General features: G+C 45.2%; 2 protein-coding genes and 5 non-coding genes across 10 annotated transcripts; 4 read left to right on the plus strand and 3 right to left on the minus strand.

The window, feature by feature from the left end:
- The first annotated feature begins 4,267 nt into the window (after positions 1 to 4,267).
- LOC140723613 (NACHT, LRR and PYD domains-containing protein 12-like) lies at positions 4,268 to 37,869 on the plus strand. Of its 4 annotated transcripts, none has more exons than XM_073038190.1 (10): positions 4,268 to 4,321; positions 23,174 to 23,261; positions 24,856 to 25,022; positions 27,731 to 27,902; positions 28,001 to 28,066; positions 32,225 to 33,980; positions 34,926 to 35,012; positions 35,176 to 35,346; positions 35,501 to 35,668; positions 35,833 to 37,869. In XM_073038190.1, exons 2-10 carry the CDS (start codon positions 23,252 to 23,254, stop codon positions 35,918 to 35,920), a joined length of 2,685 nt encoding a protein of 894 aa, XP_072894291.1. In that variant the 5' UTR covers positions 4,268 to 4,321; positions 23,174 to 23,251; the 3' UTR covers positions 35,921 to 37,869. The 4 variants fall into 4 exon arrangements, with proteins under 4 accessions (XP_072894291.1, XP_072894290.1, XP_072894289.1 ...); XM_073038189.1 differs by lacking the exon at positions 4,268 to 4,321 and adding an exon at positions 16,718 to 16,888; XM_073038188.1 differs by lacking the exon at positions 4,268 to 4,321 and adding an exon at positions 17,986 to 18,097.
- A 24,604-nt stretch (positions 37,870 to 62,473) lies between these two features.
- On the minus strand, positions 62,474 to 62,555 carry trnas-gcu (transfer RNA serine (anticodon GCU)). The gene has a single exon. It is a non-coding gene; the product is annotated as a tRNA-Ser (tRNA).
- A 710-nt stretch (positions 62,556 to 63,265) lies between these two features.
- trnar-ucg (transfer RNA arginine (anticodon UCG)) lies at positions 63,266 to 63,357 on the plus strand. Its single transcript is given in 2 exon segments — positions 63,266 to 63,302; positions 63,322 to 63,357. It is a non-coding gene; the product is annotated as a tRNA-Arg (tRNA).
- A 16,367-nt stretch (positions 63,358 to 79,724) lies between these two features.
- Positions 79,725 to 79,796, plus strand: trnae-cuc (transfer RNA glutamic acid (anticodon CUC)). Its single transcript has one exon. It is a non-coding gene; the product is annotated as a tRNA-Glu (tRNA).
- Positions 79,797 to 83,499: 3,703 nt separating this feature from the next.
- trnas-uga (transfer RNA serine (anticodon UGA)) lies at positions 83,500 to 83,581 on the minus strand. The gene has a single exon. It is a non-coding gene; the product is annotated as a tRNA-Ser (tRNA).
- Positions 83,582 to 88,950: 5,369 nt separating this feature from the next.
- On the minus strand, positions 88,951 to 89,035 carry trnap-cgg (transfer RNA proline (anticodon CGG)). The gene is given in 2 exon segments: positions 88,951 to 88,986; positions 89,000 to 89,035. It is a non-coding gene; the product is annotated as a tRNA-Pro (tRNA).
- Positions 89,036 to 137,072: 48,037 nt separating this feature from the next.
- Positions 137,073 to 143,783, plus strand: LOC140723589 (uncharacterized). The gene is made up of 2 exons (XM_073038155.1): positions 137,073 to 137,132; positions 141,128 to 143,783. Exon 2 carries the CDS (start codon positions 141,871 to 141,873, stop codon positions 143,296 to 143,298), a length of 1,428 nt encoding a protein of 475 aa, XP_072894256.1. The 5' UTR covers positions 137,073 to 137,132; positions 141,128 to 141,870; the 3' UTR covers positions 143,299 to 143,783.
- The last annotated feature ends 396 nt before the right edge of the window (positions 143,784 to 144,179 follow it).

A 144,179-nucleotide genomic window follows, 5' to 3' on the forward strand; every position in this document is an offset into this window, starting at 1 on the left:
ATTGAGTTCTCGATTATGGACATTATATTGTAGTTATATAAATTGTTGGTAAGACTACACCGAAAATTAAATATCTGTTTTCTTTTCATACTATCGTAGGAAAGCCATTATCAGGGCGTAGAAGAGTTTGTTTAAGATGCTGCCTGGATTACAGGGCCGAGTTATAGGGAGTGGTTGGCCGAGCTGGATCTTTATTCCACAGGAGAATGGCGGTAACATTATCGGAGTTTATAACAGGAGGGTGTACAGATAATGTGGGTGGTCGTGGTATTCTCCCCAGGGTTCAATACACAGGATTGTTTAATGTCAATCCAGTGAACTGTTGTAAAGGGGAACATAAATCATTGTTGCTGTGGATCTCATGCAGGAACAAAAATCGCAGAGATAAATATCAGAATTATATAAAAACATGTCATAGCTTAAAACATTGGTAGTATGTCCATAAAGTGACGTTAGGCACAGGAGTATCTGTACATATGGTGAGTGCCAGGAAATGTTAAACTCGTGGTAATGAGGGTGTGGTGGGGTGAGTTTGTTGGTTGAGGTGTACCCGGCCTTGAGCCCTTCTCTCTCTATGTCATCTCATTGATAAGTGATGGACCCCACAACTGTCGTGTCTTTGGCGATCTTGACAATGTGATTCCCCGGGTGTTTGGCCGTGCGGTCATGTGTGAACAGAGTGTACAGCAATGGGCTCAGCACACAGCCCGTGTTGAGGATGACTGGGAGTGAGGAGCAGTTCTACATCCTGACTTTCTGAAACCGGATGGTTCAGTAGTCCAACACCCAGTTGCACAGGGCTGTATTTAGATGGTAGAGTTGGAATTTGTTACAGAGCGGTTCTGTCAGTAAGAATATTGGTGAGTAACCAGTGCGGCAGGATTGGAGTTATTGATTTGTGTCACTACCAGCCGTTTCACGCTCTTTGTGATGATTGGTGGCAGTTTCACCCTGCGGTAGTCGTTTCATTCTGAATCTGTAGAGTTCTTTGGTGCAGGGATGATGCTGGCCGATGTGAAGCCTGCATTAGTGAAGTGTTGACGATGGCCGTGATGTCATCAGTGAGCTGGTGCCCACACTGCCGGAGCACTCGGCCTGGGATGTTTCTGCCCTGGCAGCCTCACAGGGGTTGGATCTCGGCAGAGTCTGTTCATTGTTGTTACAGAGAGTGGCTGCTCACCTGTGAAATTATGACACCTTTTTTCCCTTATTTGGAGGGGGGAGAGGTGGGAGAGAGAGGGGGAGAAAGAGAGTGGGAGGGAGAGAGGGGAAGGGAGAGCGAGAGAGGGAGGGAGAGAGAGAGAGTGTCAGTGAGACAGAGGTGAGAGAGAGGGAGAGAGACAGGGTGCGAGAGAGAGACAGGGAGAGAGAGAAAGAGAGAGAGGCGGAGAGAGGGGAAGAGAGTGTGAGAGCGAGGGTGAGAGAGAGAGGGTGAGAGAGAGACACACACACTGTGGTATTTCGAATTATCAGGTGAACGAGTAGTCTTTGGGGTTCTGCAAGTCTGTGTCTTTATTGATGCTTTGCTGCGCGCTTGATTGTTCAATGGCGGTTGCCGATGCTTTTTTTTGCTCGGGGGGGGGGGAGTGGTTGTTGCTTTGCTGCTGCTTATGCATGGGAGGGGAAGCTTGAGGGGTGGGATTTGGGATTCTAACATTTAACTGTCATTCATTCTTCAGGGCACTCCTCTGTTTTCATGGATGTTTGCGAAGAAAGATAATTTCAGGATGTATATTTTATACACTTCTTTGATATTAAGTGTACCTATTGCAATCTATTCAAACGTAGGAGCGGTTAGCTTTCGTGGCTGGTTTGTGTTGGGTGCCTCGAAGCACGGGGGGCCGGGGAGGTGGTATCACTGGTACAGTCAAAGCTTTTTTTTCTAACGTAGTCTGTATTGCCTTTGATGTCCAGTCAATATATATCAAGGATTGTTTCTCGGGGTTGGGGAGTCCAAACCCAAAGGGCACAGATACAGTGGAGCAGAGAGACCAGAGAGACCTGAGGGGTAATCTCAAGACACAGAACGAGTGAGTGTCTGGAACGAACTGTTCAGTGTTTGCATTCTTGTTTATCTACCCTGGGTTCAGTATTCTCTCCGTGTTTGGAAATCCCCACTCACTGTCGTCTGTCTGTGAGCAGCTGGAAATTAAAGAAACATTCAAGTTGATTTGATTTGAAATCAAATCAGAAAATGTTTGAAACCATTCCGACATAGGGGGTTGGAGCATTAACTTTGTTCCTCTCCACTGATATTCTTTATCTGTAGAGTGTTCCTTGGGCTTGCAGGATTTTCGAACATTAAGTTGGAATGATTTAGTCTCCTGGTAAATAGACGTGTCGGACATTCAATTTAAATTCGTCATTTCACAGCACCGAAACAGGGCTTTCGGCCCATCTAGACTGTGCCTTCCTCTGCCTGATCCCATCCACATGCACCCAGACCATATCGCTGAACACCGCCCTCATCCATGCACCCATACAAACTTCTCCTATTTGCATTTGAAACCTGCATCCGCATTCATGTCACCCTCTGAGTGAGATTGTTCCTACTCCGATTCCCGTTTAATATTTCACTTTTTGCCCCAAACCCATGACCACACTGAACATGAGGGGCAAAACCCTACCTGCATTCACCCTATTTCTACCATCATAGTTGTCTTTACCTCTAGCCGGGGTTCCCAACCTGGGGCCCACAAACCCTCCAGTTAATGGTAGGGATCCATGACAAACAAAAAATTTGGGAACCCCTGCTAGTATCTCCCCTCATTCTCCTGTGTTTCAGGGAATCAATTTCTAACCTGTTCAACCGACCCCTGTAACTCTACTCCTTAAATACCAGCAACATCCGTGTCCGGCAGGGCTCCTGCAGCCTCTACCCTATTCATGGGGATTTATCCATCCTAATTTACCTCAAGACAGCAAGCACCTGTTGTGTAATCCGTACACAATCCATGATCTGGCCGGCTTTCGTCATTTCCACTGTCTCTTCCTGTCTCCCAACGAAACACAGGCACACAGAATTTGTTGAAAATCTCTCCCATCTCTTTCGGCTCCATGCATAGATTGGCACACTGAAAATCGGGAGATATCTTGTGACCGTTAACAGGGCAGTAAGGAAAGCACAGTTTCTCTCAATAAATTATCCTGCACCAATTCGTGGAAATGTGCTCATTACAGTTGTTGTTTACAAATTTCACAAGGGTGATTATGGAATGAAAAGTTTTATGTATGACGGGCATTTTGTTTCTCTGGGCCTGTTCTCAATGGAGGGGTGGTGACTCTGGGAACAGAAATGTCAATGAAATCCTGAGTGCTGGATATTGTGATAGGACAAGATGTTTTAAACAGGAGGGGAGTCTAGGATCTGAGGTCACACTCTCAATGTATTCAGTTGTATATAGGGACTTTATCTTCCATACTTCTGTCCAGTAACAGGATCTGAATATCACCTGTATGAATACCTAGTGTTGATCGTAGTTATAGGTTAATTGCAGGCACAAGAATATAATGGCATTTTAACTACTTAATTGAATAAATAAGGACCCTTAATGGTTATCACCACAATGCATTGTGTGAGGCCTTTTGTAAATATCCTATATTTCACATTTGAAACAGACATTTCGAATCCAACAATGTGTTTTGAGTTTGTAACAGCTTCGGCACTGCTGTAAGTTCTGTAGAGATGAAACTACTAACAGATTTAATGGAGGCACCTCGAGACAGGGTTAAAACAGCCATTAGAATTGTAGTTTCCCAATTACAAAATGGCTGAGAGCTCAGCATTCATCTTTGTCACAATGAAACTCAAAGTATGTGAGGTTGTTCCTTATTTCCTATTTGCAGTTAGTTCTGCTGAGCCACTTCCTCCATCACCAGGATAACAGCCCAGCAGAGCTCCAGAGTGTTGAACATATTTATCGCTCTCTGGTCACCGCCCCTCAGTGGCCTCAGGAGCCGGTGTGGAGACCCGGATGCCTGGAGCATTCACTGTATGGAGTATATGATGTTTATGTTGTAATAAAGAGATAACTAATGAATGTAGGGATTGCATTGATACAAATCTGTTTAGGATGTCACAAACAGGGTTCAACAGGGGTCACTCCCTCCACAATCCCCTTGTTCATTCATCCCTCCTCACTAATTTTCCTCCAGATACTTATCCCTGCATACGGCCTAAGTGCTACACCTACCTGTACACCCCCTCCCTCACCTCCATTCAGACACAAAACAGTCCTTCCAGGTGAGGCAACACTTCACTGCGAATCTACTGAGGTCATCTGTTGTGTCCGGTGCTCCCGATGCGGCCTCCTTTACATTGGTGAGACCCGCCATCAATTGGGAGACCGTTATGTTGAGCATCTCTGTATCATCTGCCACAAGGGGGACTTCGCAGTGGCCAAACATTTCAATTCTGATTCCCATTCCGACGTCTCGATCAATGGCCTCCTCTTGTGCCAAGATGAGACCACCCAGAGGGTGGAGGAGCAACACCTTATATTCCAACCGGGTACCCTCCAACTTGATTGAATGGATATTGAATTCTCCTTCCACTAAACAAATCCCCCCCCCCACCCACTTCTCTATTCCCCACTCTGAACTTTCATTTCTGCTCACCAGTCTATTACTTCCCCCCGGGTCTCCTCTTTCCCTTTGTCCTATTGACAATGCTCCAATTCTTTCATCTCCTGCCCTTGACCCGCTCATGACTTGACTTCACCTGTCACCTATCAGCTTCCAGTTCGCCATTTTCCCTTCCCCGACCTTTCTATTCAGATCACTTCTCTACCCCCATCCCTCAGTAATGAAAAAGGCTCGTGGTCCAAAATGTGGACTATTTACTCTTCTCCATAGATACTGCCTGTTGTGCTGAGTTCCTCCAGCATTCTCTGTGTGTTGCTTTGGACTTCCAGCCTTTGCAAGCTTTCTACTGTTTAAGTATGATAAATACCGTAACAATTATTTGGGTTTTGTTAAGATTGTACCTGGAATATGGTGTAAAATCCCACTCGCTATACTAACAAGGGTTACACAGACCAAAGAACAAACTGCCCGAGGAACTCAGTGGGTCGGGCAGCATCTGTGGAGGGAAATGGACCGTCAACATTTCGGGCCGAGACCCTCCCTCTGGACTGAGAGTGGACGGGAAATAGTCAGAGAAAAGAGGTGAGGGGTGGGGATGGCGCACGAGCTGGGGAGTGAGAGGTGGATGCAGGTGAGGGGGAGATGGGAAGGTGGAAATAGTGACAGGGATGTGAGGTGAACGGTTGGGGCAACACCGGGCTACAGAAGATATTTAATTCCATGGAGGATTATCGAAGAGGTTAGAGAGTATTTGTTATAGAGATTGACCAGACTGATTCCTGGAGGACGATGAACTCTCAGTGATCTTCTTCACATAAAACAGAGGCCGGCAGATGTGTGGAGACCGAAGGGATCGAGGAAATGAGGATCGGGGAGAAACATGTGGCTGAGATGGGAAAGCAGCCGCCATCTTGTTTTTGGTTTGAGGGGCTGAATGGCCACCTCTTGCTGTTTCTCACTGATGTTTCAGTGTTCCTGTCCAGTGAGGCCGGGGAAATGTGAATAGAAATTAGTGTTTATAAACATAGAAGTCGTTTCAATGAATCCTGCACATTTCCTCTTCGGGTGGGAATGGTGTGTCGGACCGGGATGGAAATCGAACCCGTAACTCTGAGAACCGGGAGGTGGAGAGATGGGGACGGGGAAGATACAGAGGGACAAATTAACAATGTAGCCGGTGTAAATATGAAATAATGTGTAAAATGCGGCAGGTAGGTCGGGCAGTGTGAGATGGGCGAGGAGCGGAGTCAGCGGTTCAGACGGGAGACCCTCCACCCATCGCCTGATCCACTTCTCGTTCCCATTTCAAACGCAGATCAGCAGCATCTGCGCTTTTCGCTTCCGAGGCCCCGCCCCCGCCCCAGTCTGCGGATGTGTGTGTGTGTGTGTGTGTGTGTGTGGGGGGGGGGGGGGTTCTTTCCGTTCCCTGGTGAAGCGGATCGTCGGCAGGGAGCCGGTGGACCGATCACTGTCTGCGGGACAAATTGATCAAGTTCCCATCGGTGAGTATTGAGGCCGGTCCCGAGCGGGAAACGAGACCGGCTATTTCCCATCGGTGTGTACTGAAGCCGATTCCGGGGGAGGGGAACCTGATGTTGGGCAGAGAGTTCCGTCAACTTCCCCGAACTGGCGGCCTCGTCCCGCTTCCTGGACATAACCTGTCGTGGTCGTTCCGGGTTATGGGACCTTCACACCGAACCGCCTGAGGTGAGCCGCCGCTCAGTCCCTGGTGTTCTGGTCCCAGGAGCGGGATGAGGTGGTGATGCCGAGACTGAACCCATCCATTAAGATGTACCTGGTGAACTTTACCTCCATCACCCGGCCCGGTATCGGATCCAAACTTCACCTGGATCGACGCCTGGGGTCGATAATTGTTTTACATATTTCCAGCACACTGGAAGCGGCCGTTCAGCCCGTTGTGTTCTTGCAAACTCGAGGGTTAAATAGAGTAATCGCACCCTCGGGAGACTACTCCACGTGTATGAGTAGTTTCATGTTTCCCCGTTCAGACAGGACAGTGAGATCCAGATCTCACGTCCTTTCGGGGGCTGGGAAGTTAAATTCCATCTTCGTTCCATTGCTACGACTTGCCGAAATGCTGACAGTGTTTCCCGATGTCTGGCCCTATTAATGCGAGAGTTAAGTCTGGTTCATGTTTGCTCAGCCTGTATCCCAATGCCGCAATGATATATTTCAGCAATCTCTCTTCTAAACTTTGTCTTCCTTGTGAAGTTTTGTATTGCACCTTTCTATTTATTTATTTGTTTGTTTGTTTGCTTATTTATTTATTTAGTTAGCTAGTTAGTTATTGTTCGCTAGGAATACCAAAGGTTTAGTTGGACACGTGGCAGGGTAAAAGCAACCATTTCAATTTTTGATTCACCGTTACAAAATGGCTGCAGTGTTAATCTTTGTCATAATGGAACTCATAGCATCTGATGTTCAGTTTGTTATTTCCTTTCTCGGTTATTTTCGGTGAACCACTTCCTCTGTTGCAGCAAGTGTTGCAGTTTTTATCGCTCTGTGATCACCGCCTCTCAGTGTAGAGACAGTGGCCTCGGGAGCAAATGTAACAGAGTGATAGTGGGAGGAAAGGATGCCGTGAGCATTGACTGTGTGGGATGTGTTACACTAGGCTCAGAATGAACTCAGAACTAACAAATTGTTTGGGGTGGGATGGCATTTACAGTCTAGGGTGGCAATCAGTTACTATCTGTGCGTTAAAATGAAGAGGGAGAAAATACTACAGTTGCAGGAAATTTAAAGTAAGGAGGTGAAAATACTGGAGACGCTCAGCAGATCGGCAGCATCTTGGACATTCTCAGTTCTGGAACTGGGTCTTCCACCATTTGTCCTTTCAGAGATGTAGTCTGATGTACTGAGCTCCCAGCATTTTCTACTTTATAATTTTACATTTTGTTCCGGCTACACTGCAGGAAACATGGCAGCCAGCTGTGCTGGGCAAGATCCCACACAGCAGGAAGATTGTGATCAAATGTGCTCGGTTTAGCTGCTGGGGTCAGGCTGAAGTGTATCCGCATCCTCTATACAGACCGGGGAACCAGCCTGAGCTCCGGCCCCGGCAGAGGGTCATTAGCTTCCAATTCCACTTTAGTTTGTGAATCAGAAATGGCAGGAACTCCACGGCAAATTGCCGGCACCAAGGCGTCTTTGTATGGGTGATAATATTGGGCTGGTGTCTCTGATGATATGGAATTGGCAGTATACGGGCTACAGTCCAGGTTGGTAATTCTGCAGCTGGGATCGGAATTTTCTCAGTCTGCAGTGAAGCTGAAATCCCGGGCGGTCGGGCATTGGTTATGGGGAAATCACCGTCTACACTGTCCAATAGGATATCATATCTGTCAAGTATTTTCGAGATTAGTTAAGAATGAACTAGGGCGTATTGCATCTTTTTTTGAGAAAGATAGACCGGCATGGATTAGAATAGAACTAGATAAAATAGGAGAAAATACACCAGAAGATTTTATATATAAATGGGAATCTAAATGGATACGGGAAAAGAAAGAATCTCCTATATTAAAACATTTGATTGACTTATGGAATAAGATAAATGTTGATGATGAGACAAAGAAATCTTTATTAGCAAAGAGATCTTTAATTCAAAATAGACTTATTCCTTTTACAATGGATAATCAACTTTTATATAATTGGTTTCAAAAAGGGATTAGATATATAGAAGATTGTTTTGAAGGAGGTATATTAATGTCATTTGATCAATTAAAGAATAAATATAAAGTATAAAACAACACTCTTTTTTGTTACTTCCAATTAAGGGTTTATTTAAGAGAAAAATTAGGTCAAACAATGTTATTGCCGAAAGCTAATGAAATAGAAACTTTAATTCAAAAAGGAAAAACTAAAAAAAATATTTCTTGAATGTATAGCTTGATTCAAAAACAGGCATTTAAACAAGGAGTCCATAAGTCAAGACAAAAATGGGAAAGTGACTTGAATATTAAAATTGAAGAAACAAATTGGTCAAGACTATGTCTTGATAGTGTGACAAATACAATAAATGTCCGGTTAAGATTAGTGCAATATAACTTTTTACATCAATTATATATTACACCACAAAAAATAAATAAATTAAACCCAAATTTATCTGATCAGTGTTTCCGATGTAACCAAGAAATCGGTACTTTTTTACATTCTACTTGGTTTTGTTTTAAAATTCAACCTTTTTGGACAAATTTAAGAGTTTTATTGGAACAAATTATTGGAACACAGCTTCCACATAATCCAATATTATTTTTAATAGGCGATATTGAAGGGATAAAATCGAAACCCAAATTGAATAAATATCAGAAAGAATTCATAAAAATTGCACTGGCTGTAGCCAAAAAGGCTATTGCAGTTACTTGGAAATCGGATTCATACTTAAGTATAGATCGTTGGAAGAATGAAATTTCCAGCTGTATTCCACTTGAAAAAATTACTTATAATTTAAGAGATAAATATGAAACATTTTTGAAAATTTGGCGCCCTTATTTACAAAAGACAGGAATAAATATATAGGTGCTCCGAAGATAAAATAATTGGATATTTGGGGAAATAAATAAATATATATACTAAAGTTATTACTCACTCCGTAGAGCATGTGGGGATCTTCAGATATCCAGGCACTCTTTCTTACATTTTTTTTCTTTTTTTTTCTTTAGGGATGTTAGGGGAGGGGCTAAGGGGAGGGGGGAAGGGTATATATTTTTTTCTTTCTGTAATCATTTGAAAACTCAATAAAAAAAGCTTTTTTTAAAAAAAAAAAGAATGAACTAGGGCGTTAGGTGAAGTTGGGCAGTGATGTTGTTCATCTGAACTTTGGTAAAGTCTGTAACAAGTTCCCGCATGGCAGCTGATCGGGGAGGTTCGGTCACGTGGGATTCACAGGGAGCTGGCGAGGTGGATTCACACCGGACTCAAGAACAAGAAGGACAGGGGGATGAATGCAGATGGTTCTAGCGAATGGAGGCCTGTGCCAAGTGGGATGTGAGTGTCAGTGTTGAGACCTCTGTAATTTATTATTCATGCCATTGATTTGTATGTGAATGTACATGGCTACACAAAGTATTATGTACCGTTGTGTTCAAGCTACTGTAGTAAATATATTATCAAGCTGGAGAGGGTGCAGAAGAGATTGCTGAAGATGTTGCCTGGACTAGAGGGCCGAGTCATAGGAAGCTTGTGGCCGAGCTGGGTCTTCATTGCAGAGGAGAATGAGGGTGACATTATAGGAGTTCATGAAATCAAGAGGGAACATAGATAATGTGGTTGGTCGTGGTATTTTACCCAGGTTTCAAGATTCAAAATTGTTTAATGTCATTCCAGTAACAAGTGTAAAGGATAACAAAATACTTGTTACTCAGGACAGAAGAAAAAACCAAAATGATGGAGACCACAATAATAAACAAAACACAATACATGAAGTATGATAGTTTAAAAAGATTGATTGTACGTCCATAAAGTGACATTAATCACAGGAGTGTCTGGACAAGAGAGACTGACATTGATTCTTCTTCTGCATGTGACTTGCATGTTACACGCTTGGGCGATCATGGCTCTCCACATCCACTGACCCCTCACAGCGTCAATGATATCTCGCACACTTAGATCTGTTAGTTCTTTCACAGTCTCCATATATGTTCTTCTTTGCCTTCCTCTTCCGCGTTTCCCAGGCATGCGGCCTTGCATTGTAAGACATCCTATTTCTCCCTTTCTGATGACATGCCCCGGGAATTGAAGTTCCCTCTCATTTAATGTTCTCATTAAATATCTTTTGGTGTGGGTACGTTGGAGTACTGTCTCGTTAGCTACCCTGTCTCTATGTGATATTTTCAGCATTCTTCTAAAAAACACATTTCTGTTGCTTCTATGTTTCTTTGGAGTTCTGATGTTATAGTCCACATTTCGGAAGCACACAGCAAGATTGACCAGATGTAGCATTTTAGTAGCCTGAGCCTTGTTGTCATAGAAATGTGTCTGTTGGTAAAAATGGGTTTCATTTTTTGGAAGTTGGTTTTGGCAATGGCAACTCTTTTTATTTCTACTTTACTTCTAGCATCTTGTGATAGAAAGCTACCGAGGTAATTAACGCTGGTCTTTTGTTCAATCTCTTTTGTTACTGACGGGCAACTTGCAGTTGGGAGTATACTGCTCTTTTGATATTACCACATACTTATTTTTTTACAGTTAATGGTTAGACCAAAATCTGCACTTGTTTGTACTACTTTGTCCAGGAGAATTTGTAGGTCTTCTGCAGCACTTGCTATTAGAGTGGTATCGTCTGCATATCTTATATTGTTGATGGAAACATCTCCAATTTTTATCCCATCTAGGTCTTCTGTTTCTCTGAGAATCATTTCAGTATAGATATTAAATAATTTCTGTGAGGCAACGCTTCTCTGTCTAACTTCCCTTTGAATTTTAGTCCAAATGCTTATATTATCATCATCTTTTACCGCCACTGATTGATTACAATATGAATTTTGAAGCGGTTATTTGTCCCTTCCGTCAATGTTTAGTTAAATGAGAATTTGAAATAATTTTTCATGTTGCACTTTGTCGAATGCTTTAGGGAAATCAATAAAACATAAAAAGACATTATTTTGATATTCAATTGCCCTTTCTGAAAGAATTCGTAGTATGAAAATTGCTTTCCTAGTTCCTCTATTAAATTGTTTTTAATTTGACTCAGAACAATTCTCAACAAAATCTTTGTTTTGTGACTCATAAGACTGATTGTTCTATAATTTTCGCAGTCAATAGTTCCAGGAATTTTAGGCAGAGTTATAAATACTGATTTCAAGAGATCGTCAGGCAATACACCAGACTCATAAGTGCCATTAAACTCTTCAAAAAGAATATCTACTCCCAGATCTTCTAGGGCTTGTATCATTTCCACTGAAATTCCATCAGGTCCGGTGGCTTAACCTTGTTTCATGCTTTTCATTGCTTTAGTTATTTCTTCTTCGGTAATAAGAGGGCCAGAATTAGGGTGTTTTATATATGGGGGTTCCCTCTATTATCTCAAAGAGCTGCTCTACATACTGAATCCACCTCTCACATACTTTATCCGTTAGGATGGATCAGTCTGCTGATTCTAGGCATCCTGCAGAGGAGGTATTCGTAATGCCAGTAATTTCCTTAAATTTTCTGGTGCATTTCTTTGCTGTTGTTAATATGGCCTTCCACTTCATTGCATTTTTTGATTCAGCCATTCTCCCTTTGCAATATTGCATAATTCTCTGGTCTGTGAGATTTATTGTATGTCCATAAAGTGACGTTAGGCACAGGATTGTCTGGACATATGAGACTGACATTGATTCTATGTCCGTAAAGTGACATTAGGCACAGGAAAGCCTGGACCTATGGAGAATATTGATTGTCTGTCCATAAAGTGACTTTAGGCACAGGAGTGCCTAGAACTGTCAGGAAATGTTAAACCAGTAATGGGTGGGGTGCGGAGGGTGGGTTAGTGAGTAGAGCTGTTAATCAGGCTTACTGTTTGGTGAAAATAACTGTTTTGAGCCCGATTGTCCTGCCGTGGGTGTTACAGATCCACAATTCCTTTAAAGTAACACCAGAGTTGTAAAGAGAGTTTAGGACATATTGACCATTATAACGCAGGCTGTTATGAAGAGGGGCCTGGATATTAATGCTAAAGTTGTAAAAGACGCCGGGAATCCAAAACAAAAAAACAGAATTGAGTGCAGTTCTGGCCAGCTACTTGGGGGAAAGATGTCGATAAGCGTGAAAGAGTGCAGGGAAAATTACACGGACATTGCTAGTATTTCAGGAAATAATTATAGCGATAGGTTGAACAGGTTAGAACTCGATTACCTGGAATACAGGGGAATGATGGGGTATCCTAGCAGGATTCCAACTTTTCTATGCCATTTGCCCCTACAATTAGAGGAAGGGTCCAGGACCCTAGGTGGGGAAGCCCTGCTAGAGATATAGAAATCTATGATGGTATAAATAGGGTGAATGCAGTTAGTCATTTCCCCCTCAGGTTGGGTAAAATCATGGATTTAGGGCAAAAAAGTGACACATTTAAGGGTAATCTGAGGGAGAACTACTTCACTCAGAGGGTGGAGCAAATACGGAACAAGTTCCCAGCAGATGTAAGAGATGAAGGTCCGATTGTGGTATTTCAGAGATGTGTGGGGAGGTACATGGATGAGGGAGGTATAGAGGGTTATGGTCTGGGTGCAGGGGGATGGAACCACACCGAACATGGCACGGACTGGATGGGCTAACAGTCCTGTGTCTGTGCTGTAAGGGCTCTGTGAATCTCAATTGAAACTTCTACACATAATCGACATTTATTGCAGACTGGTCATAGAAAACATAGAAAATAGGTGCAGGAGTATGTCATTCGGCCCTTCGAGCCTGCACCACCATTCAGTATGATCATGGCTGATCATCCAACTCAGAACCCTGTATTTGCTTTCTCTCCATCCCTTTAGCCACTAGGGCCATATCTAATTTACATTATACCTAACTTATAGGTCGTATCCAACACTGCGATTCATTTTGGACCAGTGGCTGCACTGCTGAGAGCTCTGTAGAGCTGGAACCACATTGAGATTTACTGAATGCACCTCCAAGGGGTAAAAACAACCACTGGAATTTTAGTACCACCATTACAAAATGGCTGAATGTTCAGTTCATCTTTGTCACAATGAAACCGAGAACGTGTCACACTGAGTTTGTTATTTCCCCGCTCGGTTATCTTTGCGAGCCACTTCCTCCGTCACCAGGGCAACAGCTCACCAGAGCTGCAGAGAGTGTTGAACATGTTTATCGCTCTCTGGTTGCTGACTCTCAGCAGAGAGAGAGTGGCCTCAGATACGAGGATGCTTTGAGCATTTCCTGTCCGGGATGGAATGAAGAAGATTGTAGGGATTGTATTTATGCGATTCTGTTCTGGGGGTCAAACATCTTGCAGTTAGTCATCGTTTCTGCATCAAAAGAAACAAAATGAAATCTCCTGCACTGAGTTTCCAGTGCTATATTTTTAATTTTATATTTAAAACATTTTGTTCCTGTTACCCGACGGGGAAAGTGGCTGTTAATTGACCTGGGCTATACCGCACTCAATAAAATAATGAACTATGTTCAATGTAACTGTGGGAACAAGCTAAAATGTATCAGCACCCTCTTTGTGATCCAAGGCCCATGTTTTACAGCTGATCCCCGTCCAGACAAAGGATCCTCAGGCTCCAGTTCTGTCACGGGTTGGTGTGGGAGTGTAAGTTTTTGAACTGGGATTGGCTGAGACACTGCCGCATATTACCGGCAGCAAAGAGCCCAGGGAGAGCTGGTGCTTGAGATACAATCTTGGGATGGAGGCTCCAGGAATATGGAACTGTCAGTGTCTGGGCTTCGTTCTACGTTGGTGCTTTTACAGAAGCGGCTGGATGTTCCTCCTTCCGCAATGAAGCAGACGTCTCCGGGGGCTGGATATTGCTAATGTGAATCTCTCAGTGTGAGATGTGGAAACGATGTGCGAGGCTCTCGGTGTGGGCTGTGACCCTCTGAGGTTGGATCCTGGGTTACCACACATGTCTTGACCCAGATAAAATGAATCAGGGAATCAAGTTGTCCGGGTTTATGAGATGTTGAGCGAGTATTTCTGTTCTGTGCTCAGATGTTTGGTTCTGAAGTCTCTTTGGAGGCAAAGCAGAGAATGAGTTCCCATTCCATCCATCACAGTGAGAGGCTGTGATTAAATACGCTGTTTTGTGTTTGCGCCAGTACAAATAGACCGGGGTTTCAGAATTCAATTCACATTTGGATATTCCCCCTCACTGTCACCTGTCTATCTGCCAGTGGGAGTCAAAGAGAAACTCAAGATGCTGAAGATAGAACAGAACATGGAACATCACAGGGACAGGCCCTTCAGCCACAATGGTGTGCCAAACCAGCAGAAAAGTAAATCAACCCCCGCCCTCAAACTCTAGGGTTGGTGGGGGGGGGGTTGAAGTTAGAACGGGGGTGATTATTTACCAACTCAGTAACAACAAGTCTGGATGCAGTGGGAGTGGAGAGGGTGTCTGGATTAGACGGAGAGTGTGGGATCTGAGAGTGCTGCCTCAGAATAAAGAAACATCACTTTAAAACTGAGATGAGAGACATTACTTCAGCTAAAGGTTGTTTGATCTGTGGAATTTGTCACCACAAACAGTGGTGGAGGCGATCGCTGGGTATATTCATGTTCTGGATTGCTAAATAGGTTGAGAATTATAGCAGGAAGCAAGAAGATAAAAACAGAGAACCACAACTCCTCTTGACAATTCATACAAAAAAAGACTGGTAATGTTCTATTTATAGAAGAGAAAAAAAACACAAAATTAACCTAAAACAAAAAAAAAGGACTGGGCAGTCCATTTGAGGACAAGATTACAAAAAAAGAAGAAAACGTCCTTCTGGTCAAATCTGAACCTTCACGGAGGGAGAAAGAAAAGAAAAGAAATTGGATCGTATGAAAATATTGAATAAAAGGTGGCCAGGTTTGTTCAAATTTGAAAGATGTATCGAACGTCCGACTTCTAATTTTCTCCAAGTTTAAACAAAACATAATGGAGAAGAGGCAGAAAAAAGCAGTAGGTGGATTAGGATCCTTCAAATGCAACAAAATAGCTCTCCTACCCAATAAATTTGAAAAGGCCATCACATTTACCATCTATAGAAATCTTTGAACCAGGGAAGAAAAAATCCGTCTCTGCTTCCATTTCCTTTCCATTTATTACCACAGTGTTAACAGGACTGGCTGGTTTTCTTAATATTGAGCAAGAAGCCAGCTTTCCACTTTCTTCTTTCACTTTCATTAGAAGCTTCTTCAGATCATCCTCACTTTCAGCCATTAGAATAGTATCACATGTATATCTGAATTTATTAATATTCTGTCTGGTAATTTTCACTGCAACATTTTGAGTCCTCTCGACCAGCATTCCTCATATGTTCAGCATATAGATTAAATCAGCTGGGTGAGGGAGCGTCACGTGATGACGTAGGGTCGAGACGTTGGGAATCCAGCTCCTCCATAAAAATTAATGAAATAGGGTTTAAAAGAAGAAGAGTTAATAAATACCTATATAAGCAACTCAAGATTATTTTTGGATATGGCTCCTAAACCGAAACAGAAGAAAGTTACTACTTCGAAGACTGCGCAAATCGGCGGGGAAAAAGGCCTAACCGTCTCGGCGAAGCCTCGGACTCAAGTTGGATCTTCTCCCGGTGAAGTGCATGGCAGTTCTGATGATGCGGGACAGGAAGTTGCAGCAATGTTGGCGGTCTCTGAGAAGAAAGGGCAAGAACAACGCATGCGCGAAGAAACAAGCATGCATGAACAGATATTAACAAAACTACAAATCCCAACTATGGCTGGAAGTGAAAAATTGGAAGTCAATCGGAAGTGGAATCAGACTCTTTGGGAAATACAGAGGATGAAGAAGAGGAAAAGAAGGAGGAGATTAAAGGAGACATAAGAGATATCCTGATATATATGATGAATGAATTAAAAGCTATAAGAACAGATATAAGAAGGATGCAGACTACACTCGATAATGTGGTGGAAAAACAAAAGAGGATGGATAATAAAGTTAAAGAGATGGAAGTAAAAATGGAAGAAAACACTGAAAGAATAGATAAGATAGAAGGCAATAAACTTGCCTGGACAATAGAAAGAAAACGGATGTTGGAAAGAATAGATGCGCTTGAAAACTCTAGTAGACGAAATAATATTAAAATTGTTGGTCTTATGGAAGGTACAGAGGGAGAAAATCCAATAAAATTCTCTCAAGAATGGATTCCGAAAATTTTGGAAATGAAAGAAGGAAGCCAAGTAATTGAAATTGAAAGAGCACACAGAGCTTTAAGACCAAGACCTCAACAAGATCAAAATCCAAGATCAATTTTGATAAAATGCTTAAGGTACCAAGATAAAGAAATGATCTTGAAGGCAGCTACTCAAGGTGCTAAAAAGAGAAATGGGCCATTGATAATAGAAGGGAAAAGAGTTTTTTTTTATCCAGACATAAGTTACGATCTTCTGAAGAGGCGGAAGGAATCTAATCAAGTGAAAAAATCTTTATGGGAAAAGGGCTATAAATTTTTATTGAGCTACCCAGCAAAATTGATAATTTTCCTGGATAACGAAGAAAGAAGATTTTTCGTTGACTACCGGAAAGCGGAGAAATTTGTGCAAGAATTACCTGATGTCCACGAAGAGGACTAAAGAATTATAGAAATGAAGTGGACTAATGATGAAGACTGAAATAAGGTTGGACTTGACGGACATTTATAAGGATGTTACGTACCCGTGACACGTGACAGTGGTACCCTTGTCACGTGACTGGGGTTGAAGTTAAACTGGACTTGAGGTAATGGTCTTGTGATGGTTTAGTGACGTCATTTTCCCGCCAGTAGAGGTCATGTGACAGTTTTTTTTACAGGGTATAAAAGAAAGACCCACCCTGTCAGGTGGGGCAGTTCGTGGCGGGATTTGCCAAGCTGACTTCATGTCCATGCGTGATTTAATGTGATGACGCAGTTTAGTTGAAAAATGAAGTTTTATATAATGCCTAAAGTTTAAAAGGTCATTGCCAGCGGTTTCTTTGCTGTGGAGAGTGAAGATAAAAGTTTGGAAGATAAAACTCGAGGAGAAACGATTTTCGACGGTGGAAAGTTCGACCTTATTTGATCCTCATTCGGAAGGATTTCGTTGACTGCTCTCGTGTTAATCTCCGCTGGGAATAGCGGGAGATTGAGGACAGAGTGTGGAAGAAGAGGTCAGTGCCTTTAAGCCGTTATATTTAATAAAATTCGACGTGGGAAGAGTTCGACGCTGGGGGTCGAAGGACAACGACGTGGAAGAGAATTTAAATCGCTTTAAAAAGTCTCTCCTTTTAAAAGGACTGGTGAGCTTTCGAACTTTCGGCATACCGCTTTAAAGAACTGTTTTTTTCTATACCGCCTTAAAGACTGTTTGGACTGCAACGCTATTAGGAACTGTTTACGCTGTCGCACAGCAGCTGTTTTCCGGTTACGTTTGAGTTTGTTTACTTTTGAGGGGGTTTGTTTTCAGTGTTTAATAAACGTGTTATTTGTTGTAAAAACCCTTTGCCTAACTCATATATATTTATTGTTGCCTGAATACGTAACAGGAAAACAAAAATAGTTGAGTATTAATTGGGAGTAGAGACATTAATTATTTTCTTTTTTTTCTTCACTAATATATTTTCTTTTTTTTTTTTGCGGGGAAGCTGGAGGAGCTCCTGATCGATGGCTGCGAGTTTCACGTGTACAATCATGGCAATTGCCATAACCCGTTAAATGGGGGGGGGGGTAATGTTGTGTTATTTTTATTCGCAACATTAATGGGGTTTTTTTTCCCCTTATATATTAGTTACCTTTTTTCTATTTTTCTTTTTTGCCTGGATGGTTGGGGAGAGACTCATAGCAACATGGAGAATTTCAAAGAGTTCCCAAGGTATTATGAATGATTAATTTACTTAATTTTTTAAGTTTTAATGTTAATGGACTTAATGGACCTGTGAAAAGAAAATGAGTTTTAACATATATTAAGAAAATGAAAGGAGATACAGCTTTTTTACAAGAAACACATTTAACAGAAACAGAACATAAGAAATTAAAGAGAGATTGGGTTGGAAATGTCATTGCAGCTTCATTTAATTCAAAATCGAGAGGAGTTGCAATTTTGGTTAATAAAACTTTACCAATTAAAATACAAAATGTAGTAATTGATTCTGTGGGGAGATATGTGATTATACATTGCAAATTTTTTCAGAATTACGGACTTTTATGAACATTTATGCACCAAATGAAAGTGATGCAAAATTCATACAAGAAGTTTTTTTGAACTTGGCTGATGCACATGATAAAATATTAATAGGTGGAGACTTTAATTTTTGTTTAGATCCAGTTTTGGATAGGTCAACTAAAGTTGCTACAAAATCAAAAGTAATAAAACTAACTTTATCATTAATGAAAGATTTAAACCTGATTGATATATGGAGAAAAATTAATCCAAGAGAAAGAGATTATTCATTTTATTCAAATAGACATAAAACTTAATCAAGGATTGATTTTTTTTTATTATCAAAAAATATTCAGGATAGAGTGAAAAGTGTGGAATATAAAGCAAGAATACTGTCAGATCATTCCCCCTTAATAATGACAATGATAATGATGGACAAGGAGGAATCGATCTATAGATGGAGATTTAATTCAATTTTATTAAAATGTAAAGATTTTTGTGATTTTATGAAAAAACAGATTCAATTTTTTTTGGATACAAATTTACATTCAATTGAGGATAAAATTATTATGGGAAGCGATGAAAGCATATTTAAGGGGTCAGATTATAAGTTATGCATCTAAAATTAAGAAGGAATACATGGCAGAAATAGATCAATTCGAAAAAGATATCATAAAGTTAGAAAAAGAATCTCAAGAAAGATATATGACAGAAGAAAAACGAAGACAACTTGTTAATAAAAAACTACAATATAATACACTCCAGACATATTGTACAGAAAAAGTAATTATGAGAACTAAACAGAAATATTATGAATTAGGTGAAAGATCACATAAGATTCTTGCTTGGTAGTTGAAAACAGAACAGGCTTCTAAAACAATAAATGCAATTAGAACAAGTGTAAATAAGGTTACTTATAAACCTTTAGAAATTAATGAAACTTTTAAAAAATTTTATACTGAACTACATCAATCAGAATCACAAAATAAGATTGCTGAGATAGATAAATTTTTATCACAAATAACCCTTCCAAAATTAAATTTGGAAGAACAGAAAGGATTAGATATGCCCTTTACATTAAAAGAGGTTGAAGAAGCTTTAGGATCACTTCAGAGTAATAAATCCCCAGGAGAAGATGGTTTTCCTCCTGAATTTAAAAAAGAAATAAAGATTTATTAATTCCTCCTTTTATGGAATTAATATATCAAGTGGAAAGAATGCATAAGCTCCCACAATATTTTTAAAAAGCGATCATAAGTGTATTGCCAAAAAAAGAGAGATCCTTTAGAACCAACATCATATAGGCCTATTTCTTTGTTGAATACAGATTATAAAATAATAGCAAACATTTTATCTATAGAATATCTAAATATTTACTAAAATTAATACATATGGATCAAACAGGTTTTATTAAAAACAGACAATCAATGGATAATATTCATATAATTCATTTGGCACAAAAAAGAGAGGAAATGAGTGGCAGTTGCTTTGGATGCAGAAAAAGCACTTGATAGATTGGAATGGGATTTTTTATTTAAGGTATTGGAAAAATATGAGTTAGGAAAATCTTTTGTACAATGGATTAAAACCTTAAATACTAATCCTCAAGCTAAAGTAGTTACAAATGGTCAGATTTCAACACCATTTTGCTTAACGAGGTCAACTAGACAAGGCCTGCTTTATTTGTATTGGCAACAGAACCATTAGCTGAATTAATCAGAACAGATTCAGACATTGGGGGCTTTAGAGTTAATCAAGAAGAATATAAGTTTAATTTATTTGCTGATGATGTTTTGATTTATTTAACAAACCCATTGCAATCTTTGCAAAGATTATCTTTCAGATTGGAAGAATATGGGAAGGTATCAGGGTATAAAGTAAATTGGGATAAAAGTGAAATTTTACCCCTTACCGAAGGAAATTATAATCAATGTCGATTAGTAACTCAATTTCGATGGTCAATAAATGGGATAAAATATTTAGGTATTAGAGTTGATAATGATGTAAAAAATTTATATAAACAAAATTATTTGCCATTATTAAAAAAAATAAAAGAGGATCTTGATAAATGGATGATGTTACTAATAACATTAATAGGATGAGTTAATGCTATAAAAATGAATATATTTCCTAGATTGCAATATTTATTCTAAACTTTACCAATACAATTACTTCAGAAGTTTTTTCAAGAACTGAATAAATATGTAAGGAAATTTCTTTGGAAAGGAAAGATGTCAAGAATATCATTGGAAAAATGGACATGTAAATTTGATTTAGGAGGGTTACAACTTCCAAATTTTAAGAATTATTATAAAGCAAATCAACTTAATTTATTGCGTCCTTTTTTGATGAAGAAAAACCGGCATGGATTAGAATAGAATTAGATAAGATAGGAGAAAACATACCAAAAGATTTTATATATAAATGGGAATCCAAATGGAAACAGGAAAAAAAAGAATCTCCTATATTAAGACACTTGATTGATTTATGGAATAAGGTAAATATGGATGATGAGATAAAGAAATCTTTATCTTTATAAAGCAAAAAGAACTTTAATTCAAAATAGGCTTATTCCTTTTCCAATGGATAATAAACATTTATATAATTGGTACCAAAAGGGGATTAAATATATAGGTGATCATTTTGAAGGAGGTATATTGATGTTATTTGATCAATTAAAAAATAAATATAAAATATCAAACAACACTCTTTTCTGTTATTTTCAATTAAAGGCTTATTTACGAGAAAAGCTGGGTCAAACAATGTTGATGCCAAAATCTAGTGAAATAGAAATATTAATTCAAAAAGGAAAAATTAAAAAATTTACATCTTGTATGTACAATTTGATTCAAAAACAGACAATTAAATCAGGAATTCATAAATCAAGACAAAAATGGGAATCTGATTTGAATGTTAAAATTGATGGAAAAAGTTGGTCAAGATTATGTTCTGATAGTATGATAAATACAATAAATGTTCGACTTAGATTAATACAATATAATTTTTTACATCAATTATATATAACACCACAGAGAATAAATAGATTAAATTCAAATATGTCTGACCAATGTTTTCGATGTAATCAGGAAATTGGTACTTTTTTTACATTTTACTTGGTCATGTTTTAAAATTCAACCATTTTGGATAAATCTGAGACTTTTATTGGAACAAATTACTGGAGTACAACTCCCACATAGTCCAATATTATTTTTATTAGGAGATATTGAAGGGACAATACCGAAACTTAAATTGAATAAGTATCAGAAAAAAATTATAAAAATTGCATTGGCAGTAGCCAAAACAGTTATCGCAGTTACTTGGAAATCTGATTTATATTTAACTGTGGATCATTGGCATAATGAAATATATAGTTGTATTCCACTTGAAAAAATTACATATAATCTAAGAAATGAATATGATATATTTTTGAAAATTTGGCTCCCATACCTACGAAAGATAGGATTAAATACATAGGTCCTTTGAAGATAAAATTATAAAGTAATTGGGGAAAGTTAACATAAATATTAAAATTATTTTGAACTCCATGGAGCATGTGGGGATCCTCCGATATCCAGGCAATCTTTCTCTTCTTTCTTTTTTTTCTTTCTTTAGATAAGGGTTAAGGGGGGGGGGAGGGTTAATATTATTTTTCTTTTTCTTACTATTTTATCATCACATTTATTCTTTGTAATTTTCTAAAAAAATTAATGAATAAATGAATTGAAAAAAATAAACAAACAGGGTGACAGTATGCAGCCTGGTCATACTCCTTTCCAAATCTTGAGCCAGTTTGTTGTTCTGTGTTGTTCTAACTGTTGCTTCTTGATCTTTGTACAAGTTTCTCATAAGGCAGAACAGATGTCCAGGTATTCCCATTTCTTTAAGGATTTGCCATAGTTTATTATGGACCACACTGCTGAAGGCTTTAGAGTAGTCAATAAAACATAGATAAATACTTTTCTGAAATTCTTGCGATTTCTCCATTATCCAGCGTAGGTTAGCAATTTGGTCTCTGGTGCTTCTGCCTCTTCTAAAAGCAGCTTCTATCTGGCAGTTCGTGTTCCATATATTGCTCGGGTCTTGCTTGCACGATCTTTAGCATTACCTTTTTAGCACGTGAAAACTTTTGGTAATTTGAACAATACTTTACATTTCCGTTCTTGGGTATTGGGACAAAAACGGATCTTAATCCAGCCTGAAAGTCATTGTTGTTTATATTTTCCCAGATCTGCTGGAAAATTGCATGCAACACTTTTACAGCATCACCTTTTAGAATTTTCAACAATTTTACTGAAATCCTGTCACATCCTGCAGCCTTATTATTGGCAATGTTTTCTATCGCCCATTCAACTTCACTTTCCAGAATGTCTGGTTCTAGATCGATGAGGGAGTCATTGCAGGTGTCTTCGCTGTTGGATCTTTCTGCAATTCTTCTGTGTGTTCCTGCCATTTCCCTTTGATGTCCTTTGCTTCTGTAAGGTCCTTCCCTTCTTTGTCTTTTCCTATGCTCATTTTACATGAAATGTTCCTTTAATTTCTCTAATCTTCTGCAACAGATCTCTTTTTTTCCAATTCTTTTGGCTTCTTCAGCTTCACTGCATCGCTCCTTTAATTAAGTTTCCTTGTATTTCCTTGCTATCTTCTTGAAATTTGTGTTCAGTTGGAGGTCTTTGTACCAATCTCCATTTACTCCCTGGAATGTCAGAGAGTGAGCAGTGACCTTACAAAAGTGTTTTAAATTTGAAGGACAGAGTAACTGAATCATACTTTTTTATTTGTGTAATTCAGGTCATTGCCAGCAGGTGGGGCATTCTTCCACCCGGACGTCAGACAAGCAGACGGTAATCAACCAACGACAGAGTCAGAATGGACACAGGTATGCTCACTGGCCTCTTTCTCATTAAAACTCTGTCATCATGGTACACGTGAAGTCAAATCATCAATAATTCAGAGGGATAAACTTGGGCGATAAAGGGGCACAGAGAAAGTACCATCAAACGGGGTCATTGTTCCAACTGGTAAAGCATCCATGAGCACTGGAACAATTCACCAGCTCCAGCGCAGGGACCTAACAAGGGGAATGGTCGAATCACTCCCCTCAGCACACAAATCTTCACCTGAGTGAAAGGAGAAGGAGCCCCTGAATAAGGTAGGAGTGGGTAACACTCAGACAGGAATACAACAGCGGGCAATGTAACAGTCGAGGGAACAGACAGAATTTCCGTCAGCATTTGGTACGACCTGATGTGGGAAATGCCTCCGACAGCTGGTGAGAGAAACAGAAGTTGTTTTCTGTTTGGAAGGGCAATGGTGAATTCTCCCCAGATTAACAGGTTCTTGCACAATGGAGGTAAGGGGAGTTTCCGGTGTCTGTTTTCTGTGGCCGAGTTAAAGAACGTTATATTGAGGGAGGACGGGCTGGGTGCAGGAGACAGTGAACAAGAGAAATTGTACACAGGGAATCTGCGGGGTGGGGGGGTGCTACTGAAGCAATGAAATGTCCTTGGCGAATAGGATTAAAGTAAAACAAAATAATAAGTGGAGAGGACACCGTACAAAATGCTGGAGGAACTCAGCAGGTCAGGAAGCACCTATAGAGAAAAAATAACCTTCAACGTTTCGGACTGAGAATCTGTAAATTGATTTCAAAGTCGTCCTGGGTACATAAAATGGAGTCAGCACTAGAGGAGCGTTGTTCAGGCTGAAGGTCTGTGACCAGTCATGTCCGCAAGGATCACTGTTTCGCCATGCGTCGTGTGTGTGAATCAAATAGGTTAATCATATGATATACTGGGTGGACTTATTCGTTGATTTACAGAGTTGGAGGAGTTGAATAAATTTGGGACTGTTGTCAAAGCGTTCAGCATCCAGTTAGAAATAGGAACAGAGAGTCACCAAGTACAGATAATTCAGGCAAATGTGAGAAGTTGCATTTTGAGAGGTCAAATTCGTGAGCAATGTGCACAGTGAATGTTGGGACTGATAATACGATTGATGTACTGTGGGGTCTTGTGATGGGTATGCACAGCTCCCTGAAGGTGGCAACACAAATGGTAGTGTGCTAACAATGAGTTGAGGTATTTGTTAAAGTTAGACTGTAACTGGATACACGTTGGTTAAGAGACAATTTCAGTATTGTGCACAAATCGAGAATGATGTGGAGGGTCTATAGAGGGTGCAGACGAGTTTCACCACAAAAACCTGAGGTAACAGGTTTGTTTAGATGGTAAAGTTTAAAGGGGATTTAGGATGCATGTTTTCCACAGAGAGTGATCGGTGTCTGGAATGAGCTGCCGAGGGAGGGACTGGAAACAGATACTCAGCATCATCTGAGAGGCGTTTGAACTCATGAGCAGGCCGGGAACGGAGGGATATTGATCATGTTCCTGAAGATGGGATTGGTTTAAATTGGCATTGTGTCTGCAAACGCATGGTACATCTATTATTTTATGTTCTATGACCGACTACAGATCTGAACTCCGCCATCTCCGCCTTCCTGTCAAATTGTGAGGATCACCAACTGTTCCAGTTGACGAGATTCTACATGGAGCGACTGGAGCAGGCGATTGAGGAGGGTGTGGAGGGAGTCGGCTTCATGTTAATGGCCGAGGATCACTTCACCGGGCCAGAGTATCACGTAAGTGGAATGGACATACACTGAGTGTAGATTCTACCGAATCAATCACAGACCAACAGAACCGGTGTAACGACACCTCTGGGCAGTGAAAATCCTGTAATGCTTGTGGTCAACATCAAGAAAAGTGTTTTCATCTGCGAAAACCTGGAACTTTTATTAACCAATACAAGCCTCTCTCCAGTTTTCTGATCACATTCATTTATAGACAGATTAGGATACAGGCAATGATTGAGAGGTGAATTTAGTGATGTGACACTTGACGGACATTGCAAGTGGACAGAGAACCACTCTACGCCACTCAGTCTGACATCACATCATGTTCCCAGTGTTCGACCTTAGTGGTCATTCACCAATCTGTGTTCTTCTCATGACCCACGGGTTTCCCACAAATCAAATATATAGTGACTTATTTCTCAGCTCATTCTCAGTCTACCTTCAACCCTATTTTCAACTCAGGCAACACTGACTCGTCTCTCATTTGAACTGCTGACTCTTATTTTGATCAATATCCCAACATGCCTCATGTTTCTGTTACCTTCTGTTCCTTGTGACTTCCAATTTGAGTTTGTAATTACCACAGCATATACTGTTAACATGGGAAGTGCAACATTAGTGCCACTGAAAATATTCCAAACATCTACAGCTAACATAGAATTACAAAGAAACAGCTTTCCAATGGTCCTCGTGCTACTGGAGTGCATTCACCTATTGCCACCCAGAATGAATATTAGTGAAGAGCCAGACACCATACCAAACACTATATTCCACGTGAGGCAGCTGACAATTTCAGTCCAAACTTCTTACTCAACATTCCCACCAGTCGGCTTTGGTCTGTCACACATGCACAATAGTCCTGAGTTTGCTGACTGCTCCTCACTGCCAGTTCCCAGCTGTTGGCTTTGGTCTGTCACACACGCACAATAGTCCTGAGTTTGCTGGCTGCTCCTCACTGCCAGTTTCCAGCTGTTGGCTGGCACTGGACCCCTCGTGGAGCCTGGCAGTGAAGTGTGAAGCTGCTGCGGTTCACCAGGGATTACCCTGGCAAAAATCAACAGTGACCCGGCCATAGTTTCACCTAGTCATAGTCAACAAACCCTACAGTACAGCAACAGGCTCTTCTGCCCATCTCGTCCACACCGACTTATTATCTGCTTAGTCCCATTGATCTGAACCCGGACTGGAGACGTCCATAACTCCCCCATTGAATGAACTTATCCAAACTGATCTTATATAATCAACTCGAATGTACATCGACTAATTAAGATGGCAGCACGTTCCGCGCTCTTTAGCAACCTCTGAGTGAACAAGTTGCCCCTCCTATTGCCTTTCACCTGTGATCATTACCCCATGATCTCTAATTCCAGCCCCACCCAACCTCAGTAATAAATGCATTTTCGCAATAACTCTCTGTATACCTTTTATAAACGTGTATATCTCTTTCACATTTCTCATGGTCCTCCTACACTTTATGGAATAATGTCCTAACCTATTCACACTTTCTCTATATCTTAGATCCTCAACTCCTGGTAACAATCTGTATTTTATTCTGCATTCGTTCAATCTTATTGATATCATTCCGGGAGGTAGATGTACACATTGCTTCAAATTAGCCTCTGCAACATCAACTTCGACATAATATTCCAACTTCTGTATTCAATATTTTGATTTATGAAGCCCCATGTCCAAAAAGCTTTACAACGCCATCTACCTTCGATAACACTTTCAAGAAATTTTGGATCTGTATCACTTTGCAGGATCTCATCACACTTCCTACTCTTGTCATTGGTACCAACGTGGACCAAGACCTGCTCATCCTGCCCTTAAGAAACTTTCAGAGTCGATACGAGATATTACTGACCTTGGCAAGACACCATCCAAAAATCCTGTTCTCGTAAATAGAATCTCCAGTCTGTTCTCCTGACCATTGAATTCCCCCTGTCAGTGCAGATCAGCAATTCTCATCCCTTCTGAGTCACAAAGCCAAACTCAGAGCCAGAGGCATAATCACCTTGGCTTTCCTCTGCGAGACCATACCCCGAAACAGAAATCCGTATACCAGTTACAAGGAGTTTCCTGTAATGGCTGCCTGTTCCCTTCCCCCTCTTGACAGTCACCCAGTGTCCTGTGTTCTGCGCCTTGGGTATAGCTCCCTCCCTGTAAAGTCTGTCAGTCAACCTCTCAGTCTCCCGAGTGATCCCGGGTTTATCCAGCTCCAGCTCCAATTCCTCAGCACAGTCTGTAAGAAGCTGCAGCTGGATGAAATTCCCGAAGGTGCAGTTGTCAGGGACACTGGAGGTCTCCCTGACTTGCCGCACCCTGTAGGAAGAGCATCCCACTATGCTGCCTGGCATTCCCACTGTTCTAACAGTGAAACAGAGAAGGGAAATATTACCCAAGATCTACCTAAATCCTCCACCTCTCCTCACTGAACCCTCGCTGACACAAAGCCTCAATAACCTACCTATCTCTGGCTCACTCACACTATGTCTGCTCTGTTTAAACCTTGCCAAGTGGATAAGTACCCCGCAATCTGTGGCGTTCAGAAAGTCATCACTGGCCACGCTAACTTCTTTTAAATTCTTTTTCCTGCTACGAACAATTGCTGTCAGTGATCTGTGATGAGCAGAATGTGCCAGGTCAGTCCATGTTCAGGGTAGATTTGAACCCATCCCTCCGCTCCTCAATATATTCCCCATTGTTCATTACAGAGCGTGACTGACCTCGCGGAGAAGGGAAAACGAGCGGGCGCTTCCAAACTCCTCCTGGATCTGGTGATGGAGAAGGGCTCCGGGGCCCGGAGGGTGATGTGGGAATCCTTTGTGAAACTACATCACCATTTACCGAAGCTGAGCAGAATATTGAAGGAAATACGGGAACGAGGTACGGTGAACAGTACACTGTGTGTTACAGATGTAAATGCTGATGAATTTACAGTATTACACAGAACAGACTTCATGCAGGTTAATCTGTTTGAACAGGTGACGGCCAGTTCGCCTACATGGACACTGAGCGGGGTTTATCTGAAGTGCCCGCGCATCTGAAAGGTAAGTGATGGACTGGAAAGCTCAAAGCCTTTATTTCACTATGAGAGTCTGAATACGTCTCTTTAGAGGCCTGTTTCGAGACTGTCAGAGTCTGGGAGACAGGGTTTTGTTGTTATTTCACTCTGAGAGTCTGAATACGTCTCTTTAGAGGCCTGTTTAGAGACAGTCAGAGTCTGGGAGACAGGTTTTTGTTGTTATTTCACTCTGAGAGTCTGAATACGTCTCTTTAGAGGCCTGTTTAGAGACTGTCAGAGTCTGGGAGACAGGTTTTTGTTGTTATTTCACTCTGAGAGTCTGAATATGTCTCTTTAGAGGCCTGTTTAGAGACAGTCAGAGTCTGGGAGACAGGTTTTTGTTGTTATTTCACACTGAGAGTCTGAATACGTCTCTTTAGAGGGCTGTTTAGAGACTGTCAGAGTCTGGGAGACAGGTTTTGTTGCTGTGGCTGAAGGACAGGAAGCAATTTGCATTTGTCACAACACCCGGCACCTTCCCGATCTCGGGATCTGTACCCGGAGGCCTCTATGAGTTTGATAAACAGACATTCCCGTCGGCCTCTGTCCTGTTGCAATCACTGTACCTACCTCTCCACCTATCTTTGTATCATCCGCAAACTTTGCCACAAATACATTTATTCCATCATCTAAATCATTGACAAACAATCTGAAAAGCCGCGGTCCCAATACTGATCCCTGCGGAGCACACCAGTCACTGGCAGCCAATCAGAAAAAGGCCCTTTTTATTCCCACTCGCTGCCTGCTGCCTGTCAGCAATTCCGCTCGACGTGCCAGTATCTTTCCTGTGATATCATAGATTTTTATTTGGTTAAGCAGCTTCGTGTGCGGCACCTTATCAAATGCTTTCTGAAAATCCAAGTAAATGGCATCCACTGACTCTCCTTTGTCCAGCTTGCTTCTTACTTCCACCGTGAAATCTAAAAGAACCATTGCTAACTTTTTTTGTCATTAGTCTCAAGTACCTCGAAACCTCAACCTTAATTAAAGACTCCAACTCTTTTCAATCGCCGAGTTTTAGCTATCTGGACTATAATTTTCCTTCTTTTGCCTTTCCCCCTTTTAAAGACTAGAGCGACAATAGCAATCTTCCAGTCCTCCGGGACCATGCCTGAATCAAGTGATTCTTCAAAGATCATGACCAATCCAACCGTCATCTCTTCAGCAACCTCTCTCGAATCTCTGGGATGCAGTCCATCTGGCCCAGGTGACTTTGCACCTTAAGGGCTTTCAGTATACCAAGAACTTTTCTCTTTTGAAATAGCAATGGCACTCACTCCTACTGCCTGTCACTCGCAGACCACTGCACGCTGAGCATCTTCCATAGTGAAGATATATGCAAAGTACACATTAAGTTATTCTGACATTTGTTTGTCCACTATTACTATCACACCAACATCATTTTCCAGTGTTCCAGTATCAACTCTCACCTCCCTTTTACTCTTCATATAACTGAAAAAAGTGTTTATTATCCTGTTTTATATTATTGGCTTTTCTGCCCTCACATTTCATCTTTTCCCTTCTTATCGCTTTTTTAGTTGCCTTTTGTTGGATTTTAAAAGTTTTCTATTCATCCAACTTTTCCTCACTTTTGTTATCTTGCATGGCCTTTCCTCGGCTTTTATGCAATCCTTAACTTCCTTTGTCAACCATGTTTGCCGACACGTGACACTTGAGAACTTCTTCCTCCGTGGGCCATACCTATCCTGCAACTTGTGACCTATTCCCCGAAGCTTCAACCATCTCTGCTCTGCCGTCATCTCCACTGGTATCCTTCTCCAATCTACCTGGGAAAGCTTCCCTCTCGTGCCTCTGTAATTCGCTTTATTCCATTGCGATCATCTCTGCTAGTATCCTTCTCCAATCTACCTGGGAAAGCTTCCCTCTCGTGCCTCTGTAATTCACTTTATTCCAAAGCGATACTGATACCATAAGTTATGCTTCTCCAATCTACCTGGGAAAGCTTCCCTCTCGTGCCTCTGTAATTCACTTTATTCCATTGTGATACTGATACCATAAGTTATGCTTCTCCAATCTACCTGGGAAAGCTTCCCTCTTGTGCCTCTGTAATTCAGTTTATTCCATAGCGATACTGATACCATAAGTTATGCTTCTCCCTCTCAAACTGCAGTATGAATTCACTCATATTATGATCACTACCAGTTGAGGGCTCTTTTACATTAAGCTCCCTTATAAGATCCGAGCTATTACATAACACCCAATCAAAGACAGAATTTTCCTGAGTAGTTTCAAAAAAACTAGTTTGTTTGATTTTCGAATTCCCCGTGCAAATTGAAATATGTCATCACCTTGATGACACGCCTTTCCCAGCTCCCTTTGCAATCTCAACCCCACACCTTCGCTGCTATTTGCAGGCCAATATAAGATTCCCATAAAGCTTTTTTTAACCCCTGGAGTTTCTTATCTCCACCCACAAAGATTCAACATTCTCTAACCCTATGTAACCTCTTTAACAAGATGTGATTCCATCTTGAACCAACACGGCCACACCACCACCGCCTATGCCTTCCTGCCTGTCCTTTCGATAATACGTAAATCCTTTAACGTTAAGCTCCCAGCTATGGTCTTCTTTCAACCACGACATGGTGATGCCCACAACATCATACCGACCAATCTCTAATTGCGCCAAAAGTTCGTCCACCTTATTCTGAATGTTGCGTGCATTTAAATACAATGCATTTAGTCCTGCATCTCCGCCCTTTTGAATGTTGTCTATGCAGTACAACTTAACAGTTTGCTCTGTCTGTATTTGAACCCAGTCATTGGCTTGTCCTTCCTTACATTCATGTTAAACCCATCATCTACTTGTAAACCTGCTGGTTCATCCACAGCTTTATCGTCCTAGTTCCAGTCCCCCGGCCAAAACACTCCCAATAGCTCCAGTAAATCTGCCCGTAAGAATATTGGTCCTCATCGTCCTAGTTCCAGTCCCCTGGCCAAAACACTCCCAACAGCCCCAGTAAATCTGCCCGCAAGAATATTGGTCCTCATCGTCCTAGTTCCAGTCCCCCGGCCAAAACACTCCCAACAGCTCCAGTAAATCTGTCCGCAAGAATATTGGTCCTCATCGGATTCACGTGTAACCCGTGCCTTTTGTACAGGTCCTACCTACCCCTTGAAGTGGTCCCAATTATCCAGAAATATGAATCCCTGCCCCCTGCTCCAAATGCTCTGCCACACATTTCTCTGCCACCTCATTCTATTCCTATTGCCACTGTCGGGTGGCACAGGCAGCAATCCTGAGATCACTACTTTTGAGGTCCTGCTCCTCAGCTTTTTTCCTAACCCCCTGTGTTCGGTTTTCCAGACCTCCTCCCTTTGCTTTTCCTATGTCGTTGTTAACAATGTTTGTCACGACTTCTGGCTGCTCAACCTCCCTTCTCAGGATATTGTGGACGCGTCCAGAAACATTTCGGACAATGGCACCTGAGAGGCAAAGTACCATCGGTGTGCACAGAATCGCCTACCTGTCCTCCTGACTTTAGAGTTCCCTATTCCCGCTGCCATCCTCTTCAGTTTCCTGCTCTTCCGCACATCATCGGGGAATTGCCTGGGTTCATGTACCGGCTCCTCGGAGAATTAGAGACTGTAGACCAGCGCGGGGTGTGTTACATCGTGACTGGCTCAGCCTGGAAAAGGAAACTGAAATTATGTTCCTTTTCTGTGGCTCAGTACTGACAGCTTAATCCTAAAGGAGTGTCAAGAACATGGGGTCCATTGTGAGAGAAGTAAAAGTCAGTAGAGCAAGTAAATGCCCCCCTACCCCACAGTTACCCTCTGCAGGGTTGCACAGTTGAGCAGAAGCTGAGCAGTGAAAGCAGTGAAACCACCCGCTCCACACAACACTCTCCTCTCCAGAATCACGTGTGCACTTGGTGCTCGCTGGAACACCGGGGCATCTGCAAACTACCAACAGAGGGGAGAGTGGGGCCTTTAACAGCGAATCTGAATCAGATCAGAAATGTTTCTGGGCCGTCGTTCATTTTCAGACACTCTAATCTCTGATCTCCCGATTTCACCCAAACGGTGTCTTTAACGAGTATTTTTTTTATTAAAGAAAATATGTCGTGAGCTCCATGTTCATCAGATCAGGCATTGACACCCTATTTCTGTCCGTCATAAGATGTTCGAAGGAAACACATGGAGACTCTGCGGACAAAAACTGAAACACTGAGAGTGAACACGATCCTGATGAGGGAGAAGGTGAAGGTTTTCCAGCTGGTTGATCGATACGTTGAGCTCACGGTCATTTCTACTGTTCGAGATCGGAGACTGGTGGAACATGAGCTGCTGGCAAGAGGCAGAGAGCACGAGGAGTGGAGAGAGAAACATCTCCGTGGAAAGCTGCAAAAAATCCGGATAGATCAGTTATTCAAGAGGAGTTTTCTTAAACAATTTAAAAGACCTAACATGGAAAAAAAATCTGAGATGTCCGCAGCGGTGGCCGGCGTCCCGGGCATCGGGAAAACAACAATGGTACAAAAGATTGTTTATGACTGGGCCTCAGGGAAAATATACCAACAATTCCAATTTGTCTTCAGTTTCAAATTCCGGGAGTTAAACTCCATTAACTGCAGAGTAAACATAAAGGAACTGATTCTGGATCAGTATCCTTACTTTGGGAATATTCTGAGAGAGGTCTGGAAGAATCCAGAGGGATTGCTGTTTATATTTGATGGTTTGGATGAATTCAATGAAAAAATCAATTTTGCTGACAGCCGGAGAGGCACAGAACCTCAGTCCACATGCACAGACCCTGAATTCAAGTGCAAGGTGTCTGACATTGTGTACAGTTTAATCCAGCACAAGCTGCTCCCAGGGTGTTCAGTGCTGGTGACGACCCGTCCCACTGCGTTACATTTATTGGAAAAGGCGGAGATCAGTACCTGGGCTGAAATCCTGGGATTTTCTGGTGAGGAACGGAAGGAATATTTCATCAGGCATTTTGAAGATAAAATGGTGGCGGCAGCTGTTTTCAAACACGTGAAGGAGAACGAGATCCTGTACACGATGAGCTACAACCCCTCCTACTGCTGGATCCTCGCTCTGACACTGGGCCCCTTCTTCACACAAAGAGTCGTGGACCCACAGCGAGTACCCAAGACCATCACCCAACTGTACTCCTACTATATTTACAACATCCTGAAAAACCACGGCCGTGAGATTGAGAACCCCCGTGATGTGTTACTCAGGGTTGGTCAGATGGCCTTCAGAGGAGTGTCCGGGAGGAAAATTGTGTTTACAGATGTAGATTTGATCAAGTACAATCTGCAGCCTTCCCAGTTCCTGTCCGGGTTCCTGATGGAGCTTTTGGAGAGAGAGGATTCTGCCCAGAGTGTGGTGTACACATTCCCACACCTCACCATTCAAGAGTTTGTAGCTGCAGTCGCACAATTCCTGAATCCACATCCCGGGGATATCCGGAAATTCCTCACTGAAGCCCACAACACGACAGATGGGCGATTTGAGGTATTCCTCCGTTTTGTTGCTGGTCTCTCCTCCCCAATGACAGCTCGGGGCCTGGAGGAGTTTCTGGGTCCATTTCCTCATCAAACAACCTGCCGGGTGATTGACTGGGTGAAGGAGGAGGTTAAACGTCAGATTGGAAACACATGGAGTAAAGCTGGTAAAAGGAGCTTCCTGAACACATTGCACTACCTGTTTGAGTCACAGAATCGTGGACTGGCTCAGGACGCACTGGGATCTGTGAAAACACTTCCATTCAGTGGAATGACACTGACCCCGATTGACTGCGCGGTCCTGTGTCATGTCATCAGACTCTGTGATACAATAAAACACCTCGACCTGGAGAACTGCCACATTCAGTGTGAAGGAATCCAGCGGCTGGGACCCGGGCTGCACAAGTGCCAGGAGTTGAGGTAACTTGATTTATTTTTCACTCTGAATTGTGAAACTGTTCCATTGTGTTGCTTCAATGTAAAGGAACTGGGATAAAACTGTAATAAATCAGATTGTGAAGAATTGTGACAAATGCTTAGTGAGAAGTGGCCATTGGTTTAATGGTTTTAACTCACAGGAATGGCTGCCTGTGTTTCCCGCTGCCTGTGGCACGTCCATTGACAATGTTCCTTCTCACTGTTACTGACACCCAGACCGACACTGACTGCAGCAGGTGGGTCAGAGATTCACACCCCCTTCCCGGTGAGGGACAAGAGACCGTCAGCAGACCGTCTCAGTGAGAAGGAAAGAAATACCATTGTGAGATTGTCCTCCCCTGCCCTTCCCCGTGTCTATCACCATCCTGTGTGACTGTGCTCACTACCAGATACCCAGTCCCCAATGCGTGCATCTCCTCTCCCGATTGTGGGCCTCAGTTCAGACTCAACCCTCCCGTGCAATCTATTTCTGCATCGTCTCATCTTGTGGGATTATCTTTTCCCATCAGCATCCTCCTGTGGGACCTCTCATCCTCATCCCCCTTCGTCCTGCTGATTCTGTCTTCCTAGCTCTTTTCCTTAGATGGAGTCTCTTCTATTATCTCTCATCGACATATCCTCATTCACAAATCTTCCTCACTGTGGCACGTCCTCCCACACTTCAACCCTAACACATCAGGAACAGTTTTCTAACCATGGGAAATTGGACAGAATATGTTGAGTTTACAGGGTCACACCGACTGACTAAATTACTGACATTCGGTGAATACCGTGGAGCTGGTCAGTGAGGGACATTGACAGTGATGGGAACTCCGATCAGTGATTTACTGAAGGGTTTAATGTTTCCTGAAATATCCGAGTGAGAGAAATTCCCCCAGACCCACGGTTTGAATTACTTTGTTCATCAACTTGTTTATTTTTGTTTAGCCTTGGTTGGAATGAACTGGGAGATTCAGAAGTGAAACTGGTGTCTGCGGCTCTGAGGAACCCCGAGTGTAAAATACAGAAACTGGGGTAAGTACCAAACTGAGGGAGATTGTTTTTACAGTCACTGGGTGTCTGACACAGAACATTAATGTGATCAGTAATTGTGTTACTGATAAACACTGGGGATTTTTACCGTCTCCTGTCTCTCTGTGTCCTTCACCCTCACTCTCTCTCTCTCTCTCATCTCCAGGTTGTGGGGTGTCGGTCTCACAGATTCTGGTGCCGAGGATCTCGCCTCCGCCCTCAGTACAAACCCATCATTGATGGAGTTGGACCTGAGTGCTAATAAACTGGGAGATTCAGGAGTGAAACTTGTATCTGCGGCTCTGAGGGACCCAGAGTGTAAAATACAGAAACTGTGGTAAGTACCAGACTGTGGGAGATTGTGTTTACAGTCACTGGGTGTCTACACTGAACATTAATGTGATCAATAATTGTGTTACTGATAAACACTGGGGATTTGTACCGTCTCCTGTCTCTCTGTGTCCTTCACCCTCACTCTCTCTCATCTCCAGGCTGAGGGATGTCGGTCTCACAGATTCTGGTGCCAAGGATCTCATCTCTGCTCTCAGGACAAACCCATCACTGAGGGAGTTGAGCCTGGGATGGAACTCGCTCACAGACCGATGGGTCCCCGCCCTCCGCCGCCTCATTCTGGCCCTCCCGAGTCTGCAGCGGATAGAGTGAGTGTTTGTGTTAACGTTCAATCTGATAAAATGTCAGCGGATCCGTGGGTTTCCTGGTGATATTTGTCTGTGAGTGCTATTGAAACAATAACCCCGGTCCCCTGTTACTGACACTGTTGTGAAAACTGTTAATTTCATCTTTATTCCTCCATCTGTTTCAGGCTGCTGGGGAATCAGTTTAGAGAGACAGGGAGGAATGAACTGAGATCTCTGCAGGAACCCAGACCTGGATTGACCGTGCATCTGTGAACATCAGAATGTGTTAACATCACAGGGTCAGACACAGGGTGAAGCTCCTTCCACACCATCCCATCACACACTCCCGGGGTCAGACACTGTGTGAAGCACCCTCCACACTGTCCCATCACATACTCCTGGGGACAGACACGGGAGAGGATGGGAGTGGGCAGAAACGAGCAGGGGTATACAAATGGGAATCATAACCATAGCAGTTAACAATCAAATTTGACTTCTAGGCTCGAGAAATAGCCCAGGATGAAATCAAAGTTGAGGATAATTCTGGAGAACGGGATTCCACCCCTTCCCGTCATCTCCCATGGTCTGCAGTCCTCGCAGGACGCCGTCCGTTCCCTTCTACTCACACGGACCGTGATCCCAAACAAATGCCATTCTTTCCCATTCATTCCCACTATCGGCACTGCCAATGAGACCACCCCTTCCCATTCACTCCACTCATCCGCATTCCTAATGGGACGCATCCCTACTCATTCGCTTGCATCATCCATACTTCCATTGGGCCCCGCCCCATCTCATTCAGTCCCACTGTTTGACTGCCAGTGAGCCTCGCGCCTTCCAATTTACTCCCTCCGTCTGCACCACTCCAATTCAGTCCTGTCGTCCGATCTCCCAGTGGGATCTGGCCCTTCCCAATCACTCCCACTATCTGCCTCCCAGTGGGACTCCATTCAGTTTATTTCCAACGGGAATGGGATTATGGAAATTGGCGAGGACGCCTGAATTCAGTATTTGACCGAACTGGGAGCGGAGTTTACAAAATTTGACGTTTATTAGTTACACGAAAAGTCGAGGGTGGTGTGGATGTTGACGGCTTTGTTACACTGACGATGCTCATCTCCTGGCGGAGACGGCGGATAGGATCGGACGGAAGGACCTTCGGCACGTCTTCCTGAAGATGGCGGGGGTTGGGGGTGCATGTGAGAGAGGTTTATGGTTTCCGTGTCCACACGCCGGGTGATTCATCGCGCCCGGTTCCCGGTGTCCACATAGCACACAGGAAGTTATACTTGGCACGGTTCCCGCTCTTCATATCGTGGCTGGGAATTTTGCCAGGCACGGTTCCCGATCTCTGTCTCCACACCGAGAGTTTTACCGCGCACGGTGTCGGGTCTCTGTATCGACACCGGGAATATTACCGCACACGTTTCCTGGTGTCTGTATCCTCCTCTCACCACGACACTCGGAGTGATGACGCACAGGATCCGGAAATGAGGATGTCGGATCGGTCTCAATTGTTTGTGATAAATTTATTATTTGTAATAAACAGTCTGCGCAATCGAGTGGAGGGTGGTCGAGAGTGTCTGTCCTGCGAGGGGCTCCTGATTGAAAATGGTGAATAGGGAGGGAGCGACAGAAGGATTTAGAATGGTCACTAGGGTGGGAGGGAAAGGTTGACTGAAAATGGTCTCCGGGGATAAAGTGATGGGCTGAGTGACAATGGGCGCCAGGGAGGGGGCGATGGGCGGAATTACGATGGCCGCGGTCACCTTGTTTCTCATGGCCGGCAGGGAGGGAGTGATACACTGACAAGAGAGTGGGAGTGACAGGCGGAGTTAAAATGACCGACAGGGTGGGGATTGTGCACTGACTGAAAATTATCGCCGGGGGTGATACCGGGAGGAGGCACCGGGAGTTATGTGCTGATTAAAAATAGGTTTCTGGATTAACGCCAGAATATAAAACTATCACCGGGGGAGATTGACGCGCACATTGAAAATGGTCACCAGGGAGGAGGGGAGGGCTGCACTGAGAGAAAATGGACGCCAGAAGGTGACAGGTCAGAGAGAGTGGCGGCCCGACCTGTAATAGTCCCTGACTCCTAGTCCTAGATTCCTTTGCTACAATGGCCGACAGGGAGAGAGTGATGGACAGAATTCAAATGGCCAACATTGCTTAATTTACAACTGTAATGATGAAATCAATAAACCGCTGTAACTTCCTGTCCTGGCGCCGGACTCAAGTTTTATTTGAGGTTTCTGCTGCCCCCCGCACCCTGTGCACTGCAACAGTGGGTCGGAGCTCCTCACACTGACACAGTAGCGTCTCAGCTCCAGGCTGAGGGAGGTCGGACTGGCAGAGTCTGGGTGCCCAGGATCTCATCTCCACCCAGCCCCCTTCCTGGATAACTGTCCCCCTCTCACCCCCCGCAGACAGTTACATCGACTAAAATATCAGACGTAAGTCCACTGAGGTTCCTAGTATGTGAGGGATGGTGGATGGAAAACCGGCGTTAGCACGGGGTGCAGACCCCCACAGCATCCAATCACACAATCCCGGGGTAAGACACAGAGTGAATCTCCCTCCGCACCGTCCCATCAGACACTCCCGGGGTCAGACACAGGGTGAAGCTCCCTCCACACCGTCCCATCACACACTCCCGGGGTCAGGCACAGAGTGAATCACCCTCCGCATCGTCCGTTCACACACTCCCGGGGTCAGACACAGAGTGGAGCTCCCTCCACACCGTCCCATCACTCTCTCCCGGGGTCAGACACAGAGTGAATCTCCCTCCACACCGTCCCATCACACACTCCCGGGGTCAAACACAGAGTGGAGCTCCCTCCACACCGTCCCATCACACTCTCCCGGGGTCAGACACAGAGTGGAGCTCCCTCCACACCGTCCCATCACACTCTCCCGGGGTCAGACACAGAGTGGAGCTCCCTCCACACCGTCCCATCACACTCTCCCGGGGTCAGACACAGAGTGGAGCTCCCTCCACACCGTCCCATCACACTCTCCCGGGGTCAGACACAGAGTGGAGCTCCCTCCACACCGTCCCATCACACACTCCCGGGGTCAGGCACAGAGTGAAACTCCCTCCACACCGTCCCATCACACACTCCCGGGGTCAAACACAGAGTGGAGCTCCCTCCACACCGTCCCATCACACTCTCCCGGGGTCAGACACAGAGTGGAGCTCCCTCCACACCGTCCCATCACACTCTCCCGGGATCAGACACAGAGTGGAGCTCTCTCCACAACGTCCTCTCACACACTCCGGGTGTCAGACACAGAGTGAATCTCCCTCCACACCGTCCCATCACACTCTCCCGGGGTCAGACACAGAGTGGAGCTCCCTCCACACCATCCCATCACACTCTCCCGGGGTCAGACACAGAGTGGAGCTCCCTCCACACCGTCCCATCACACTCTCCCGGGGTCAGACACAGAGTGGAGCTCACTCCACACCGTCCCATCACACACTCCCGGGGTCAGGCACAGAGTGAATCTCCCTCCGCATCGTCAGTTCACACACTCCCGGGGTCAGACACAGAGTGGAGCTCCCTCCACACCGTCCCATCACACACTCCCGGGGTCAGGCACAGAGTGAATCTCCCTCCGCATCGTCAGTTCACACACTCCCGGGGTCAGACACAGAGCGGAGCTCCCTCCACACCGTCCCATCACACACTCCCGGGGTCAGGCACAGAGTGAATATCCCTCCGCATCGTCCGTTCACACACTCCCGGGGTCAGACACAGAGTGAAACTCCCTCCACACCGTCCCATCACACACTCCCGGGGTCAAACACAGAGTGGAGCTCCCTCCACACCGTCCCATCACACTCTCCCGGGGTCAGACACAGAGTGGAGCTCCCTCCACACCGTCCCATCACACTCTCCCGGGGTCAGACACAGAGTGGAGCTCCCTCCACACCGTCCCATCACACTCTCCCGGGATCAGACACAGAGTGGAGCTCTCTCCACAACGTCCTCTCACACACTCCGGGTGTCAGACACAGAGTGAATCTCCCTCCACACTGTCCTCTCACACACTCCCGGGGTCAGACACAGAGTGAATCTCCCTCCACACCGTCCCATCACACTCTCCCGGGATCAGACACAGAGTGGAGCTCTCTCCACAACGTCCTCTCACACACTCCGGGTGTCAGACACAGAGTGAATCTCCCTCCACACTGTCCTCTCACGCACTCCCGGGGTCAGACACAGAGTGAATCTCCCTCCGCACTGTCCTCTCACACTCTCCCGGGATCAGACACAGAGTGGAGCTCCCTCCACAACGTCCTCTCACACACTCCGGGGGTCAGACACAGAGTGAATCTCCCTCCACACTGTCCTCTCACGCACTCCCGGGGTCAGACACAGAGTGAATCTCCCTCCACACTGTCCTCTCACGCACTCCCGGGGTCAGACACGGGGAAAAAAAACGTCTCTATAGTGTATCAACTGAGTGGAGACTCACTCTGTGTTCACCTTGGAACCGGCAACCACACACACACACACACACACACACACACACACACACACACACACACACACACACACACACACACACACACACACACACAATGAATATATGTCGAAGTGGTCACAGAGACGGGGAGAGATGCAGTTTGCACAGACCAGGAGAGGGTGGGAGCGGGCACAAACAGGCAGCGGAGTACAGACGGGAATCATAACCATAGCAGTTAACAATGACATTTGAATTGTAGGTTCGAGAAGTAGCCCAGGATGAAATCGAATTTGGGGATAATTTTTCAAAGCGGGACTCCACCCCTTCCCGTCCTCTCCCACGGTCCGCATTTCTCACAGGACGCCGTCCCTTCCCGTCCACTCACACGGACCGCGATCCCAATTAAATGCCAATCTTTCCCATTCATTCCCACCATCCGCACTCCCAATGACACAACCCCTTCCCATTCACTCCACCCATCCGCATTCCTAACGAGACGCACCCCTACCCATTCGCTTGTATTGTCCAAACTTCCATTGGGCCCAACCCCTTCCTCTTCACTGCCACTGGGCCCCGTCCCTTCCCATTTACCGGCACCGTCTGCATCGCTTCCCATTCACTCCTGTCGTCCGGAGTATCCCAGTGGGATCTGGCCCTTCCCATTCACTCCCACCATCGGCCTCCCAATAGGACTCCATTCAGTTTATTTCCAACGGGAATGTGATCCTGTTAGTTAGCGGGACGCCTGAATTCTGTACTTGACAGAACTCGGAGCGGGGTTTATGGAATTTGACGAGAACGCCGATGGTTTATCAGTTACAAGGACAGTCGAGGGTGGTGTGGATGTTGACGGCTTTGTAACACTGACGATGCTCATCTCCTGGCGGAGACGGTGGATACGATCGGACGGAAGGACCTACGGCACGCCTTCCTGAAGATGGCGGGGGTGGGGTGCGTGTGAGAGAGGTTTACCGTTTCCGTATCGCCACGCCGGGAGATTCATTGCGCCCGGTTCCCTGTGTCCACATAACAGACCGGAAGTTATACAGGACACGGTTTCCGGTCTCCATGTCCCAAACAGGGATTTTTGCCAGGTACGGTTCGCGATCTCTGTCTCCACACAGAGAGTTTTACCGATCACGGTGTCGGGTCTCTGTATCGACACCGGGAATATTACCGCACACGTTTCCTGGTGTCTGTATCCTCCTCTCTCCACGACACTTAGAGTGATGACGCACAGGATCCGGAGATGAGGATGTCGGATCGGTCTCTATTGTTTGCGATATATTTATTATTTGTGATAAACAGTCTGCGCAATCGAGTGGAGGGTGGTCGAGAGTGTCTGTCCTGCGATGGGCTCCTGATTGAAAATGGTGAATAGGGAGGGAACGACAGAAGGATTTAGAATGGTCACTAGGGAGGGAGTGAAAGGTTGACTGAAAATGGTCTCCGGGGAGAAAGTGATGGGCTGAGTGACAATGGGCGCCAGGGAGGTGGCGACGGGCGGAATTAAGATGGCCGTGGTCACCTTGTTTCTCATGGCCGGCAGCGAGGGAGTGATACACTGACAAGAGAGTGGGAGTGACAGGCAGAGTTAAAATGACCGACGGCATGGGGATTGTGCACTGACTGAAAATTATCACGGGGTGGGGCGGAATTATGTGCTGATTAAAAATAGGATTCTGGATTAAAACCAGAATATATAATTAATACCAGGGATAGATTGACAAGCCAATATAACATTGTCAATAGGGAGGGGGTGACGCACGCTTTGAAAATGGTTTCCAGGGAGGAAGGGAGGGATACACTGAGAGAAAATGGACGCCAGGAGGTGACAATTCAGAGGGAGAGGCGGCCCGACCTGAAATAGTCCCTGATTCCTTTGTTACAATGGCCGACAGGCACAGAGTGATGGACAGACAACAGGGAGGGAGAGACGCACCGGGTAAAATGGCCGAAATGGAGTCAGTGGCATGTTGAGAAGAGAGAGGGGGTAATGGGTCGATATAAAATGATCTATTGCTCTGACAGAAAATGGCCACTGCTTCGCTCAAACTTCCTGACGGGGCAGTTTCGGGTTGTGACATCTTTTTTAAAGTGAGCGCCGGGAAGGGAGGGGAAGAGACGCCGATTGAAAACGGCCGTCAGCATCGTTAATTGTGCTGATAAAAAGGGAGAGATTTATTGACTGAAGGAGACCCCGTTCGGCCGGGTTGAAACGGGACCAAGGAGGGAGAGATGTGGTGACTGAAGGAGACCCCGTTCGGGCGGGTTGAAACGGGACCAAGGAGGGAGAGATGTGGTGACTGAAGGAGACCCCGTTCGGGCGGGTTGAAACGGGACCAAGGAGGGAGAGATGTGGTGACTGAAGGAGACCCCGTTCGGGCGGGTTGAAACGGGACCAAGGAGGGAGAGATGTGGTGACTGAAGGAGACCCCGTTCGGCCGGGTTGAAACGGGACCAAGGAGGGAGAGATGTGGTGACTGAAGGAGACCCCGTTCGGCCGGGTTGAAACGGGACCAAGGAGGGAGAGATGTGGTGACTGAAGGAGACCCCGTTCGGCCGGGTTGAAACGGGACCAAGGAGGGAGAGATGTGGTGACTGAAGGAGACCCCGTTCGGCCGGGTTGAAACGGGACCAAGGAGGGAGAGATGTGGTGACTGAAGGAGACCCCGTTCGGGCGGGTTGAAACGGGACCAAGGAGGGAGAGATGTGGTGACTGAAGGAGATCCCGTTCGGCCGGGTTGAAACGGGACCAAGGAGGGAGAGATGTGGTGACTGAAGGAGACCCCGTTCGGCCGGGTTGAAACGGGACCAAGGAGGGAGAGATGTGGTGACTGAAGGAGACCCCGTTCGGCCGGGTTGAAACGGGACCAAGGAGGGAGAGATGTGGTGACTGAAGGAGACCCCGTTCGGCCGGGTTGAAACGGGACCAAGGAGGGAGAGATGTGGTGACTGAAGGAGACCCCGTTCGGCCGGGTTGAAACGGGACCAAGGAGGGAGAGATGTGGTGACGGAAGGAGACCCCGCTCGGCCGGGTTGAAACGGGACCAAGGAGGGAGAGATGTGGTGACGGAAGGAGACCCCGTTCGGGCGGGTTGAAACGGGACCAAGGAGGGAGAGATGTGGTGACTGAAGGAGACCCCGTTCGGGCGGGTTGAAACGGGACCAAGGAGGGAGAGATGTGGTGACTGAAGGAGACCCCGTTCGGGCGGGTTGAAACGGGACCAAGGAGGGAGAGATGTGGTGACGGAAGGAGACCCCGCTCGGCCGGGTTGAAACGGGACCAAGGAGGGAGAGATGTGGTGACGGAAGGAGACCCCGTTCGGGCGGGTTGAAACGGGACCAAGGAGGAAGCGACGCCTTGGATAAAATGAACAGCAGAGAAGGAATGAAGGACACGCTGAATTCAATTAATCCCACCCTGCATAAACTCATTTCTGGGAGGTAAAACCATCAATTTGCGGGAGACTCCCGGGACTCCCGGGAGATGTGGGATGTCTGCAATAGAGCAGCTCCTTAGCAGCCAGCCAGCTAGTTTAAATAACGTTAGATCTGCTAATGAACGAATGACACCCGTTAAACTCACCTCAACAGTGATTTAACCCATCATGGGCAATAGAAAAGTCACTGTTGCAAACAGTGCAGCGAGCAACACTGTCAGTATTTTTTACCCCTATTAGGCAGGGGTACACTTTAGGGTAGTCTGGGGTGAAGTACGTTTTGTATTTTCATTTTTTGGAATACTCTGCAATGGTGCTCTCTCTCTCTCTCTCTCTCTCTCTCTCTCTCTCTCTCTCTCTCTCTCTCTCTCTCTCTCTCTCTCTCTCTCGCTCTCTCGCTCTCTCCCTCTCTCCCTCTCCCTCTCTGCCTCTCTCTCTCTGATGCCACAGTCCCTTTCTCTCAATCCCAAACCCCAGACCCCCCCCCCCCCCCCCACGGGACGAAGTGCCAGAGGAGTGAGAATGTCATGGTCCTGGCTTGCTTTTCCCACATTTTCCCTTTCCTGCCTAATTGGTCCTTAATCCCCACACTTGATTCCCAATCTTTTCCAATTGTTCTCAATCACCAGCACCGGGTTTCCATTACTCACCAGAGGATAAGACTCCGACAGCTCCAGTCATCCCTTGCCAGATTGTTGGTCGACTCTCAGAGAGAGAGGAACCTTGCTCCCAGTCTTCAACCCCGTATCTCTCCGTAAACCAAGTCTCCCAGGTCCTGCCTCAGGCTGGTCCCGATTCTACACTAGCTACGGAGATTCTTCCTCCTGATCCTGCCTCCGCGTCGGAGTCCTGCACTTGGGTTCGTTTCCCTGCCACGTCCGTGTCACAGAGAAAGATTGATATAGAGAAGAATTTAGAGTCAGTGAGAAAAAAAGAGAAACAGGCAGACAAATACGGGAGAGAGACGGAAAAAAACCCCAGAAATCAAACCCGAGGGAGAGAGTGAGAGAGTAAGTCCGAGAGAGCAATGAGTAAACCCGAGAGAGTGAGTGATAGAGAGATAAAGACACAGAGAAATCAAGTGAGTGAGTGAGAGCGAGAGAGCGAAACTGACGACTGCAGCAACATCAGTGAGGACCAAGAAGGCTTGGACCAGGAAAGCGCAGGACGCCTACAGGACTGCTTTGAATCGGTGGACTGGACTGTATTCAGTGATTCATCTTCGAATCTGGATGAGTATAGTGTAGTTGTTATGGACTTCATTAAGATCTGTGTGGATGAGTATGTGCCTACAAAAATTACTGTACAATCGCAAACCAAAGGCCGTGGATGAAACAGAGGGTACGCCGTCTGCTGAAGTCTAGATCAGTGGCATCTAAATTTGGCGATCAACGGCTGTACCAGAAAACCAGGTATGATTTGCAGACGGTTATTTCAAGGGCGAAGTGACAATATCCAACGTGGTTGGGGGCGACATCGGATGTACAACAACTCTGGCAGGGTTTGCAAGACATTACTTCCTACAAAGCGAAACCCAATGGCACGAATGGCAACGATGCTTCACTACCAGATATACCCAACGCCTTCTCTGCGCGCTTTGAACGGGAGAATATAACTACAGCTGTGAAGATCCCCGCTGCACGCGGTGACGCTGTGATCTTCGTCTCAGAGGCCGATGTTCGGTTGTCTTTAAAGACAGTGAAACCTCGCAAGGCGATAGGTTCGATGGAATTCCTTGTAAGGTTGTGAAAATCTGTGTCAACCAACTGGTGGGACTTTTCAAGGACATTTTCAACCTCTCACTGCTACGGGCGGAATTTCCCACTGCTTCAAATAAAGCCACAAATATACCAGTGCCTAAGAAGATTAATGTGAGCTGCCTTAATGACTATCGCCCTGTAGCACTCACATCGAGAGTGATGGAATGCTTTGAGAGGTTGGTCATGCCCAGGGAAAACTCCTGCCTCAGGAAGCATCTGGACCCACTGCAATTTGCCTATCGCCACAACAGGTCAATTGCGGAAGCAATCTTAATGGCTCTTCATACGGCTTTAGACCACCTGGACAATACAAATACCTATGCAGGATGCAGTTTGGTGACAGTAGCTCACAATTCACACCATCATTCCGCAATCCTGATTAAGAAGCTACAGAACCTGGTCCTCTGTACCTCCGTCTGCAATTGGGTCCTCGACTTCCTAATTGGAAGACGAAAATCCGTACGGATTGGTGAAAATATCTCCTCCACGCTGACGATCAACTTTGGTGCACCTCAGGGCTGTGTGCTTAGCCCACTGCTCTACTCTCTGTACACCCATGACTGTGTGGTTAGACATGGCTCATATACCATCTATAAATTTACTGATGATACAACCATTGTTGGTCGAATATGAGACGGAGACGAGAGGGCGCACAGGAACGAGATACACCAACTAGTGGAGTGGTGTCTCAGCAACAACCTGGCACTCAACGTCAGTGAGACGAAAGAGCTGATTGTGGACTTCAGGAACGGCAAGACAAAGGATCAGATACCGATCCACACAGAGGGATCAGAAGTGGAGAGAGGAGCAGTTTCAAGTTCCTGGGTGTCTGTTTATCTGATGACCTAACCTGGTCCCAACACATCGATGCAGCTATAAAGACGGCCAGTCAGCGACTACACTTCATTGTTTAGTTTGAAGAGATTTGGTATGTGAACAAAATAAACTCCAAAACTTCTATAGATGGGAGAGCATTCTGACAGGCTGGGTCACTGTCTGGTATGTAGGGTTGTTGGGGGGGGGGGTAGGTGCGGTGCTACTGCACAGGGCCGAAAGAAGCTGCAGAGGGTGGTAAATTTAGGCAGCTCCATCTTGGATACTAGCCTGTAAAGTTCCCAGGACGTCATCTTGGAGCGGTGTCAGCGTCCATTATTCAGGACCCCGATCACCCAGGGCATACCCCTTTCTCATTGCTACCATCAGGGGGAGGTACAGGAGCCTGAAGGCACACACTCAGCGATTCAGGAACAGGTTCTTCCCCTTTGCCATCCGATTCCTAAATGGACATTGAACCCGCGCTTACTATCTCACATTTTTATCATATATTATTTCTGTTTTGCACGATTTTTAAAATTCACTATACATCCGATGTATTTACTTTACTTATTTATCTACTTTTTCTATGTTAAGTATTGCATTGACCTGCTGCTGCTCAGTTAACAAATATCACGGCACATGACGGTGATATTAAACGTGATTTTGATCATGAGAATATCTGTTTGCATTCGGTACTGCAACGCTCCGGAGAGAGCGAAGGGCCTGTCAAGGCACAGACGAACTCACGGTTCTTCACTGGAACCAAGAAAGAGGTCGGTTCGTACCACTGGACACGGACTACTGAGGTCAAAAGAGTGGAGCTGTCCCAATGCCAAAGGTTTTGTAATTCAGAAACTCTCCCCCACATGTTTCATGAACAATTCTACTGTATTATGATGATGTGAAAATTGGCCATGAAACACGTGAAAAGGAACAGAAAGACCGAGGGCTGAGAATAATAATCTCCTCTCTCTCTTTCTATCTGTCTGTCTCTCTCTGTGACTGTCTCTCTCTCACTCTCTCCTCTCTCCCCTCCCTCTCTCTGTCAGTCTCTCTCTGACAGTCTCTCTCTCACTCTCCCCTCTCTCCTTCTCTCCCTCTGTCAGTCTCTCTCTGTCTCTCTCTGACTGTCTCTTTCTGTCTCTCGCCCCTCTCTCCCTCCCTCTGTCAGTCTCTCTCTGAGTGACTGTCTCTCTTTCAGTCTCTCCCCTCCCCCCTCTCTCTCTCTCTCTCTCTCTCTCTCTCTCTCTCTCTCTCTCTCTCTCTCTCTCTCTCTCACTCTCACTCTCCCCTCTCCTCTCCCTCCCTCCTTCAGTCTCTCTCTGTCTCTCTCACTCTCCCCTCTCTCCTTCTCTCCCTTCTTCAGTCTCTCTCTGTCTCTCTCTCAGTCCCCTCTCTCCTCTCCCTCTCTCTGTCAGTCTCTCTCTCCTCTCCCGTCTCTCTCGCTTCTCTCACTCTCTCGCTGTCACTGTCTCTCTCCTTAAGCCAAATACTCATGCCACCCTGCTTTTCAATCACAATATTCAAAAGTAAGCTTTTGAAACATATACCGCTTTTCTTTAAAAGAGCTTAATGATAGAATCTGCACGTTTTATTCTAACATCGAATTTTACTCAGTTTTTTGGCGAAATCTACTGAATATTTTATCAATAAATTATGAACATATAGAACTTCATACGTCGATATTATTTGACAACACCTCCCCACACCTGCTGCTCAGCTGCTACGCAAAAAGCGTTAACTGCATGTGTCATTTCATTAAATGCCGATATCGTAATTTCCACGGAGGGTTTCAGCGTCACAAGGGAGTTTCCCTCTCCTATTAATAAGCACCTGAATCACTGAGCTCTCACTGAACAGCCGCTCCGGCACTCACAGTGATTCGCCGATCCACACAGCGGGACAGAGAGAGCACGCTGCAGAAGGAAGGTTTGCTGGTTCCGTAATGGATCAGAGTCCGGGAACAGCAGCGTGGAGTGTGACAGAAATTCCGAAGAATGCCTTCTGGGCTGCTCAGTTTGTCTTTGCTAATTATGAATGGATAACCTTAGATTTTCGAATTACGTATGCGTTAATAACAATTCAAATGATTTTTTTTCCCGTCCTCGCTATCATTGCTCTTCCCGGTAAGTATCTCTCGAAAGCTCAACTATGCAACACTTTTAAACTGTTTTCTAATGTTTATCGCCCATTTGAAATCATTGCTGCTGTCGCACACTGCGGATAAGACATTTTGAAAGCTTCAAATTCTGCAGCGATGCTGTTCCCTGTGACTCCTGGCACTGCGCAGGTCGGTGATGTAACCGGTATACTCTGTCCAGCCGTTGCACACATCATGACATGACCGGGACTTTGATATTTTGCCTCTGGAAACGTTGCTTCTTTTCTGTCGCTTCATCTCCCCTCGAGAACATCAGCTGCCGAATCAAGTTGCTTCCAGACCTTGTGTTTACAATGCAAATTAATTTTCCAAATCCAAATATTTGGAAATGTAATCCAAATCCGCAATATTCTCGCAGCCAACTGCCCTGTCGACTAAGCGGCAGCCACAAATCTACACACTAACCACAAATCGGACAAATTCTTAACAGAAAACGCTTCCTGATGTGTGTCACTTGAATATTATTTTTTTCCTCCTCGCAGTGAACCTGGTGACGATTTTAATACTGTCCAGAGGAAAGTGCGGTCTCTCCAGAGTTGTCACTCATTACCTGGTTGCCATGGCAGCGGCGGATCTTATGGTCGTTGTCCTGGACCTGATATTCAGCAAGATTCCGAATACTTACGCGCCAATGAAACTTTTCCTCTGGGCTGCGGGTACACCAGTGTGTAAAATCCATGCCGTCCTGCTTTACGCCACCACCGATTGTTCGGTCTGGTTCACCGTCACTTTCACCTTTGACCGGTTTGTGGCCATTTGTTGCCAGAAGCTGAAAACAAAATATTGCACTGGGAAAACTGCGGCTGTGATTCTGGGGACAGTGACTGTGATCAGCTGTTTAAGAAACACTTACTTGTATTTTCGACTCTCAGGACGTTATACCACGATAATTGCACCATTTATCTGTGATGAAACCGCATATTATGTGCCTTTATCTGTCGCAATACCAATGGCCTTATTTCATTACCTGCTCACCCCTATAATCCCATTCCTATTGGTTCTCCTGACGAATGCATTGACCGTCCGGAATGTTTTAGTCACCAGCAGAGGGCGCAGGAGACTCCGGTGTGCTGACAAGGGACAGGGTGCCAGGGACCCGGAGATGGAGAGCCGCAGGAAATCCCTCGTTTTACTGCTGATCATCTCTGGTAATTTCGTCCTGCTGTGGGGACCGTTCACTGTTTATTCTTTGTGGAACCGACTGTCTGCTTCCTCTGCGGCGAATCTTCCTCCTGATTCTCTGCGAGAACTGGGCTCGATGCTGCAGCTTCTGAGCTGCTGCACAAACACGGCTCTTTACGCCGTCACCCAGACCAAGTTCAGGGAGCAACTGAAGGACGCGATGAAACATCCCCTGGCTCTCATTGCTGGAAGGATGTCATGAAGTAATGATGTTTCCCTGCCTGGCTCAACTAATTCACCACTCATTGCAGGCAAACTCTGCACCAAAGGGGACCCGTGTAAATACGTGTTCGTCTCATTCCGCACTCGCTTTACTATCGCGCATGATTCCTCACTCCCGCTCAACTGACGACCCTTTGAATCGTGTTTTTTTCTGCATTCACCAGTGTATATTCCGCTCTCTTCCCGAGTGGAACGACCTACGTTTGTCAGTGTAGATCAGCGCCGCCCTGGTGACCCACAGTTCTGTCCTGCAAGTCCCACCGTCCACCTGGCTCGGATGCACTGCCCCGCTCCAGCGTGAGATTCTGTGTTCCCGAAACCTCTTCTGTTCAGCGGTCCAGTTCCCCCAGTTCGCAGTTCGAGACTGGAGATCGTGTCCCGGGTATCGCTGACCGAGACCAAGGATTCCGGAAACATCTTGCAATCTCAGTGTTAACGGAAGCTTGAAAAGTCGATGCTAGTTTTGTGGAAATGCGAATGTCAGTCCGCAATGTGGGGTGCAATTGCTGTAGTTTTTTACAAAGCCTCAGTTTGGTCGAGGGGGAAGGCGGGGACAGACACGTCGCCGGATTCCAATGTGAAAGAAACGCGGGGAAAATACAGCGCACATACTTTGGTGTTTTACATATCAGGATCAAGAGACTGAAACTCGAACTGCGTGTTCCTTCAGACTTAGCGCAGACCTAATGCCATTGGCGTGTGTTCCAAACTCACCTGACCTCCCCAAATCCGTCAAAGTCATTCGGAGTCATTGGAGCAGCCGGTAAAATGGGCTGAGAAGTGGTCGATGTAATTTCATTCAGGGAACTGCGAGCTGTTGCGTTAGGAGGATTCACACGTTGAATGTTGGGGCAGCGATGAGTGCGGTGGAACAGGGGGATCTGGGAATAGAGATCCATAATCTCTCGAAAGTGGCATCAAAGTAAAGAGGGTATTTTGTACATTGACCTTCATATGTTAAGGTATTGGGTATCGGTGATGAGATGTTATGTTGAAGTTTTACGACGTCGCTGAGGCCGAATTAGGAGCATTGTATGCAGATCTGGTCACCTTTCAGAAGGAACGATATCCATAAGATTGAATGAGTTCAGAGAGATTTTAGGAGACTGTTGCGGGGTGTTGAGGACAGAGCTATAAGTATAACTTGAACAGGTTATCGCTTTATTCCCTGAATCAGAGGAGAAACGCGAGTGATCTGACCTACACTTCAACATGGAGTAAACAGAGCGATCACGACTGCTGGTGGCGCATCACTGACGCTCTGGTATTGTCTCTGTGTATTCAGACCGGTCACTGACCACACGGACAAGGCTTCTCGCTCAATATCGGCAATCGTGTTAGAAATGTTTGTATCAGGTCCATGAATATCTGCACAGATCATCTCATTGCTCATTCAGAAATTCCCTCACGAAACTAACGCTGCCGTTACATTCCCTGTCCCAACTCGGGCACGGCAGTGACATTCATATTTAAACTCGTCAATAATAATACCCCATAATCATCGACCACGGACTGTGACTGAATATCCGAGCACAATATTACATTTAGTTCTAAATACCCAACCCTTATTCTGCATATTAAATTGTGAATTTTCCATCAAGAGCCGAAGTGTACAATCACGGGATGACTCAATCACAGTTGTGCGTTTGCGAAAAATTATTATTTTAATAAGACAAGTTATTAAACGATCTCCAATTAAAACACGAATCCCTATGTTATTCCAATCTCAGGATACGTTAGAAATCACCGTATCGAAGTGAGTCTATCATCAAAATCCATATATGTTAGCATATCCTATCTAAAGATGTTTTTCTTTTCTGGCTGTTACAGGAGGGTGTGGAAGAAAATTAAACTATTTTCCCCCAACTGCTACACATAAGCAGATAGCCGCTGCCAAACAATTGAGAAGGTGCGTTTTAAAGATTTGTGATTGTGAGTCTGTACGCAGCAGATCTGCAGACGGAGAAGGACGTGAATTAGTTCCGAATGGGATCGGCACAAACTCTCCACTCGGCATACTGACCGCGTGTCTGTGACGTCCTGGAGAGACATCGCCAGGACTGAAGAGGTCAGCAGACCCGAACACAAACTGAATGGTATGCTAACATGTTAGAGCCATCAAAGCCGTAATTTGGACCTTCAAAAAGACACTTCAGTTCAATAAACAGAACTCTGTGATTTTATTGACACCTCAGCGCTGCTGTGGGGAATAATGGGGACACGATTTTTTTCTTTCATCCCGCCCCTCCCCCACCTAATTAGCTTTATCTATCGCCTTCTATCTTTTATCACCTCCAGCTTCATATTCTAGCTCGATCCCCCATTATTTCCAGTGTGATTAGACCATTATATACAGGAGCAGGAGTAGTCCACTCGGCCGATCGCGTCTTCTCTCCCAGTCTATCATAGCTCATTTATAACTACTCTTAACCCCATTTTCCCGCCTTCTCCCCGTGACGTGGCATCCAGACTAACCAGGAACCAACCAATCCACGCTTTAGTATACTCAGTGTTTTGGCGTCTCCAGCCGTCGATGACAATGAATTACACAGGTTCAACAGCACCTGGCTGAGCGAATTCCTTCTCATCTCTGCTCTAAATGGTCGTCCTTCTGTAGTGACGCTGTGCCCTCTGGTCCTGTTTCCACAGTTACTCCATCGAGTCCTTTGGGTATTCGATAGATTTCCATAAATCCACCCTCCTTGTTCTGAACTCAGGCGAGTACAGGTTCAGAAACTTCAAACTCTCCTCATACGCTCAGCCGTGAATTCCCGGAATCATTCTAGTGAGCCCCCTCTGGACCGTTCCCAATACCAGCACTACCATTCTTAATGAGGTGTCCCAGACCGATCACAATACTCCGTGCCGAGTGATGAACGCGGAGAAATGCCCGCTGAAACGGTTATCTACATTCGTTAATCATAGAGCGACAAGTTGGTTTCTGCAGTAGAATTAAGTCAAACGCCATGTTTCTTCCATAAGCTATCCACTTGCCGATATGTGGAATCACGGTTAACAACTGAGATCTCTGACATGCGCATGCGTTTAGTGGTGATATATTTCACTCGCCTCTGAGAAGTAATTCGCTCAGAGATGAAATGTGCCCGTCATCAGATATGTAATATGTAAGGATCAGTTCAGCTGTCCACCCGGATGGACGCTCTGTAGAACATGGGGACTGTCGGGGACGGGGCACTCGTGTCCCGATCGTTCTTTCTTTATTTTTATTTTCATTCTCTCCGTTCGGTCTCATTCTTCTATCTGATTATGTTCACGGTGTTTTACTCCGGGCTGGTCCAGTCAGAGTGGATAAGCTCCCTTTTCTCCATCCTCCTCGCTGTTTCTCATTTTCCTATTTAGTGATGATCACGGTGTTTTACTCCGGGCTGGTCCAGTCAGAGTGGATCAGCTCCCTTTTCTCCATCCTCCTCGCTGTTTCTCATTTTCCTATTTAGTGATGTTCACGGTTTTTTACTCCGGGCTGGTCCAGTCAGAGTGGATCAGCTCCCTTTTCTCCATCCTCCTCGCTGTTTCTCATTTTCCTATTTAGTGATGTTCCCGATGTTTTACTCCGGGCTGGTCCAGTCAGAGTGGATCAGCTCCCTTTTCTCCATCTTCCTCGCTGTTTCTCATTCTCCTATTTAGTGATGTTCACGGTGTTTTACTCCGGGCTGGTCCAGTCAGAGTGGATCAGCACCCTTTTCTCCAACCTCCTCGCTGTTTCTCATTCTCCTATTTAGTGATGTTCACGGTGTTTTACTCCGGGCTGGTCCAGTCAGAGTAGATCAGCTCCCTTTTCTCCATCCTCCTCGCTGTTTATCATTTTCCTATTTAGTGATGATCACGGTGTTTTACTCCGGGCTGGTCCAGTCAGAGTGGATCAGCTCCCTTTTCTCCATCCTCCTCGCTGTTTCTCATTTTCCTATTTAGTGATGATCACGGAGTTTTACTCCGGGCTGGTCCATTCAGAGTGGATCAGCTCCCTTTTCCCCATCCTCCTCGCTGTTTCTCATTCTCCTTTTTAGTGATGATCACGGTGTTTTACTCCGGGCTGGTCCAGTCAGAGTGGATCAGCTCCCTTTTCCCCATCCTCCTCGCTGTTTCTCATTCTCCTTTTTAGTGATGATCACGGTGTTGTACTCCGGGCTGGTCCAGTCAGAGTGGATCAGCTCCCTTTTCTCCATCCTCCTTGCTGTTTATCATTTTCCTATTTAGTGATGTTCACGGTGTTTTACTCCGGGCTGGCCCAGTCAGAGTGGATCAGCTCCCTTTTCTCCATCCTCCTTGCTGTTTCTCATTTTCCTATTTAGTGATGTTCCCGGTGTTTTACTCCGGGCTGGTCCAGTCAGAGTGGATCAGCTCCCTTTTCTCCATCCTCCTCGCTGTTTCTCATTTTCCTATTTAGTGATGATCACGGTGTTTTACTCCGCGCTGGTCCAGTCAGAGTGGATCAGCTCCCTTTGCTCCATCCTCCTCGCTGTTTCTCATTTTCCTGTTTAGTGATGTTCACGGTATTTTACTCCGGGATGGTCCAGTCAGAGTGGATCAGCTCCCTTTTCTCCATTCTCCTCGCTGTTTCTCATTTTCCTATTTAGTGATGTTCACGGTGTTTTACTCCGGGCTGGTGCAGTCAGAGTGGATCAGCTCCCTTTTCTCCATCCTCCTCGCTGTTTCTCATTTTCCTGTTTAGTGATGTTCACGGTATTTTACTCCGGCTGGTCCAGTCAGAGTGGATCAGCTCCCTTTTCTCCATCCTCCTCGCTGTTTCTCATTCTCCTATTTAGTGATGTTCACGGTGTTTTACTCTGGGCTGGTCCAGTCAGAGTGGATCAGCTCCCTTTTCTCCATCCTCCTGGCTGTTTCTCATTTTCCTATTTAGTGATGTTCACGGTGTTTTACTCCGTGCTGGTCCGGTCAGAGTGGATCAGCTCCCTTTTCTCCATCCTCCTCGCTGTTTCTTATTTTCCTGTTTAGTGATGTTCACGGTATTTTACTCCGGGCTGGTCCAGTCAGAGTGGATCAGTTCCCTTTTCTCCATCCTCCTCGCTGTTTCTCATTTCCTATTTAGTGATGTTCACGGTGTTTTACTCCGTGCTGGTCCAGTCAGAGTGGATCAGCTCCCTTTTCTCCATCCTCCTCGCTGTTTCTCATTTTCCTATTTAGTGATGTTCACGGTGTTTTACTCCGGGCTGTTCCAGTCAGAGTGGATCAGCTCCCTTTTCCCCCATCCTCCTCGCTGTTTCTCATTTTCCTGTTTAGTGACGTTCACGGTGTTTTACTTCCGATTTCGCTCCCGATCCTCCGGAAAATTCCCTGCTTATGTCTTCACCCTCGCCGGTATACAAATTTAGATTGGTGTGTTGCAGCATGAGGAATCATTATCGGACCTTCACACAGTGTTTTCTTTTCTTTTTCAACACTCTTTCCATCTCCGGACTGCTACCTCTTTGTTCTTTCATATCTCCGTCATTATGTCTGTTCACATCCCAAGTCTCCGTGACAATTTGCTTCCTCACTTTGCCCTCTGTTGTCTGTTTCTCTCTGACCGCACGTCCGGTCCGCTACTGAACAAAGTACATCTCATTGTAGCATTTCAGAGGATATATTTACACTGATCATAATTGTACGTTGCACTTTAAATAACTTTCAAAGACACCGGGAAAAAAAGACGTCTTTTGATCTTTTTCCGTCTCTCTCTCTGCAACTAACTGGACTTTAACTTGAAATGTAATCGTTTTTTGAAAAAAAGAAGGAAATATGATGCTGGAAATCCGAATTAAAACTGAAATTGCAGAAAACGCTCAGCTGATAATGTAGGTCTTTTTAAATATAATAATTGATATTTGAGGTGTCTCTAGTTACTGTTCACCACAAGGAAAAACACCACCGTACCTCGTGTCTGTGGATTCGAACACGGTATCTTCTCACATTCATCATCTGATGGGTCTTCCACCCGATCCGAGTTTCACCACAAGGAGAAACACCACAGTACCTCGTGTCTGTGGATTTGAACACGGTATCTTCTTCCATTCATCATCTGATGGGTCTTCCACCCGATCCGAGTTTCACCACAAGGAGAAACACCACAGTACCTCGTGTCTGTGGATTCGAACACGGTATCTTCTCACATTCATCATCCGATGGGACTTCCAGCCGATCGGAGTTTCACCACAAGGAGAAACACCACCGTACCTCGTGTTTATGGATTCGAACACGGTATCTTCTTCCATTCATCATCTGATGGGTCTTCCACCCGATCGGAGTTTCACCACAAGGAGAAACACCACTGTACCTCGTGTCTGTGGATTCGAACACGGTATTTTCTCACATTCATCATCCGATGGGTCTTCCACCCGATCGGAGTTTCACCACAAGGAGAAACACCACTGTACCTCGTGTTTATGGATTCGAACACGGTATCTTCTTCCATTCATCATCTGATGGGTCTTCCACCCGATCGGAGTTTCACCACAAGGAGAAACACCACAGTACCTCGTGTTTATGGATTCGAACACGGTATCTTCTTCCATTCATCATCTGATGGGTCTTCCACCCGATCGGAGTTTCACCACAAGGAGAAACACCACTGTACCTCGTGTCTGTGGATTCGAACACGGTATTTTCTCACATTCATCATCCGATGGGTCTTCCACCCGATCGGAGTTTCACCACAAGGAGAAACACCACCGTACCTCGTGTTTATGGATTCGAACACGGTATCTTCTTCCATTCATCATCTGATGGGTCTTCCACCCGATCGGAGTTTCACCACAAGGAGAAACACCACTGTACCTCGTGTCTGTGGATTCGAACACGGTATTTTCTTACATTCATCATCTGGTGGGTATTCCACCCGATCGGAGTTTTACAACACCATTGAAGTAGGAGTTGAGATGACTGGTAACTTTCGAGCGCGAAGCGATTCATACCACCACTTTGTCCATTCTCTGCATCAGTCTCTGTCCTCCTGCACCCGCCCTCCTTAAAACAACACTTGCTGCTCCTCCACCTGTCTACGCATAGTCCGCAGTCTTCGCTACAGGGCCATCAATTTCATCATCGTTAAAAAAGCGGTCCTAACACACCCTTGTGGAACACTCCTAGTCACCGGTAGGCAACCCGCAAACCATCCCTTTGCTTTGTTCCCACACTTTCACTGTTGTCAGCCGGCCAATGCTCGACGTATGCGGCTGCCTTTCATGTAATACACTGGGCAGATTCATGTGCAGAATCTTGTCAAAGACCTTCTGAAAATCGAAGTGCGCAAAATCCACCGATTTTCATTTGTCCATCCTGCTTGTTATTTCCTCAAATAATTCCAACGGGTTTGCCAGGTTCCCTTGAGAAAACCTATTTTGTCACGTGTCTTCGATTATCCCGAAACCGCTTCCTTAACAATCCACTCCAACATCTTCCCAACCACTGCGGTCTAATTATAGAGCAAACTGCCCTATAATTTCCTTTCTGAAGCTTCCCTCCCTGCCTGAAGACTGAAGTGTCATTTGGTATTCTCAGTCCTCTGCAACCATGCCAGAGTATCTTAATATTTGAAAGATGATGACTAAAGCACCCACAATGCCGTTAGTCGCCACTTTTAAAACACTGGGGTGTCTTCCCGTCATTTCAAGGTGACCGATCTACCTTCAGACTGATTATTTTCTCAAGCAGCTTTTCCTTAGTCAAAGCAACCGCCCTCACTTCTGCCCCGACACCCTCGAACTCTCAGCACACTGTCAGTGTCTTCGACAGTAAAGACCGGTGCAAAATACTTGTTCAGTTCGTCCGCCATTCCCTTGAATCCAGTTATTATCTCCACAGCGCTATTTCCCAGCAATGTTTACACTCCCATGTGTTTTTACTATATATATATATATATATATATATATATATATGAAACCGAAAAAAAGCTGTATGATTGTTGATAATATTGGCGAGATACCCTTCATATTTAATCACTCCATTCCTCTCCTCTTATGACCATCTCCAACGGAATCCCACCATGTGCATCTTCAATTCACGGTTCCCACTCCCCAGCCACTTTCTGTTCTCCGCGGGACTCCTTTGTCCATTCGACCCTCCCCATCGATCGCCCTCCTGGCGCTTATGCTTGCAAGCGGAGCAAGTGCTACACCTGCCCCTACACCTCCTCCCTCAGGGCCTTAAACAGTCCTTCCAGGTGAGGTGGGATGTACCTCACAGAAACTTCGCGCGTTGTAACTGTTCATCCATGCTCTTGTGCTAATTATAACAATCAATTCGGCTTCAGTTTCGCCCTTTGCATTTTAATTTCGATACATAAAACATCGCCCATGTACCGACCGAAGCGCCTCTTCAATGATCCCAGTGAATCTGCCTCAGCCACGTTCCCTGGCCTCATTCCTGATGCTCAGCGCCTTCTAAATCTTTGCCCGCTCAGCCTGAACCTGCGCCACTCATTTTGGACACACCTACGCAACATTCCAATAGCTTTCATCCCCATTCGTCTACTTTCAAAGGCATAAACACTCAGCCTGGCCAAATTCATAATTCTGACCCTCGAGACCAAGTAACATCCTCATAAAACCTTTCTACACTACGTCCAGTCTAATCAGTTCATTCAAAACAACAGAGTGAGCAAAACTCTCTGGTTTCAGGTACTGAGGAAGATTGTGAGAAAAAGAGAGGCCTGATGATGATGGGCCATTGTACGGGTGGAAATGGTCGTGGGTGAGAGCACATCACACACTGGGTTCAACATTACAGTATGGGGTTTGATCCTGCGTATGTATGCCCGCGCTCCCTCAATATCTATTATATTCCTGTACGCACATCCCAGAGTCCAACATGGACACTCTGCTGATGTGGGGGAGTTTGTCCTGTGCACGGTCATTTTCCACAGGGGAATGTTGCCATTATATTCCTAGGAACTCAGCTGGTATCTGCAGCTGTCGTGGGCCTTCTTTACACGTGGAGATAGTTCCTCAAAATTCAGCTCAATACTTATTCAAAGGGTGGCTGCGTAATTCCATAAGGAGAGATGGGAAGAGATAATATGACGGCCACTTGAAAGGGGCGTGGTTAAAGGAGCTGGTGCAGATCACACACACAGGCTGGTTCTGCTTTGTTTGAATGGGCTGTACTTGCGTGATTACATTAATTCAAATTGATTATAAATTCCTTCCCCAGGACGCAGCCCATTGCTACAGTTCCTTAAGATCTTTCTTCATGCATTTTGAATTTCTTGCTGCCTGTTGTACATTGTACTTTTCACAGGTCATTTCCCAATCAGAATCAGATATATTGTCACTGACATGTCTGTGGTGAAAGTATTTGTTTTGCGGCAGCAGTACTTACCGATGTAGTGTTTGTTACAGGTAGTTGTCAGACTGAGAAAGATGGCGTCAGCATGGGAAAGACAGAGACAACATCTGGTGACAAGTTACAAGAACACTGAACACCATGGAGACACGAGACACTCCAGATACGGAAACCTGGATCAAAAATAACATATTGATGCAATATGTCAGCGTGTCAGGCAACTACTGTGTGCGGGGGAATGGACGGTGAATATTTTGTGTCCAGCCTCTTCCCCAAGCCTTTGAACAACCAATATAAATGAGACTGAGGTGAAAGAGGGACGAAGGGCTGGGGAAGGCGTGAATTCCCTCTTGGATATTGCTGCTGCCCAGCCCCGTTCACTTTATCGTCCTGAAGGTAAATCCTCCAACCCTTCCCTCCAAGTCCCTGTGTTACGAGTTTACCACCCGGGATCCCTCTTTCACTTTAGACAGGAACATAATAAAACAGGTGCAGCTGTCGGCGATTCAGCCCCTCAAGCCAGTCCTAACAGTCGATACTATCCATGGATCTTTACCATCTCTCAACTTCTCTCCTGTTCCAGGCCCCCATTGTTCTAAATCACCAGTCTTTGAAAATGTATCCCCTTCCTTATTATGTACAGCCAGTGATCCAATCTCAGCAAACCTCTAAGGTAGAGAATTCTAGATATTCACTCTTTTCCATGAGAGGAAATTGCGATATACCTCAGTTGTCAATCGGCCCCATTATGTCTGCTTGTTGAAAGCTCTATTGCAAGTGGATACATATCCCTTGGGTGGGTTAAGTGGAGATTACACGGAATCCTCGTGTTCACAGATATTTAACCCGGATGTTCCAGTTTCCTCCAACATCCCAAATATGTGTGAGATATCGGTTTGTTTTATGTGTCGCTTTAAATGCAGGTGAGCGGCAGACTGTGCATGAGAACAAGTGGGAATGTAAGGGGAATATGAAGGGCTGGGGCATATTTAGTTTTAAAATAGACCTGGATGGCTGGCAAAGAGTTAATAGGTTGAAGAGCCTATTTTCGTGCTGTGTGTTTCTCTGCCTCCCTCTCAACATCTACCCGGCTGTGTCCTCTCAGGTTCTGTCTGGTTCAAATAGGTCACCCCTCACTCTGTAATCTTTAGCCTTTCGTGATAAGAGCACACCTTTGATTGAGGAATTCGCTGAGGTGATAGGTTCTGGACAGTCAACGTGAACGTATTCTCTCTTAAATAGGGAATTCAGAACCGTACATAGTAGTCGAGGTGTGGCTGTGTTAATACTCTACACCGTTGTATTTCTAAACTCCAGCCTTGTTGTAATAAATATCACAGTGTTATTTGTTGCGTTAACAGTTTGATGCACCATCATACTAACTTTTCTATATCTCATACGCAAGGACATCTCAATCCCTTTGAATTTCACTTCTGTGTAATATTCTCCACTTGATGCTTCTTCCCTCACATTTTCAATCACTAACCTGCATGTGCAGACTTGTCCCGATCAGCACGATTTCCTCAAGGAGCAATCTAGCCTGACAAATTGTTTGGAATTCATTGAGGAAATAACAGGCAGAATAAACAAAGGAAAGACACTAAATTTTGCTTACTGGAAATTCAGTACACGTTGACAAAGCGCAGCGCACACGTCTGATAAACAAAAGATAAACGCCCCTCATAATACAGCAGAGATACCGCCATAGATAGACGAATGGCTGACCGGGTGGAGGCAAACAGTGAGAATAAAGAGGACTTGGCTATCGGTTACTAGTCGGTATTAGGGCTGCACCTTTTCACAGTATATGTCAGTAATCGGGATGACGTAATTGGTGGTTTTGCGGCAAACTCTGAGGAAAATCCAAATATCGGTTGAAAGGTCGGTGGTCTTGGGAAAGCGGAAAGTGTGCGGAAGACCTTGGGCAGATGACGAGACGGGCAATGAAGTGGCAGATGGGCTATACCGCAGGGAATTGTATGGAAATGCACTGAGCGCGAAGTAATCAAGGCGAAGACTACTTTCTAATCGGGACAAATCAGCAAAGAAGAGATGTGACATGAGTTCGGAGACCCAGTGCGGATTCTCTAAAGTTTCATTGCCAGTTTGAGACAGCAGTGAGGAAGGTAAATGCAATGTCGGCATTTATTTCCAGAGAAATAGAAAATAAAAAACAAATGTGTAATGCTGAACCTTTGTTAGGTTTCGGTGAGACCGCAGTTGGAATATGGTGAACAGTTTGGGTCCCTTATCTAAACCGGATGTGCCGGCAAAGGTCGGAGTCCAGAGGGCGGTCACGTGATTGATGCCAGGAAGGGAAGAGTTATATATGAAGATTATTTTAGGACGCTGGGCCTTGGTCGCTGGAATGTGGAAGAATGTGACCGGGATCTCATTGAAATCAATCGAATATTATCAGGCTGAATTAGAATGGACATGGAGAGGATTTTCATGTAGTGCTAGACGCGATGGCCAGCAGGCACAAACTCAAATAAGGGCATCCAATTAGAAAAGGGACAAGCAAATTCTGTAGCCAGAAAGTTATGGATTTGTGGAACTTATTGCCACGGAAAGCCGTGAAGGGCAAGTAATTGGGTATATTTAAAGTGGAGGTTGAAGAAGTGGATAGGTAGTAAGGGAGTCAGCTGTGTCGAGGAGAAGGCAGGGGAATGGAGTTGAGAGGAGTGATATGTATGACCAGAAGACCATAAGACATAGGAGCAGAATTAGGCCATCTGGTCCATCGAGTCTGCTCCGCCATTCAATCGTGGCTGATCCTTTTTTTTTCTCTATTCTCATGAACTCCAGTTCCCAGCCCTCTCCCCGTAACCTTTGGTGTTATGTCCAATTAAAAACTTATCAATCTCTGCCTTAAATACACCCAACGACCTGGCCTCCACAACTGGATGTGGCAATGAATTTCACAAATTCACTACCCTTTGTCTAACGAGATTTCTCTCCAACTCTGTTTTGAAAGGGCACCCCTCTATCCTGACGCTGTGCCCTCCTGTCCTAGATTCTCCCACCATGGGAATCCCCATTTCCACATCTACTCTGTCTAGTCCTTCCAATATTCGAATAGTTTCAATGAGATTCCCCTCTCATCCTTCTAAATTCCGGCGAGTACAGTCCCAGAGACATCAATCATCCTTGTGAAAGTCCTCTAGACTCTCTCCAATGCTAGCGCATATTTTTTAAACTGAGGGACCCAAAACTGTTCACAATACCCAAGGCGAGGCCTCAGCCGTGATGGAATGGTGGAGATCGGTGAGCCGAATAGCCCAATTTTGCTCCTATATCTTGTGGTATCGTGGCCAAATTTGGTGAGAAATTAATGATGAATATTGCTTTTCATGATTCGCGTAACAAACCGTCTGGTGTCCCTGTGACAAAATCTGGATCTTTTAAAGTGACAGTGTTAAAGGTGGTCCCCCCCCCCCCCCCCCCCCCCCGATAAATATCGGGACGACGAGGATGGGATTCGAACCCACGCGTGCAGAGCACAATGGATTAGCAGTCCATCGCCTTAACCTCTCGGCCACCTCGTCTGCTTAAGGTCCACACATTTATGTTCAGATTCTCTGCCGAATTGCTTTGCTCGCCGTACTTTCCAGAATTCATGGAAGTGGATAAGGACAGTTTAGAGAAATATCTGCCAACCACAGGAAACATGGAAATACATTTTCAATAGCTTTGTTATCATATTGTTCGATTTAATGTAAACAGATATTACAGGAATTTGCCATCTGGTTCAAGAATGACGATATTCCGTGTATTGGGCAAATGCAATAACCCGATAACAACCGCATTAGAACGCGCTGAAGGCAACGTCCGCATCTGCGCAGCCGCAGATCCGAACACCCTAACGCTGAACCGACACAAACACATGACCGCCTGGTTCTGGAATACCAAACCAACGGCTGAAATAACTATAAAGAAATCGGGTTCCCTGTCAATAATGTATTGAATGTGGTGGACCATTGTCACTGATTCCAATCTCAGAATATAACGCCGCTGCAAAAGACAGTGGTGTGTGCCTTTGACAATTCCTTTCTGTGTGACAGAAATGGAATATTGAACAGCCCAAAGCAGGAATGCATGGAGAGATATTGACACAACAGTGGTCGAATGCTCACCTGGGATGAAATCACTGCAGGCGAGTACTTTTAGCTCGGTCAAGAAATCATTTTACAGGTGGAAACTCTTTGCAGCAGTCAGCATGTTCCCCATTTCCCCCTTGGCCTTGCTCACAGAATACGGCCGTGTGGCCTAATGGATAAGGCGTCTGATTTCGGTGCTTGACTGGTGGAAGTCATCAGAAGATTGCAGGTTCGAGTCCTGCCCCGGCCGTTTTGTCAAACTGGCGGATTCGGTTCCATTCCGTCTCTCACTCCCATCGCACTTGAGATGGTTGTCTCGATTCCGTGTGGGAATTAATCGGAGTACTCCACCCCCGGGGAAAACGTAATGCCTCGTCTTCGTTGTACGCAACATATAATATTACGTGTCTAGTCTGTGTAGTATTTCTGCAGACACTTTCATAAACAATTTGCTGGAGCTTCTCAGACCTTCAGGAGGAGCTGCTGCTGGGAAGGTGAAGTTTATTTCACATTCAGCTCCGTCTCCGAGCAGATCCTATCGGCAAGAATTCACCACCCAGCACTAAGGGTGATTTCTTCCGGTTACAACCCTCCTCCTCTCGGACACAGCACGCTGGTTATCTGCCTGCTGTGGGAAGTCTTCATCACTAATTCCCGAGCAGACATCAACCGCCTCAACATCAGGAATCCTCACCGCTTCTCGAACCTTACCCCCACTGAATTTACTGCCCTCTAATCTCTCAGCACCGGTCCCAAAGTTACCATCCAACCTGCTGCTGTTGTAGAGTGACGGACTGACCTCCACCTGGCTGAGACTAGGCGGTAACTTTCACACACATCATGATGCCTACACCTCGAAGAATCCCGACTCCGGATCATCAGAGAACTGCATCCGGCATTATCACTGACATCATCAACTCCAGAGAACCTCCATTCACTGTGGATAACTCGTGTTTCCATTGCCCTGAACTGTCCGCTTCTACCTCCTACTCATTCATAAGCCTAAATGTCCGGTTAGCCCCATTGTCTCTGCCAGAACCTGCCCCACTATCCTGTGTTCTTACAGCTCCAGTCCAAACTATGCTCCATAATTCAGCCCCTTCCCACCTACATTCGCGATGCTTCCTGTGCTCTCGATCAACTCACAAACTTTCGATTCCCTGGCTCCGACCTTCGCATTTTCTCCATGGATTTCCAGTCCCTCATCAAGAGGGCCTTAAAACTCTCCACATTTCTAAAGGAAACAACCAACCATTTTCCCTCTATCATCACCACCCTCCGTCTGGCAGAACCGGTCCTCACCTGAACAGTTTCTCCTTCGGCTCCTCCCGCTTACTCAAAATTCAATGGGTAGCCATGGACACCCGCATGTGTCCCATATATGTCTCCCTTTTCGTTGCCTAAGTAAATCAATCTACCAAACCAATGTACCGCACCTTCCCCGGTAACTTACCCCAGCGCTCCCAGCGCTATTGCTGCCGCTTCCTGCATTCACACTGAGCTCGACAACGTCAACCACTTCGTCTCCAGCTTCTACCCCGCCCGTGAACGTCCCACTCAATGCAAGCAAAGCAAAGGGAGAAGAAACCAGAGGTCCACGAGCCAGTCCTCATCGGAGAATCAGTGCGGGTGAGCAACTTTAAATCCCCGGGTGTTCCTATTTCACAGGGTTCGCCCTGGACCCATCACAAGTGCAAATGCGAAGTAAGATCGGCGGCGCCTCTGGTTTCGTAGGAGTTTGTGGAGATCGGCAGGACATCTGGAACCTTGACACATTTCTGTAAATGTGATATCGAGTGTATCGACTGGCTGCCTCATGGCTCGGTATGGGAACATCAATGTCAATGAACGTAAGCTCCTACAGAATGTGGTGGGTTCGGCCCAGTACATGTCCGGTAAAGCTCTCCCACTATTGAACACATCTATCTTTAGGGACTTTGCCATTGCTTACATGGTGGGTGGTGGGCGCTGATGATTTTTGCTGAAACGTTGGGGGGGGGGGGGGCGGCTATTGATGCCTTTGTTGTTGCTTGTGCTGCTTTATTATTCCCCTCAACCCCAATTTTCCCGCCTTCTGCCTGTGAGCTTTGATCAGAAACTTTTGCTATATAAAAAACCCAATTGTTCCGCCTTTACAGCCTTCCATAGCAATGAGTTCCCGAGATGGCAGAATTTTATCCTCATCTTTCTTCTAAAGGGGCTCCCTTGTATTCTGAGGAAGTGCCGTCTGGTCCTAGACTCCCTCCACTATGTGAATTATTCACAGCACATCCATACTCTCGCAGTCTTTCAATATTCTTTGTGGTGGCGTGTTGGGGAGGAAGCATTAAGAAGAAGGACGCCTCACGTCTTAATAAGCTGATAAGGAAGGCGGGCTCTGTCGTGGGCAAAGTACTGGAGAGTTTAACATCGGTAGCTGAGCGAAGGGCGCTGAGTAGGCTACGGTCAATTATGGAAAACCCTGAACATCCTCTACATAGCACCATCCAGAGACAGAGAAGCAGTTTCAGCGACAGGTTACTATCGATGCAATGCTCCTCAGACAGGATGAAGAGGTCAATACTCCCCAATGCCATTAGGCTTTACAATTCAACTGCCAGGACTTGAACTTTTTTAAAGCTATTATTAATGCTTTTTGAGTTAGTGATTTAGATGCATATCATATTATTACTGAGTTAAGTATTGTATGTAATGAGTTTTTGCTACAACAAGTGTATGGGACATTGGAAAAAATGTTGAATTTCCCCATGGGGATGAATAAAGTATCTATCTATCTATCTATCTATCTATCTATCTATTCTATAGTTGTCAATAATATGCACCCACATTTAATCAAACGCTTCTCACACGTAATCCCTTTAATTTCGGGATCATACCGTCCCCATTGCATCTTCAATGGGGACAGGAGAGGTTCCGGAGGATTGGAGGGTTGCCAGATGTTCTTCCCTTATTCAAGAATGGGAGTAGAAATAGCCCAGGAAATTGTAGACCAGTGAGGCTCACTTCAGTAGTTGGTAAGCTGATGGAAAAGATCCTGAGAGGCAGTATTTATTGACATTTGGAAAGGCATAATATGATTAGGAATAGTCAGCATGGCTTTGTGAAAGGCAGGTCGTGCCTTACAAGCCTGAATGATTTTTTTGAGGATGTGACTGAACACATCGATGAAGGTAGAGCAGTAGATGTAGTGTATATGGATTTCAGCAAGGCATTTGATAAGGTACACCGTGCACGGCTTATTGAGAAAGTAAGGAGACATGGGATCCAAAGGGGCATTGCTTTGTGGATCCAGAGCAGGCGTGCCCACAGAAGACAAAGAGTGGTTGTAGAAGGGTCATATTTTTCATGGAGGCCGGTGACCAGTGGAGTGCCTCAGGGATCTGTTCTGGGACCCCAAGTCTTTGCGATTTTTATAAATGACCTGGATGAGGAAGTGGAGGGGTGGGTTAGTAAATTTGATGATGACACAAAGGTTGGGTGTGATGTGGATAGTGTGGGGGGCTGTCGGAGGTTACAATGGGACATTGATAGGATGCAAAACTGGGCTGAGAAGTGGCAAATGGAGTTCAACCCAGATAAGCGTGAGGGGATATTGCCGGAAGGGCGCTCTGTGACGTTCAGCCGGTAAGGAGCTCCATTCCGGATCTGCTGACCGTGCTACTCCCATAGCGTTCGTCTCTCCCGAGGCTGCCCATAGGGATCTGTACACGAGCACCAGGACGCGTCCACGCACCGGTGGTCCTGCCAGCTACGTGTGCAGGAGCCAGACGTCCTCCCTGCCCTTTCTAGTTCAGCCTGCGTCCAAAAGTAATTCAGTTTGCCTGTATCGCCAGCGAGTAGACACTGCATGAGGCTTTCTGTCGGAGAGGCTGTGCGCTGGCAGGGAGAGAATTACACGTTCAGCTCTCCTTTTCTCCTCGCCGAAAGTGAGAGCCACAAACACTACCCACAATATTATCACACTAGACGCATCACAACAAACATATTGACGCCTATATGTGACTGTCGTGAATGTCACCCCTCGGCGTCCTATGCTGCAAGGAGAAATCTCTCAGCTTACACAAACTAATAATCGAGTGTTCAAAGAAATATTCTCACGAAACGTTCCCGGTATGTTTCCAGTCTCATGGCATCCTTCCTGTGCCTTTTCTACGTGTGTAACCGGTTTCAGCGAATGTGCATCCTTCGGCTTGGTTCATCTAATTCTGCAAAATTCCCAGAGTCCTGCCATTTATTATGCAAGAATTGCCCTGCCTTAACTTTACAAAGTGCTATATTTTGTCAAATTAAATTCCACCTGCCAATCCTTGAACAGTTTCTAAGTTGGTCTATCCGCTTCATTGTCCAAGACACCACCGATACTGATGTCATTTACAAATTTAGGAACCACCTGATTACCTCAAATTAGCCTCTGCCTGTTTAAATGATGTCAGATCCCAACACCCGCTTCCCCTCCTGTAACTCTTCCACCAACGCTGTTATTCTCAATGGCCTGCATTTTATACATCGTTGTTCCATTTGCTGTACAGATCAAAGACACATCGTATTTAACCATGATGTGCGAGGTGATGCATTTTGTAGGCAAAAGTAAGAGAGGGATGTCTACATTATTGATACGGCTTTAGGAATTTTGAGATTTGTTTATAAATCCAAAGATCCACGATGGCACTGGCGATTCACGCGACGTAATGCCAACAGCTCGCAAAATGTCTCGATGTATTTCTGCTGAAACACTGTGGCTGCAATTTGAAACCCCTAATTTCCCTTTAAGAAACGTACTGTTGATCTGTCTAAACTAATCGGCAGTTTAACGAGCTGCTGAAGGACCAGATGGACTTGACTCTCGGGAATGCAGGTGCGGCACCTTTCAGCGATCAGCGAAGGTCAGCCATTACCATTGCCGGAAAAGAGGTCGGTTCGGAAGACTTCAAGCCAGACTAAATTGCCGGGCTATGAAGCATCCTTTACCGGGCATCTTCTTAGCCAAAGGCCAATGACCTGAAAACAAGATGCATTACGTCAGCGCAACATTGCAGTTTCGGAAGGAAATGAGGGATTGCTGTCTTCTCTGTTTCATGAAGACATGGCTCAGTTCGGTGGAACAACCGGAAGGATTCTCAGTCCACCGTTCGGAGAAGATAAGAAGGTATTGTGGTGCTGGGGGTGGGGGGCGGTGGAACGGCGGTGTTGTTTCATGACTAACTCTTCATGCTCTCCGTACATAGCGGTCTTGCCGCACCCTTGTTCCCCCAATCACAACATCCAATGATTGAGTTCTGTCGGTGCTGCTTACCGAGAGGTTCTCCTCATTGATCCGGACGGCACTTCACATACCGCCAGAGGAGATGTTAAGCAAGCATACCATGTACTGAGTGCCGCGACCAGCAAACAAGGAACTGCCTACCCTGAGGACTTTCAAATCATTGCGCGGGTTTCTATCAGGCTTATTTAAAGAAATCTAGGCTTATTTGTCATCAGCACGTCATCCACAGTACCAGGGGCTCCCGCACTCTCGACCACTGTTGGAGCACGATCAGGAAAGCCTACCATTCCACCCCCATACCATATTTCGGGCATTCTGAACGTCTGATTTTCTTTCTCCTACCTCCATCCCGGCGGAGGGTGAGGAACAAGACACCAGATGTATCGGCAACAATGTCGCGGGAATCGGAGAGCCGACTTCTGAATTGCTTCGAGGCGATAGACAGAGACAAAAATGACCCAGGACTCAGAAGAGAATCTGAATGTCACAATCTTTATAAAGACACTGGAGAACCAATGTTACCCACTGATTCATTCAGAGTCCAGACTGTTCCTTAACCTGAAGCACTGGGTGAACAAGAGATCTGCAAAGTGCTGTGCAGTAGATTCGTGGCAATATTTATCACATTTATTCATTATGTAGTGTTCTCGCACAGGTGTAAAATAACTCGGAACTAAACACCAAGTATAAACCAGTCAATGAGGCGGTCCCAGTAAGATTAACCGTTTACTGTACACTCTTCCATATTAACGTATGGTGAAAACTGTTGATAAAACAATACAAAATATATACAGTATTTGTTTCCTTCTTGTCATCACATTTACATCATTAATACTTGCAAAAGTGAAACTACAACAACTATATTACATTAAAGAGCAACATACAGTCAGAATCTACCTACGCCATCGACTGACTTTAAATACATCAACACAAGCTATCCGCAACTCTTTAAATAACAAAAAACATAAACTTTATCGACCGTTATTACTTTTAACAGAATCAGCATTAACATTTTTAATTCAACATATCGATTATCTTATTAACTTACGGCTTTGCTTCTCTGATGTTTCTAGTGCGTAGAAAAAAAAACTTTTCTCGCGCTGATCCTGCACACATAAGCCCCCTCCTTCCCGTTTCTCCAAACCGATATTTTCCCACAAGACGCGGCGAAACCGGGTGTGACGTCATCGCATACCGCGATATATCACAGACAACGAATTTACTTTAAACAACCTTAACTTTAACTAGAAAACGATTACAAACGAATTATTAAAGCGAAAATATGATAAACTAAACAAATGCCTTAAAGGCAAGACACTCCCCGCCTGGCCTTCATAAGGTCACTATGAACATAATACAAAACTTCAGTCTCTAAATCAGTCCTTAGGTAGACGTAGAATGACTTCTGCAACTGGCCTTTGGTAAGTTATCACATCACCTTGGTCAGAAGTTTTCCACTCAACCTTCCTGACATGTCCATCCCTACTAGGGAATGTGGCAGTGATTCTGGCCATTGGCCAGCAGTTGCGGGCGATTTGCTTTTCCCTGAGCAGGACTAAATCTCCAACTTGAAGATTCCTGCAGGGTTCTGTCCACTTTTGTCTGTGTTGCAACAAAGGTGGATATTCATGTCTCCAACTAGACCAGAAACGATTTGCAAGAACCTGAACCTGTCTCCATTGCTTTGTGTACAAATCCTTATCAGAGAAGTCCCCAGGTTGAGGGGGAGCTCCTGCCTTCTGCGTAAGGAGCATTGATGGCGAGAGTATGAAGGGGTTTTCCGGGTCAGAAGACACAGGTAGGAGTGGTCGTGCATTTATAATGGCTGTGACCTCTGCCATTGGTGTGCACAGTACCTCGTGGGTCAGTCGGGTGCGTTGCTGCAGAAACTTTGAATCAAGAATTCTGCTGGCGATACCAATCATCCGCTCCCATGCGCCTCCCATGTGAGAGGCGTGTGGTGTGTTAAACTCCCAGTTGCATCACTGCTGACTGAGGTACTTTAGCACCGTTTTGTCCATCCCCAGCTCCTTAGACGCTCCAACAAAGTTCGTGCCGCAATCAGACCTTAACTGTTTTGCAGGGCCTCATAGCGCAAAGAAGCGCCTGAGAGCATTAATGCAGCTGGATGTATCCAAAGATTCGACGACCTCAATGTGTACCGCTCTTGAACTCATGCAGCTGAACATGATGGCTCACCGCTTGCTCTCTGCTTGTCCTCCTCTGGTGCGTCTAGTAGTGATAGACTAGGGACAAAATACATCGAGTCCCACATATGTAAAAGGAGGGCAGGCTTCAAGGCGTTCTGGTGGGAGGTCCGCTATACGTTGAGCTTCCAACTTGCCTCGCAGTTTCCTGCAGGTTACACATTTGTGGAGATTACAACAGGACAGTGACAGGACGCAAAGCAGAGCTGAGAAGTTACAGATGGAGTTCAACCCAGAACGTTACAGAGTGACTCACTTTGGAGGGATGAATTTGAAGGCAGAGGTGATACTTCTCCAGTCAACCGAGGGCCGGACGTTAGTACGAGTTCCACAATGGAAACAGAGTGGTGAGACTCTCTCCAATAAGCCGAGGCCCGTTCATCGGTACGAGAACAACAATCGGCACGAAGCGGTGCACTGCAGGAGCAGAAGGAAGTGTGATTGACAGGTGAGCTTGAACACATCCGCTGTTCTGCACATACTCATAGTGATTGTCGAAAGACAGTATACCTGACAGTAAATCAGGAGGAAAAAAATACAACTTCGTGGCAAATAATAGCACAGCCTGGGAACCTGCGGATAGTTCCGAGGTTTTACTTGCTACTTTGTTTCAGACAGAGAATGGATGGAGAAATAGCGGTGGAATTGTCGCAGGTTTGCGAATATATTCAAAGTTACATGGACTGTATCACACGTCACGGGTGCGGGGTGGTCAAGTCATTCACTGGCACGGTTCCTGCCAAACGGCCCATGTGTGCGCTGGAAAACATTGTTCTTCAAACTATCCACAGCCCTCGCTAATCTCCCGAAGACAGGCTCCCTTTTTGATCACAGATCTCTGGAATATCGCTGTGGATCTTTTAAATAGTTTCGAAGAAGATAAGTGCAGTGCATGTCATTGTAACACGTCAGCTGTCACTGTGATTTCCGACACTCACCCCCGGAATGACTGGAACGAACGAAAGAAAATAATGAACGAATGTTCCCCTTTAATAATGAAGTATTCACGATTTCACCCGCCAGAACAAACTCCTTCCCTCAATTTCAGAAGCGAATGTGCTCCGTCAAATGTTACAAAATAAATCGATTTCAAGATGAATGCCTACTTTAAGAATAACGCTGGTATAAAAATATCCAATTTAAATAGCTGAAGCAAGGTATCATGGAAAAAAACATGGAAAATTCACATCATTTTTTGAAAAGTGAAAATATTGCAGTATCCCTTGGTGAGTCAGATTCATGACACAGGTACAGAGTGATTAAAATTGTTTACGTAATTGTTAGTGCAGTTCGTTATCACTAATGTCCCTGGCGTAATAGCCACGCAAATTGCCTCAGTGGAATTGCTTTAAACTGAATAAAAGTCTAGGAAACCGATTACCAGTCCATCTGAGCAGCTGAAACGCTCTGTACAACTGAACGCTGCTTCTGACAGAATATGGGATATCCGGCAATTTACTACATCGCAGCCATTTTCTATCCCACAATTGTAGCGGTTGGTGTCCCCGGTAAGATGCCGGAGCTGGTCACTTTATTTATGGTGCGGTCGTTTCTCTGCTGCGGTATCCGCACTGTTACTAAGCACAGATGTTACCGTCGGCTGAAAAATGTTTCCGGAATGGAGGATTCAGGCATCTAATAGTTTTATTTTCATTGTCCATACGTTGACCGCAGTGTTTTCTTCAACTTTTGTCAATTAAGTTGGTGCCGATATTGTCACTGTTTCATAATTTCACCTCGCTAGGCTTTCTGAAGTGATGCTGGTCTCTACTTTTCTAGGTCCGGGTCTCTATCAGTGCAGTCAGTTCTATCTTATACAGACGTAGCAGCTGATTTAAATGACGGACCAGTGTATTTTCCACACGTAGGTCTGTTCTGTAAGTCAGTAAATGAGAACTCTTGCTTTATAACTCCTTGATTCCATGTTGTAACCGCTACAAATAATCCCGTCTGTTCTTTCACCTCTATTAATGGAAATGGTGTTGTTTACAGGAGCGATCGACTGCTCACCGGTACGTGAGTCCTGGAACTCGGGTGCCTCGCTCTAAACTGTGGGAAGGTCGCCAATCCACTGACACTCACTTCCGTCATTGTCCTCCAGCCTGAGTGCAGCGACCGAGACCGCACACACTGGATTTCCGCTTTCGACTTCCAAACAGACCATACACTGCATAGCATCGGTAGAATGGAGGCTTTCAGGGAGCTGACCATATTTCTATTTTGTTTCCAAATTTCTTGCAGTTAATTTAACGGCGATTGTGATCCTATCTCGGGGAAAATGCGGACTCTCCAAATGCATCACCCGTTACCTGGTTGGAATGGCAACAGCGGATCTGATGGAGGTTATCGTTTCTGCTTTAGTGGAACAGACCAACAATATCTATATTTATTGGAGATCCCTGCTCATCACTCCTGTATGCGCTCTGACACTTGTATTTGCGGCTGTGACGCGGGACTGTTCTGTTTGGTTCACGGTCAGTTTTACCTTCGATCGCTTTATCGCAATATGTTGCCGAAAGCTGCGGGAGCGATACTGCACCGAGAGAACAGCAACGGGGGTTATGATGACGGTGGTTATAGTGAGCTGCGGGAAATGTGTTCCGTTTTACTTTGCCCTTCAACCTTACGTCATCATTGACAACACGCCGTGGCGGTGCACCGGCACATATGAATACGTTACTTCACCCGTGTGGAGAGGATATACATTACTGCAGAGCATTTTAACACCATTGATACCAATCGGATTAATCCTGGTGTTTAACGGGTTAACCGTAAGACATATCGTTGTGGCAAATAGAGTCCGCAGAAGGCTTCGGCATAGCAGCGACAATCAGAAAGATGCCGAGGTGGGAAAACGCAGAAAATCGATGATTTTGCTGTTTTCTATATCAGCTAATTTCATATTATTTTGGATTCCCCATGTAGCCCGTTCTCTAAAATGGCAAGCGCAAAACTACTTTTACGAGGACAGATATTTGAGTTCCCCGGTATACATCCTACAGCAATTTGGGTTCATGATGCAAGTACTCAGCATGTGCACCAATACTTGTATCTATACACTGACACAGAGGAAATTCAGAGAAGAGCTGAGGAGTGGAATGAAGTATGTGTTTACATTAAATGGCCATCTGTGTAGATAAAGCCCGCGTCTAATGACAATTCAGCGGAGTTTTCAAATAAAGCCGTTTTACAATTAACAGGTTTGGCAAAAAAAGTCGTGAAATCAAACTTTCATATGCCTGGTCATCCGGGAATTGCAGAATCGCCGGAAGATTGCTGACTTCATACAGTTCAGGCAGGTAGCAATACAAACGCTCAGTGCTGCTGGCGTGATTGTTACATTGGTTGAAGTTTGTTCCAAACTATCACAGACACTCGACTGTCACAAGGGCAGGAATGGCTGCAGGAATTTCCGTGTTTTAGATGTTTCAAATTGGACAGGGTCGGGTAACAGAGTGTAAAGGGAGTGAGATGGGATACCAGGGATAGTATTGCAGATGCAGAAAGGGAGGACAACGTGGAGCTTTCGTTTGGGAATAGACTGGGAGACGAACACAGAAACATTATAACCCCATTTGGAGTATTCTATACAGCCGTCCCTGCAACGGGAACAGTGAGGAACCGATCGGGAAGCAGGACTTGGACATTTGCCATTTTATTGGCATGGGTAACTGAAACTTCCACAATATTCTTTGGCATCTGCCCAGGGTAAAAGGTTTAATTATGGCATAATTTCTCAGTTGTGTCCAGGAAGGATTCATGTCGCTATGTCGACAGGCGCACTATCGAACAGTGCGTACTGGATCTAATATTAGAAAAGGAAACGGGTCAGGTGACAGATCTCTCGGTGGGTCAGCATTTCAGAACAATAGGACAGAACTCCCCTCTTTTTACCTTGTCCAGGGATAGGACAGAGAGTACGGAATGTGTTCAATTGAGGGTCTGGGAATTATGGTGCTGCCTGGCAGGAGTTTAGGAAGGTACTTTGGGAAATGATGCACTCGGGGTATTGCGCAACAGATATGTGGGGATTGTTTAGGGAACACTTACACGGGGTTCAGTATAGGCTTGTCTCAGTGATGCAGGAAAAGGATGACAGTGTAAAGTAACTTTGGGAGACAAGAAATTTGGAACAACACGTCAAGAGGAAGAAAGAACGATACTTACAGAGCAGGAAGAAAGGATCAGGTAACCCTATAGCAAGTCACAATGCAGACAAGAAGGAATTTAAGAATGGACTTTAAAAAAGTGATGGGGGATCTGAGAAATCTTTAACGAGTTGCATTGTGAAGAACAGGAGGAGACTGGGGAGGGTGTGTGCAGGTCAGAGGTAAAAGAGGAAAACTAGTGTCTGGAGTCCAAGGAGGCGGTGAAGCTCCTCACTGAATACATTGATCAATCTGAACGCAGCGTCAAAAGGCAGATATGCTCGAACATGCCGACGCTGAAAAGAGGATGCGCTGGAAACTTGGAAAGCATTATGACAGATGATCCCACGGTGCCAGAAGGGATATAGTTTTTGTAATAGATGATTCCCCGATACCGGAAGAGATATAGTCTTTGTAATAGATGATTCCCCGATACCGGAAGAGACATAGTCCAGGTAATTTTGGAAGGCGATCAGATATTGCTGAGCTTTTGGACAGGATATTTATGTCGTCGCTGGCCACAGAAGTAGAACTAGACGATTGGAGGGTGGAAAATGTTATTCATTTGTTGACAAAAGATAATAGGGATAGTTTTTCGAATTATAGTCCAGGGAGTCTTACAACAGTAGTGGGTAAACTACTGGAGAGGATTATTGAAGAAGGAAATTATGAGTATTTGGAGAAACGTACTCTGCTACGGAGAGACAATATGACATGTTGTCCTTTATGGGTCAGATTGAATTATTTGAAAAAGTGAAACTAAAACAAACAGAAGAATCAGGACAGTCGATGTGGGTGCATTAATCTTGGTAAGGCGTTTCGTCAGTTCCCCATGGTAGACTCATTCAGAAAGTCAGGAGACATGGGATCGATGGAAACCTGGCTGCGTTGATTCGCAATTGGCTTCCTGACAGAAGGCAGATGATGTGGTAGACAGAGTGAATTATGGCTGGAAAACAAAGGGCAGCCGTGTTCCGCATGGAGAGTCGAAACTTCGGTACACTTTACAACTCTATTGCGAGTCCGCAGTTACAGTGCTCCAAGAAATAGGGCTGAGAAAATAATCAATTTAATCAAATCACACCACAGCACCTGGATAATTAATGAAATTAGGGCTGATGTCGTAAGCAAATCGCTGAGCGACTGACTGCACCAGCGCGATTTCAAAACTGACCTGTCATTTACTTATTACAGGGAAGATGCTACAATGACTTCAAAACGATCTTTTCGAATGGAACCCTACAACTTAAAACCAGCATTTCACAGTGTTCAGCAGCAGCTCCTGCTGCTTATTAAAAGAACCAGCCTTCCAAAATGCGAATTCCAATTTCCCAAATAAAGTGCACACCAATTTATCCTATTGCCAATTTACCTGTGAATCGTAGTTCTATCGTGACGGGTGTAGATACGCTCACATTTCGATCCATTTAACCCTGAATCCACATGGCCGGTGTGGAATCCGTGTCTCTCTCCGAAATCAATAATAAATGAAACATTCAAAAGTGAACAAACTGAATACGCAGCGAAGGCAAAGCAAATACTTGTCTTCCTTCAAAACCATCGCAGGCAATTGGAGAATATACATTCTCTATACACGCCATAATGTTGTATACCTCTATCAAATCTCCCCTCAGTCTTCTACCTCCTCAGGAATAAAGTGCTAACTTATGTAAATTTTCCTTTTAATTCAAAACATTCAGTCCCGGCAATAGCCGTGCAATATTTTTTTCTGCATTCTTTCAATCTTATTTGCATGATTCCTGCAGGTAGTTGAGTCCAACCGCACACAATATTCCAAATTCGACCCCAATAAAGCCTGAAACCACAGCAACGTAACGTCCCAACTCCTGTACTCAGTACTTTGGTCTAGGAAGGCCAACGTGCGAAAAGCTGTTTCTACGACCCTGTCTAACTGTGCCACAACTTCCATTGAATTATGGACCTGCATTCCCAGATTCGTTTATTCGATCGTACTCCTCAATGCCCTATTTCTCATTGTGTCAGACCAACCCTGGCTGGTCCTTCCAAAGTGCAAAATCCAACGCTTGTTTGCTTTAACTCCGATCCGCTATTTTTCAGCCATTTTTCCAGCTGGGCCAGATCCCGCTTCATGCTCCGGTACTCTTCCTCGCTGTGGACTACACCCATTATGTTGTTGTCATCGGCAAATCTACTGATCCAGTTACCGACATTATTATCCAGATCATTGATAAAGATGACAAACAACAACAGGCACAGCAACGATCCCTGGGACACTCCACTCATCACAGGTCCCCAGTCAGAGAGACACCCATCTATTACCACTCTCTAGCTTCCCCAACATAGCCAATGGCTAATCCAATTTACTACCTCATCGTGAAAGACAAACGACATAAACTTTTCGAGCATCCTCCCCTACGGAACCTTGAGAAATTCCTGGCTGAAGTCCCTGTTAGACGGCATCCACTGCCTTGCCTTCCACACCATTCCTGGTATCTACCCCGTAAAGCTCTGTGAGATTGGTCAGACATGACCTGCTACGCACTGGCCCATAATGACTATCGTTAATGTTCCTGTTTATCCAGATACTTTTTGTTATACCCCATGACCAGGGTAGTCTCAACGTCTCATTTCGTAGTTCTTGACGAGTCCTTTCCAAGCAAAACTATCGATATCATGCTGCGGTCGGCACTCACATTTTTGGCCTCTTGTTTTTAAGTTCTCCTGCACTATTACCAGACGTATTGAGAGTAATCTGGAAAAGGAAGCTTTAAATAATTAATCGATTGGACTTAAATAGTGAGATACTGTAGCTAGATAGAGCATAGAGCATAGAATATTACAGCACAGTACAGCCCATCGTCTCACGAGGTTCTGATAGCTTTTCAACTAATTTAAGTTCAAACTAACACATCTCCCTTCATTTGAATCAGAATCAGAACCAGATTTAATATCATCGGGGTATGTGGTGAAATTTGTTAACTTTACTGTAGCAGCGCAATGAAACAGAGTATAAATAAACTTAGAGATAAAAAAAGACATGAGCTGCAGGTGGTGGAGGGGAAGTGTCTGTTCCTGAATCGTTGAGCCTGAGCTTTCCGGCTTTGTATCTCCATCCCGATGGTAACACTGTGTAGAGGGCGTGTCCTGTGGTGGGCAACTTTAATTATGGATGCCACTCTTACAAGAATCACCCCCAGTAATAATGATCAATGAGGAACAGAGAATCTGCATTTGCCAACAAGTAATTTTTATTATTTCAACTAACCAAGCACGTAGGTTCAAACGCCATCTTCACTCCAGGACACTCAATGAACAGTCAATGAAGAGAAAAGATATTACCGGGGAAAGGAGTCGACTCTGGCCAGAGAGACGAGAGATAGAGACTGGGGAGAAAGAGAGCGGGGACAGAGGCAGGAGAGGTAGCGAGAGATAGAGGAGGGTAGAGAAAGACCATGTGGAGGGAGGCCGGGGAAGTCGAGGAATCTGGTGTGTAGAGAGATCGGGGGTTGGTGAAAGATTTTCGATGGGGAGAGAGATCGGAGTCGGGTGTTTGGTGTCGGTAGAAAGCGGGAGGGGAATAGACAGGAGAGAGATAAAGTGCGAGGTGATGCATTTTGTAGGCTCCAGTAAGAGCGGGATGTCTACATTATTGATAAGGCTTTAGGAAAGTTGAGATTTGTTTATAAACCCAAAGATCCACAATGGCACTGGCGATACACGCGACGTATTGCCGACAGCTCGCAAAATGTCTAGATGTATTACAGCTGACCCATTGTCGCTGCCATCTGAAACCCCTAGTTTCCCTTTAAGAAATGTACTGTTGATCTGTCTAAATTAATCGGCAGTTTAACGAGCTGCTGAAGGACTAAGTGGACTTAACTCTCGGTAATACAGGTGCGGCACCTTTCAGCGATCAGCGAAGGTCAGCCATTACCACTGCCGGAAAAGAGGTCGGTTCGGAAGACTTCAAGCCAGACTAAATCGAAGGACGATGAAGCATCCTCTACCCGGCATCTTCTTAGCCAAAGGCCAATGACTTGAAAACAAGATACATTATGTAAGTGAAACATTGCAGTTTCGGAGGGAAATGAGGGGCTGCTGTCTTCTCTGTTTCATGGAAACATGGCTCAGTTCGGTGGAACAGCCGGAAGGATTCTCGATCCACAGTTCGGAGAAGATAAGAAGATATTGTGGTGCTGGGGGTGGGGGGGGGGGGCGGTGGAACGGCGGTGTTGTTTCATGACTAACTCTTCATGCTCTCCGTATATAGCGGTCTTGCCGTACCCTTGTTCTCCCAATCACAACATCCAATTATTGAGTTCTGTCGGTGCTGCTTACCGAGAGGTTCCCCTCATTGATCCGGACGGCACTTCACATACCGCCAGAGCAGATGTTTAGCAAGCATACCATGTACTGAGTGCCGCGACCAGCAAACAAGGAACTGCCTACCCTGAGGACTTTCAAATCATTGCGGGGTTTCTGTGAAGCTTATTTAAAGAATTCTAGGCTTATTTATCATCAGCAAGTCATCCTCTGTACCAGCGGCTCCCGCACACTCGACCACGGTTACAACACGATCAAAAAGCCGAGCATTCCATCCCCAGACCGTATTTCGGGCATTCTGGAGTCTGATTTTCTTTCTCCTACCTCTACCCAGGCGGAGGGTGAGGAACAAAACACCAGATGTATCGGCGACAATGTCGCGGGAATCGGGGGCCGACTATTATATTGTTTCGAGGCGAGGACAGAAACAAAAATGACCCAGGGCTCATAAGAGAATCTAAATGTCACAATCTTTATAAAGACACCGGAGAAAGAGTGTTTCCCGCTGATTCATTCAGAGTCCAGAGTGTTCCTTAACCAGAAGCACTGGGTGAACACGCGGTCTGCAAATTGCTGAGCAATAGATTCGTGACAATATTTATCACATTTATTCATTATTATTCATGTATAGGTTTTGTTTCATATTTTGCTGGTTTGGTAGTTGTCTATTGCTGTAGTCAGAACATTATCAGTTTCCCTGGTGGTCTAGTGGTTAGGATTCGGCGCTCTCACCGCCGCGGCCCGGGTTCGATTCCCGGTCAGCGAATTAAGATATTTCCTGCTGTAATTTAATGTGCTTATTTTAAATTATTTTGTGTATTAACTTGCTTCCACAACAACCCGATTCCTGTCTATGCTTAACCTGCATCCGCCTGATTCAGCACCATAAAACCACAAAATATATGAGCAGAAGATGACATTGAGAAACATATCGCAGGTGCTGTCTCAATAACCATATAACCATATAACAATCACAGCATGGAAAACAGGCCATTCCGGCCCTCCTAGTCCGTGCCGAACTCTTAATCTCACCTAGTCCCACCTACCCGCACTCAGCCCATAACCCTCCACTCCTTTCCTGTCCATATACCTATCCAATTTTACCTTAAATGACACAACTGAACTGGCCTCTACTACTTCTACAGGAAGCTCATTCCACACAGCTATCACTCTCTGAGTAAAGAAATACCCCCTCGTGTTTCCCTTAAACTTTTGCCCCCTAACTCTCAAATCATGTCCTCTCGTTTGAATCTCCCCTACTTTCAATGGAAACAGCCTATTCACGTCAACTCTATCTATCCCTCTCAACATTTTAAATACCTCGATCAAATCCCCCCTCAACCTTCTACGCTCCAATGAATAGAGACCTAACTTGTTCAACCTTTCTCTGTAACTTAAGTGCTGAAACCGAGGTAACATCCTAGTAAATCGTCTCTGCACTCTCTCTAATTTATTGATATCTTTCCTATAATTCGGTGACCAGAACTGTACACAATATTCCAAATTTGGCCTTACCAATGCCTTGTACAATTTTAACATTATATCCCAACTTCTGTACTCAATGCTCTGATTTATAAAGGCCAGCGTTCCAAAAGCCTTCTTCACCACCCTATCTACATGAGACTCCACCTTCAGGGAACTATGCACTGTTATTCCTAGATCTCTCTGTTCCACTGCAATCCTCAATGCCCTAATTTAATGTGCTTATTTTAAATTATTAATTTAAAATTAATAAAACTGGAAATAACTGTGCGAGGTCTTACAGACAATAACTTGCTATCGATACAATGTAGATTTGATCCTCTTCACTCCTCACTGCACCTCAATCCACGCAGAGATGCTGTCTCTGTGTAGAAGAGGGTGACCATACATTTCCCATATTGGACTCTGGTCCTACTCACTCAGTTTACCGACATCACCTTGACTCATCTGCCCGGGGTTATCAGTGCTCAAATCTCAGTGAGTATTGTCAGGACCAGCCGGGTTTATTGCCGTGTGCACAGGGACGGTGAGGGACAGGTACAATGAAACACTTGCAGTATCATTGCAGGCTCGAAAAGACAGACAGTACGCAGAACATAAATTGTACAATTCTGCATCATTAACAAACGGTAGATATCAATCTTGTGCCAGTTTCAGACTTGGAAATGATTCCTCAGGCAAACTGATGACATAGATTGCGAACTATTATATCCACGGGGGAGCATCCAGGCCCAAGAAAGGCTGTTTATTCCTTTTCTTTAAACAGACAGACAACAGAAAGAAGGGCGAGTCTCTAGTCCTCTTCAGCCAGCCCCGGCATTCAATAAGATCAGGCTGGCCCAGACTTTTTCTCAATCCTCCCCCTCCCCATACCGCAGTTGCGAGTCAAAAATCGGTCGGTGTCCCCCAGCAAATCTTCTACCGTCTCCCCAGGTGAGAGGAGATAAACTTCTGTCGCCCGCCTTTATTTCGATGCCCTGACAGCGCCCCCAGCTTCGATCAGAAACATATGGATATGAATGTTATATAATGGGACATTGTTCTGAGTTTTGCTCAATATTGACGGGACTTTGGGGAGGCAGAAGCAGTCAGAGTCTGTGGGAGGGAGCAACTCGGGTGAAACCCTTTCCGCAATTGGATAACACGTTGGATTGACATCTGCATACACGAATGGGAGCTAGGTAGTTGCACGTACTTTGACGAGATTGGTTGATGTCGGACCATGACGCCGCGTCAGTGGCAATTGGCGAGGTTGATTTGACGGAAGGTCAGCGAACCGATTTGCCCATGGCAATAGGCGGGGTCGCTCGCTAGACAAGAGAGCAATGGGGAGTCTGTACAGTGAGGGATATGAAACGGCGAAAGCTTTTCGCGTTCAGAGACCGTGCTGCCCACTTCAGCGAATCAGTCACAATCTCAATCTCCCCTCTCCCAGCCGCGGCTGAACAACATATCTTATTGAATATGGAAATATTTTTATAAGTTGACAATTCAAGTGTTTTCAGCTAACCGAAATTTCACATGGTGGTCATGTCTTAACGGAGCACTGAACCAAAGTCCAGGAACAGATTTGTTTAAAAAATCGCGACTCCTTCATGTCATTTTACCTGTTCGCCCCGACATTTCAGCACCAGTTTACACTCACTCCCCTGTGCTCCACCCGAGCTGTCTTGTAAAGGAAAATCTAATAAACGTCCCACCCCATTCACGCTTCCTTTCACTGAACACGAATATTGATAGCTAACCGTTCGCTTCAACTTGTGAGGAAAGTGTGGGAGTGAGGGAGTGAGATGTGGAGAGAGAGAGAGAGAGAGAGAGGAGAGAGAGAGAGAGAGAGAGAGAGAGAGAGAGAGAGAGAGAGAGAGAGAGAGAGAGAGAGAGAGAGAGAGAGAGAGAGAGAGAGAGAGAGAGAGAGAGAGAGAGAGAGAGAGAGAGAGAGAGAGAATGTGTGTATGGGTGTGTTAGAGAGAGAGGAACATGGATGTGAGGCAGGGGAGAGAGTCACATCGTAGACAGAACAAGGGAGATTTGAAAGGCAGTTAGAGAGAGAGAGTTACACGGCAATTTACCAATTTCATGTTCACTTTCGGCCACTGTTTTCCTCCCAGCGTTTTTTTGACCACCAGAGTAATTCACCTCACCGACAAAACGAAGTGGATCTTTCCGTCCCTTCATTTAAACTCGAACGCTGCAGGACTCGTAAGTATTATCACCGTTTGTACTGAGGAGGAGAAATGGTTCATGCGTTTACACATTGCCCTTCAACAGAGGGAGCAGGAGCACGTTATACTTATTGATGCCATTCTCCCAGTGCCTTCAATTATAAAGGCAATTAACATTAAATTAGTGCCATTAATTCTTAAAATTCCAAAGTTAGTTCTGATTTGGATAGCAAACACGAGGAAATCTGCAGATGCTGGAAATTCAAACAACAACAGACACAAATTTTGTGTGTGAAGTTTGATTTGGACGCGAGGATTCTGCTCAGTGCGATAAATCCCCCGCTGTCGAACGTAAGGAAATACCTTAGTGAACGAAGCGAGGCGCTCTGCATCCGTACAGTTGTAGAACACACCAGCATCAATCGTCCTGTTCCTACTGAAAATCTACTGTTAGACACTGTCCTGACTGTGTGAGGCTGATGACGTGAATTGCCGGACAGCAGGTTGCAATGAGAATATTTAGGCTGCAATTGGTTCGTTCAGTGAGGGCACAAACTGGACAAAAGTGTTTATTTTGAATAAACAGGAATGCAGGAATGTGTGAGGTCATTTACTTCGTTGGGATTAAAATAAAGGATGATCGGTTGCGGTGAGACTGTCAAAGGAAACTGTTCCCGAAACAGACATGGAGAGCCTATGGGTGTATCAGGTATTTTGTAAGGCAACTGCAGATTGTCAACTGAACACATTTGGGGCCAGCGCTCAGACAGCATCCAGGGTGTTAAATTTTATTGGCACACTACACGCTGCTTCTTGTAGTGTGAGCGCTGCGAGCAGGGTTCGAACCTGCGCGGGGAATCCCCATTGGATTTCAAGTCCAACGCCTTAACCACTCGGCCATCGCAGCTCCATCAATATTCAGCACCCTCCGTAGCACTGCACCTGAAGTGAGGGTTGTACTTGATTTATTTTCGGTAACGGAAATGGTGAATCGATCATGCTTTGGGCTTGTCTTGCAGCCAATGGCACAGGTAACATTTCGCTGGTAGAGGAAAGAATAAATTCAATTAAATAACAACAAATTCTGGAAGCAAAGATCACACCGTCTGTAAAAAAAAAAGCTGAAGATGAAAAGAGGATGGCTTCTACAACAGGATAATGATCCTAAACACACCTCAAAATCCACATAGCACTACTTCAAGAGGTACAAGCTGAAGATTTTCCCATGGCCCTCACAATCCCCCGACTTAAACATCAACGAAAATCTGTGGACAGACCTCAAAAGAGCAGTGCATGCAAGATGGCCCAAGCATCTCACAGAGCGAGAAGCCTTTTGCAAGGAAGAATGGACGCATATCCTCCAAACAAAAATTAAAAGACTCTTAGCTGGCTACAGAAAGCCTTTACAAGGTGTGATACTTGCCAAAGGGGGTGTTACTAAGTACTGACCATGCAGGTGGCCCAAACCTTTGCTTCGGCCCCTTTTCCTTTTATCTTATTTTGAAACTGTAAAAGATGGAAATAAAAAAAAAGTAATCTTGCTTAAAATATTACAGAAATGTGTCATCTTTAACTTTATGCCTTTTGGAAATCAGGTCATCTTTTACTCGCTTAGCTGTTGACAGTAACAGAAATTTTGAGCATCGGTGCCCAAATCTTTGTATCCCACCGTATCCTTCCTTCCAATGTGCATCATCGTACCACACGATGATCTATTTGACAAATCTTCTCCCATTCTCCTCAACTGTCTTTGATCTTAAATTTGTTATAATCTTTTGAGTTTTTGAACACTTTGAAGTCAGGCTAACTTTCTTATATTTTCTTTTCTTTAGCCTCCCTTCCTTCTTTCAGAGTGGAGTGACAATCCCAATTTTCCAACCATCAGGATCTATTCTAGAATGTAATGATACGTGAAGGGGTACTATTATTGCCTCGAGAATCTTCAGTTCCCACGTTTAGAACCCTGGGGTGTAGTCCAACTGGTCCCGTTGACATACAGCTTCAGGGCTTTCAGCTTCACAGGCACCTTCTCCAGAGCCATAACATCCACTCTCACTGATGCCCTCTGACACATGTTTCTCGGTGCCATTATGCTGGAGTCTTCCACAGAGCAAAATATTCATTCACTTCGTCCGTCTTTTCTTTTCCCCCCATTACTGCTTCTTCCGCGTCATTTTCCAGCTTTCTGACATCCACTCTCGCATCCCTTTTATTCTTCATATGTCCGAAAAAATGATATTTTCTCTATTATTAGCCATGTAATTTTTCCTCTCATCAAATTTTATTTGCTTTCTTTTGTAACTTGAAAGCATCCCAAACCTCTAGCTTCCCACTAATGCTTGCTATATTATAAGCCCTCACTTTTGCTTTTATGCTGCCTTTACTTTCCAGTATCAGCCACTGTTGCCTCATTCTCCCTATCGAATATTTATTCTTATTTGTGATGCATCTATCCTGCGCCTTTCCAATTGCCCCTAGAACACCAGCCCTGCTGGAGCTGCCGTTAACCCTGCTGGTTCCCCTTTCCAATCGACTTGGCCAGCCCTAGACTTAGGTCGCTGTTGTTTTCTGCGAGTGACATGGTCGAGGACTGTGATCGCCCCTGATTTTTTTTCTCTGCGAATGACGTTGTCGGGAACTGCTATTGCTATTGTGTTTTCATGCGAGTGACGGGGTCGAGGACTGTTATCGTCCCTGACTTTTTTCTGCCAGTGATGTGTTGGGGTACTGCTATTGTCGCTATATTTTTTTTTGCTGCGGAGAGGAGGCATTTTGGGGTTTACGAGATTTGTTTCTTTTCTTTTCTCGTGCCGGGGTTGATGTTTGTCCTTTCATGAAAACCGATGGTCTCTCGGTATTTAATTGCTGTATGGAGCAGACAAATATCAGAGTTGTATTGTACATGCAGGCTTTGAGAATAATATTAACCGTTTGCACCTTTCTCTTCTCCTCACTCGTGCCAATGCAGTTCCACTTACTGCATGGAATACTCATGCGTCTAATTTTAGATTCTCGCTCTCAGACTGCAGGATAAAATCGATCACATTACAATCACTGCCTCTGAAGCAGTCCTGTATACTAATCTACCTGGTCAAAGCACAACACAACACACAATCCGCAACTGCCTTTTCCTAATGGGCTCAACCACAATGTACTCTAAAAAACCATCCAGTAGGCATTCCCAAACTACCTGCATGTGGAGATCCTGCAATGACCATCGTAATATTGCCATTTTCACATGCCTTGTGCATCTCCCGTTGTCATTTGTACTCAAAGTCGACTGCTAGAGGCATGTATATAACTCCCATCCTCTGATCCTTTGTTAACTCTCACTAAGGATTTTTTAAAATTTTCAGTACATCACTATAAATTACAATAATTAAAATAAATATAAATTAAATAAGGGAATTGATAGGGAGAGTTCATGTGTTCATGAGAAATATCTAAACTGAGCAGAAAAAGCGGCTCTTAATAAAAATGTGATTTTCTATTTTCAGACTCCTCTACATCCACCACCCCACGCCACACTCCCCCACTCCCCACCCCCGTGGGTAGAAATATGTAGAGGGCATGTTTGGTCTGGTGAAGGTCCTGAATAATGCACCCAGCCTTCTTTTGGCACCGTATTGAGAACATGATATTGGCGAGGCGTGCCCGTCACTACAGCACTCTGCCCCTTCTTTCCATCCTACGCATTGGAGCCCCGCCCCACTCCAGACTGTGACGCAATGACTGACAATCCTGTCCAGGTACGCCCACAGAAATGCATTTGATTCTTCGACAGCACTCTAAATCTCATTAATGAACAATTATGACGTCTGCACAGTGACCGCGTCAGTATATTGGGACCAGGATGGATCCGCTGAGATGTCCACTCCCAGGAACCTGAAGATATTCACCCAGAAGACCATAAGACCATACGACAAAGGAGCAGAAGTCGACCATTCGGCCCATCGAGGTTACTCCGCCATTTTATCATGAGCTGATCCAAATTCCCCTTTAGTCCCATTCCCCCGCCTTCTCACCATAACCTTTGATGCCCTGACTACTCAGAAACTACTCAATCTCTGCCTTAAATACACCCAGTGACCCGGCCTCCACTGCTGCCTGTGGCAACAAATTCCATAAATTCACCGTTCTGAACCTCCAGTGAGGATTTGCGTTTGTTCACCTGACGCATTCTCCCTGGAGTACAATTAATTCCCTGGTCTTACTAAAATTGATGAGAAGATTGTTGCTTCGACTCCACCCAATCAGCATATCCATCTGATGCTGAGACGCCTATTGGTGTCATTAGAAACGGGATTGCCTGCAGAGTCAACGTAAACGATGTGTTCCTCCAAGTTCCGAGTGCAGCATGGGTAGCAGGGAAAGTCACCGCCTCCTCGATGCTTCACCCGTCCCAGTCATTGCTCAGCGGTACAGTCAACGCAATGGCTTTTCTTCCGGACCACCCGGTGTGAGTGACTGTGAGTAATCAGTCCTTGGTCCTTGCTGAAATCGTTCAGTGTCTACAGAATGGAGCAACGAGTGGCGTCATGGGGAACGACACTCTTCAGAAAGGGTTTGCACATTTCACTGCAAACTCAGGATGGGCTGAGACTGTCACTTTCACGTGATTGGTTTCAGCTTGGTCTGTTGTCAGACATTCCTGGTATTCGTCTCATGGTTGGCTTGTAATTAGTGATCACATCCGCAGCCTCCAAACAGAACACAACCTAGTCGCGGTGTGAAGGCTTGCCTGGCTCAGTAACCTGGAGAGCGAAGGTGGCTGGAGTTAGGAGTTAGTGCTTTGGCTCTTGGTAGGGTCACTCATGCCAAACAAGTCAAATGGCAGAGGGCAGACTGAGAGTGTTCCCCCGCTCCCACAAATTCGAGGGTTCAGCTCAGAGATAACAAGCCGAACTTGTCAAAGAAAAGTTCAATGAATCGAAAATGAAGAGTCCGTCTACATATGAATCCGTCAGTATTTCTGAATCGCTACCCGGGACTTGGCAGGGAATTGTGAAAACCGAGTTGAAGCTACTGACACGATGAATGAATCCCTGAACGTCGCCGACTGACAGGGGTGGAGGATCTTCATCGCTGCCCAGAAAAGCCAGCGGCGAGACTGGCAGTAAGTTATGAAATTAGTCAGCTCCGCCCTGGGACAGGCCTCCGTTGTGTCCAGGACATCTTCATGTAGCGGTGACTCAGAGAGCCGGCGACCGTCATTAAGGACTTCATCACCCAGGACATTCCTCTTCTCACTGTTACCGTCGGGAAGGAGGTACAGAAGCCTAAAGCCACCCACTCAGCGATTCAGGAACCAGTTCTTCCCCTCTGTCATCCAATGTCTAAATGGACATTGAACCTATGAACACTGCATCACTCTTTTATCTGTTTTGCTCTATTTTTAATTTAACAATTTAACATACATACATCTACTCTAATTGAATGTTTGATTTTTATTTCTATATGTATCATGCATTGATTGTACTGCTGCGGTTAATTTAACAGATTTCTCGACATTGGTCCGAGATATTAAACCCGAATCTGATTCTGATTCTGAGGTAAGTTACATCCGTAAGGCAGATGTTCGTGAAGATCAGAACTGAGACTCTCAATCTGGATCAGAAGAAAATGAGTTGAGTGGTAAAATTCCAGCTCTCGAAATCCCAAGCGTTTGGCACAGCAATGTGACCAGTGTGGGCAGTCTCGTTTGTCACCTAATTTCTGCCCGCACCGATTCGAAACCGTATGAAATGTATAAACGGATATTGTATGCAAGTTAGAGGCACATGTGTCCTGGTCGGAAAAAGGGAAGAGGTTAAACTATATAAGTTCACTCGCCAGTTTCTCGTTCTTCCACATTAATGTCTACAGCGCTCATCAACATGCAGACCCATCGTTTTCCAAAGACTGCTGCGCTGTTTCCATTTTACACGTATTTCCACAACAGAGTGTAACAGCAACACAGTCTCCCAACTCCTTCACTGACCTCCTGAGGCCAGCGTGCCGAACACCTTTCCCACACTCTCTCTGCACATGAGACGGGTTTCAGCAAACTATGCCCCTCTCCGACTCTCTCTCCATGCTGATTTGCACTCCCCGGTGCTCTAACCCTCACAGAATAAATACTCAGCTGGTTTGACATTCCAAAATGTGACACCTCAAACTTACCTGCCGTGAAAACTATTTCCAATTCCTTCTTCAGTGTTTCTGTTTGATATAGCCAATTATCTCGAGCGTCAATGCAAAAATCGTGAAGCAAATCTCTGAAAATGTCCAATAACGGGGCTCGTCCGGGATTTGAACCCGGGCCCTCTCGCATATTCTTTTTTCACCCGAAGCGAGAATCATACCTCTAGACCAACGAGCCCGCATTCGCAGATTGCATCGCAATTGAACTCCGAAGCCATTTAAAGTTAATTGGTGGAAAACCGTTGTCCTTTCCGTTGTTAAGAGGAGAGCCTGATGTCGAAATATGTTGGGCCCGTATTGCTTTGAGATTACAAGAGTATTCATTACTTGATTCAGTCAAAATAAGAATATAACGGACCCTGATGTAGAGCAGATCAGAATGCGTTTGCCAATGGAAAGGACCCAATCAAGGGACGCTTGTTTAAAACTTAGTTCCGAGCATATTTTTCTTGCACAGGTGCTGCTGCTCAGCAACTCCCTGCCACGGCGAATGGTGGACTTTGGATAATTACAATTATTTCAGGCCGGCTTCCAAAAGTATTTGCTCCATGAGCAGCGGAGACGTTTGATAAATGGCACACAATAAGAACTGACACCAGGATGAATTTTCACACGTGGACTGTACTCTTTTCCAGAGATACTGCCTGGCCTGCTGAGTTCCTCCAGCATGTTGCGCGTGTTTCGCAAGTTCGTCTCACATTCTGCTGAGTTACTTTGATTATCCTTTCACTGACAAGCATTGTTCCGTCACGTGACCGTCCAACTCATGTCACGTCACCTCCCGAATTTACTATCAAAACTTATCCCTTTTCGGAGCTTCTAAGTCGAAACTCACAAGAGGATTCCCATTCAAACTGTACAACCTATCATCGACATTCCCCCACTCCACGTCGAGTATGATTGCTATCGCCGATGCCATCACCACATTGCTGTTTGGGTAAAAACTGGTATGGAGCTGGAATGAGACAGAGAGTGTAAAGGATAATTCATATCTTCCTGAAAGCCGAGGGGAAAGGAGGAAATCGTGAAAGACAACAGCATGGGGATATTTGCTCAATGACAGAAACTTCCCTTCAGCCGTACTGGGTGAAAAATGAAGAAAACAAAGAACGAAAGGGAGGTAGAATGATGAATTGTCATGGACGGGATTGGAAACTACCTCTCCAGTGGAAACTGTGACTTCAACATAAAGTCTTAAATCACCAATATATCCTAGCCATGGTGGATGATATTGTGGTTAATTTCATTACTGCAGTCAATCAAAGGATTTATGTACTTTCAAGTGTCCGGGGATGGGGTCGGAGAAAAGATTCGTTTTCAGCTTGCTGCTACTGTTTAGAAGGAGGTGTTATTTGTTTTGACAGAGAAGCTGAGAATGGAATGAAATGGACTTGGTGCGAACAGATAGGATTAGTCTAGTTTAGGATTGTGTTCAGAGAAGACGAGATGTTTTGAAAGGTCCTGTCGACGGTGTTCACCACTGTTTTAGTCAACATGACTACTGCCTACGGTGTTGACGGTGTTAACTAATTTTATACAACTACTTTCGCATGTGGTGTAAAAGTCGGATACATTATGGTTGTTTGAAATACGCTCAATAAAGTGATACATCTCACACTTTCACAGTGGGACGGGGCAAGATACGGGAAAACACATTGTCCGCACACTTCAGACTGAACCCTGATATCTCCAACCCTATCAGGCTGTCATCGCTCATCATTCTTCCTTCAAGGGTAGCCACGCTTCCGGTTTCTCTCCTCGTCACTCTCCTTCTACCCTTATCCCCCTCTTGTCTTGCACTTGACACTCGCTCCTTCTCCACCTCTTCCTCTCTCCCGCCTTTCTCCCAGTCTCTCTCTTTCTTCCTGCGCTTCTCTCTTTCGCTCCCCGTGTCTTTCCCCATCTCTACAAGACTCTCTTCCACTAGTCGTTCTTTTCTCCCAGCCTCTTTCCTCTGCTCCCTGTCTCAATCTATAACTCTTTCACCCACTCCCAGTCTCTCTACAACCAACCATTCTCCGCCATTGTCTTTCAAACCAAAGTGTCTGCTTCCTTGACATGTCTTTTCCCTCACGTCTCTAATTCCTTCGCGTTCCCTTACCTCGCTGATCCTCCGTCTCTTGCACGTTTTTATCTCAGTGTCTCTACCCATCTCTCTCTTCCCCGTGTGTCTCCACTCCGCTGTCCACTGTGGTCTCATTCTCCCGTCATTGCCTCCCCCGCGTACGTTTTAGCTCGGACTCCCTCCAAGGCTTGGAAAATGTCGAACACTCCGGATACATGCTGATGGTGTGAAGTTGCTGCACAAACACGTTTATTTGCGGGTAATTCAGTGGAAATTCATAGAACAGTTCGCCAGCGCAGCGAGATATCCGGTGATGTCAATTATTCAACAAATTAATAAATAAAATTTCTAAGTTCTTCTCAGTGGTGGTAGAAAGCTTCTTTCACCTTCTCAGTCTTCAAAGACAAATATCTTTAAAATTAAATCGACTGCATCGCAGGTCACGGGTATGGGGTGGTCAAGTCATTCACTGGCAGAGGCCAGGTTCCTGCCAAACGCCCCATGTGTGCGCTGGAAAATATTGTTCTTCAAACTGTCCTCAGCCCTCGCTAATCTCCCGAGGACACTCTCCCTTTTTGATCACAGGTCTCAGGAATATCGTTGTGGATCTTTTAAAGTGTTTGGAGGAATATGTGTGCAGTGTTATTGTAATACATGTCAGATGTCACTGTTTATTCCATCACTCACACCGCCCGGAATGACTGGAACAAACGAAAGAAAAGAACTGACGTATATTCCCCTTTAATAAAGAAGTGTTCTCCATTTCACCCACCAAAACATACTCCTTCCCTCAATTTCAGAAGCGAATGTGCTCCGTCAAATGTTAAAAAATAAATCGATTTCAAGATGAATGCCAACTTTAAAGGCAACACAGATATAAAAATATCATATTTAAATTGTTCATGCCAGGTATCATGGAAGATAACATGGAAAATTCACATCATATTTAGTTTTAAAGTAAGTAGATTTCAATATCCCTTAAGGAGACAAATTAATAACTCGGTGACAGAGTGAGTAAAAATATTTTAACGTAAGTGTTTGTGTAGTTGGTTGTCACTAATGTGACTGACATGAAAGTTACGCTAATTGCCTCAGTGGAATTGCTCTCACCTCAATAAAAGTCTGCTAAACCGATCACCAGTCCATCTGAGCAGCTGAAACGCTCCGTACAACTGAACGCTGCTTCTGCCGGAATATGGGATATGCGGTGATTTACTACATCGCGGCTACTTTCTATCCCGCACTTGTAGCGGTTGGTGTGCCCGGTAAGATCCCGGAGCTGTTCACTTTATGCATTATGCCGTCGTCTTGCTGATTTATACTTCTGCGTAGTAGCCTACGCCGAAGCTTTCGTAAGTGGCCTGCGCCGTTGTGAGCATTTAAACCTGCAATTCACCGCCAAAACGCTAGTTGGCGATGGGGTTTCAATGGCACCGTGTAGAGTTTCTTCGTGTACTTCAAACAATGGTGACTGAGCGCATCATGTTGGAGTTGGAGCTGATGAATGTTGAGCAAGAGTTACTTTTATTCAAATTACTGCTACGCAGAAAAGAGAGAAAACGTCGGAGTAGATGGTATGTACGACCATTGAAGGGGACTGAAGGGGAGATTGGATCAGCTGATGATGAAATGGCGGTGCAGACCCGATGGGCCGAACGGTCGACCTGCTCCTTTGTCTTACGGTCTTATGGTTATGGCCTTATGGATTGAGGCTGGAGGGTGAATTTCCTGTGCTTGTCCGGCCACTGAGAGACATGGACGAAGAAAGGTATTTCAATTATTTTCGGATGTCGGTAGGTAGATTTGACGATTTGGTTCATCGTCTCCAACGATTAATTTCGCATCAGTGTACGCACAGTATGCCTACAGACAGGAGGAAATGCGATGCAACCAAGCGGACCAATCACAGTTGTTGCGGTCTGAGTCGCCGCGACGCGCAGTTCGATTTTTGGAGAAGTGCGCGTCAGGCTATGGCATAGAGTAGGGCGTAGGGTACAGTGTAGGTTACGAGGATACGCCGTACCCACGGCGATCATTTGACGCAGAGGTATAAATCAGCCTTTACTCTGATACGGTATCCGCACTGTAATAAAGCACAGATACCATCGGCTGAAACGTCTTTCCTGAATGGAGGATTCAGGTATCTGACTGTTTTATTTAAATGCTCGGTACATTGATCGAAATGATTTTTATTTTGTCAATTATGCTGATGCCGATATTGACATTGTTTCATAATTTCACCTCGCTAGGCTTTCTGAAATGATGCTGGTCTCTGCTCTTCTAAGTCCGAGTCTCTATCAGTGCAGACACTTCGATCTTATAACTATGTGGCAGCTTATTTAAATGACGGTCCAGTCTATTTTCGACACGTAGGTCTGTTCTTCTGTCAGTCAGTAAATGAGAACTCGTGTCTTATCTCTCCTTAATGCTACCTGGCCACCGCTACAAATAATGGCGTCAGCACTTGCACCACAAATAATGGAAATGGTGTTGTTTGTTGTGGCGATCAACTGTTCTCCCGTACGTGAGTCGTGGAACTCTGATGCCTCGCTCTAAACTGTGGGTAGGTCGCCAATCCACTGACACTCACATCCGTCATTGTCCTCCAGCCGGAGTGCAGCGACCGAGACCGCACACACTGGATTTCCGCTTTCCACTTTCAAACAGACCATACCCTGCATAGCATCGGTATAAAGGGGGCATTCAGGGAATTGTTGCTGACAATATTTCTATTTTGTTTCCAAATTTCTTGCAGTTAATTTAACGGCGATTGTGATCCTTCCTCGGGGAAAATGCGGACTCTCCAAATGCATCACCCGTTACCTGGTTGGAATGGCGACCGCGGATCTGATGGTGGTTATCGTTGTTGCTTTAGATAGATAGATAGATAGATAGATAGATAGATAGATAGATAGATACTTTATTCATCCCCATGGGGAAATTCAACATTTTTTCCAATGTCCCATGCACTTGTTGTAGCAAAACTAATTACATACAATACTTAACTCAGTAAAAAATATGATATGCATCTAAATCACTATCTCAAAAAGCATTAATAATAGCTTTTAAAAGTTCTTAAGTCCTTGCGGTTGAATAGTGGAACAGACCAACAATATCCACATTTATTCCAGATCCCTGCTCATCACTCCTGTATGCGCTCTGACACTTGTATTCGTGATGGTAACGACGGACTGTTCTGTTTGGTTCACGGTCAGTTTTACCTTCGATCGCTTCATCGCAATATGTTACCGAAAGCTGCGGGAGCAATGCTGCACTGAGAGAACAGCAACGGTGGTTATCGTGACCGTGGTTATAGTGAGCTGCGGGAGATGTGCCCCGTTATACTTTGCCATTGAACCTTACGTCATCATTGACAACACGCCGTGGCGGTGCACCCGCACATATGAATACGCTACTTCACCCGCGTGGAGAGGATACCAATTACTGGAGAGTATTTTAACACCAATGATACCAATCGGCTTAACTTGGTTTTTAACGGGTTAACTGTAAGATATATCGTTGTGGCAAATAGAGTCCGCAGAGGACTTCGGCACAGCAGCGACAATCTGCAAGATGCCGAGGTGGAAAAACGCAGAAAATCGATGATTTTGCTGTTTTCCATATCAGCTAATTTCATATTATTTTGGATGCCCAATGTAGCCCATTCCCTGAAATGGCAAACACAAAACTATTTTTACGAGGACAGATATTTGAGTTCCCCGGCATACATCCTACAACAATTTGGGTACATGTTGCAGATTCTCAGCGTGTGCACCAATACTTGTATCTGTACACTGACACAGAGGAAATTCAGAGAGGAGCTGAGGAATGGAATGGCGTATGTGTTTACATTAAATGGCCATCTTTGTCGATAACGCCTGCGTCTAATGACAATTCAGTGGAGTTTTCAAATAAAGCCCTTTTAGATGATCAGGTTTGGCAAATATGTCATTAATTCAAACAATCATATGCCTGGACATCCGAAAATTACATAGTTGGCGGAAGATTGCTTGTTTCATACAGTTCAGGTAGGTAGCAATGCAAACGTTCAATGCTGCTGGCGTGATTGTTACATTGGTTAAATTATGTTCCAAACTATCACAGACACTCGACTGTCACAAGGGCAGGGATGGCTTCAGGGCTTTCCGGGTTTTAGATGTTTGAAAATAGCCAGTGACAAGTAAAGCACACGATTGGAAACCAGGGACTGGATCGCAGATACAGAAAGGGAGGACAACGTGGAGCGTACTTTTGTTAATGGACTGTGAGACGAACACAGAAACATAAATCAACCCAATTGTAGTATTCTGTACAGCCGCCCACGAGATTTAGAAAAGAAAAACGCGACGGGAACAGTGAGGGAAACGGAATTTGGACATGTACCAAGTTGTTGACACGGGGAAATGAAACATCTCCAACATTCTTTGGAATCTCCCCAGGGTAAGAGGTTTCGGTATGGCATAATTTCTCAGTTGTGTCCAGGAAGGATTCATGTCACTATATGAAGAAAGGAGGACTAGCGAACAGTCCATACCGGATCTAATATTAGGAAAGGAAACGGATCGGGTGACACATCTCTCCGTTGGTCAAAATTGCAGACGATAGTGCAGAATTCCCCTCCATTCACCTTGTACAGGAATGGGACAAGAGAACATGGGAGGGCCAGCGATGCATGGCGCTACCTTGCAGGGACTTGAGAAGGTAAATTGGGAAATGATGGAATCAAGGAAATGCGCACGACATATGTGGGGATTGTTTAGGGAGCACTTACATGGAGCTCAGTATAGGCTTGTCTCAGTGACACAGGGAAAGGATGACAGTGTAAAGTAACCCTGGGAGACAAGAAAGTTGGAACAACTCGTCAAAAGGAAGAAAGAACGATACTTATAGATTAGGAAGAAAGAATCAGGTAAGGCTGTCTCGAGTCACAAGGTAGACAGGAAAGAATTTAACAACGGACTTAGAAGAGGTAGAAGGGGAGTTGAGAAGGCTTTGGCGAGTTGCACTGTGAAGAACAGGAGGAGTCTGGAGAGAGTGTGGGCAGATCAGAGAAAACCGAGGTAACGTGTCTGGAGTCAAAGGAGGCAGTGAGGCTCCTTACTGAATACATTGATCAATGTGAACACAGCGTCAAAAGGCAGATATACTCGAACATGCAGACGCTAAGAAAGAGGAAGCGCTGGAAACTTGGAAAATATTATGATACATGATTCCCTGGTGTCGGAAGGGATATACTCCAGGAGATTTACCAGAATGCTGCCTCGTTTAGAGAGTATGGATTATGATCAGAGATTAAGGGAGCTAGGGCTTTACTCTTTGGAGAGAAGGAGGATGAGAGGAGACATAATAGAAGTGTACAAGATATTAAGAGGCATTGACAGAGTGGACAGCCAGCGCCTCTTCCCCAGGGCACCACTACACAGTACAAGAGGACATGGCTTGAAGGTAAGGGGTGGGAAGTTCAAGGGGGATATTAGAGGAAGGAGTTTTACTCAGAGAGTGGTTGGTGCGTGGAATACACTGTCTGAGTCAGTGGTGAAGGCAGATACACTTGTCAAATTTAAGAGACTACTAGACAGGTATATGGAGAGATTTAAGTTGGGGGATTGTATGGAAGGCAGGGTTTGAGGGTTGGCACAACATTGCGGGCCGAAGGACCTGTAATGTGCTGTACTATTCTATGTTCTATGTAATTTGGGAAAGCAAGTGAAGGGATTGGTAAGCTTTTGGACAGGATATTTCTGTCTTCACTGTCCACGGAACCAGATGACTGGAATGTGCCAAATGGTATTCATTTGTTGTAGAAAAATATTAACGATACTCCTTGGAATTGTAGACCAGGTCTTACGTCAGTAGTGGGTAAACTGTTGGAGACGATTATTGTAGAGGGAATTTATAAGTATTTGGAGAAACATAGTCTGGCTACGGCGAGTCAACATGTTACATCTTAATTTTGGTCAGGCGTTTGATCATTTCCCCATAGTGGACTCAGTCAGAAAGTCAGGAGGCAACGGATCCAGGGAAACGTGACTGGTTGGTTCAGAATTGGCTTACAAACGGAAGGCAGATGATTAGAGTGCATTCCGGCTGGAAGACAGAGGGCAGCCGTGTTCCGCAAGGAGGGTTGAAATTTCGGCACACTTCACAACTATAGTTGGAGTCAGCAGTCACAGTGCTCCGAGAAACAGGGCTGAGGGAAATAACGGATTTAATCTGACCACACAGCAGCAGCAGGATCATGTATGGAATTAGGGCTGACGACAGAAGCAAATCGCTGAGCTATTGACTGCAACAGCGCGATTTCTAAACTGACCTGCCATTTACATATTACAGGGCAAATGCTACAATGACTTCAAAACATCTTTTCCAGTGGAACCCAACAACTTAAAACCAGCATTTCAAAGTGTTCAGCTGCAGTTTTTGCTGCTCATTAAAAGAACAATTCTTCCAAAATACCAATTCCAAATTTCCAGTTCAAGTACACACCAATTTATCCAAATGCCTATCGACCTCTAAATCGTGGTTTTAATGTATCTGGTGTAGATATGCTCATATTTCGATCCCTTTAACCCTGAATCCACATGGCCGGTGTAGAATCCGTTTCTCCCTCTGAAATCATTAAAAATGAATCATACAAATCTACACAAACTAAAAACGCAGCGACAGCAATTCAAGTATCCGGGCTCACACTTGTCTTCCTTTAAAACCATCGCAGGTAATTGGAGAATACAGAATAAACAAGTTCCAGAGCTTCCATCTCCTCATGCTGTAACCATCCATTAACTCAGTCTCCATGCTTCAGTTTGTGCAAGGACAGAGGGATAAAACAGGATCAACGACTTTCTAGATTGGTCGGTGCTGTGAGACACGAAATTGTCAGACATCCAGTCAGAGAGCCATAGGAAACCACTGCACAGAAACAGGGTCTTCAGCCCGTCCAGTCAGTGAGGAATTATTTAAACTGCCTACTGCCATCGACCTCACCAGGACCGTGGTCATCCATATCCCAGTACTTATCCAATCATCTCTTAAACGTTGACATCGAAATCACAATTGCTATTTGCCTTGGCAGCACTGTCCGAGTGAAGGTGTTTTCCCTCATGTTTCCCTTAAATATTTCACATTTCACCATTCGCCCAGATCTCTAGTTGTATTTGCCCAACAGCAGTGGAGAAAGCCTGCTTGCATTTATACTCGCCATCCGCTTTATATTGTTGTATACCTCTATCAAATCTCCCCTCAATACCCCTACACGCTCGGGAATAAAGTGCTGACATATGTAATCTTTCCTTCTTATTCAAAACGCCCAGTCCCGGCAATAGCCGGTAGTTGAGCAAAATTGTACACATTATTTTTCCAAATTAGGCCTTAATAGAGTCGTAAATAGCATCAACATAACATCCCAACTCCTGTACTCAGTACTTTGCTCCATGAAGGCCAATGTGCGGAAAGCTGTTTTTACGATCCTGTCTAACTGTGCCGCAACTTTCATTGAATATGGACCTGCATTCCCAGATTCGTTTGTTATATCGTACTCCTCAGTGCCCTATTTCTCATTGTGTCAGACCAACCCTGGCTGGTCCTCTCAAAGTGCAAAATCTAACACTTGTCTGCGTTAAATCCGATCGGCCATCTTTAGCCCATCTCTCCAGCTGGTCCAGATCCTGCTTCATGCTCCGGTACTCTTCCTCGCTGTCAACTACACCGGTAGTGTCATCGGCAAATAATACGTCGGCAAAGTTAACGACAGTATTATCCAGATAGTTGATATAGATTACAAATAACAACGGGCACAGCAACGATCTCTGGGACACTCCACTTATCACAGGTCCCCACAGAAAGGCAACCATCCATTCCCACACTCTAGCTTCCGTAACGGATTCAATTTACTACCTCATCGTGAAAGCCAAACGACTGAACCTTCTCGAGCATCCTCCCACACTGAACCTTGAGAAATTCCTGGCTGAAGTCCCTGTTAGACGGCATCCACTGCCTTCCCTTCCACACCATTCCTAGTAACTACCTCGTAAAGCTCTGTGAGATTGATTAGACATGACCTACTACGCACTGGCCCATACTGACTATCGCCAATGTTCCTGTTTGTCCAGATACTTCCCTTCATACCCCATGACCAGCGTAGTCTGAACACCGAGAACAATTCCTCATTACATAATGCTTGGCGAGTCCCTTCCGAGCAAAGCTATCGAGATCATCCAGCGGTCGGCACTGATATTTATGGCATATTGTTTTTTTTTTAAAAAATCTCCTGCACTTTATTATCCGACGCATTGAGAGTAGTCTGGAAAACCAAGGCGTCATAGCTCTAAATAATTAATCCACTTACTTAACTATAGCAAGACACGGTACGCTCGATCGAGCACAGAACATAGAATATTACAGCACAGTACATGAGGTTCTGATAGGCTTTCAACTAATGTAAGTTCGATCTAACACATCCCCCACCCCCGCATCTGAATCAGAATCAAAGGTTTCAAAGGTACTTTTAAAGAATCAGAACCAGATTTAATATCACAGACATACGTCGTGAAATTGTTAACTTTACGGTAGCAGTACAATGAAATACAGGATAAATAAATATAGAGAAAACAAAACTGAGATACAGGTGGCAGCGGGGAAAAAGCTGTTCCTGAGTCGCTGAGCCTGAGCTTTCAGGCTTCTGTATCTCCTTCCCGATGGTAACACTGTGTAGAGGGCACGTACTGTTAGTGGAAAATGTTAATGATGGGCGCCACTGTGACAAGATTCATCCCTTGCAACAATGGTCAATGAGATACAGAGAATCTGTATTTACCAACAAGTATCTTTTATTATTTCTACTAAAAGCACGTAGATTTACACATTATCTTCCTGTGTGCACCCTACTGGAAACCCTGACACTGCATGAACAGTCAATGAAGAGAAAAGGTATTACCCGGGAAAAGTGTCTACGCTGGCAAGGCATTCCATAGAAGCATAGAAAACATAGAAAATCTACAGCACAATACAGGGCCTTCGGCCCACAAAGTTGTGCCGAACATGTCCCTACCTTAGAAATGACTCGACTTACCTATAGCCCTGTATGTTTCTAAGCTCCATGTACCGATCCAAAAGTTTCTTAAAAAGACCCAATCGTATCCGTCTCCACCACTGATGCCGGCAGCCTATTCCACGCACTCACCACTCTCAGTAAAAACACTTACCCCTGACATCTCCTCTGTACCGAGTCCCCAGCACCTTCAACCTGTGTCCTCTTGTGGCAACCATTTCAGCCCTGGGAAAAAGCCTCTGACTATCCGCACGATCAATGCCTCTCATCATCTTCCTATCCTCATGTTTCCGATCTCCACGTGTCCGTGTGGTTCTACTTTTCGGCAATGGTTGGTCTCTGGCCGCTGGAGAGTTATCACCCCGGCATGTTTGGAGCTCCGGAATCTTATATTGTTCCTCATCAATTGAACCATTGGATTTCCAAACCATTGGCTCAAGGCCACCTGACCTACCTGTGTCACCTGGTTCCTGATCATTGTGCAGCGCTACAACCAACATATTGTACGTGGCTGTGCCCACCCAAGCCTTGTGTATTCGTATCTTTACACCCTGACTGGTCCGAACCAGTTAAATGAGGCAACCCAGACAGAGTCTAACGAGACTGCAGATTGCTTCTTTGATCTGTCTGGCATTTTACATAACAAGTAGCTGCTCCTCTGAGCATGGTCTTAGGTTTATTGCTCTGATTAGATTGTCCCAGAGTCAAGAGTCAGTTCAGAGTCCACGCCCTTCACATAACAAATGGCGATTTGTTTGAGAATGGGCTCAGGTTTAGCAGATCTTTACCTGAAGCTCCCTGTGTCCACATTCAATTCCTCTGATTAAATTATTCCAATGCAAGAATCAGTTCATAGTCCACAAAATGGGTGGGAGGAGGGTGGGGCGGAGAGAACTGGCTTGTCTGCTTCCCCTGTCCTTGATCAGTCTATAATTTCTTCTGGCCAACAGTGTTTATGAGCCATTCAATCTGAAACGACGGTATCTTTCTCGGGTCTGCTGTCGTCTGAATGCACCAGGGTGGATGATGGAGTTTTTGCAGAGATGCCGAGTGCTGTAGGGGTCGAAGGGGTTTACAGAAATGCGGTGTGATGTAGGGGTTGGAACGGTTTTGCTACGTGCCCCGTAACGGGTTAGTTACAAACAAAGCACTATTTATTAGTATCTACGTAATTAAGGGAGATTAAGGGAGCTAGAACTTCACTCCTTAGAGAGAAGGAGGACGCGAGGAGACATGACAGAGTTGTACAAGATATTAAGAGGAATAGATAGAGTGGATAGTCAGCGCCTCTTCCCCAGGGCACAACTGTTCAGTACAAGAAGACATGGCTTTAAGGCAAGGGGAGGGAAGTTCAAGTGTGATATTAGGGGAAAGTGTTTTACTCAGAGACTGATTGGTGCGTGGAATGCACTGCCTGAGTCAGTGGTGGAGGCAGATACACTACTGAAATTTAAGAGACTACTAAACAGTTATATGGAGGAACTTAATGTGGGTGGGGCTGTTACATGGGAGGCTGGGTTTGAGGGTCGGTACAACATTGTGGGCCGCAGGGCCTGTATTGTGTTGTACTATTCTATGTCCAATGTATTATGTAATATAGTAATATAAAACCAGATAAACCAAACAGGTTAGCAGAGCTTATCCATACACAAGTGTGTAAATATAAACCCCCAAACTTCTTCAAGCTTAGGTGCTAAATGATGCAGTCTTACGATGGTATAGGAATTACGTGAGTTCGGTTCTTGATATTAAGTTGAGTAAAATTGAGGAGAGAGCGAGAGAGGTGATTTGTTTTCCAAGTAAGCCGATGCCGTCGAACTTTCCGATGACCTCCGAAGTCGTGTTAAGGATACCGACTGTGATCACACAAAAGGGTACCGTTTTCACGCGGTAAAGCTATCAACACAGTCCAGGGTTAAACACACCGAGAGCATTCCACCTGTCATCACTTTTCCAGACTGCGAGCAAAACCCACACTTTCGTGGGCAGTGAAAGCACAACCAGTGTCTATTTCTTCTGTATTTCTGTCCTTGTCTTCCGTGTGTCTATGTGTCTGTCTGACAAGCCAGCTGACCTTGTATATATCCCAAACATGCTGAACGCGAGCTGCCCATTATATAGCCCCGCCCTTCCGTAACCATGGAGACTCACGAGCTGTTCGGTGCTCTCTCTCTCTGAATCAGTGTACACCCACTCTCTCTCTCTCTTAAAGGTACATTTCATATTGAATAATGCTTAGGATCTCGTCACATCTCGCTACTGTTGGGGGAAAAAGTTTGATCAAGGAGCAAAATTTTTGTCTAACTGTAGATTACAGAATATGAGGCAATACATATCTGATTAACATGTAGCAGACTACAGAAGCGTATAAAATACTAGTTTCTATCTGATTCCTAAACTTAACATCCAATCAATCCACCATGTTTTTGTCTTCACCTTTCACATACTTTGTTACAAAACCAAATTCCCGCAAAACCATATCCTGTCATCTTCAAACTAGCGGTTGATCACCCATTTTCTCTTTTTTTTCCACTTCACCACAGAACAATTAACCATGACGTGATCAGATCCAACAGCTTTTGCAAGGACGGCCTGAACTTTATCCTGCCCAGGTGCTAACTTCTCACTCATGTTTTCTAAACTAAGCCTATTCGGTGAACTTCCAAAGAAGTCCTTTGTTCCAAACAAGTCATTAATTCTATCTCCAAGATCTTTAGTCCTATATATTTCCATAAGAACACCTGCAGATGGCCTCTCTTGGTCAAAACAACACTTCCCTTTGTTTTGAGAAGTCTCCGAACCCTGTGTCTCCAATTCTCAAACTTAAACAACATCACTAAGGTGTTTATCGTTAAATTCCAAAATATAGTTAAACAAATCAACGTGTACTGTCTCCGCATCTGAGAGAGCTGGTTCTGTCAGCAAGGACAAAGGTCTTGAAACCAATACAGACTTCACAGGTACTTTGTTCAGAATTCCAGGGACAGCAGCCTTCTCAATATCTTCAATAACATTCACCTCACCAGTGTTCATCTCATCACAAACTTTTAGATCACTGTCTGCTCAAGTGACTGAGAATCCTCAATTTCCACTGGTACCAAGGCTCACCCATTATTGCCTGAACCAAGTCCATCTGATACAAAAGTACTGCATTCCTTTTCAACTGGGTCAAACACCTCAGACCTTAACTGAGTTTCAACGCAAGGTTCAGTACCCTGTGAATTCACAGATGCTTTAACAACCTGAACACAGGCAATCGAGCCAACCTCCTCTTCTACGCTTTGATTACTAGTCCCAATTTCAAATGCCAGTTCACCCTGATTAACCCAGCTACTCTCTTTGAGGCTCTCATTCAGGGAAAGCTTAACCTCATGGGTTAAAGCAAACTCGTCTGCCGACCCTCAGCCACTTTCTCATCATCCCTTTAATTTCTCTAACCGAAGCTGAACCTCAGCCTCAGTAGGTTTACTTTCCACAACATTTCCCAACATCCTCTTCAAACGTCCCCTTGCATATATAATGCTCTGCAATTAACGGCTGTATTATCGAAATCCTCATTCATGTGCTCACCTTAAGTTTTAACTTATGAGTAATTCCCAACAGCACATCCCTCTTAGCATCATCTCATACCTCAGGGGATGGTTCCACAGAAACCTACCAACCTCAATCTCCATTGCTGCTGATTTTCCACTCAAGTAATTGTAAGAGTTATTCTACTATAAGATTAACCACTAATTACTCAATTAAGCCCCCAACAAATTTAAAATGGCTCCCACCATTTTTTAATTCCCGGACGAGCCACCAATTTTGTTACGTATCGCGTAACGGGTTAAAAGAACCATCAGAAATAGAAGAAACTGGAGTCTGCTTTTAGAACATAGAACATAGAATAGTACATCATAGAATAGCCACAATGTTGTGCCGACCCTTAAACCCTGCTGCACACCTTAAATTGTAACCCCAGATCCCTCTGGTCCCCCACACTGCCAAATTTCCTGACATTTACTTTGTACTCTACCTTGTAGGTTGTCCTTCCAAAGTGTACCACCTCACACTTCTCCGCGTTGAACTCCATCTGCCACTTCTCAGCCCACTTCTAACTCTTTGCTTGATTCCAGTATTCCAATCGTCGGTCCGTGCCAGTATCTTTCCTGTAATACCATGAGTTGTGATCTTGTTTGGCAGCCTCTTGTGCAGAAAGTCGTTAAAAACCATCTGAAAATCCTGGAGAAAAACAGCAACTGCCTCTCCTTTGTCTATCCTGCTTGTTATTTTGTCAAAGAATTCCAAGAGATTTGTCAGGCAATATATACCCTAAAGAAAACCATGCTGAATTTGGCCTACTTTAGCATGCGCAATGTACCCCGAAAAATCATCCTTAATATATTCCAACCACTGAAGTCAGACTTTCTGTTCTACAATTTCCCTTTCTCTGCCTCCGTTCCTTCTTAAAGAGTGGGGTGACATTTGCAACTTCCTAGTTTGGCAGAAACATTCCAAAATCAAGACAATCTTTAGAGAATCATGAGGGGGAACGTCTTCACTGAGAGGTGGTGAGAATATGGAATGTTCAGCAAGTGTCAGGGTCGATTTTAAACATTTCAGAGAAGTTTGGATGGGTATATGGATGGGAGGGAATGGATGACTATTGTCCCGTCAGAATTTGCTGGAACTAGGCAGATTAATGGCTTGAAACAGACTAGACTGGCCGAATGGAATTTCCCTGCGTTGCCATGTTCCATGACTCTAATATCTTCACAAACTCTTCAGCTATCTCTTACTGAGCCCTGGGGTGTACATCATCAGGTCCAGGAGTCTTATCTACCTCCAGGCGTTCCAGCTTCCAAAGCACTTTTTCTTATTAGTAATGGCATCTACACTCACTTCTGTCCACGGTACTCTTGAATTATTGTTTTTTTTTAAAAGAAGATGATAAGTCAGAGTAAGTAGTGTCGGGGGCAGGGGAGGAAGAATAACAAGGAGGTACTTCATTGGTGAAACTGGGAGAAGGGAGGGGTGTTAATTTTTTTTAAAAAATCCTCCTCAGGATTTGTTTCTCTTAACGAAACCAGAATTGAGCACTGCATGCCGGCATGAGTAAAACTAAAACAAAATTCACACCACTAAACTTAAATGAGAGCACAATCCAGATACATGAAGAAAAGGTCTCTATGGAAGATCAAGTCGACCACTCATGTCCGTTCGTAGAAGACATCCCAGCGATTTGAGCACACAATTTCCTAGCAAATTGAGAAATCAGTGTGCTTCGCGACCGCTGTACCTCAGGATATACCAGCTCGAGCTAAGAAACAAGTAAAAATTAATAATAATTTTTTGAGGTTGACAAACCCTGTATAGACAGGCGATCGTTCCTTCATCATTAAAGGTAGAAGTATTAATTAAATATAGAACTATATTCTAAAGATATAAACATGAACTTTAGACAGGATCAGTGCAGAGCAATATTACGAAAGTTGCAATAGAGCTGGTAGTGTATGAACCAGATCAGCCAGATACAATACAACTGAGAGATGGATATTAAACATAAGACTAAAGACGTGGGAGCAGAGTTAGATTATCGAGTCTGCTCCGCCATTTCATCATGGCTGGTCCAATTTTCCTATCAGACCCAATCTCCGGCTTTCTCCCTGTATACCTGCATTTCCTGACAAGTCAAGAATCTCTCGACCTCTGTCTTAAATAAGCACAACGTATCGGCCTCCACTCTGCCTGTGGCAACGAATTCCACAGATTTTCCACTCTCTGGCTAAACTCATCAATGTTGCAAATGGGCGACCCCCTATTCAGAACTTGTCTCCTCTGGTCCTAGACTCTCACACCATAGGACGCAGCCCCTCCACATTTAGCCCATCGAGGACATTCGATAGGTTTAAATTGTATCACCCATCATATTCTCTTCATATGACAAGGTATTCAATCCTGGAATCACTTTCATAAACCTCTGTTAAACTCACTCAAATGTTAGACCATTTTTCCTAATATCCGCGGCCCAAAATAGCTTACAATCTCTAAGTGAGCTGTTGTGCTTTTTCAGTTCACAGCTGGTGTGTACAGACAACATGAGGTCCTCGGTGATGTGGACGCTAGGAACTTAAAGCTGTTTATGCTCTCAACCTCAGATCCATTGATGTCAATAGGAGTTATCCTGTCTCCATTCCTCCAGTAATCAACAGCCAGCTTCTTTGTTTTTGCGACATTAAGGGAGAGGTTGATTACTTGACGGCACTGTGTCAGCGAGATAACTTCTTCCCTGTAGGCCACTTCGGTATTTTTTGAGATTAATCCAATTAATAGAGTATCGTCGGCAAATTTAATTAAAAGATTGGAGCTGTGGGTGGCGATACAGTCATGGGTATACAGGGAGTAAGGGAGGGGACTCAGTACATGGTCCTGAGGGGCTCCTGTGTTGAAAATCAGAGGGGTGGAAGTGAGGGAGCCCACCCTTTCTATCTGCTAGCGATCTGAAAGGCAAAGTCAAGGACGAGATCTCTGAGCATCCTGTCGAGCCTTGGGGGAATGATGGTGTTGAATGCTGAACTGTCGTCCAAGAATAGCATTCTCACATAAGCGTCCTTCTTCTCCAGATGTGTAAGGACGGTGTGCAGAACAGGGACCATTGCGCCGTCTGCCGATCAGTGGTGTCAGAAGGCAAATCATAAGGGGTCCAGCACCCTCCTTTCGTAAAAGGGTTACATACACTAATCATACAGGCCCGAGTCAGTCACCAAGTAATCTCAATGCCCCGCTGTGTCCCCACAACCTCGTGTCATTCCCCATACCCATCCATTTGCCACACTCTCAGCAAACTTCCTCGTGTCATGAACCAAATTAATCACTCTAACCCCTCCCGTCACATAGCCCCGTGTCAGTCCCCAATGTAATTAACTGTGTAAGTGGAATTTTGATGATATTATGCTGAAACAGCAAAGCATAAATCAGGAACGGACATGTCCTGACTTGGAAAATGCACAACGGAAATGTGAAGGTATTTTAGGCTGCGCATATGGGGTTCTGGACAGATTTGCCCCATTCAGACAGAGGAAAGACGGCAGGGTGAAGGAACCATGGTTGACAAGAGATGTGATACAGCTGGTCAAGAGGAAGAAAGAAGCTTCAGGAAGCTGACCTCAGGATTAGAAAGCAAGGATCAGACAATGACTGTAGATTTACAAAGTAGCCGGGGGCAAACTGGAGAATGGAATTAGGATAACTAGAAGCGTCTACAGAAGGTCTGCAGTGGCTTTAAGGAAAACTGCAAGCCATTCTAGAAATATGTGAAGAAAAAGATGACTGGAATGAGTGTCGGACCGGTCGAATATGAAACAAGCTCCTGAGGTCGGATGAAGATGGGCAGGTCTGGAATGAAAACATTTCACCAGTCAGAGGGACATTTGTGAGGAGAGCATTAAACAGGCCGATGTGCGACAAAATACCGAGGTTAAGAGAGAGGATCTACTGGAACTTCTGAAAAAAAGTACAGTAGGTTAAATACATCTTCTTGTGTGGTAGGGAGAAAGCCTGAGTGACTGCGTGAAGCGGTGAGTCCTACTTCAGTGATGGGCCAATTATCAGAGAACTTTCTTAGAAACAGGATTTACGAGAATTTGGAGAAACATTACCTAACTTTGGAGAGTCAGCATTGCTTTGTGAGGGGCAGATCATGTCTCACGAGCCTGGTTCACTTCTGTGAGGATGTGACGGTTATACTTACGGTTAACCATGGTAGGACCTTTCAGATGGTTTGGTATCCTGGGAATGTTGGCTTGTGGATTCAGGACTGACGCCACAGAAGGCAGAGGATAGTTGTGGATGGAGCGTTTTCTCCCCGGATGCTGGTGCCAGTGGTGTCCTGCAGAGATCTGTTCTGAGACCCCAGGATATTTGTGCTTTAAAATGATGTGAATAAGTAAGTGGAAGGGTGGTTTATTGTATTTGCAATGATGTGGAAGTTTGTGGAAATATGGATAGCATAGAAGGTAGTCACAGATTACAAGTCAGGACGCAGAGCAGCGCTGGGAAATTACAGATGAAGTTTAACCCGGAACGTCACGGAGTGATTCACGTTGGAAGGATGAATTTCAAGGCAGAGGTGATACTTTCTCGAGTCAACTGAGGGCCACAACGGAATCAGAGTGATGAGACTCCAATAAGCCGAGGCCGCTATGAGAACCACAATCGGCATGGAGCGGTGCACTGCAAGAGCAGAAGGAAGTCTGATTGAAAGGTGAGCTGTTCTGCACATACTCATAGTGACCTCTCGAAAGGCAATATTGACAGGTGAGCTTGAACACTTCCGCAGTAAATCAGGAGAAAGGAAATACAAATTCCGGTCCAATAATGGAACAGGCTGGGAACTTGCGGATAGTTCACAGACTTCACTTGCTACTTTTGTTCAAAGACCGAATGGATGGATAAATAGTGGTAGAATTGTGGCGGATCTGAGAATATCTTTAAAGTTAAATAGACTGCATGGCACGTCACGGGTGTGGGGTGGTCAAGTCATTCACTGGCGGAGGTCAAGTTCCTGCCAAACGGCCCATGTGTGCGCTGGAAAACATTGTTCTTCAAACTGTCCTCAGCCCTCGTTAATCTCCCGTGGACACTCTTCCTTTTTGACGACAGGTCTCTGGAATATCGCTGTGGATCGTTAACAGTGTTTGGAGGAATATGTGCAGTGTATTTTATTGTAACACATGTCAGCTGTCAATTGTTTATTCCATCACTCAAACCGCCCGGAATGACTGGAACGAAAGAAGAAAAGATGATGAATGTTCCCCTTTAATAAAGGTGTTCTCCATTTCACCCGCCAGAACAAACTCCTTCCTTTAATTTCAGAAGCGAATGTGCTCCGTCAAATGTTACAAAATAAATCGACTTCAAGATGAATGCCTGATTTAAAAGCAACAATGACAAAATATATCTTCATTTAAATAGATGAAGCAAGTTGTAATGGAAAATAACATGGAAATAAAAACACATCATAGTTTGTTTTGAAGTAATTACATTGGAAAATCCCTTGAGGAGTCAAATTCATGACAGGGGGATAGAGAGAGTAAAAATAGTTTAAGGTCAGTGTTTGTGCAGTTGGTTGTCGCTAATGTCCCTGACGTGATAGCCACGCTAATTGCCTCAGTGGAATTGCTCTCACCTCAATAAAAGTCTGCTAAACCGATCACCAGTCCATCTGAGCAGCTGAAACGTTCCGTACAACTGAACGCTACTTCTGACGGAATATGGGATATGCGGCGATTTACTACATCGCGGGCATTTTCTATCCCACACTTGTAGCGGTTGGTGTCCCCGGTAAGATGCTGGAGCTGGTTACTTTATGTATGGTGCCGTCGTTACTCTGCTGCGGTATCCGCGCTGTTACTGAGCACAGATGCTACCATCGGCTGAAACGTGTTTCCGGAATGGGGGATTCAGGCATCCAATGGTTTTATTTTCATTTTCCATACTTCGATCGCAGTGTTTTCTTCTTTTGTCAATTAAGTCGGTGCATATATCGTCACTGTTTCATAATTTCACTTCGCTAGGCTTTCTGAAGTGGTGCCGGTCTCTGTTTTTCTTGGTCCTGGTCCTATTCGTGCAGACAGTCCGACCTTATAACACCGTGGCAGCTTATTTAAATGACGGTCCAGTCTATTTTCGACACGTAGGTCTGTTTTTCTGTAAGTCAGTAAGTGAGATCTCGTGCTTTATATCTCCTTGACTCCACTTTGTCACGGCTACATACAATCCTTTCAGCTATTTCAAGTCTAATAATGGAAAAGGTGTTGTTTACAGGAGCGATCGACTGCTCACCGGTCCGTGAATCGTGGAACTCGGATGCCTCGCTCTAAACTGTGGGAACGTCGCCAATCCACTGACACTCACATCAGTCATTGTCCTCCAGCCGGAGTGCAGCGACCAAGACCGCACACACTGGATTCCCGCTTTCCACTTCCAAACAGACCATACCCTCCATAGCATCGGTAGAATAGGGGCATTCAGGGAGCTGACCATATTTCTATTTTGTTTCCAAATTTCTTGCAGTTAATTTAACGGCGATTGTGATCCTATCTCGGGGAAAATGCGGACTCTCCAAATGCATCACCCGTTACCTGGTTGGAATGGCAACAGCGGATCTGATGGTGGTTATCGTTGTTGCTTTAGTAGACCAGACCAATAATATCTACATTTATTCCAGATCCCTGCTCGTCACTCCTGTATGCGCTCTAACAGTTGTATTTCGGGTCATAGCGACGGACTCTTCTGTTTGGTTCACAGTCAGTTTTACCTTCGATCGCTTCATCGCAATATGTTGCCGAAAACTGCGGGAGCGATACTGCACCGAGAGAACAGCAACGGTGGTTATCGTGACCGTGGTTATAGTGAGCTGCGGGAGAGGTGCCCCGAGTTACTTTGCCATTGAACCTTACGTCATCATTGACAACACGCCGTGGCGGTGCATCGGCTCCTATGAATACGTTTCTTCGCCCGTGTGGAAAATATACCAATTATTGATAATTATTTTAACACCATTGCTACCAATCATCTTAATCCTAGTGTTTAACGGGTTAACCCTAAGGCATATCGTTGTGGCAAATAGAGTCCGTAGAAAGCTTCGGCACAGCAGCGACAATCAGAAAGATGCCGAGGTGGAAAAACGCAGAAAATCGATGATTTTGTTGTTTTCTATATCAGCTAATTTCATATTATTTTGGATGCCCCATGTAGCCCATACCCTGAAATGGCAAGCGCAAAACTATTTTTACGAGGACAAATATTTGAGTTCCCCGGTATACATCCTACAACAATTTGGGTTCATGTTTCAAGTACTCAGCATGTGTACCAATACTTGCATCTATACACTGACACAAAGGAAATTCAGAGAGGAGCTGAGGAATGGAATGAAGTATGTGTTTACATTAAACGGCCATCTGTGTAGATAACGCCCGCGTCTACTGACAATTCAGCTGAATTTTCAAATAAAGCCGTTTTACAATGAACAGGTTTGCAAATATGTCAAGAGTTTAAGCAATCATATGCCTGGTCATCCCGAAATTGCAGAGTTGGCGAAGATTGCTGACTGTATACAGTTCAGTTTGGTAACAATACAAACGTGCAATGCCACTGGCATGATTGTTCCATTGGTTAAACTATGTTTCAAAGTATGACAGGCACTTAACTGTCACTGGGCATGGTTGGCATCAGGGCTTTCCGTGTTTCTGATGTTCCAAAATGGGCCTGTCTGTGGGTGCTGCCTGGCAGGAGCATGGGAACGTACATTGCGAAATTATGCACTCTGGGACATGAGCGACAGATACCTGGAGATTGTTTAGGGAGCACTTACATGGAGTTCAGTGTAGGCTGGTCTCCGTGACGCAAGGAAAGAATGATAGCGTCAAGTAACCCTGGGTGAAAAGAACTTTCAAACAACTCGTCAAGAGGAAGAACAATGCTTAAGGTTTAGGAAGGGAGGATCTGGTCGGGTTATGGCGTGTCACAATGTAGACTGAAAATAATTTAACAATGTACTTCAGAGACAAAAGGGGAGTAGGGAAGGCCATGGCGAGATGCACTGTGAAGAACAGGAGGAGACTAGAGAGAGTGTGGGAGATCGGAAGTAATAGAGGAAAACTTGTGTCTGGAGTCCAAGGAGGCGGTGAAGCTCCTCACTGAATACATTGATGAATGTGCACATAGAGTGAAAAGGCAGATATGCTGGAACATGCCGAAGCTGAGAAAGAGAATGTGCTGGAAACTTGGAAAGCATTATGATGGATGATTCCCGGTTCCGGAAGGGATATAGTCCAGGTGATTTGGGAAAGTGAGCGAAGGTATTGCTAAGCTTCTGGACAGGATATTTGGGTCTTCGCTGGCCACGGAAGTAGAACTAGAATACTGAAGCATGGTAAGTGTTATTCCGTTGTTGAGGAAAGATAATGAGGATACTTCTTGGAATTATCGACCCGTGAGTCTTACATCGGTAGTGAGTAAACTATTGGAGAGGTTTATTGAAGAAGGAATTTATGACTATTTGGAGAAACGTAGTCTGGCTACGGAGAGACAACATGTTGTCCTTTATGAGTCAGATTGAATTATTTGAAAAAGTGAAAATTAAACAAACAGAAGAATCAGGACAGTCGATGTCGGTGCATTAATTATGGTCAGGCGTTTGATCAGTTCCCCATAGTAGACTCATTCAGAAAGTCAGGAGGCATGAGATCTAGGGTAACCCGGCTGCGTTGATTCGATTTGTCTTCCTAACAGAAGGCAGATGATGTAGTAGATGGAGTGAATTCTGGCTGGAGGACAGCGGGCAGCCGTGTTCGGCAAAGAGGGTCGCAATTGTGGTACAATTTACAACTCTATTTGAACTCTGCAGTTACAGTGTTCCGAGAAACAGGGCTGAGGGAAATAACCGATTTAATCTGATCACCCAGCAGCAGCCGGATAACTTATGGAGTTAGGGCAGACGACGTAAGCACATCGCTGAACGTCTGATTGCCAATGACTTCAAAACAATCTTCTCCAATGGAGCCCAACAACTTAAAACCAGCATTTCAACGTGTTGAGCAGCAGCTGTTGGTGCTCATTAAAAGAAGCAGCCTTCCAAAATGCCAATTCCAAATTCCTAATTCAACGACACAAACAACTGATCCGAATGCCAATTTACCTGTTAATCGTGGTTTTACTGTATCAAGTGTAGATACGCTCAAATTTCGATCCTTTTGATCCCATATCCACATGGCAGGTGTGGAATCCGTGTCAACGTCTGAAATCAATAATAAATGAAGCATACATAACGACACAAACTAAAAACGCAGCGAGAGCAAAGCAAACATTCGGTCTCACACTTGTCTCCCTTCAAAACCATCGCAGGCAATTGGAAAATACAGAATGAACAACTTCCAAAGCAAACGGCGTGAGCACGTATTCTGTAGAGGAGAGTGAGATGTGGAGAGCTGAGGCTCACATACACTGACACCTTACAGAATTTCGGAATGATGTACAGCATCCGAATTTCGCATCAGTTCCTGGAAATCACCTCCCGCAAGGAGACAAAAATTTACCCCAGATCTCTTGCCTCCTGACTTTCCGAATGAATCTACTATGGGGAACTGGTCAAACTAGTCAAACTGGTCAAATCTCCCCCAAAACAAACTGAATAAACACATCACTCCAATAAAGTCATTAATGACCGTGATACTTCTCTCTCCGTCTTTCAATTGAACTCACTTATGTCCACACCTCATGCAATATTTTAAAATCCGCATTGAATTTATATTTTAAAAGTATCGTAGAAAACGGCATGCTCTTATTTGTCCAACAGTTAACAAACATCTGGAATGGCGAGCAGACAACATTTATCTTTCGACTCCAGGACAAAGAGACGCACAATTAACGTATCGTCCACGAGTTAATATTCAACACAATTAAAATATGACGTCTCCGCGACTCCAAGCATCCAACGACTTCCAGGATTTCTCACGTCCAATTTCTGACCAAGGATAGGATTCGGATTATATGGATCCGTTGTTGTACAGTATCGGGGCGATTGATCCCCATTACCAACACTGAATCAACAGATTTTTTCACTGTACGGGGACCACAGTCACACTCACCTCCAGACCGGAACTATTGTCTTTACCGCCTTACTGAAGGAGTGAGGACATATTCCTGTGGTGTGATACTCCCTTTATTATCTCACATCTGCGCTTCCATCTCCTCATGCTGTAACCATCCATTTCACTCAGTCTCCATGCTTCAGTGTGTGCAAGGACAGAGGGATCGAACAGTATCATCGACTTTCGAGATTGGTCGGTGCTGTGAGACACGAACGTTGTAACCCAGACATACAGTCAGACTGCCATGGGAAACCATTGCGCAGAAACAGGGTCTTCATCCCGTCAGGTCAGGGAGGAATAATTTACACTGCCTAATCCCATCGACCCGGACCCGGACCGTGGCCATCAATATCCCTCTCATCAGTGTACTTCTCCGATCACCTCTTAAACGTCGAAATCGGAATCTCAATTAGCACTTGTGTTGTCAGCACTGTCTACACTCTGACCACCCTCTGGGTGAAGAAGTTTACGCTCATGATTCCCTTAAACATTTCACATTTCACCATTCGCCCATGATCTCCAGTTGTATTCTCGCCCATCATCAGTGGAGAAAGCCCGCTTGAATTTACACTCTCTATACGTCTTATACTGTTGTATACCTCTGTCAAATCTCCCCTCAGTCTTCTACCCCCTCGGGAATAGTGCTAACATAAGTAATCTTTCTTTTTAATTCAAAACATTCAGTCTCGGCAATAGCCGTGTATTTTTTTTCTGCATTCTTTCAAATTTATTTACATCTGCCTTGTAGGTAGTTGAGCAAAACCGCACACAATATTGCAAGTTAGGCCCCAAATAAAGTCTTAAACAAAATCAACACAACATCGCAAGTCCTGTGCTCTGTACTTTGGTCGATGCAGGCCAATGTGCGAAAAGCTGTTTTTACGACCCTGTCTAACTGTGCCGCATCTTTCATTGAATTACGGACCTGCATTCTCAGATTCGTTTGTTCTATCGTACTCCTCGGTGCTCTTTTTCTCATTATGTCAGACCAACCCTGGCTGGTCCTCCCAACTGCAATATCTAACACTTCTCTGCGTTAAACCAGATCCGATTTTTTTTTCAGCCCTTTGTTTTTGCTGGTCCAGATCCCTTTTCTGGTACCATGCTCTGGGACTCTTCCTCGCTGTCAACTACACAGGTAATGCTGCTGTCATCGGCAGTTTGCTGATCCAGTTAACGACATCATTATCCTGATCATTGATATAGATGACAAACAACAAACAACGATGACAGCAACTCCACTCGTCACTGGTCCCGAATCAGAGAGACAACCATTTATTACCACACTCTAGTTTCCCCAACGTAGCCAATGGTGACAGCAATTTAATAGTTCATCATGAAAGCCAAGCGATTGAACCTTCTCAAGCATCCTCCCATACGGAACCTTGAGAAATTCCTTGCTGAAGTCCCTGTTAGACGGCATCCACTGTCTTGCCTTCCACACCATTCCTGGTAACTACCTCGTAAAGCTCTGTGAGATTGGTTAGACATGACCTAATACGCACTGGCCCATACTGACTACCGCTGATGTTCCTGTCTGTCCAGTTACTTCCCTACATACCCCATGACCGGCGTAGTCTGAACACCGAGGGCAATTCCTCATTACATAATACTTGACGAGTCCCTTCCGAGCAAAGATATCGAGATCATCCAGCGGTCGGTGCTGATATTTATGGCCTATTGATTTTTTAAAATTCTCCTGCACTTTATTATCCGACGCATTGAGAGTAGTCTGGAAAACCAAGGCGTCATAGCTCTAAATAATTAATCCACTTACTTAACTATAGCAAGATACGGTACGCTTGATCAAGCACAGAACATAGAATATTACAGCACAGTACACGAGGTTCTAATAGGCTTTCAACTAATGTAAGTTCGATCTAACACATCCCCCCCCCCGCTTCTGAATCAGAATCAAAGGTACATTTAAAGAATCAGAACCAGATTTAATATCAGAGACATAAGTCGCGAAATTGTTAACTTTACTGTAGCAGTACAATGAAATAGAGGATAAATAAATATAGAGAAAACAAAACTGAGATAGAGTTGGCAGCGGGGAGAAAAGCTGTTCCTGAATCTCTGAGCCGGAGCTTTCAGGCTTCTGTATCTCCTTCCCGATGGTAACACTGTGTAGATGGCACGTCCTGTCAGTGGGCAATGTTAATGATGGACGCCACTGTGACAAGAATCATCCCTTGTAACAATGATCAATGAGATACAGAGAATCTGTATTTTCCAACAAGTATATATATTTTTTTCTACTAAAAGCACTATCTTCCTGTGTGCACCCTACTGGAAACCCTGACACTCCATGAACAGTCAATGAAGAGAAAAGGTATTTCCCGGGAAAAGAGTCTACGCTGGCAAGACATTCCATAGAAACATAGAAAACATAGAAAATCTACAGCACAATACAGGTCCTACGGCCCACAAAGTTGGCCCGAGCATGCCCCTACCTTAGAAATGACTAGGCTTCCCCAGAGCCCTCTATTTTACTAAGTTCCATGTACCTATCCAAAGGTCTCTTACGAGGACCCAATCGTATCCGCCTCCACCACTGTTGCCGGCAGCCTATTCCACGCACTCACCACTCTGAGTAACATCGAACATCTCCGCTGTACCGACTCCCCAGCACCTTCAACCTGTGTCCTCTTGTGGCAACCATTTCAGCCCTGGGAAAAAGCCTTTGACTATCCGCACGATCAATGCCTCTCATCATCTTCCGATCCTCATGTTCCCGATCTCCACGTGTCCGTGTGGTCCTACTTTTCGGCAATGGTTGGTCTCTGGCCGCTGGAGAGTTATCACCCCTGCAAATCTGAAGCTGCGGATTCTTATATTGTTCCTCATCAATTGAACCATTTGATCTCCGAACCATTGGCTCAAGGTCACCTGACCTACCTGGGTCACATGGTTACTGATCATTGTACAGAGCTACAACCAACATATTGTACGCGGCTCTGCCCACCCCAGCCTTGTGTATTCGTATCTTTACACCCTGACTGGTCCGAACCAGTTAAATGAGGCAACCCAGGCAGAGTCTAACGAGACTACAGATTGCTTCTTTGATATGTCTGGCATTTTACACAACAAGTAGCTGCTCCTCTGAGCATGGTCTCAGGTTTATTGCTCTGATTAGATTGTCCCAGAGTCAAGAATCAGTTCAGAGTCCACGTCCTTCACATAACAAATGGCGACTTGTTTGAGAATGGTCTCAGGTTTAGCAGATCATTACCTGAAGCTTCCTGTGTCCACATTCAGTTTCTCTGATTAAATTTTTCCAGTGCAAGAATCAGTTCATAGTTCACAAAATGGGGGGCGGGGGGGGGGGGACAGAGAGAACTGGTTTGTCTGCTTCCCAGGTCCTTGATCAGACTATAGTTTGTTCTGGCCAACAGTGTTTTATGAGCCATTCAATCTGACACGACGGTATCTTTCTCGGGTCTGCTGTCGTCTGAATGCACCAGGGTGGATGATGGAGTTTTTGCAGAGATGCCGAGTGCTGTAGGGGTCGAAGGGGTTTACAGAAATACGGTGTGATGTAGGGGTTGGAACGGTTTTGTTACGTGCCCCGTAATGGGTTAAAAGAACCAGCATAAATGGAACACACCTGGAGTCTGGTATTGCTACAAACAAAACTCTATTTATTAGTCACCACGTAACATAGTAAAATAAAACCAGATAAATCAAATATGTTAGCAGAGTTTATGCATATATAAGTGTGTAAAGATAAAACCTCAAACTTTTTCAAGCTAAGGTGGTAAATGATACAGTCTTACAATGGTATAGGAATGACGTCAGCTCAGTTTGTGGTGTTAACTTGAGTAGAATTGAGGAGAGAGAGAGAAGTGATTTGTTTCCCAAGTAAGCCGATGCCGTCGATCGTTCCGTTGTCCTCCGAAGTCCTGTTAAAGTTACCGACTGTGACCACACAAAAGAGAGTTCGGTTTTCACGCGATAAAGCTGTCTACCCAGGCAAGGGTTAAACTCTCCGATAGCTTAGCGCCGGTCACCCCCTTACCAAACTGCGAGCAAAACCCACCCTTTCGTGGGCACTGAAAGCTCAAACAGTGTCTATTTCTTCTGTATTTCTGTCCGTGTCTTCCGTGTGTCTGTGTGTCTGTCTGAAAATCTAGCTGACCTTGTATATATCCCAAACATGCTGAACATGAGCTGCCCATTATATAGCTCCGCCCTTCCGTAACCATGGAGATTCACGAGCTGTTCGGTGCTCTTGCTCTCTCTGAATCGGTGTACACAAAATTTCTTTACTTTTAAAGGCACAGTCCATATTAAATAAAAATTAGGATCTCGTCACAGCTTTTACAGATAGCGAGGGGTGTCAGCACACTTCTCCACCAATGTGGAAATGTTGTTTACTTGTAGTACCAAACTGGCATTTTTGTCTGTAACAAAATAAACCCCGTCTTGTGTCGGAGTGGTTTGCTAATAATGTTCGTGCAACATTATGCTGAGTGAACCTGAGTACTTGACTGCAGACCGCAGTTCCTACACTGTATTCCATCTGCCACTTCATTGTCTGTTCTTCAAACCTGCCTGAGTCCTTCTGCAGACACCCACTTTGCTCTAAGCTGCCTATCCGGCACCTACCTTCGTAGCAACTACAAAGTCGGTCACCAAGCCACCAACTCTGTCATCCAAATCGTTCATTTTAACATGAACAGAAGCAATCTCATTACCGACTCCAGAGGAACGCCATTGGTTACCGGTAGCAAACAGAATAGGCTCGCATTGTTCTAATTCTTTGCCTCATGGCAGTAAACCAATCTTCAATCCGTGCCATTATATTTCCTGTAATACCAAGAGTTGTGATCTTGTTTGGCATCCTCATGTGCATCAAGTCTTTAAAAACCATCTGAAGATCCAGGACAAAAACATCCACTGCCTCTCCTTTGTCTATTCTGATTGTTATTTTGTCAAAGAATTCCAAGAGATTTCTCAGTCAATATATACCCTGAAGAAAACCATGCTGAATTTGGCCTACGTTAGCATGCGCCGTACCCCGAAAAACCATCCTTAATGGAATCCAACCACTGACTAACTGTTCTATAATTTCCTTTCTTCTGCCTCCCTTCCTTCTTAAAGAGTGGGGTGACATTTGCAACTTCCTAGTTCGGCAGAAACATTCCAAAATCGAGACACTCTTGAAAGATCATTACTCATGCTTTAAGAGAAACAGGTGGTTGAAGGTCTTCACTCAGAGGCGGTGGGGATGTGAAATATGCTGCCACAACAAGTGGAAGGGTCGATTTTCAACATTTCAGAGAAGTTTGAATGGGTATATGGATGGGAGGGAATGGCTGACTGTGGTCCCGTTAGATGATGCTGGAACTAGGCAGATTAATGGCTTGGCACAGACTAGAATGGCCGAATGGAATTCCCTGCGTTGTAATGTTCCATGACTCTAATGCCTTCACAAACTCTTCAACTACCTCTTTCTGAACCCTGGGGTGTACATCATCAGATCCAGGAGTCTAATCTACCTCCAGGCGTTCCAGCCTTTCATTAGTATTGGCATTTATACTCACCTCTGTCCACGATACTCTTGAATTATTGGCTTTTTTTTTTAAAAAAAAAGGAGATGATATATCAGAGTAAGAAGTGTAGTGGGCAGGGGAGGAAGAATAACAAGGAGGTACTTCATCTGTGAAACTGGGACATAGGGATGGGATATGGAAAACATATCCTCCTCAGGATATGTTTTTCTTATCGAAACCAGAATTGAGCACTGTATGCCGGCATGTGTAAAACTAATACAAAATACACACCACTAAACTCAAATGAGAGCACAATCCAGAAACATGAAGAAATGGTCACTGTGGAAGATCAAGTGAACCACTCTTGTCTGCCCATAGAAGACATCCCAGCAACTTGAGCACACGATTTCCTAGCAAACTGAGAAATGAGTGTGTTTCGCAATGGCTCTACCTCGTTATACCAGCTTGAGCTGAGAAACAAGTAAAATATAGTAATAATTATTATAGGTTGACATACCCTGTATAGACAGTCGCTCGCTCCTTCATCATCAAAGGTAGAAGAATTAATTAAATAAATAGTATAACTATATTTTAAAGGGAAAGACATGAACTTTAGACAGGGTCAGTGCAGAGCAGAATGATGAACGTTGCAGTAGAGCTGGCAATGCATGAACCAGATCAGCCAGATACAATAAAACTGAGAGATGGATATTAAACATAAGAGCAAAAGACATGGGAGCAGAGTTAGGTTATCGAGTCTGCTCAGCCATTTCATCATTGCTGGTCCAATTTTCCTCTCAGACCCAATCTCCGGCTTTCGCCCTGTATCCCTTCATGTCCTGACAAGTCAAGAATCTATCAACCTCTGTCTTAAATAAGCACAAAGTCTTGGCCTCTACAGCTGCCTGTGGCAACGAATTCCACAGAGTCACCACTCTCTGGCTAAACTCATCAACGTTGCAAATGGACGACCCTCTATTCAGAAAATATCTCCTCTGGTCCTAGACTCTCCCACACATAGGACACGGCCCCTCCACATCCAGCCCATCGGGGTCATTCGATAGGTTTAAATTGTATTACCCATCAAAATCTCTTTATATGACAAGGTATTCAATCCTGGAATCATTTTCATAAACCTCTGTTAATCTTTTCTAAGAAAAGGGGCCGAATACAGCTTATAATCTCTAAGTGAGCTGTTGTGCCTTTTTCACCACACAGCCAGTATGTACAGGTCACGTAAGGTCCTCGGTGATCTGGATGCCGAGGAACTTAAAGCTGTTTACCCTCTCAACCCCAGATCCATTGATGTCAATAGGGGTTACCCCGTCTCCATTCCTCCTGTAATCCACATCCAGCGCTTTTGTTTTTGCGACACTGAGGGAGAGGCTGTTTACTTGACGGCACTGTGTCAGAGAGATAACTTCTTCCCTGTAGGCCACTTCGTTATTTTTTGAGATTAGTCCAATCAATATAGTATCGTTGGCAAATTTAATTAACGGATTGGAGCTGTGGGTGTCGATACAGTCATGGATATACAGGGAGTAAGGGAGCGGCCTCAGTACATGGCCCTGAGGTGCTCCTGTGATGAAAGTCAGATGAGTGGAGGTAAGGGAGCCCACTCTGACAACCTGCTGGCGATCTGAGAGGCAGGGTCAAGGACGAGATCTCTGAGCATCCTGTCGAGCCTGGGGGGAATGATGGTGTTGAATGCTGAACTGTCGTCCAAGAATAGCATCCCCACATAAGCATCCTTCTTCTCCAGATGTGTAAGGACGGTGTGTAGAGCAGTGACTATTGCGCCGTCTGCGGATCGGTTGTGTCGGCAGGGAAATCATAAGGGTTCCAGCACCCTCCTTTCGTAAAATGGTTACATACATTAATGACACAAGCCCGCGTCAGTCACCAAGTAATCTCAATGCCCCACTGTGTCCCCACAACCTCGTGTCATTCCCCATACCCATCCCATTGCCACACTCTCTGCCCACTGCCCCTTGTCAGGGTTCAAGTTAATCACTATACCCGCTCTCGTCCCACAGCTCTGTGTCATTTCCCGAGGTAATTAACTGTGTAAGTGGAATTATGAAGATATTAGGCTGGAACATCAAAGCATAAATCAGGAACGGACATGTCCTGGAAAATGCATAAAGGAAATGTGAGTGTGTTTTAGGCTGCACTTACACGGGGTTCTGGATAGGTTTGCCCCATTCAGACAGGGAAAGGATGGTAGGGTGAAGGAACCATGGCTGACAAGAGATGTGAAACATCTGGTCAAGAGGAAGAAAGAAGTTTCAGGAAGCTGACCTCAGGATTAGAAAGCAAGGATCAGACATGACTGTAGATTTACAAAGTAGCCGGGGGCAAACTGAAGAATGGAATTAGGATTACTAGAAAAGTCTACAGAAGGTCTGCAGTGGCTTTCAGGAAAACCCCAAGCCATTCTAGATGTATGTGAAGAAAAAGATTACTGGAATGAGTGTAGGACCGGTCGGGGATAGAAGATGAACCAAGCCCCTGAGGTCGGGGGAAGAAAGGAAGGTCCTGAATGAAGACTTTAGTTCAGTATTCACCAGTGAGAGGGATACTTGTGAGGAGAGCGTTAAACAGGCCGATGTGCGACAACAGACCGAAGTTAAGAGAGAGGATGTACTGGATCTTCTGAAAAAAAAAATACAGTAGGTTAAATACTTCTTCTTGTGTGGGCGGGAGAAAGCCTGAGTGACTGCGGGAAGCGGTGAGTCCCACTTCAGTGATGGGCAAATTATCAGAGAACTTTCTTAGAAACAGGATTTACGAGAATTTGGAGAAAGATTACTTAATTTTGAAGAGTCAGCATGGCTTTGTGAGGGGCAGATCATGTCTCACGAGCCTGGTTCAATTCTGTGAGGATGTGACGGATATACTTACGGTTAACCATGGCAGGACCTTTCAGAAGGTTTGGTATCCTGGGAAAGTTGGCTTGTGGATTCAGGACTGACGCCCCAGAAGGCAGAGGGTAGTTGTGGATGGAGCGTTTTCCCTTTGGATGCTGATGCCAGTGGTGTCCTGCAGAGATCTGTTCTGAGACCCCAGGATATTTGTGCTTTAAAATGATGCGAATAAATAAGTGGAAGGGTGGTTTATTGTATTTGCAATGATGTGGAGGTTGGTGGAATTAGGGATAGTATAGAAGGTAGTCAGAGTTTACAACAGGACAGTGACAGGACGCAGAGCAGCGCTGGGAAGTTACAGATGGAGTTCAACTCGGAACGTTACGTAGTGATTCACTTTGGAAGGATGACTTTGAAGGCTGAGGTGATACTTTCTCGAGTCAACCGAGGGCCGCACATTAGTACGAGTTCCACAATGGAAACGGAGCGATGAGACTTTCTCCAATAAACCGAGGGCCGCTCATCGGTACGAGAACCACAATCGGCACGGAGCGGTGCGCTACAGGAGCAGAAGGAAGTGTGATTGACAGGTGAGCTTGAACACTTCCGCTGTTCTGCACATACTCATAGAGACGCTCGAAAGGCAATATACCTGACAGTAAATCAAGAGGAAAAAGATACAACTTCGCGGCAAATGATACAACAGCCTGAGAACCTGCTCATTGATCATAGATTTTGCTTACTATATTTGTTCAAACAGAGAATGGGTGGAGAAATAGTGGTAGAATTGTGGCAGGTCTGAGAATATCTTTAAAGTTAAACTGACTGCATCGCACGTCACGGGTATGGGGCGGTCAAGTCCTTCACTGGTAGAGGTCAGGTTCCTGCCAAACGGCCGATGTGTGGTCTGGAAAACATAGTTATTCAAACTGTCCACAGCCCTCGCTAATCTCCCGAGGACACTCTTCCTTTTTGACGACAGGTCTCTGGAATATCGCTGTGGATCTTTTAAAGTGTTTGGAGGAATAGGTGCAGTGTATTTTATTGTAACACATGTCAGCTGTCACTCTGATTTCCATCACTCAAACCGTCCGGAATGACTGGAAGGAAGGAAAGAAAAGATGATGAAAGTTCCCCTTTAATAAGTAAGTGTTCTCCATTTCACCCGCCAGAACAAACTCCCGTCAATTTCAGAAGCGAATGTGCTCCGTCAAATATTCCAAAAAAATCGACTTCAAGCTGAATGCCTGATTTAAAAGCAACAATGACAAAATATATCTTCATTTAAATAGCTGAAGCCAGGTATCATGGAAAATAACATGGGAAAAAAGCACATCATATTTTGTTTTAAAGGATTTACGTTGCAAAATCCCTAAGTAGTCAAATTCACGACACGGGGATTGAGTGAGTACAAATAGCTTAACGTAAGTGTTTGTGCATTTGGTTGTCACTAATGTTCCTGACGTGACAGCCACGCTAATTGCCTCAGTGGAATTGCTCTCACCTCAATAAAAGTCTGCTAAACCGATCACCAGTCCAACTGAGCAGCTGAAACGTTCCGCACAACTGAACGCTGCTTCTGACGGAATATGGGATATGCGGCGATTTACTACATCGCGGCCATTTTCTATCCCACACTTGTAGCGGTTGGTGTCCCCGGTAAGATGCCGGAGCTGGTTACTTTATGTATGGTGCCGTCGTTACTCTGCTGCGGTATCCGCACTGTTACTAAGCACAGATGCTACCATCGGCTGAAACGTGTTTTCAGCATGGAGGATTTAGGCATCTAATAGTTTTATTTTCATTTTTCATATTTCGATCGCTGTGTTTTCTTCTTTTCTCAATTAAGCTGGTGTCGATATTGTCGTTGTTTCATAATTTGATCGAAGTGATTTTTCTTTTATCAATTATGTTCGTGTTGATATTGACATTGTTTCATAATTTCACCTCGCTAGGCTTTCTGAAGTGATGCTGATCTCTGCTTTTCTTGGTCCGAGTCTCTATCAGTGCAGACACTCCGACCTTATAACAACGTGGCAGCTTATTTAAATGACGGTCCAGTCTATTTACGACACGTAGGTCTGTTCTTCTGTAAGTCAGTAAATGAGAACTCGTGCTTTATATCTCCACGATGCCACTTTGAAAACCGCTACAAATAATCCCGTCTGTTCTTTCACCTCTAATAATGGAAATGGTGTTGTTTACAGGAGCGATCGACTGCTCACCGGTACGTGAGTCGTGGAACTCGGATGCCTCGCTCTGAACTGTGGGAAGGTCGCCAATCCACTGACACTCACATCCGTCATTGTCCTCCAGCCGGAGTGCAGCGACCGAGACCGCACACACTGGATTTCCGCTTTCCACTTCCAAACAGACCATACCCTGCATAGCACCGGTAGAATTGGTGTATTCAGGGAGCTGACCATATTTCTATTTTCTTTCCAAATTTCTTGCAGTTAATTTAACGGCGATTGTGATCCTCTCTCGGGGAAAATGCGGACTCTCCAAATGCATCACCCGTTACCTGGTTGGAATGGCAACAGCGGATCTGATGGTGGTTATCGTTGTTGCTTTAGTGGAACAGACCAACAATATCTACCTTTATTCCAGATCCCTACTGATCACTCCTGTATGCGCTCTAACAGTGGTATTTCGGGTTGTAACGACGGACTGTTCTGTTTGGTTCACGGTCAGTTTTACCTTCGATCGCTTCATCGCAATATGTTGGCGAAAGCTGCGGGAGCGATACTGCACCGAGAGAACAGCGACGGTGGTTATCGTGACCGTGGTTATAGTGAGCTGCGGGAGATGTGTCCCGTTTTACTTTGCCGTTGAACCTTACGTCATCATTGACAACATGCCGTGGCGGTGCACCGTCACATATGAATACGCCACTTTACCCGTGTGGAGAGGATATCAATTACTGATCAGTATTTTAACACCATTGCTACCAATCGGCTTAATCCTGCTGTTTAACGGGTTAACCGTAAGGTATATCGTTGTGGCAAATAGAGTCCGCAGAAAGCTTCGGCACAGCAGCGACAATCAGAAAGATGCCGAGGTGGAAAATCGCAGAAAATCGATGATTTTTCTGTTTTCTATTTCAGCTAATTTCATATTATTGTGGATGCCCTCTGTAGCCCATACCCTGAAATGGCAAGCGCAAAACTATTTTTACGAGGACGGATATTTGAGTTCCCCGGTATACATCCTACAACAATTTAGGTTCATGTTGCAAACACTCAGCATGTGCACCAATACTTGTATCTATACACTGACACAGAGGAAATTCAGAGAAGAGCTGAGGAATGGAATGAAGTATGTGTTTACATTAAATGGCCATCTGTGTAGATAATGCCCGTGTCCACTAACGATTCAGCGGAGTTTTCAAATAAAGCCGTTTTACAATGAACAGGTTTGGCAAATATGTCATAAACTCAAACAATCATGTGTCTCGTCGCCCGGAAATTGCAGAATTGGCGGAAGATTTCCCACATCATAAGTTCAGGTTCGTAGCAATGCAAGCGCTCATTGCTGCTGGTGTGAATATTACACGGGTTGAAGTTTGTTCCAAACTATCACAGACACTCGACTGTTACAAGGGCAGGGATGGCTTCAGGGCTTTCCGAGTTTTAGATGTTTCAAAATGGACAGGGTCGGGTAACATAATGTAAAGGGAGTGCGATGGCTAACCAGGGATAGTATCGCAACTGCAGAAAGGGAGGACTACGTGGAGCGTTCGTTTGTTAATAAAATGTGAGACGAACACAGTAACAAAATCACCCCATTTGGAGTATTCTGTACAGCCGCCCTCTAACAGAAAAACTGCAACTGGAACAGTGAGGAACCGATCAGGAAGCGGGACTTGGACATTTTCCAGGTTATTTACATGAGTAACTGAAACATCCGTAATGTTTTTTGGCATCTCCCCAGGGTAAAAGTTTTAATTATGGCATAATTTCTTGGTAGTGTCCGGAAGGATTCATGTCACTACAGGAAGATAGGCGCACTCGCGAACAGTACGTACCGGATCTAATATTAGAAAAGGAAACGGGTCAGGTTAGGATCAGCATTTCAGAACGATAGGACAGAACTCCCCTCCATTTGCTTTGCCCAGGGATAGGACCAGAGAGTGTGGAATGTGTTCAATTGGGAGGTCAGCGATTTATGGTGCTGCCTGGCAGGAGTTTAGGAACGTACATTGGGAAATGATGCACTCGGGGTATTGCGCAACAGATAAGTGGGGATTGTTTAGGGAGCACTTACACGGGGTTCAGTATAGGCTTGTCTCAGTGACGCAGGGAAAGGATGACAGTGTAAAATAACCCTGGGAGACAAGGAATTTGGAACAACACGTCAATAGGAAGAATGAACGATACTTACAGAACAGGAAGAAAGGATCAAATAACGCTATAGCGAGTCACAATGTAGACAGGAAGGAATATAACAGTGGACTTAAGGGAGTGATAGGGGGATTTGAGAAATCCTTGACGAGTTGCACTGTGAAGAACAGGAGGAGACTGCGGAGAGTGTGGGCAAATCAGAGGTAAAAGAGGACAACTTGTGTCTGGAGACCAAGGAAACAGTGAAGATCCTTACTGAATACATTGATCAATGTGCCCACAACGTAATAAGGCAGATATGCTCGAACGTGTCGACGCTGAAAAACATTATGAAAGATAATTCCCGGGTGCCGGAAGAGTTATAGTCCAGCTAATTTTGGAAGGCGAACTCAGATATTGTTGAGCTGTTATTGGACAGGATATTTGTGTTTTCGCTGGCCACGGAAGTAGAACTAGAAAATTGGAGCGTGGAAAATGTTATTCATTTGTTGACGAAAAAAAGCAGGATACTTCTTGGAATTATAGACCATGGATTCTTACATCAGTAGTGGGTAAATAACTGGAGACGATTACTAAAGAGGGAATTAATGAGTATTTGGAGGAACGTAGTCTGGCTACGGAGAGAAAGTATGGTATGTTGTCATTAATTTGCCAGATTGATTTAATTGAAAGGTGAAAATAAAACTAACGGATGAACCAGGACAGTCGATGTGGGTGCATTAATTATGGTCAGGCGTTTGATCAGTTCCCCGTAGTAGACTCATTCAGAAAGTCAGGAGGCATGGGATCGAGGGAAACCTGGCTGCGTTGATTCAGAATTGGTTTCCTAACAGAAGGCAGATGATGTAGTAGACAGAATAAATTCTGGCTGGAAGACAAATGACAGCCGTGTTCCGCATGGAGAGTCGAAACTTCGGTACACTTTACAACTCTATTGCGAGTCTGCAGTTACAGTGCTCCGAGAAATATGGCTGAGTAATTAATTAATCTTTTTAATCTGACCACACAGCGGCACCCGGATAAGAAATGGAATTAGGGCTGATGACGTAAGCAAATGGCTGAGCGATTGACTGCACCAGCGCGTTTTCTGAACTGACCTGTCATTTACATATTACAGGGCAAATGCTACAATGTCTGCAAAACACCTTTTCCAGTGGAGTCTTACAGTTTAAAACCAGCATTTCAAAGTGCCCAGCAGCAGCTTCTGGCGCTTATTAAAAGAACCAGCCTTCCAAAATGTCAATTCTAAATTCCCAATTCAAGTACACACCAATTTATCCTAAAGCTAATTTACCTCTGAATCGTGGTTTTATAGTATTGGGTGTAGATACGCTCATATTTCGATCCCTTTAACCCTGAACCCACACGGCCGGTGTGGAATCCGTGTCTCCCTCTGAAATCAATAATAAATGTAACATACAAAACTACACAAACTGAAAACGCAGCGAAGGCAAAGCAAATATCTGGGCTCACGCTTGTCTTCCTTGAAAACCATCGCAGGCAATTGGAGAATACAGAACAAACAATTTCAAAAGCTTCCATCTTCTCATGCTGTAACCATCCATTAACTCAGTCTCCATGCTTCAGTGTGTGCAAGGACAGAGGGATCGGACAGTATCAACGACTTTCTAGATTGGTCTGCGCTGTGAGACACGAAAGCTCTAACCCAGATATACAGTCAGACAGCCAGAGGGAACCACTGCACAGAAACAGGGTCTTCAGCCCGTCCAGTCAGTGAGGAATTATTTAAACTGCCTACTCCCATCGACCTCACCCGGACCGTGGCCATCCATATCCCTCTCATCCGTGTACTTCTACAATCAACTCTTAAACGTTGACATCGGAATCTCAATTACCACTTGCGTTGACAGCACTGTCTACACTCTGTCGACTCTCTGGGTGAAGAAGTTTCCCCTCATGTTTCCCTTAAACATTTCACATTTCACCCTTCACCCATGATCGTCAGTTGTATTCTCGCCTAACTTCAGTGGAGAAAGCCCGCTTGCATTTACACTCTCTATACGCCTCATACTGTTGTATACCTCTGTCAAATCTCCCCTCAGTCCCCTACCTGCTCGGGAATAAAGTGCTGACGTATGTAATCTTTCCTCTTTATTCAAAACATTCAGTCCCGGCAATGGCCGTGTTGATTTTTTTCTGCATTTTTTCAATCTTATTTGCATGTTTCCTGCAGGTAGTTGAGTCCAACCGCACACAATATTCCAAATTGGGCCCCAATAAAGCCTGATGCCATAACGACGTAACATCCCAACTCCTGTATTCAGTACTTTGGTCTATGAGGGCCAATGTGCGAAAAGCTGTTTTTACGACCCTGTCTAACTGCGCCACAACTTTCATTGAATATGGACCTGCATTCCCAGATTCGTTTGTTCTCTCGTACTCCTCAGTGCCCTATTTCTCATTGTGTCAGACCCACCCTGGCTGGTCCGCCCAAAGGGCAATATCTTACAGTTGTGTGTGTTAAATCCGATCTGACATTTCAACCCATTTTTCCAGCTGGTCCAGATCCCGCTTCATGCTCCGGTATTCTTCCTCGCTGTGGCCTACACCCGTAATGTTGCTGTCATTGGTAAATTTGCTGATCTGGCTAACGGCATTATTATCCAGATCATTGATATAGATGAGAAACAAGAACGGACGCAGCAACAATCCCTGGGACACTCCAGTCATCACAGGTCCGCAGTCAGATAAACAACCATCCATTACCGCACCCTAGCTTCCCCAACGTACCCGATGGCTAATCCAATTTACTTCCTCATTGTGAAAGCCGAGCGATTGAATCTTCTGAAGTATCCTCCCACACGGAAACCTGACACATTTTTTCAACCGCATTGCGGGTAACTACCTAGTGAAGCTCTGTGAGATTCGTTAGACATGACCTACTACGGACTGGCCCAGACGGACTATCGCTAATGTTCCTGTTTGTCCAGATACTTCCCTTCATACCCCATGACCAGGGTAGTCCGAAAACCGAGAGCAGCAGGAGCTCAGCGGTATATTTGAGGCGGTCCTTGATATTCTTCATGATTGGTCAGGGCGTCAAAGGATATGGCGAGAAGGAATGTTTATGAGTGTGAGTGAGATCCGGGATCAGCCATGATGGAAAGGTAAAGCAGACTCGATTGGTTGAATGACCTGTACTGCTCCTGTGTCGTCTGGTCTTAGGTGCTCAACGGTGGCAAGAGATTTTCAGGACTATTGGCTTGGGTGTTTCCTGTGATGGCATGGGCTGTATCCAAGGCCTTTATAGACAGAATGCTGGAGGAACTCAGCAGGCCAGGCAACATCTATGGAAAAGAGTACATTCGACGTTTCGGGCTGAAAGCCTTCTGTAGGACTGGAGAAATAAAAACAGCTGAGGAGTCGGGTTAAAAATAGAGAGAGGGCAAAGAGAAACTCAAGGTGATAGGTGAAACATGAAGGGGAAGGGATAAGGTAAAGAGATGGGAAGATGATTGATGTGATGGGCGGGCAAGCGGATAGGGTAAGAGAGGGATAGGGGGGTGTTAAGTGGTGAAGGGGGTGGTATGGGGCATTACTGGAAGTTAGAGAAATCGATGTTGATTCCATCAGTTTGGATGCTACCTACACGGCATATCGATAGGGTAAATATGAGCGGACATTTTCACTGGGGTTTGATTAGAGAAAAACGAAGACACATAAGTTAAGAAAGAAAGGTGAATATTTCGGGGCGATACGCGGCGGAACATCCTCATACGGCGGTGAGAGTGTTGAACGAGCTTCCTGAGGAAGTGGTGGATGAGGTCCGATTTCAACATTTAATAGGAAATTTGATACAACATGAATGCGAGGGGGGGCGTGTATGGACGGCATGGTCCATGTGCAATCTCCATGGGACTAGGGCGGATGTTAATTCGACGCTGACGGATGATCAGAAGAGCCTGTTTCAGTACCCTACTGTTCTATGATTCTCTGCTCTGTGACTCTGTCACCAAATGCAACTGCGAAATGATCTCCAGAGCGATAAAGATCATCACAATTGGCAAAAACTACATACTTCTTTCCAAGTACGAAGTAGGAATTACCTAATGAATTTGGCGTCTCCTGACTTGGCCTTGAGCAAGCCCGGCAACTCATTTGATTGAATGTATGAGGAACCCGGACGACGCTGAAGGAACCGAACATGCCGGGCAGCTTCTGTGGAGGAATATCGGCCTTTCAGGTGGAGACACTTTATCTTGATTAGTCATACAATCCATGATATACGGATCCTCGCGGAGGGGATTGCTGCGGACAATTAATCATTTTATTCTCATGCCCATACAAAGGGGCTCGACAGTTAGCGCCAGACTGCTCCCTGATGTACCATGAACCCCCTTTCTCCGACACGCAGATAACTGAACAGCTATAATTTCAGGTCACTGCAGAGCCAAAAAGCTTAGCTATTGATACCGGTTTCAGAATGCTGCGTTTGTTGCGAAAGCGTCTCTCCTTGCACCTCCACTCTGTTCCTAATGTCCGGTGGCTGAATTGAGGCAGAATTCCTGTGGTAATCTGATGTTTCATGAAATGTCAAAGAACCCCCGCCCCCAGCTTCTGCTTGTTTCTCTGTCTGAACACGAGAAGAGTATGCTCCAGGAATAGCTCGTTTATATATCCTGATGCTTTACTGTGCACGTGAATTATGTCCCTTTCCGCGGTTCATCTCTGTTTAGCAGCTTAATACGCACGTGATCTTCTTCCCACAGTTACTTTCTCAAGTCCAACTTTCCAAATGTTCTGCTAACTCAATAACATATTAAATATTGTTACTAGCATTGTTATGCATTAAAACCAACGTTGTAGAAAGTTTTCTGTTTTTTTTTTTTCCCTGTCTCTGGGAGTAAACGCGACAGCAGCGGTGGAGGATCGGGTCTGTAATACAGGGTATTTGTTTTCTACCTCGCGCTGCATACTTGCCGGCATCTGTGTTTTCGGCTGACTCCGGGAACAGCGCAGACAGTGACGGTTTGCGCCAATAACGTTAATGTTGATGTGTCATATCGTGAAAAATTTATAACCGGCAGAAAGTAACAGTGAATCATATTAAGGATGCGTGATCACAGAGAAACAAGGGAGTGCTGACTTTATTGTTCAATTAAAGTTTCGATCATTTGCACCGGAGCAGAGTCTCCACTCGCAAGGCTAGAGTGGAATCAGCGCTGAGGACTCACCCACAGGATTACACACTACTACCTGCTCAGATAACGTCCTGTCATTACACCGGAGCAGAGTCTCCACTCGCAGGGTTAGAGTGGAATCAGCGCTGAGGACTCACCCACAGGATTACACACTACTACCTGCTCAGATAACATCCTGTCATTACACCAGAGCAGAGTCTCCACTCGCAGGGTTAGAGTGGAATCAGCGCTGAGGACTCACCCACAGGATTACACACTACTACCTGCTCAGATAACGTCCTGTCATTACACCGGAGCAGAGTCTCCACTCGCAGGGTTAGAGTGGAATCAGCGCTGAGGACTCACCCACAGGATTACACACTACTACCTGCTCAGATAACGTCCTGTCATTACACCGGAGCAGAGTCTCCACTCGCAGGGTTAGAGTGGAATCAGCGCTGAGGACTCACCCACAGGATTACACACTACTACCTGCTCAGATAACGTCCTGTCATTACACCGGAGCAGAGTCTCCACTCGCAAGGTTAGAGTGGAATCAGCGCTGAGGACTCACCCACAGGATTACACACTACTACCTGCTCAGATAACATCCTGTCATTACACCGGAGCAGAGTCTCCACTCGCAGGGTTAGAGTGGAATCAGCGCTGAGGACTCACCCACAGGATTACACACTACTACCTGCTCAGATAACGTCCTGTCATTACACCGGATCAGAGTCTCCACTCGCAGGGTTAGAGTGGAATCAGCGCTGAGGACTCACCCACAGGATTACACACTACTACCTGCTCAGATAACGTCCTGTCATTACACCGGAGCAGAGTCTCCACTCGCAGGGTTAGAGTGGAATCAGCGCTGAGGACTCACCCACAGGATTACACACTACTACCTGCTCAGATAACGTCCTGTCATTACACCGGAGCAGAGTCTCCACTCGCAGTGTTAGAGTGGAATCAGCGCTGAGGACTCACCCACAGGATTACACACTACTACCTGCTCAGATAACGTCCTGTCATTACACCGGAGCAGAGTCTCCACTCGCAGGGTTAGAGTGGAATCAGCACTGAGGACTCACCCACAGGATTACACACTACTACCTGCTCAGATAACGTCCTGTTATTACACCGGAGCAGAGTCTCCACTCGCAAGGTTAGAGTGGAATCAGCGCTGAGGACTCACCCACAGGATTACACACTACTACCTGCTCAGATAACGTCCTGTCATTACAGCGGAGCAGAGTCTCCACTCGCAGGGTTAGAGTGGAATCAGCGCTGAGGACTCACCCACAGGATTACACACTACTACCTGCTCAGATAACGTCCTGTCATTACACCGGAGTAGAGTCTCCACTCGCAGGGTTAGAGTGGAATCAGCGCTGAGGACTCACCCACAGGATTACACACTACTACCTGCTCAGATAACGTCCTGTCATTACACCGGAGCAGAGTCTCCACTCGCAGGGTTAGAGTGGAATCAGCGCTGAGGACTCACCCACAGGATTACACACTACTACCTGCTCAGATAACGTCCTGTCATTACACCGGAGCAGAGTCTCCACTCGCAGGGTTAGAGTGGAATCAGCGCTGAGGACTCACCCACAGGATTACACATTACTACCTGCTCAGATAACGTCCTGTCATTACACCGGAGCAGAGTCTCCACTCGCAGGGTTAGAGTGGAATCAGCGCTGAGGACTCACCCACAGGATTACACACTACTACCTGCTCAGATAACGTTCTGTCATTACACCGGAGCAGAGTCTCCACTCGCAGGGTTAGAGTGGAGTCAGCGCTGAGGATTCACCCACAGGATTACACACTACTACCTGCTCAGATAACGTCCTGTCATTACACCGGAGCAGAGTCTCCACTCGCAGGGTTAGAGTGGAATCAGCGCTGAGGACTCACCCACAGGATTACACACTACTACCTGCTCAGATAACGTCCTGTCATTACACCGGAGCAGATTCTCCACTCGCAGGGTTAGAGTGGAGTCAGCGCTGAGGATTCACCCACAGGATTACACACTACTACCTGCTCAGATAACATCCTGTCATTACACCGGAGCAGAGTCTCCACTCGCAGGGTTAGAGTGGAATCAGCGCTGAGGACTCACCCACAGGATTACACACTACTACCTGCTCAGATAACGTCCTGTCATTACACCGGAGCAGAGTCTCCACTCGCAGGGTTAGAGTGGAGTCAGCGCTGAGGATTCACCCACAGGATTACACACTAATACCTGCTCAGATAACGTCCTGTCATTACACCGGAGCAGAGTCTCCACTCGCAGGGTTAGAGTGGAATCAGCGCTGAGGACTCACCCACAGGATTACACACTACTACCTGCTCAGATAACGTCCTGTCATTACACCGGAGCAGAGTCTCCACTCGCAGGGTTAGAGTGGAATCAGCGCTGAGGACTCACCCACAGGATTACACACTACTACCTGCTCAGATAACGTCCTGTCATTACACCGGAGCAGAGTCTCCACTCGCAGGGTTAGAGTGGAATCAGCGCTGAGGACTCACCCACAGGATTACACACTACTACCTGCTCAGATAACGTCCTGTCATTACACCGGAGCAGAGTCCCCACTCGCAGGGTTAGAGTGGAATCAGCGCTGAGGACTCACCCACAGGATTACACACTACTACCTGCTCAGATAACGTCCTGTCATTACACCGGAGCAGAGTCTCCACTCGCAGGGTTAGAGTGGAATCAGCGCTGAGGACTCACCCACAGGATTACACACTACTACCTGCTCAGATAACGTCCTGTCATAACACCGGAGCAGAGTCTCCACTCGCAGGGTTAGAGTGGAATCAGCGCTGAGGACTCACCCCCAGGATTACACACTACTACCTGCTCAGATAACGTCCTGTCATTACACCGGAGCAGAGTCTCCACTCGCAGGGTTAGAGTGGAATCAGCGCTGAGGACTCACCCACAGGATTACACACTACTACCTGCTCAGATAACGTCCTGTCATTACACCGGAGCAGAGTCTCCACTCGCAGGGTTAGAGTGGAATCAGCGCTGAGGACTCACCCACAGGATTACACACTACTACCTGCTCAGATAACGTCCTGTCATTACACCGGAGCAGAGTCTCCACTCGCAGGGTTAGAGTGGAGTCAGCGCTGAGGATTCACCCACAGGATTACACACTTCTACCTGCTCAGATAACGTCCTGTCATTACACCGGAGCAGAGTCTCCACTCGCAGGGTTAGAGTGGAATCAGCGCTGAGGACTCACCCACAGGATTACACACTACTACCTGCTCAGATAACGTCCTGTCATAACACCGGAGCAGAGTCTCCACTCGCAGGGTTAGAGTGGAATCAGCGCTGAGGACTCACCAACAGGATTACACACTACTACCTGCTCAGATAACGTCCTGTCATTACACCGGAGCAGAGTCTCCACTCGCAGGGTTAGAGTGGAATCAGCGCTGAGGACTCACCCACAGGATTACACACTACTACCTGCTCAGATAACGTCCTGTCATTACACCGGAGCAGAGTCTCCACTCGCAGGGTTAGAGTGGAATCAGCGCTGAGGACTCACCCACAGGATTACACACTACTACCTGCTCAGATAACGTCCTGTCATTACACCGGAGCAGAGTCTCCACTCGCAGGGTTAGAGTGGAATCAGTGCTGAGGACTCACCCACAGGATTACACACTACTACCTGCTCAGATAACGTCCTGTCATTACACCGGAGCAGAGTCTCCACTCGCAGGGTTAGAGTGGAATCAACGCTGAGGACTCACCCACAGGATTACACACTACTACCTGCTCAGATAACGTCCTGTCATTACACCGGAGCAGAGTCTCCACTCGCAGGGTTAGAGTGGAGTCAGCGCTGAGGATTCACCCACAGGATTACACACTACTACCTGCTCAGATAACGTCCTGTCATTACACCGGAGCAGAGTCTCCACTCGCAGGGTTAGAGTGGAATCAGCGCTGAGGACTCACCCACAGGATTACACACTACTACCTGCTCAGATAACGTCCTGTCATTACACCGGAGCAGAGTCTCCACTCGCAGGGTTAGAGTGGAGTCAGCGCTGAGGATTCACCCACAGGATTACACACTACTACCTGCTCAGATAACGTCCTGTCATTACACCGGAGCAGAGTCTCCACTCGCAGGGTTAGAGTGGAATCAGCGCTGAGGACTCACCCACAGGATTACACACTACTACCTGCTCAGATAACGTCCTGTCATTACACCGGAGCAGAGTCTCCACTCGCAGGGTTAGAGTGGAATCAGCGCTGAGGACTCACCCACAGGATTACACACTACTACCTGCTCAGATAACGTCCGGTCATTACACCGGAGCAGAGTCTCCACTCGCAGGGTTAGAGTGGAATCAGCGCTGAGGACTCACCCACAGGATTACACACTACTACCTGCTCAGATAACGTCCTGTCATTACACCGGAGCAGAGTCCCCACTCGCAGGGTTAGAGTGGAATCAGCGCTGAGGACTCACCCACAGGATTACACACTACTACCTGCTCAGATAACGTCCTGTCATTACACCGGAGCAGAGTCTCCACTCGCAGGGTTAGAGTGGAATCAGCGCTGAGGACTCACCCACAGGATTACACACTACTACCTGCTCAGATAACGTCCTGTCATTACACCGGAGCAGAGTCTCCACTCGCAGGGTTAGAGTGGAATCAGCGCTGAGGACTCACCCACAGGATTACACACTACTACCTGCTCAGATAACGTCCTGTCATTACACCGGAGCAGAGTCTCCACTCGCAGGGTTAGAGTGGAATCAGCGCTGAGGACTCACCCACAGGATTACACACTACTACCTGCTCAGATAACGTCCTGTCATTACACCGGAGCAGAGTCTCAACTCGCAGGGTTAGAGTGGAATCAGCGCTGAGGACTCACCCACAGGATTACACACTACTACCTGCTCAGATAACGTCCTGTCATTACACCGGAGCAGAGTCCCCACTCGCAGGGTTAGAGTGGAATCAGCGCTGAGGACTCACCCACAGGATTACACACTACTACCTGCTCAGATAACGTCCTGTCATTACACCGAGTAGTTTGACAACATCGTACTTGGTGTTGCCGTCCCAGCATCGGCCGTCCCTAGAGGCTTCATGACAGGTGCTGCGTTTGCATCTACTAACTAAATTGAGTTATTTCCCCATTGACATTGCGGCTCGCTACAGCACAGAAAAAATTGTTAATTAGCGGTAACTGATGCCAGTCACTGTACAGGTTGTTGCCATTATTGGTAACAGATTATTCTATAAAAGAATGTCATTCCGTGCTTCGACTCCACTTAGGACGGAAACATCCAGACGCGGTGGAATTTCAACGTCTGATCTGCGAAGCATTTTACCCGGCAGGCACAGAATATTGTTTCTGTTAGCCGCTTTCTGCGTTAAAACAGCTGCTGAATTTTCTATATACAAAAAAATACTGAGGTATGCACATGTGCTTGCAGAAACTGTTATTGGCACTGTGATTACCCTTAATGCCGTGCATTGAAAGTTTCGCCGGCACTGAAGCATCGATGATATGCGCAGGCGTCAAAGTTGATGACGTTGGCGAATATCACGCATGCGCGCAGTTCACAAAAAGGCCTCGGCAGCGCGGAAACTGGACTCGGACGCAGGTAAGCGATTATCTCGGGGCGACTGTCTTAAACACCGAGTGAGGGTCAATTGCTGTGAACTGCGGGCACCGTGGCCCGCAATCCCGGCGCAGTCCTGCTCTCTTCCCTTTCTCTCAGCCCCACGAACCGTATACGGGCCCCGGGGAGCTTCCGGCCGCTGAGGAAATGGGAAGCGATGGATCTCTCAGACAGAGCTGAGCTCCAGCTATCTAAAAGTAAGAATTAGGAACTCGGAGAAAGGGAACAAAATCTTTTACATCACCAGTTGAGAAAATCACATTTGTTCCACTTCCAATCACAAACAAGAGAAGATCTGCAGATGCTGGAAATCCAAGCAACACATACAAAATGCCGGAGGAATTCAGCATTAGTACTCTTTTCCGTAGATGCTGCCCGGCCTGCTGAGTTCCTCCAGCATTTTGTGTGTGTTACTTGAGCTACCTCCTTTTGTTTTGGACTTTTCTACCCGTGACGACATGTTTTGACCCATTCTGTCTGGGAAGATAATGATATCAAAAACCTTTGGCCTGGGCAACAAGTAGCTTTCACATAACAAATGTGCCGGAGCCTGTTGGTCCTTTTGCTGTGGTACCGTTTCCTGGATGGTAGCAGCAGGAACAGTTTGTGGTTGTGGTGAACTGGGTCCCCAGTATCCTTTGGGCATTTTTACACACCTGTCTCTGTAAATCAGGGGTGTCAAACTTATTTTAGGTCACGGGCCGGATTGAGCAAAATGCAGCTTCATGCGGGCCGGATCAGTCGGACGCGTGCGAACGCAGCTTTCGCTGCCTCCGTTTTTTCAGCCTGCTGTCATGTGTCTCAGTCTCTGCTATAACTACAAAGTGTTTCACTTTACAAATTCCGTTTCTTATGAAGAAGACTGCCAAATAAACACTAAAAACCCTGAAAACCTGGTACCTGAATAAACTCAGCATTAGCCATATCATACGCCATATGCGCTTCGATTACTGGGGCCAGCTTTAATAGTAATTAGATATTATCTCGCGGGCCAAAGATAATTCCACCGCGGGCCGGATTTGGCCCGCGGGCCTTGAGTTTGACATATATGCTGTAAATGGATTGAATAGTGGGAAGTTCATATCTGCAGATGCACTGGGCTGTCTGCAGTTTCCTGCGATTGAGGGAAGTACAGTTCCCATACCAGGCAGTGATGCAGCCAGTCAGGATGCTCTCAATTGTGTTCCTGTAGAAAGATCTTCGTATTTGGGACCCCATCCCAAGCTTCTTCAGCTGTCTGAGGTGAAAGAGGTGCTGTTGTGCTTTTTTCACAACACAGCCAGTACGTATACACGAGGAAATCTGCAGATGCTGGAAAGTCAAGCAACACACACACACAAAATGCTGGTGGAACGCAGCAGGCCAGGCTGCATCTATAGGAAGAAGTTCTGTCGACGTTTTGGGCCGAGACCCTTTGACAGGACAACATATGAGATCCTCAGTGATGTTTATGCCAAGGAGCTTAAAGCTGTTCACCTTCTTAACCCCAAATCCATTGATGTCAATAGGGGTTAGCCTGTCTCCATTCCTACTGTCGTCCACAATCAGCTCCTTTGTTTTTGTGACATTGAGGGAGAGGTTGTTTTCTTGACACCAGTCAGATGTGGTTCAGACCTCAGATAGAGTCAGCAATCAAATGATTGAGCATGGTGCGATGAATGTGCTGAGCTGTGTATATCACAATGCAAGAAGCATCATAGGAAAGCCAGATCAGCTCAGGACAAGAAATTATGATATTGTAGCCGTTATTGGGATTTGTTTACACCCAACAGTCTGAGGGATTTAGAGGAACAAATTTGCAGAGAGATCACAGACTCTGCCAAGAAACAAAGGTTGAGATTGTAAGCAATTTTAACTTTCCATATGTTGACTGGGACTCCCATACTGTAAAAGGACTAGATGGGGTAGAGTTTTTCAAATGTGCCCTTAAATCAATACATAGAATTCCCGACGTAGAAGTGTGCAATAAGCTGTTAGGCAATGATCAGGGCAGGTGACAGAAATTAGTGATCATAATGCCATGAAATTCAAAATAAAGATGAAAAAGAGAGGTCTGGACCATGGGTTGCGATTCTATATTGGAGAAAGGTCAATTTTGATGGTATCAGAAAGGATCTGACACGTGTGGTTTGGGACAGGCTGTTTTCTGACAAAGGAGTACTTAGTAAGTGGGAGGCCTTCAGAAGTGAAACTTTGAGGGTGTAGAGTTTGTATGTGCCTAACAACGTAAAAGTTGAAACGTAAATGGTGCAGGGAACCTTGGCTTTCAGGAGATATTGAGGCCCCGGGTATTTTGTTCCTCTAAATGCCTCAGACTTTTAGGTGCTACCAAGACTCATTAATCATCATTCCACGCCCTGAGCTCATCTGGCTTTTTTTTAGTTGTCTTCTATTGGTTTCTAAAAGCTTCCCAATAGTTTTTGCTCTTTTGTTTGCCCTCTCTTTGGGCTTTTTATGTTGGCTTTGTCTTCTCATTCCAGCCACGGTTGTGTCCTGACTTTCCAATGCTTCCATTTCTTTGGGATGCATCGATCACTCAGCTTCCGAATTGCTCCCAGAAACTCCAGCCATTGCTGCTCCATTGTCACTCCTACCTTTTCCCTTCCAAACAAGTTTGGCCAGCTTCTCTGACATAGAAACATGGAGAAGTTCAATACAGAAAAAAACTATTTGGCCCATCTAGTCAATGCTGAAAAAACATTTAAGCTGTGCAACTACCTGCACCAAGACCATCGCCCTCCATACCCCTACCATCCAGTCTCCCATCCAAACTTCTTTTAAATGGTGAAACCGAGCTGGCATCTCATTCCACACTCTCACAACCATTTCAGTGAAGAGCTTTTCCAAATGTTCCCATTAAATTTTCACCTTCCTCTCTTACCCATGACCTCTGGTTTTCATCCCACCCAATCTCAATGGAAAAAGCTGCTTGCATTTATCCTATCTATACCCTCATAATTTTGTATACTTCTGACAAATCCTCTAAGCAATGTATAGTTTCATTCTTTATGTTTAGAGCCTTTTTTAGGTGTATAAGATGATGAGGGGCATTGAGCGTGTGGATAGCCAGAGGATTTTTCCCAGGACTGAAATGGCTAACACGAGGGGGCATAGTTTTAAGGTGTTTGGAAATAGATACCGAGGGGATGCCAGGGGTAAGTTTTCTACACAGAGAGTGGTGGGTGTGTGGAATGAACTGAAGGCTATTTGTGTGAGTGTGTTTTAGTTACTGTGGGGCCAGAAAGCCATGCAGCTCAGCAGGAACTTTATACTTTATTGTCTCCAAACAATTGATACTATAGCGTACAAGCATCACAGTGATATTTGATTCTGCGCTTCCCGCTCCCTGAAGTACAAATCAAAGTAAATATAACAAAAAATTAAATTATAAATCATAATTAGAAAATGGAAAAGGGAAAGTAAGGTAGTGCAAGTCAGGTCCAGATATTTGGTAGGTACGGCTCAGATCTGGGTCAGGATCTGTTCAGCAGTCTTATCACAGTTTGAAAGAAGCTGTTCCCAAATCTGGCCGTATGAATCTTCATGCTCCTTAACCTCGGGGAGGGAAGTGGGACAAAAAGTGTGTTGGCTGGGTGGGTCGTGTCCTTGATTATCCTGGCAGCACTGCTCCAACAGCGTGTGGTGTAAAGTGAGTCCAAGGATGGAAGATTGGTTTGTGTGATCATGGAATAATATGGAACATGGAATAATACCAATAGAGAGAGTGAAACTGAGCCAGGTCAAACATTGGAGATGGCAGAAATGCCCCATTCTTATAGAGACAGGAAGGACATCAGGGATTTTAACGGTCGTTCCAAATACCAGCACTGTGCCCAGTTAGAAGATGATTTCTCTCTGCAACTTGTGGTGAACTTCACTGTAACAGTGTGATGTCAGATTACACCTTGACAACTCAAGTGATCTCATCTGAAATGTTGTCTTTCACCCATTGATGGAATTTGTAAATCTTTTTACAGGTTACAAACAACAAGGAATTTTTCTACGGGAATCTCGAACACAACACGCCAGTTTTGCTGTCTCTGTCCAGATATTTAAGAAGTGGAGTAAGGGATTCACTCGATCATCCTTCCTGCTCAGACTGTCGAGAGGGATTCACGCTATCAACTGACCCACTGGCATGCCCGTCACTTTACACAGGCGGGACCTGATCATCTGCTCAGACAGTGGAAATGCATTCAGTCAATCATTTCAACTGAAAGGACATCAGCCAGTTCACACTGGGACAAGGCCATTCAACTGTTCTGTGTGTGAGAAGGCATTCAGTAAATCTTCCCACACGTGGACACACCAGTCAGTACACACTGGGCAGAGGCTGGTCATCTGCGGAATTTGTGGGGAAGGATTCTCTCAGTCATCTGACCAAATGGCTCACCAGTGAGTTCACACCGGGGAGCGGCCGTTCACCTGCTCGGACTGTGGGAAGGGATTCACTTTGTCATCTTATCTGAAGGTACATCAGCAAGTTCACACTGGAGAGAGGCCATACACTTGCTCAGACTGTGGGAAGGGATTCACTCGGTCATCTGACCTACTGGTACACAAGTCAGTTCACACTGGGGAGAAGCTGTTCACCTGCTTAGACTGCGGGAAAGGATTCACTTCCTCAACTAAACTGGAGGAACATCAGCGAGTTCACACTGGCGAGAGGCCGTTCACCTGTTCAGACTGTGGGAAGGGATTCACTTGCTCATCTAAACTGATGGTACATCAGCGAGTTCACACTGGCGAGAGGCCGTTCATCTGTTCAGACTGTGGGAAGGGATTCACTTGCTCGTCTAAACTGATGGTACATCAGCGAGTTCACACTGGCGAGAGGCCGTTCACCTGCTCACACTGCGGGAAGCGATTCACTCAGTCATCCCACCTACAAGCACACCAGTCAGTTCACACTGGGGAGAGGCCATTCACCTGCTCGGAGTGTGGGATGCAATTCACTTGCTCATCTAAACTGAAGGTACATCAGCGAGTTCACACTGGGGAGAGGTCATTCACCTGTTCAGAATGTGGAAAGGGATTCACTCGGTCATCCACCCTACAGAGACACAACTCAGTTCACACTGGGGAGAGGCCGTTCACCTGCTCAGACTGTGGGAAAGGATTCACTCTGTCATCTGAACTGCTGGTACATAAGTCAGTTCACACTGGGGAGTGGCCATTCACCTGCTCAGACTGTGGGAAGGGATTCATTTCGTCATCTAATCTAATGGCACACCAGCGAGTTCACACCGGAGAGCGGCCATTTACCTGCTTCGACTGTGGGAAGGCATTCACTTCGTCATCTTATCTGAAGGTACATCAGCGAGTTCACACTGGAGAGAGGCCATACACCTGCTCAGAATGTGGGAAGGGATTCACTTGCTCATATAAACTGAAGGTACATCAGCGAGTTCATACTGGAGAGATGCCATACACCTGCTCAGACTGTGGGAAGGGGTTCACTTGCTCATATAAACTGAAGATACATCAGGGAGTTCACACTGGGGAGTGGCCATTCACCTGCTCAGATTGTGGGAAGGGATTCATTCAGTCATCCCATCTACAAGCACACCAGTCAGTTCACACTGGAGAGAGGCCGTACACCTGCTTGGAGTGTGGGATGCAATTCACTTACTCATCTAAACTGAAGGTACATCAGCGAGTTCACACTGGGGAGAGGCCATTCACCTGCTCAGAATGTGGGAAGGGATTCACTCGGTCATGCACCCTACAGAGACACAAGTCAGTACACACTGGGGAGAGGCCGTTCACCTGCTCAGACTGTGGGAAAGGATTCACTCTGTCATCTGAACTGCTGGTACATAAGTATGTTCACACTGGGGAGAGGCCGTTCACCTGCTCAGACTGTGGGAAGGGATTCACTCGGTCATCTGACCTACTGGTACACAAGTCAGTTCACACTGGGGAGAAGCTGTTCACCTGCTTAGACTGCGGGAAAGGATTCACTTCCTCATCTAAACTGAAGGTACATCAGCGAGTTCACACTGGGGAGCGGCCGTTCACCTGCTCAGAATGTGGGAAGGGATTCACTCGGTCATCCACCCTACACAGACACAAGTCAGTACACACTGGGGAGAGGCGTTCACCTGCTCAGACTGTGGGAAGGGATTTACTCGGTCATTCAGACTGAAGGTACATCAGCGAGTTCACACTGGGGAGCGGCCGTTCACCTGTTCAGACTATGGGAAGGGTTTCACTGAGTTATCTCCACTGAAGGTACATCAGTGAGTTCACACTGGAGAGAGGCCATTCACCTGCTCACACTGCGGAAGAGATTTACTCAGTCATCCCACCTACAAGCACACCAGTCAGGTCACACTGGGGAGAGGCCATTCACCTGCTCAGACTGTGGAAAGGGATTCGGTCAGCCATGGTACCTACTGATACACAAGTCAGTTCACACTGGGGAGAAGCTGTTCACATGCTTAGACTCGGGGAAGTGATTCACTTGTTCATCTAAACTGAAGGTACATCAGAGAGTTCACACTGGAGAGAGGCTGTTCACCTGCTCACACTGCGGAAAGGGATTCACTTGCTCATCTAAACTGAAGGTACATCAACGAGTTCACACTGGGTAGAGGCCATTCACCTGCTGTGTGTGAACGTGTGAATGGATTTACTCAGTCATCTAACCTTATTTCACTTTTGCATCCTTTTGCATAGGATTGATAGCCCCCCAGCCTGGCCAAACTTAAGAAATCTCGTTTGGGTGGATGCTGCGCAATGCAAATCAGGACCCCAAAATAACAAACGGTACACAATATGTGATTAAATGACTGAGATGTATAATTCTTACTTTGACTATAGAGTTAGTGAAGAAAACAAAAAAAAAGAAAAGGGTCCCACTCTCTCCATTCACGTCTTCTCATCTCTCCCCAGCAAAAGACCACAAAATCTCTCTTCCAGACTCACAAGAAAGAATATTTCTCTCATTGGATAGCCCCACACGCCAAAACCCTGTTATCTCTAGTCGTAACCTAAACATTGCTGCTACGGAGAAACCATTACCTC

Source organism: Hemitrygon akajei, unplaced genomic scaffold (genome assembly GCF_048418815.1).
Source record: "Hemitrygon akajei unplaced genomic scaffold, sHemAka1.3 Scf000120, whole genome shotgun sequence".
In the NCBI taxonomy this organism is placed as follows: Eukaryota; Metazoa; Chordata; class Chondrichthyes; order Myliobatiformes; family Dasyatidae; genus Hemitrygon; species Hemitrygon akajei.

What these genes read in the sequence shown, in the direction of transcription:
- LOC140723589 (XM_073038155.1), top strand. Translation starts at nt 141,871, where the DNA reads ATGGTACATCAGCGAGTTCACACTGGCGAGAGGCCGTTCATCTGTTCA.
- LOC140723613 (XM_073038190.1), top strand. An exon ending in GAAGGAAATACGGGAACGAG is followed by an intron (nt 27,903 to 28,000) that starts GTACGGTGAACA and finishes CTGTTTGAACAG; the next exon opens with GTGACGGCCAGTTCGCCTAC. An exon ending in TGTAAAATACAGAAACTGTG is followed by an intron (nt 35,347 to 35,500) that starts GTAAGTACCAGA and finishes TCTCATCTCCAG; the next exon opens with GCTGAGGGATGTCGGTCTCA.